This window comes from Cervus canadensis, chromosome 6 (assembly GCF_019320065.1).
Source record: "Cervus canadensis isolate Bull #8, Minnesota chromosome 6, ASM1932006v1, whole genome shotgun sequence".
Classification (NCBI taxonomy): domain Eukaryota; kingdom Metazoa; phylum Chordata; class Mammalia; order Artiodactyla; family Cervidae; genus Cervus; species Cervus canadensis.
The window spans coordinates 64,257,614-64,401,792 of NC_057391.1; the positions used below are offsets into that span (position 1 = coordinate 64,257,614).

General features: G+C 40.1%; 1 protein-coding gene and 1 long non-coding RNA gene across 2 annotated transcripts; one reads left to right on the plus strand and one right to left on the minus strand.

Moving 5' to 3' along the window:
• Positions 1-21,529: 21,529 nt before the first annotated feature.
• On the minus strand, positions 21,530-28,270 carry LOC122443686. The gene is made up of 3 exons (XR_006270086.1): positions 27,905-28,270; positions 27,581-27,774; positions 21,530-21,638 (listed from the first exon to the last, which is right to left on the minus strand). It is a non-coding gene; the product is annotated as an uncharacterized LOC122443686 (long non-coding RNA).
• TMEM260 (transmembrane protein 260) lies at positions 28,267-99,362 on the plus strand. Its single transcript, XM_043472174.1, is given in 17 exon segments — positions 28,267-28,390; positions 28,392-28,518; positions 38,410-38,441; positions 39,173-39,324; positions 61,790-61,967; positions 63,130-63,243; positions 66,399-66,578; positions 68,107-68,147; positions 73,742-73,825; positions 75,771-75,885; positions 78,238-78,407; positions 80,733-80,904; positions 84,836-84,984; positions 89,625-89,801; positions 91,539-91,592; positions 93,077-93,167; positions 97,020-99,362. Coding segments are annotated over 17 exon segments (2,124 nt in total). The 5' UTR covers positions 28,267-28,357; the 3' UTR covers positions 97,275-99,362.
• Positions 99,363-144,179: the final 44,817 nt, after the last annotated feature.

The window sequence follows — 144,179 nt, forward strand, 5'->3', positions numbered from 1 at the left end:
GGCATCACCGACTCGATGGACATGAGTTTGAGCAAACTCCAGGAGTTGGTGATGGACAGGGAAGCTGCAATCCACGGGGTCGCAAAGAGTTGGACACGACTGAGTGATTGAACTGAACTGAGGCATTTTACTAATTGTCTTACATCTATTTGTTTCAGTTCATCCTCAAGACAATGTTATGAAGCATTATAGGAAACAGAAACAGGAGACAGAGGAGGAAGTAGAAGCTCAGAAAGGCTAAGTCATTTACCCTTGGTCGAACAGCTAGTTATCCTATCTCCAGCATGTGGAACATAGAAGCTGGAGCCGTCTGACTTCAGTACCTGTGCTCCTTTCCAGGTACCACAGTACTTCTCAAAAGGCAAAGATCTCCGTGGGAAGGATGGCCCTTTCTTATTAATTTTCATATACCCAGTCCTAGTTGGAGTCCCTCACTCATAGTGGGTGCTCAGTAAATGTGTATAGAATGAAAAATAGCACAGAAAAGACTGGAGAATAGTACACGGTGTTGCAAAGAAGCAATCGAGGGATTGAGAGAAGGGACAAGTGGGTGTCCTTCATAATTCAGAGTGACACCACAGAACACACCACACCATCCTTGGATGACTATGTCCACACCTGATTTACACGGTCAGAAATAAAGTCAATGGCAGCGACTATCATTTTGTGAGCCTGGTCGGGCTCTTCATACCTGCTGATTTTCATTAAATGCTGTTTAGAAAAATAATTGCGTGACTCTGCCCTGTTGGCATTAAATATAAATCGTTGGTTTGGCTGCTAAAATACAACATTCAAGGAGTGCAGAGAGAGAGGCAATTAAAAAAAAAATGCTTTAGCTGAAGACAGGAGCTACTAGATGGCTTCCCATCGCAATCGGCCACGCGAGTGTGGCTCGCTTTGCTGGAGGCGCTGTGCTGTCCGTGTCACAGAGCCATCAGTCACGGATTATGGGCTGCAAGGGGTGCCTGGGTTTAATCTCATTTTTGAATGAATTAATATTATTAGTTTTGACAAATTAATGGTATTAAATGTGCAAGGTTAGTGTGAACTATGTCCACATCCACCTATTACAGAGGTGCCTTATTCTTGTGTGTGAAAGCTTATTGAATCAATTCAGTGGAATCCTCTTTTCTATTTTCTAAACTACTTCCTTTGAAGCCTTCAAAATATGGACTAGTATACCTACGGACAAGAGTTTCCTGATACAAATCAGTACTTAAGTCCATGCTATAAGGGGCTATACAACTGAGTCAACTGGATGAAGATATAAGTTTCTGGTAGTTTATCATTTATTACAGATAATAAACTGTAATCACTGGGGAAACGCTATCTTCTAGAAGTTTCAAGTCTCCCCTCCTGCTCTTTTCCCTTCCAATTAAAAAAAAAAAATCAGTGCTAAGATATACCCATTTCCTTTGCAGAGAAGGAAGGAAAGTAGGAAGGTAGGAAGAGAGGGAAGAAGCAAGAAAAACAGGTCCATATGCTTCTATGTATCTTTTTCAATTTGAAATCTAAATGAAACACATATGTTAGAGTATTACATCAGCAAAACTAAATTTCATGCCCATGGTTGAAGCTGATCACATATGAATGAGCCCAAATGATTTTTTAATAATATTTTTGGACTTTCCCAGTGGTCCAATAGTTAAGCATCCACCTGTCAATGCAGAGGACATGGGTTTGATCCCTGGTCTGGGAAGATTCCACATGCTGAGAGGCTACTAAGCCCTCGAGCCACCACTACTGAACCTGCGCTCTACAACTCATGCTCCACAAGAGAAGCCACCACAATGAGAAGCTCGCATACCACAACTAGAGAGTAGCCCCCTTCACTGCACTTAGCAATGAAGACCCAGAACAACCAAAAATAAAATAAATTAAAAAAATTTTTTAAGAGAAACAGTTAATTTTAGTATTATGTTTAACTCAATATTTTATTTCAACACATAATCAATATGAAAAATTTAGGTATTTTACTTTCTCTTTTTCAGATTAAGTCTTTGTTCCAGTATGTCTTGTATATAACAGTACATCTCAATACGCAATAGCCATTAGTGGCCAGACTTTCTTTCTCCCAGTCCAACTTATTCTATTGACCAGATAATTTCATACCATGTTCAATGTTTCAAAGTGTTTCCTTCCCCAAGTTATCTAATTTCTACTCATTTTATATCTTTCAATTTACTAAATATGTATTATTTAATACCAACTATAAAAAATGAAGGAAATATTTTCTACTTTTGAGCCCTTTACCTGTTTGATGAAGCGTGCCCTACTTAGAACTAAGGGCTTCTTCTCCCTGCCCATCATGTTTTATATGCATCTGCCTTACTGTAATTGTTGGCCCTTCTGCATGCAGGGAATGGCTAGAGAGACAGAGCACCGATTCTGCTTATAAGAGAGATTTTTTCTTATTTACTAGTGATAAATATAATTTTGTATCACTGAGGCTTAAATTGGAAGAGACTTCAGAAGGTGGGATGGTTAATTTTATGTGTCAACTTGATTGGGCCATGGGGTATCCAGATATTTGGTAAAACATGATGATGTTTCTGTGAGGGAAATTTCAGATACAATTAACATTTAAATCAGTTGACTGAGTAAATTGAATTGCCCTCCAAAATATGGGTGGGCCTCATCCAATCAGTTCAAGGTCTAAACAGAACTAAAGACTGACCTTCCTCAAGTAACAGAATTCTTTTTGTCTGAAGGCTTTAGAACTGAGCAGCTTTCTTTCTTTCTTTCTTTCTTTTTTTTTTTTCTTGCCTTCAAACTCAAACTGAAGCATTAGCTCTTCCCAGGTTTCAGGTCTACTTGCCTCCAGATGGGAACTATGCCACCAACTTTCCTGCTGACTCACCGGCCTCCATAATTACATGAACCAATTCCTTATAATAAATAAATCAATATCCTATTGGCTCTATTTCTCTGGAGAACCCTGACTAATACAGAAGGCTTTTCATCTCCTCATTCTAGAGTTGAATCAAATAAGGCAAAGAGAGATTAGTGACTTGCTTAAGGTCACACAGCCAGTCAAGGATGGATCAGTACCAGGAACCAAGTCCTTAAACTCCTACTTTCAGTGCTCTTGCACACGGTACACACGTGTACAGTTCCACACTGGCACACTCACACACACATTTTAAAAACGGAAGCAACATACTTCAGTGAGAATTTTGCTTTTGTACATAGCAGGAAGTATTTTTGGAACTCAAGTCATGATTAGATAGTCCATCTGGAGGAGGGCATGGCAACCCACTTCAGTATTCTTGCCTGGAGAATCCCATGGACTGAGGAGCCTGGCAAGCTACAGGGTCACAAAGGGTCAGACATGACCTAAGCAACCGATCACGCATGCAGTTACATGAAGAGAATTCATTCGCGAGGAGGCCCATTAAGGTTGGTGGTAAAACAGCTGTGGTTTTTCACTCAGTGGATAAACCTGGCTGGAAGTGTGGCGGTATCAGTGGATCTGGGTTAATGATTTCAGGAGTAAGCTGACCTGACATCTGAGGTTTCTGTTTGGCACATTCTCCTAGGACACTGTGTTCCAACCCAGAAGTGTCAGAACATTGAGAAGCTCAGGGGTCTATGTTAGAAAATAGCAAAGTTGGAGTGAGCCAGAGACACCAGCACAGAGGCAGCACATGGCTGCTGAGACAGCCTCTCTTCACCAAGGTGGAGTGAGAAGAATAGCCACTGTCTACTGGGTGCCATGAGCCAGACAGCCTGCTAAGCCTTCCGCTGGAATTAAATCATTTAATACAATAGTAATTCTGTGAGGAGGTGCTGTCTTTACCCCTTTTTAACCTGTGGTGAAACTGAGGTACACAAAGGTCAGGAAATGGTGGGTCTGGGGTCCAGCTCCAGTGGTCTGACTGAAGAAGCTGTGCTTTTAACACATGGAAGCCTGGGCATATTTCCTCAGAAAACTTGGAAGTCTTACATTTAATTCAAATATCTGACTTTCACCACTGTATCCTGAGTTAGAGTGAGGAGACCTGAGTTAGTCCTAACTCTGCCACTAGTTAGCCACTTGCCCTTTGAAAAGCCACACCATCACTCTAGGCAACCATTTCCTCATAAACAAATTATGTTGTCAGTTTAATTCCCACAATCACATCTAGCTATGAAGTCCTATGATCCTAATCCCTCACTTGGAGGTTATTCTATTTAAACCTTAGTTTTATCATTGTTGTTGTTGTTGTTTAGTCCCTAAATTGTGTCTGACTCTTTGCGACCCTACGGACTACAGCATGCCAGGCTCCTCTGTCCTTCACTATCTCCCGGACGTTTGCTCAGATTTATGTCTACTGAGTCAGTGATGCTATCTAACCACCTCATCCTCTGCCGCCCCCTTCTCCTTTTGCCTTCAATCTTTTCCAGCAACAGGGTCTTTTTCAACAAGTCAGCTCTTCGCATCAGGTGGCCAAAATATCGGAGCTTCAGCTTCAGCATCAGTCCTTCCAATGAATATTCAGGACTGATTTCCTTTAGGATTGACTGGTTTGATCTCCTTGCTGTCCAAGGGACTCAAGAGTTTTCTTCAGCACTACAATTTGAAAGTATCAGTTCTTCAGTGCTCAGCCTTCTTTATGGTCCAACTCTCACATCCATACATGACTGCTGGAAAAACCATAGCTTTGACTATATGGACCTTTGTTGGCAAAGTGATGTCTCTGCTTTTTAATATGCTATCTAGGTTTGTCATAGCTTTTCTCCCAAGAAGCAAGCATCTTTTAATTTCACAGCTGCAGTCACCATCTGCAATGATTTTGGAGCCCGAGAAAATAAAATGTCACTGCTTCCACTTTTCCCCCTTCTATTTGGCATGAAAGTGATGAGACTGGATGCCATGATCTTAGTTTTTTGAATGTTAAGTTTTAAGTCAACTTTTTCACTCTCCTCTCCTATCATTACATAAGATTCCTAAAATCTTTTTCCTTATATTCAGGAAAAAAATTTAATAATAAATAGATGATTTAACTAATTTGTGAGTAAAATTCCGAGGGTATGTATTTTATCTTCTGAATGATATTTTAACATCATGCCCTTCTAATATTTTCAAATAGGACCAGAAAAGATAAAAGATTGCAGGAGGAATTTTTCTAAGAGAAGGCTGAGACCTGTGTTAAGGGAACATTCCCCATAAAACAATGATTCTTTTGGTTGAGTAGAGACAATTATTCATCTTCATGATCTTCTTGTGTGTGTGTGTGCCAAAGCTGCTGCTTTCAAACTTGAGTCTTGCCAGTCTCAAACTTCTTTTCAGTGCTTCTGTAAAGATACTGGGTGTTCTTTTTGTACCACACCTACCAACCCCCAAGTGGGTACTAATCCCCCACAGTGACTAGACCTAACCAATATTTAAGTGCTTAATTTTTTTCAAGCTCTGTTTGTTTTGCCCATGACACTAATTTATGGTTAGGTTATAACAATGGCTATTTAAATTGCTGGGGACTACATTTGTGAGAGAGAAAAATTCCTCAAGTATTGTTTATCATTATTTTTGTTTTAAAATTCTTGCAGGATTTTCTCTCCACACTTTACCTCATTCTAGGTATTTTAGGAAAAACTAACAGTGAACTTGTCTGAGTAAAACTGCCCTGAGCTATTCTTTAAGTTAATTATCACTTCTTTTGGTTCTGTGAATGGCTGTTCAATGACACTGTCAGCAAGTGGAATGAACCAAATTACTTTAATTATGGAGTAATTGCACAGAGTGATGGTAATTAAATCTTGATCAGTTTAAGTGAGTGAATTAATTGCTCTAACTTGGAATGCACACCACAGCAAGAGGAGTTGTTTTGTAGTTTAATTAACACCATCCACTAAAGTCTTATCGTATCTAAAATGTAGACAATTAATGAGTTTGATATTATTCTCACCTTCACAAGAACTAGGACAGAATACATGCTGAGAAAGGTAGTGTACTAAGGGAATGACAGAAAACTTAATATTCTTGTCACTTGTATAGATATACTGGTTGCAATCTCTACTTTGCCTTCTGGAGAAATGTGCAAATAGGAATATTTCCATGTAATTAGCTTCTGGCCCCATTTCATTTCAACATTCCCTGATCTATGCAACAGTACACATTTCCAAATCCGTTAAATTGCTACCACCTGGATTTCACTGTGACTGTATACATCATTTACTTCCTTTTAGTTTGAAGGAGCACTGCCCTTATGAAGGTGTGCCTGGGGTCGTCATAAAATTTGATCATTTATCAATCACTTATTGGATATAGATTTCCATGCCTGTTTTATTATCCATTCTCCAGTCCTAGTGAATGCTTTATGTTTTTAGAGGAACTTTCCTGCCAAGATCTAGATAAGGGATGTTCAGCCTTGACCATAAATTAAACCTACAAAGATTTAAAATATTACTCATGCCCAGGTAGCCCTCCAGAATTCAGAGGGTAGACCCACGCATGTTTCAAAAGCTCCCTAGGTGATCCTAATGTGCACCACAGGTCAAGAACCATTGATTTAGCAAGTTCATACAGCTCATCGATTAACTCTCAGAGGAAGATGGTATTATCACAAATTTTCAGGCGGAGACCCTCTGGCTTGGTCATGCGGTCAGGACAGAATTTGAGGATTAAGACCTGGGTGTAATCCTTGGACCCTCTACTGATGCCTCTTAAGAGCCAATTCTTCATAGTTGTTTTACACCTATGTGCTAGAATATATCAAATTGATAATTACCAGTTTACAAACCAGAGAAGCAAAGGAATATGATTTATTTAGCCATCTTGGGCATTGTCTTATTAAGCTCCAAATAAGAAAAAGATGTAGTGTTCTCAGCCCCAAGACTGTTAATATGTGTGCATTTGGTTCAGGGTCATTTCTTAAGTGTCAATCATGGTGGTAATAATCAAATAGAATTTGTTGGGGGAATAGCATTTGCTAGTTCAGCCCTAATTTGAGTAATAAGTAAACTTCTCAATGTCAGGCATTGCCAAAGCCAGAACCTGAATCTGGCCTTCCCTGATTTCAAGATCCACAGACTTTGAGCCTCTCCATCATAGGCTCTGGCTGAGACTCAACACTGAACAACGGGAACTTGACCCAAGGAAGAATGTTGGTTCTTGGCAATGTTCACACATGAGTTGACATGGGAGCTGGATTTTGAAAAGATGGAGTTTTCTATGTGGAGACAGGGAGAAAAAAGTTCCTAGAAGCCAAGGGAGCTGCCTGCGCTAAAGGACACAAGTTTGGGAAACCATGTGGGCTTGCTGCGATGAGAGCATCTGCTGTAGCAGGGAGAGATGTGTTAAAGCCCATGGACCAAAATTATTGAGAACCTACACCTGGGCAAAAAGGACAAATTTATCAGGCTCGTTGCAGCAAGAGAGAAAGATCTGCGAAGGTAAAAGGAAGTTGTGAGGGATTCACTCTGGCTTCTGCTGAGCAGGTCTAAGAAGGGAGTAAGAAAGTGCAGACTTGTTCTGGATTGAGTGCCATCTAGAACAGAGGCTATTCAGTAGTTGGGTATTTGATAATGTGATCAAGGAGCTAAATGGACTAAATCAGAGTTAACACTGTTGTAAAGTTTTCCATGTTAGTTGGGAAAAGGGGATATTTAGTTGTCTCTGTGGTTGCAAAGTATCCTTGCCTGTTTTAGACAAGGTCATAGAGGGAAGCTGATTACTGTTCTGTGAGCAGTTTATGTACAGTTGAGAACATCACAGGCGAGCTGCTTCACATGTTTTTACTTTCTCAAGCAACCATGCCACTGATTGCCATTTTTAAGGAGCTAGAACTCCTTTTTAAGGAGTTTTTAAAAGTGAAATAACATATAAAGTTTCTGTTTGGGGAAGATCCCTCAGGTGGCTATGCAGAGGAAGGTTTTGAATGTGGCAAGACCAGATATAGGTGGTCCATCAGGAGTAGAGGAAAGAAAATGCCCCGGGAGTGAGGATAGAAAGAAAAGCACTGCTAACAGATGCTTTAAGAGAAAAGAGAAAATGTGCTACATAACAGTTCAGAGAAAAATGGCAACACAAAGCTACTGGGACAAATCACAGGATGTCTCTCTATCTCCATTGCTTCATTGGGAAAACTACTTCTGGGGGAAAACTGTAAAGGGTTTTCCTTGAAAACTAAAACCCGGTGTTCACTAAATTCTTACAGGGCAAATAAAATTTCTTAGGCACCTGAAACTTGTTTCAGCTCTGGTAATAGCCCTACAGTAGCCTGTTCTTACCTCAAATGCAAAAAGTTTGCAATTTAGTCTTCCTGGTACAATTCAGAGCAAATTGATAAAGCACAGACATACCTGGCCCCAGGTTTTCTTGGGAGGTGGACTCAGGTGGTCTAAGAATGTGAGTCCTGAACCAGCTGTAGAAGCCTGAGCAGCTGATGGGAAGGACCAGTGGTAAAACAGAGTCAGGTCATCCACTTCCTAGTCCCCAAGATAAAGAGCAAATGGGCCATTCTGGAGAGATAAGAAACTAGTAGAATATAGTAGAACCCTGGAAATTGGGAAGGAAAAAAACAGAGAAAAGAAAGAAAATTTTCTGTAATGTCAGGTGGGAGATTGGGAGTAACTGTGCATAAAGGAGAGGAGACCGTCTTCTTTTTGGAAACAGTGCTAATAACACTGTTGTCGTGCTTTTCTTTTAATCCATGAAATTGTCATTTACTGATGTAAAAATGGACACAGAAAAGACTCATGTAATAGAGGGGGAAATGAAAAATGAAATCAGTAAAATAAATCATATAGTATTATAACTATTGATGACCATAAGATAGACATTTTAGCCATTTAGAAGGAAAAAGGATATGGAAAAATCCAGTCTTCCCTTTTGGTCTTGTTTTGTTTTGGGGAGACTGCCTCAAGTCATAATTCTAATCTGTGACAGCACAGTTACATAAATAGCTTTGAGCAGAGTGCTTCTTAACACATATTCCATTTAACACTACTCCATTTAACGTAAATATTTTGAAGAGCAGACATTACTTTGAGAGCAACATTTCCTAAAACTCAGATGTCTTATTTATCCAGTTCTTCTACAAGCCTATTCTGCAGATTAATCTTTTCTAAAAATGATTTTTAAAGCCAAATGAAACCCTCAGAAAGTGAGGATACTATTAGTTCATGACCTTATGTTTTAGTGGAGAAAAAGTGGCTTTGCAACCCATAAAATGTATTAATGTAGGGATAGAAATCTTTATCCTTCCACTGATACTAGGTCCAATCAATAGGACAGATTAGACCTAAATAATCTGACATTAGTATTAAAATATATTTTAAAACATGTGTATCCATTACTGGTACATTATGTATGGAGCTTTATTTCTTGGTATTAAGACATATCCTGACCCCAAAAACACTGAGTAGAAATCAGGACTATATGTGAAGTTGGGTAGGGGATACAGATTATGATTTACAGCACTTTTTCAATTAGTAGCAAAGATTTGATGGCCATTTAAGAACTGATCAGCGAGTCAACGGATTAAAAAGAGGGTACCTTGTGACATATTTTGCTTCCCTGCCTTGGAATGTGTTCAACAGCAGTGAAGGACATCTGCCATGATCAAACAACATACCAGTGTTCAGATTTCACGACCAAACAATGTGGCAATGAGCACAAAAGGTATGTCAAAGTCTCCAAAAAGCATAAACCAATTTTTACTGTAATGACAGAAATAGTTAAAAAGAAATACTGAATTTAAAAAAATCATAAATCAGTCTATTAACAAATTGGAAGTAGCATTACAACAGTTATTTACATGGTTAAATTATCATCTGAAAATATGATTTTATGTGTTTAAAATGTATTCACTTTCCATTCAACTGCCTAGGTTTTTCTAGCACGTAATTATCAGTAAGTAACTCATTTTTCTAACATATTTTGTTTTGAGCTGAAAACACTAAGATCATGGCATCTGATCTCATCACTTCATGGCAAGTAGATGGGGAAAAAATGGAAATGGTGACAGAGTTTATTTTCCTGGACTCCAAAATCACTGTGGACAGTGACTGCAGCCATGATATTAAAAGATGCTTTCTCCTTGGAAGAAAAGCTGTGAGCAACCTAGACAGCATATTAAAAAGCAAAGACATCACTTTGCCAACAAAGTTCCATATAGTCAAAGATACATGTATTTCCAATAGTCATGAATGGATGTGAGAGTTGGATCATAAAGAAGGCTGACTTCTGAAGAATTGATGCTTTCTAACTGTGGTGCTGGAGAAGACTCTTGGGAGTCCCTTGGACAGCAAGGAGATCAAACCAGTCAATCCTAAAGGAAATCTACCCTGAATATTCATTGGAAGGACTGATGCTGAAGGTCCAACACTTTGGCCACCTGGTTCAAAGAGCCAACTCACTGGAAAAGACCCTGATGCTGGGAAAGATTGAGGACAGGATGAGAAAGGGGTGACAAAGAATGAGATGGTTGGATGACATCATCGACTCAATAGACATGAGTTGGAGCAAGCTCCAGGAGACAATGAAGGACAGGGAAGGAAGCCTGGCATTCCGCAGTCCATGGGGTCACAAAGAGTCAGACTCAACTTAGTGACTGAACAACAATTTTGAGCACCAGCCGTTCACTTTCACGCTGACAAACCCCATGTGGTAAATAAATAGCACACTCTTCCTGCTCTCATGGAGCTTACAATCCACAAGAAGAATCATTTAAGGTTAAATGGAAAAATGTTAAGATAATTCTGAAATATCCTAAGCCACAATATATTGCTTAAGTGTCAAATAAATGGAATAGATTGTACACATGCTCTCAAGCCATGGCAGGCAGGGAGTCCTTGTTGAGTTGGAGTTCAAGCTTTATGAGGAAATGAGTATGAAGCTGGTTCATGGAAGATGTACGGCTAGGAGCAGGGGTGTGCTGGTGGGCTGGGGTAGCCTGATTCGCAGCATCTGCGATTTCCGTAAGCACGCCCACCATGGTTGACTGGAAGCTACCAACGTGATTCTCTTGAACGTGAAGTGGGAGAGTGCTCTGTTGTGCTTAGTTTCTCAGTCGTATCCGACTCTTCGCGACCCCATGGACTACAGCCCACCAGGCTCCTCTGTCCACGGGGATTCTCCAGGCAAGAACACTGGAGTGGGTTGCCATGCCCTCCTCCAGGGGATCTTCTCAACCCAGGGATCAAACCCAGGTCTCCCACATTGAAGGCGGATTCTTTACCATCTGAGCCACCAGGGAAGCCCAAGAATACTGGAGTGGGGCGGGAGAGAAATGTTCACAACTGGCTCTTGTGAGCCCGTGCAAGCTGATATTGATACCACTGAATACATCTACAAGTGATGAAGATTCATTCAACAAGTATCTGAAAAGAAGAAAAGGTTGGTGTGGTTTTTGAGGTCTTCCTAAAAAGTAAAATAGCATTTTTGCCTATCTCTTTTCCCTTATTAATCCCCAATTAAAGCACAGTCCTAATTATAAATTGAATACTTCTGAAAGCTACAGAAGGCTCTTTCCTATTAAAGGTGCAATGCTGACCTATTACCAGCAATGCCTTTGAGGTGCTTTTCCCAAGGGTGATGGTGGTAGTCTTGCCCTGATCGGTTTACCCCTTCTTTCTCAGTATCTCTTATGAACAGGACACACATTTTGCATCTCTTATTAGCAGGACCATGGGGCCCAGATTAGAAGTGCAGGCTGTGTTCCTAAAACAAATCAAAGTTACACACAACCACAAAATTAGACTGGATTTAAAACTTGGTAGAACTTGGCTAATTTGCTCTCTCTCTCAGCCGTACGTTTGAAGTGTTCAGTGGGGACCCCAAATACTGATCTCATCGCTCAGGAAATGTTAAAATGCCTCTAGTGAATCTGACTTTAATTCACCATGACTGATAAAACAGACGCTTTGAAAACTAAAGGAGTAGCAATTTCCTATGTGAAATCAGGGCTCATAGGAGGATATTCTGCAGCAGCTGCTTTGGATATATATGTGAACCCAAAAAATAACCTAACAGATACTTCTAGCAACTTTCCAAGTGCAAATGCATGGCTGAGGGGTTAAAGAGGCAAGTCATTCATTTGGTTCTAAAAGGATTAGAACAGACTTCATTTTCCTTGCCTCAAACTTTGCCTCCTTTCTTTCCCTTTTATCCCTTTTATTTTCTCCAGCCCATCCCATTGTGGCTACCTCCCCCATTCATGACTCTGATTAACAGACAACCTCTAAGCTTACAAAAACAGCTCTTGAAAGAACTATTCTGTTAGTTGCTGGGATGAGACTGCTCAATGATCTTCAGCAAGAATCAGGAACACCCAAAGCAATCTCTGACCATTTGCTACAAGGAAAAGTTTGCAACAGTTAGAGATTAAGAATTGCAACCTGGGCAAGACCACAAGGTCATGTACTCCTTGCTTCTCAATTTATAAGATGCCAATACTGCTTCATTTTCAAGAGTTTCTGGGTCTTCAGGGCCAGATTTACATCAGCTGAATAAAGCCTTTAACCTCTATTTGGATCACTTGAACGATTTATTTTTCCCTCCAACACAACAAATATTTATTGAGCATCTCCTCTGGCCAAGTACTAACCTTGATGATTTGGGCACACAAGTGAACAGTAAAAAGGACACCTACCCACGTGGGCTCACTGATTTGGATTTGGATAGGACAGCAGGTTTATATAGGGGAGCCGAAAGTAAAACAGAAAGAAAAATTCTCGGATCCTAGACCCATTGCTGATTCCCTGAATAGTTTACATACACAGTCCTCTTTCTGATGTCCCATTTTCCTTCTAACTTTGAATGATGATCTGACTTTTTACACTAGACTTTCCAAGAAAAGGTGAGGTGAGAGACTGAAAATAAAACGCTTAACTTATTGGACAGAAGGAATTGGGAAGTCAAATACTTCAGAAAGACTACCGATTTCTCTGAGAATAATATAAAGCACACAGCTCATACTGTTTCATAAGAATTACTAGGGCAATAAAGGCCTACTACCAGATAGTCTTCTACTGTCTAGAATTGCTGAGACACCATGATAATAAAGAGTGGACTTTTAGTTGGTTTTATTGTTTTTAGATTTTCTCCAGAGAACACACCTTCCTTTTACCTGCACCCCGCGCCACTCTCCCCGCCCCTTGATACAACATGGCTCTTCCTTCAACTATTTTCTCATCTCATCTGTCACATCTTTTTGACCAGCCCCTGTCAAGCCAACTCCCAGTCTGTGAAGATCTTCTGTAGCCATCATACTCTTGTCCATCTTCACTAGCCCTTATCTAAACACAAACTTAAATGCTAATTACTCCTTTCTGTACATCTTGTTCCTCCTCAAAGAGAACATAACAAGGACAGGTCTGGGTCCAGCATCCATCACTTGCTGAATGACCTAACCAGTGCACAGTTACTGTTTAGCTGCTGGTGGAAGAGAGTGGGGATGGCAATGTGCAGACCAATGCCCTCAAAGGCCCTACCCCTCTGGAAAGCGCATCAGCGCCCAGCCTGACCCAAGCCGTGCTCCCTGCAGATTCAGCTCTGTGTGTCCAGCAATGTCTAATGAGTGCAGGTGGGGCAAAGAGGAAGTTGGGCCGCCAAGTATGATCTGGTAAAAACATTTAAGGAATAAAGGGCAGAATATACTTCTGAGTACAAGGTAAGGACTTGCGCCTGGGTCAGAGAGAGAAAAGGAAGAAAGTAAAAGCTTAGTGAGACTTTGGAGCCCAAGTAGTACTGCCGTAAGAACAGTGTAACAAAATTCATCTCCCAAAAGGCTGGGACTCTGCCCATCTTTGCCATGAGCCCCTGTGGGTCTCCAGACCATGGTAGGAGCATCGTGAGGAAGTAATCTGATGGGGGGAAAACAGCAGTGTTAGGGGCCTGCCAACCAAGTGGGGCCTTGTTGGGTGGCTGAGCCCAGCATGTGTCACCTATTAATGGTAAAGAAAAACCCTAACGTTTACTGAAAACATACCTTATCCCAAACACTAGGCTAATGTAATTTAGGTATGTTATTTATTTACTATTCACAATCCTTTGAGGTAGCTTGAGGTCTCAGATACAATGCAACAAAACAAAGAAGGTAACAGACTGGATTTGTTTAAGAACACACATGAGCACCCCATCCCCACCCTATCCCCAGGAAACATGTTTGTGGGGTGATCACTCAGGTGCTAACTATTGGGGCGAGATTTTCTGCTATTTTAATCAAAGCCCATTTGATTTCATTGGCTGGAGAAACTGCAGAAAACATGCGTGACAATAAAATAACCATACTGGGTTAAGGAGAAGGTAGATAATCACAAATCACAAATTAACAGTGTAGTCCTAGCTCAAATAGCCACAGAGATGGTGCTGTGCAGTGCTGATGCCCCCAGAGCAGAGATATAACTAGGGAGATACTGATTAGCACTGATGGCTGGCAGATTACTGTTCTGGTAAGATCAAAAAGAAGAAAGAGAAGCCTTAGGGGTGTGTATGGGAGGAGAGGGGCAGCCTCTCTCCCTCCTCCTCTCTCTACACCACCCCTGGGGAGGGCTAATTAGCCAGTGCCTATTACTAGGCTCCTTAGCTTACAGGTAGATGAGTGATTCCCAATCTAAGCTGAACATCTGAATCACCTGAGGCTTTAAAATACCCTGCCTCATTGACCCCCTCAGGGAGTATCTTTAATTGGGCTGCAGTATGGTGGAAGCGGGGAGGCAGAATTGGGATTTTTCTAAACTCCTTCAGGTGATTCTTACGTGCAGCTTCCAAGGTGCCAAGTTTGAAAACTGTGGATTAGAGCAGGCCCTGATGGGAGTTAATTGTACCTGATATTTATTGAGCAACTACTATCCCCAGGCACTGCACTGGGCACTTTACACGGATTCTTTCCAGGCCTTAACATCTGACTTGCAGATAGGTATGCTCATCCCCCTTTGAGAAGTGAGTACACTCAAATCAGTCATAGACAGTCTATCCCATCTGCCTGCCCCCAAACCTCATCCTTTCCTGGTCTAACTGCTGCTCTCCTGGAAGGACAGTACCATATTTAAAACACTGAAAAGAGAAGTAGGGAGAGACCAGAGATGCTCTTATCAAACATTCTTCATGAGAGACTGTAAAGACAAGAAGAGGGCTCTCTGATACCTTTTCTGCCAATATCACAAACTGTCCTTGAACCCAGGTCTCCTTCCTTGCATCTGTGCTGCATCACCTCTGGAAAGGTTTGCTTCTGAAACTGTTAGTTACTTCATCTTTTTTGTTCTGGTGATGGCACTATGCTAGGTGCTAAGAGATCTACCAGGGAGCTCGAATATGCAGTGCTTGTCTTCAGGAGAGCTCTTGTTGAGTTGAGTAGCAATTCTTAAATGAAACTTCTTTGAAATAGTATTGAGGGGCAAGTATTTGAAAGGCCAGTAAATTGCTCTAGCCCCTAATTATTTAAAATGAGGTCCTCGGGGACTTCCCTCATGGTCCAGTGGTTAAGATGTTGCCTTCCAGTGCAATGGGTATGCACTCAACCCCTGGTCTCGGAGCTAAGATCTCACATATCTCACAGCCAGAAAACCAAAACATAAAACAAAAGCAATATTGTAACAAGTTCAATAAAGACTTTATAAATGGTCCACATCAAAAAAAAAAAAAAAAACTTAAAAAATAAAATATGGTCCTCAGACTAGCTGCACCAATATCTTGTGTGAGCTTGTCAGAAATACAGAGTCTGAGGCCCTACCCCAGACCTACTAGTTCACAATCTGTATCTTACACAATCCCCAGGTGATAGAATATTTACACAGTAAAGTTGGAAGCAGTAGTCAGGAGCAATACTGACATTACGTCTATCCCACTTTGTTGTTTTAGGAACATCTGTTTTATCCTTTTTCCTAAGAATGTCTCTCATACACATTTTTTAAAAAGAGCATAGCTGCAAATCTCCAATTCTTCCTGCCCTTCTTAAAGCACATGAAGCCATGATGAGCAGAGAACTGGGATCTTGTTCATAACTAAGTCTTTTGTCAGGTCTCCTTATATGGCCCCAGGTGCCCTGGCACAGCTGCTGATATTTAGTTACGTTCTGCACCAGCAATTCTAGCATTTGGGAAGTGAAATTCCTTTTTCTCTCTCTGGCTTATGAAAGCCTAGGGCAAAGGAGGTGAAGAAAGGGGAGCTTGGAGGAAATCAGCCTTGGAAGTATCAAGTGTAGCAAAGAGGTCAAACCATTTTCATTTTAGGTCCTGGTGTTTCATTTAGGCCTTGGCAAGCTATCTCTCTAAATGGAGATGTGAGAATTTCTTTACCAAGGCCACAGACAAAGGTTTGTAGATCTAAAGGGTTCAACATTTGACTCAAGAAGTCCTTATACTGAGTTACACCCTAAACAGGGCTTGTGCTCTGCTCTGTGTTTGGAATGATAACTCTCGAAATGTCAAGAGAAGTCCTCTCAAGCAGGATCTTCAGACACTGGTAATATTAATTGTTCCATTTAATAAGGGAACTGCAGCCCCACCGATCCTGACATGGATACGATTTTCATTTAGTCAAGTAATAATGTGAATCATGTTCTCAGATCCCAGATGTCTTCTTTCATAAACCCATTCTGTTCCTTGTTTTAGCATTGAGAATAAAAGACCTACTTTTGCTATTGAACAGATTCACAAGCAAAACCTACTCAAAGCAGGGAATGAATTTGCACATATTGGGAAACTCTTTGGAGTTTAAGGATGTGGATGACTTTGAAACTGTATTATTCTTGCAAAGTTGCAGAATTATGCTATATAATGTTTGCATTTGGAAAAATTAATTATGATCCTAAAGTCATGGGTTAGAAATATAATTAAACTGATTAGTGTCATAGGATAAAAATAAAAAGCAAGGCCTGTGACAGCTTCCCACTTTCCCTCCACTCCCCAGAAAGGCTCTTAAAGGAACATTTAAAACACGAGCCTTTGTTCCCTCAATCTATGGTGCTCAGGTCAGGTGGACCCTGCAGCGTGGCTGCAATATTTCAAGCAGGCACTCACAAATGTGTCATTTGACCTGCTGTTCTTCCAAAGAGGTAGGAAAAATGTGTTTCTTGCTGAGATAACTTGAAATCAAATAAACATAATCTCTTTAATTCTTTCTAAATAGTTCCATATTTTAAGTCTAAACACAATAGAACACAAAGCTTCTGGCTTTTAAAAAAAAGTTTTTCTTTTTTTATATGTGTTGTTGTATTTTTTTCCTCCAGTTTGTGTTTGTTTGATTTTAAGTGTATAATTTACCTTTCAAACTAGTGAATCTATTTCTTTTGGTTGAGAGACACACATAAAAGATGGTAACATTGTTACTTGGCTAAATGAATTTGAGCTCTTTTCTAAGAATGCTATCTATAAGCAAAGACAGACATTCTTATTTATATTAACCATCACTTGACAGATCAGAGAAAAATCTAAACCAAGGCTTGCAACAAATTGAATATTTCCTTATGTAAAATTGGTTCTGGTCCATTGTTTTTATTTATCTGCAATAATGGTACTCACTCGAGTTTGTAATAACACTGTCATGGCTGAAGGGAGTTTGTTTTAGGTATTATATCTATTATCTGCTTCCTCTCCTTTCTTTAAACAGAATCTCCAAGGAGAAAGTCTGCATGTGGCTTGGATTTAAGAAGAAAAAACAAAAGCTTTCCTAAAACCTCACTGGGTAAGGTGTTATTTCAGATTGTTTTACGATTTTGAATAATTCTTATTTGTTTGCCTTTGGCATTGAACATTGGATAAAACAGAACTTGCCCTATTCTCAGAGAATTAGAAGGCTTGGAGTCATTGTAAATGTTCTATTAATTCCCTTAGCTGTTTTGAGGCAAGCCTACATAACCTTTTGCCCAAACAAGGAATGTTTATCTAGTGTGCCCTCGCAGTGGATAAATTCAACAGTGTGGAGGAGTTTGCTGCGCTTTGCCACCACTAGAGTGTGCTCCAGTGCTGTAAGATCCATAACTTTTTCTTTAGGAAGTGGGAAAGGTAGATGGATGAACCACCTAGGAAAAAAAAACCTTTGGCATCTAATTTCACAAGTGTCCTTTTAAGTGTCTTGGTAAGGCTGGATTATGTTCGTGGAGTTAATTAAAGTGGATCTGGAGACTTTACCTTCAATATTAATGCATACTGTTTTGGGTGAGTTCATTTTTTGTATCTGAGTTAGCCTTGTTTAGTTCCAATGGCAAAATTTTTTCCCTGTTCGTCTACAAGCTATATTTTCAGGCAATAACTCTTTTGATTTATAAAATAACCATCACTACGACCCCAGGGCATGGATGCATAGTGGCAGGGATTTAGGAAGAATTCACACTCTGAGTCTCTGACAGAAGACCCCTCCCCCAGTCCTGGATGCTCTGTTGGTGATGGGAGCACAGTCTCAGTCTCCACTGGGGGCCGGTCATGCTGGAGGGTGATTCTAGCATGTTTTAGCAGCACCTCCTTCCCCTTCAGCTCCCCCATTGGAACAGGGTGCTTTCATCTTTACTTCTCCCCCAGAGGAAGTGGCCCCTCAGTCCCCCTTATATCACCATTGATCCCTCTTGCTTTAGGGTCTTTGAACCACCTGAGACCCAACACAACTTCCTTTTTTGGGCATCAGTATAGTTGCTTCTGCAAAGTCTGCAACAAGGTCCTTGTAGCCCAGAGTTCTGTGACCACAACCTCTGGGGCTCACATTCTCCTTCTGACCAGAGGACAGCTCAGGACCACTTTCACAGCAGTATGTGGCTGGGTGGGCCTGGACAGATGGAGACCCAGTTCAGGTCCTGCTTGGGAGGCCACCCTAAAGCAGACCAGCTCTAAAGAGATCACAGCCCAGAGAACTGTCTGAGATCTCCCAGTGCACCAGGCTTCCTTTGCCCCTGGAGAGATCCACGTAGGTGTTTAACCACCCCTGTTTCCTCCTATGAACTTCAGATTTGGAACAGACAGTATTCCAAGCCCCTTTTCAGCTGGGAGGTGGTAGTGAATGCTCCTCAGTTCTCTAGCACAACGGAGTAATAGAGAAGTAGCTTGGAAGGTTTCAGGCCCCCTTTCCCCTGCAATAAATGTTACCAAGCAAGGGCTCACTACAAGAACCTCACAGAAGCCAGTAATATGGCACTTCTTTGAGAAGGCCCTTTCAGAGCCACCCCAAATAGAGACTTCTAGGGTGATCCAGTGGCTAAGACTCTGTGCTCTCAATGCAGGGGCCCCGTGTTGGATCTCTGGTCAGGGAACCAGATCCCACATGCCACAACGAAAATTGAAGATCCCGCACGCACAGCTAAGATCCAGCACAGCCAAATTAAAAAAAAAAAAAAAAAAAATTTTTTTAAAAAGAGCCACCTTAAATAAAAGTAGAATCTAAATAAAGGTGGTGCACTTGCTATATCAATAGAGTTTTAAGCCAAGTTATATGAAGAGCAGTCTTTCCAGCTTCTAAGCAAAGTCCCTTCAACATAGACACCAATGAGCCATCTTTCTTCCAATGCAACTCTGAATGGTTGGTCCTTCAGATTCCTCTTCCAGAAACCCGGGGCATCCAGCCTTTGTGGTCTCTAAACCTCAAGGGGCACCACCTGTCCTACTCCTGACCCCGAGATTCTATTGGGGCCAGGAGCCCCTCAAATACCTCCCTGGCTTCTGAGAACACACATAAGAATGGTCTGTGTGACAGCAAAGGCCCCCGGCAGGCCCTGCTTTTTCTCTTGCTCTCAGAGTTCCTCAGCCTTGTGTTCCTATGACTTGCACTCCTTGGGCTGGAAAAATGAACACAAACTTCGCCGTGTGATGCTGTGTAGGGAGAGAGCACCGGCTTCAAATTCCTTAGTTCATCGGTTGTGTGATCAAGGTTTACTCAAACTTTCTGGGCCTCAATTTCCTTTTCTGTAAAAGAGAGGTGCTATGAAAACCAGGCTGAGAGTAGCATAATGCTACCAAAAGTGAAAAATCGGCGCTGTTAACTCAGAGAATTCTTCAGTCTACAGAATGGTTTACTCAATCCCATTTGTCAAAACTGCCTTTAAAAAGGAAGAAGACTATTACTCCTTCTTGAGTTTATATTATTTACCAAACAAGCTATAATTTCAAAAGCAACAAAGTTTTGACAGACTTGGAAAAAAAAAAATAACTCTGAGATTTTCAGAAAAATAAATGTTTTCCTACCACAATAGAGCTTTCACCACTGAACATATGTTAGTTTTTTAAAACTCATTGTAATTATTTAACATGGGAGACACTGATGAAATAAAAATTTAAAAATATATGGTTCCAACTTCTGAGCTGCTCACATTCCGCTTGGAGTTAGAACACTATGAAGTTGTGAAGAGAGATTGTTCATTGACTTTATTGTGCATAACTATGGTTATTTGCAGTTTAAAACGATGAACACTATTTTATAACTGCATACCAAAACAGCTTATATTTCTGAGTTTTTCCCCCAGAAGCATTTTACCCATTCAATATAGTGACAGGAAGGTAGAGTATTGTGGAAAGAACATTGAATTAAAGCTCAGTTCCACTTCTACCATCAACCAGCTGTTTGGCTCAGGTGAGACGCTTAACCTCCCTAGAGTCTGCTTCCTTATCTATAAACTGAGGGGTTGTAACTTTAGATCTGTGGGCCCCAGACCAAGCTAATCAACAGGTTCACCTGGGAAGGTTTGAAAATGTACAGATACCCAAGACCTACCTGGAATCACTAATTAAAACCTCCAGGAGTTGGCCCAGAAATTTACATCTTTTTTAAAGCACTGCCAAATGTTTCTGATGATCAGCCAGGTTTAAGAAAGACTACCTTAGAAAACTGGCCACTGTTGGTCTTTCTTTAATGAGCCTGTTTTCTCACCCTGATTAAAGGAATCTCCTTCAAATTCACCCTGGACTCTTCCATCACTTTCACACTCCTTGCCGAGGGGTTTCACGATGTGCTCCTATGAATCTGTGGCCACAGATATACGTCTCTGCTCCTCCTCTGTCCGCAGGTCCCTCCTCCACTGGAAGCCCATCATTCTTCCCACTGCTTGGATTCCTACCACCACCACCACACCCCGCTCCCCGGCAACAGCTGAAGTCACTGATAGGATAAATCCAGTCCTTCCAACATAACCCCACCACCCACACAACCACATATTCAAGCTCTGGGACCATGATTTGCCCAAGACATCAGTTCAGTTCAGTCACTCAGTCATGTCTGACTCTTTGCGACACCATGAACTGTAGCACACCAGGCTTCCCTGTCCTTCACCAACTCCCGGAGTTTGCTCAAACGCATGTCCGTTGAGTCGGTGATGCCACTGAACCATCTCATCCTCTGTTGTCCCCTTCTCCTCTTGCCTTCAATCTTTCCCGGCATCAAGGGTCTTTTCCAATGAGTCAGTTCTTCACCGCAGGTGGCCAAAGTATTGGAGCTTCAGCTTCAGCATCAGTCCTTCCAATGAATATTCACGACTGATTTCCTTTAGGATTGACTGGCTGGATCTCCTTGCAGTCCAGGGGACTCTCAAGAGTCTTTTCCAACACCACAGTTCAAAAGCATCAATTCTTCAGTGCTCAGCTTTCTTTATAGCATTTTACCCATTCAATACAGTGACAGGAAGGAAGGGTAATGTGGAAAGAACATTGGATTAAAGCCCAGTTCCACTTCTACCATCAACCAGCTGTGTGGCTCAAGGTGAGATGCTTAACCTCTCTGGCATCTGCTTATCTGTAAACTGAGGGGTTTTAACGTTAGATCAGTGGGCCACATGAAGCCCCCATGTACCCTTTCCCATCAAAGCCCCCACTCACCTCTAGAGGTAACTACCCAACATCTGAGATGATGACTTTTATTTTCTTTATAGTTTAAAATTCTATGGATATATCTCTAAACGATTTATCTTTCAACTTTAAATAGATAGAGTCATTCTGTGTGTATTGTTTTATCGCCTGCTCCTTTTGCTCAATTTTTTTGGGGGTAGTCATCGATATTTTTAAAAATATTTCATTATTTGGCTGTGCCAGGTCTTAGTTGTGGGATGTAGGATCTTTATTTGTGGCATGTGGGATCTAGTTCCCTGACTGGGGATTGAACCCAGGCCCCTGCATTGGGAGCTCAGACCACTGGACCACCAGGGAAGCTCCAGGAGTCATCCATATTATTCCATGGTAGCTAGCTATAGTTTGTTCATTCTTTGTTATACAGTATTTCTTTGTATAAATATACCAGGATCTATTTCTCTATTCCAGTGTTAATGAGTGTCTGAGGTTGTTCCTATTTGGGAGCTCTCATGAACAATATTGGGGCTTCCTTGGTGACTCAGATGGTAAAGAATCCTCCTGCAATGTAGGAGACACAGGTTCAATCCCTGGATTGGGAAGATCCCCTGGAGAAGGAAATGGCTACCCACTCCAGTATTCTTGCCTGGAGAATCCCGTGGACAGTGGAGCCTGGCAGGCTACAGTCTGTAGGGTCGCAAGAGTTAAGACATGACTGAAGCAATTTAGCACACACGCATGCACACATGAACAATATTACCACAAACAGGTACAAACCTAGAGTAGAACTGCTTGGCTGTATGATCTGTATATCTTTGACTTCACTAGAAATGCTTGCTTTCCAAAGTGGTTGCACCATTTTGCATTCCTGCTAACATTTCCATTGTTCTACACACGTGCCAATATCATATACAGTTAGACTTTTGTTTTTCCTAACCTAGTAAGTGTATAGTATTCCACTGTGGCTTTAATTTACATTTCTCTGGTTACTAATAAAGTTGGACACATTTTCATATATTTACTCACAATTCTAGGTCTAATTATATGAGTATCTCACAGATTGTTGATTTATGTACCTATACTGACCTCTAAAATGTTATACCAAATTTCTTCATCACTAGTACTCTGCTGCTAAGTTGCTTCAGTTGTGACTAGTACTCTAGAGATACTAAATACCTTTGGAATGCCTGCCTCCATGCTTAGTTGTATCCAACTTTTTGGACTGTAGCCCATCAGGGTCCTCTGTCTATGGGGTTTTCTAGGAAAGAATACTGGAGTGGGATCTTTGGAATGACCATCATCAAAATGTCTACAAATAATAAATACTGGAGAGGGGGCTTCCCTAGTGGCTCAATGGTAAAAAGAAAAAAAAAAAAATCTACCTGCCAATGCAGGAGACACGGGTTCAATTCCTGATACAAGCAGATCCCACATGCTGCAGAGCACCTAAGCCTAAGTCTCAACTATTGAGCCTGTGCTCTAGAGCCAGGAGCCCCAACTACTGAGCCCAAGTGCCACAACTACTGAAGCCCGTGCACCCTAGAGCGTGTGCTCTGCAGCAAAAGAGACCACAGAAATGAGAAGCCCGCCCACCACAACTACAGAGTAGACCCTGCTCGCTGCAACTGGAGAAAAGCCTGTGCAGCCATACAGACTCAGCAAAGCCTGAATAAATCAATACTGTAAAATTGTTGGTGAGGGTGGGAAGAAGAGGGAACCCTCCTGCACTGTTGGTGGGACTGTAAGTTGGTATAGCCACTATGGAGACCAGTATAGAAGTTCTTTAAAAAACTAAAAATGGAGCTACCAGATGATCCAGCAGTCCCACTCCTGGGCATATATCTGGAAAAGTTGAAAACTCTAATTCGAAAAGATATATGCACCTCAACGTTCATAGCAGCATTATTTACAACAGCCAAGACATGGAAGCAACCTAAGTGACCACTGACAGATAAATGAATAAAAAATCTGTGGTGTATATGAATACAATGGAATATTACTCAGCCATTAAAAAGGATGAAATAGTGCCCAAAAGGTGGAGAGAATAAGGTAGACCAGACAGGAATCTCGAAACCTAAAGAACATGTTGGTAAGATCCTTGGGTTTCTTTTTGCTTCACGTAGCTCAGACTGGGTGCTAGAAAAGTGAGAGACTCCAATAGCAAAGACAAAAAAAGCCCCCACCCCACAAAAACCTTCTCTCTCTCTCTGGTCAAAGGACAAGGAAAAGGTAATACAGATACATTTAGAAAGTAACTCTCTATGTAACTAGAAACCAAAGAAAAAACTGTGGCCTCCCCACCTCCACTTGCTCCAGCAAAGGCTGAGTGGGGAACTGAGATTTCTACCGTCTCCAGATGCCCCAACACACCCACCAGGGTGATGTCAAAAAAGGCCGAGAAGAGAGCCAGAACTTCCATCCATGGCACCAGTGATGTTACCATGGGGAGCCCAGCCTTCTAGCCCATCCAGCTCCAGAAGAGCTGCCCCTCTTCTCCCTGCTGTGGTGGTGTCAGACAGGACCTAAAGGAGATCCCTGGCCTGCCTCCTCCTCACTGTAGTGTCAGAGAAGCTGCAGGGGACCAGTCATGAGGCACTCCTACCCCTTCTCCTATCGAGGGAGGTATCAATGGAACCCAGGGGAAGAGCTGGAGCATCCTCTCTGCCCAGATAGAATGTGGAGCCCTTGAATGTCCACAGATGTGGATGCAGACCACAATGCCAGGAAGGCCTGGCTTTCCCCATGGATTTCAGACTTGCCTAGCCAGCCCCCACAATCACGTGAGACAATTCCCTGCAATAAATTCCATAATATGTATCTGCCTCTAGTTCTGCTTCTCTGGTTGGATCCTGATACACATATTTTTCTGTTTTACAGTAGTAGCTGTCTCTAATGCAGTGTGGAATGGAGCAGAACATACATATCAGGTAAAAATACTCCTTCTGTATTTTATTAAGCCTGCTCCAGGATAAGGTCCACCTCACTATCTCTCTTTCGTTAACAATTCTTAACATTTCCTGTTTTCATCCCTTCTCTTCTTCCCTCCTTGGTTCCATCCCCTCCAGCCTCCTGTACATCTTTTGTTCCTCACTATTTCTCTCCAAATACTCCCCTGGATTACCAAAAACTCATGTGACACTTCAATCCCTGTGTCTTCCTGCACTACTTCTCTCTTTCCCTTCACTGCCAAATTTCTTGCAAATATATTCTATTTTCCCTTTTCCATTTTCTCACTTCTTATTCTTTGTTTCCATATCTATTAACCTCCTGACACTGACCTATGAAACTTTCAAGGTTCAAGTACCTCCAGGTCATCAAATCTAACTATAGTAGGACCTGATTATTGATATTCAATCGCTAAATCATGTCTGACTCTTTTGTGACTCCATGGACTGGAGCCTGCCAGGATCCTCTGTCCATGGGATTTCCCAGGCAAGAATACTGGAGTGAGTTGCCATTTCTTTCTCCAGGGGATCTTCCCCACCCAGGGATCAACTCACGTCTCCTGCGTTGCAGGTGGATTCTTTAACTGCTGAGCCATTGGGGAAGCCCTTTATCAGCCTAGAGTTACTATTTAAAGTCTCAATAAGATTATCTTGGGAAAGAAGGCAGAAAGAGAAAGAAAAGTCTATAACCAAGGTCTGGTGCACTCTCATTATGTGGAGGCTTGATAGAAGCAATCCAGGGCAGAGAGGCCAGGGGTAAAAGGAAAGTCAAAGAAGTGTGCTATCGCTGATACCTGAAGGAGAAACAGTTTCAGGGTGGAGAGGAGTCAGCTTGCTTACTGAGAGGTAGTCAGACACAGATACACAGAGAACTGGTTGTTCTCCATCCTCATAGGAGATTAGCCATGAAGCTAACAAAGTTTATATTTCACAGCCTGAATCTTATGGTTACCAAAAGGGAAGGGGAAGGGAGGAATAAATTAGGAGTTTGAGATTAACACATACACACTACTATATATAAAATAGATAAACAACAAGGATCTACTGTATAGCACAGGGAACTCTACTCAATATCTTGTAACAATGTATAACAGAAAAGAATCTGAAAAAGAATACATATATATATATATAGCTCTGAAAAACTTTGCTGTATGCCTAAAACTAACACAACATTGTAAACAAACCATACTTTAATTAAAAAAAACTTCACAGTCTGTCACTAACACAACCTCCTTCCAATGCCCATCATTAATTTTCTATCTGCAGTTTTGTATCTTTTTGCTTACAAGATTCTCCAACTTGATAAACTTAAGCCCCATAAACCTAGATGTGGCCCTCCTCACCATCCTTCTCCTCTCTGTAACAACTTGCCCAGGTAAACATCACTGATGTCATTTCTTCCTTAGTTCCCTGTGGTGCATTCCTCTCTTCCACTGTTCTCTTTTCTTCTCCTGCCACTCCCTAAATGAAGATGTGGACTAATATTTGACCTCAACCTTGTTGTCCCTACATTATTCCTCTGTGAACTTATTCATTCATCTCATTCTTATGTAACAATTCCCAAATTCAAACTCCAACACTAAGCTCTACCTCTCAAACGTGGGCAAATAATTATGTTCCTGTGAAGTTTGCTGTGATAAAAAGTTATCTTTTCATAAAGCTCATGAACAAAAGATGAAATGGATAAAAAGGGAAAGAAACATATGCTTGGCTCAGTCAGTATTACTCACTAGCATGTTCTTTCAGAAAAGAAATGAAACGGTACTTCCCTGGTAGAAAGAATCTGCCTTGCAATGCAGGGGACATACCTGGTCTGTGAAGATTCCACATGCCTTGGAGCAACTAAACCCCACGCACCACAACTTGTGACCCCGGGTTCTAGGGCCCGTGAACTGCAACTACTGAGCACTCGAACCACAACTACAGAAGCCAGGGAGCCCCAGAGCTTGTGCTCCACAAAAGAAGCCACTGCAAGGAGAAGGCCGAGCCCCAAAACAAAACAGTAGCCCCCACTCCTGGCCACTAAAAAAAGTCTGGGCAGCAACAAAGAAGCGGTGCAGAAAAATAAAGAAAGGGGGGTAAAAAGAAATGGAAGGCAGGCTGTCTTAGTAACCTATTGCTGAGCAACAAAGTACCCCCAAATTTAGTGGACAACAGCATTTATTATCTCACAGTTTTTGCAGGACAGCAATCTGTGTGAGACTTAGCTGGGTCTCTCACAGGCTGCAATCAAGGTCTTGGCGGAGGCAAGTCATTACTTCAAGGCTCCCATGGGGCAGGATGGGCTTCCTAGCTCCCTCAGGAGGGATTAGCAGGATTTAACTCCTCCCAGGTTGTTGGACTGAGGGGCTCAGCTCTGCGTGGGCTGTCTGGCTGGGGGTGACGCTCAGTTCCCTGCCATGTGGATGGCTCCATAAGACAGCTCACAACCTGGTGAAGAGGCTCCATCAGAGTGAATAAGTGGGAGGGCAGCAAGGTGGTGCCCATGGTGGGGAGTGCAAGAAAGATGAAAAGTCAGTCTTTTATAACCTCATCTCCAAAGTGACCTCCATCACTTTTGTCTTAGTCTATTGCTAGAAGTGAGTCACTAGGTTCTGCCCACACTCAAGGGCAGAGGATTTACATAAGGGAGTGAATACAGGGAGTCAGATTATGGGGAGCATTTTAGAAGCTGCCTACCGGTTCTCCAGGAACTCGCAATCCTGCAGAGAAAGCCTTATGGAGTACCTGAGAAAGACCAAGGTAATGCTTGGCGCCATGGCTGCCAGTCTACACAGGTGTGTTAAGTCACTACGTTTGAGACGCTGTGTTCCTGTCAGCTTGCTTATAACATGTTTTAGACCATCACTGATCTTCAGTGTCTTTTGAGATGCATTCCAGGGAGGTATCCCACCTCCCCTCCCACTCCAGAATAGTTGCTACAATACTGTATAAAGTAAGCTTAAAGACCTTACCAAGAGCGCCCATTCTTTTTGGTATTGCAGCCAACTGGAAAATGCAGTGACTTCATCTCATTTTCCACTGCGTAGTCAAAGCTTCACAGAAACACTCCTCCTCATCAATGCTGGAGACAATTTTATCATGATATAAATTATTTGTACTACCTCAGAAACAAGTTTTTCAACTCATCTCCGAAGTTTTCCTCATGCTATAAGAGGGGGAAAAAAAGACCAATTAGCTTTCTTTAATCTCTCTGAAAATAACGGCGATTTAACAGTTAGCAGACGGGCATATAATTACTCGCTGTAAACACGTGATTTAGGTGTTTGTTGACTTACTAAGGCGCACACTGCGGCTGGCGGGCTGGGGCCCCTCTGCAGTTCCACCCCACACCTCAGGGGGAAGTCGCTACCCTTCCTCCCGTCCGCTTGGCGACCCGGCTCCCGTCTCTGTCAGACCCGACCAAGTGGCCAGGAAGTGGGGGAGGCCATAGAGACGGCGGCCCGGAGTTCCTCTGTTAAAAGAAGGCTGTCCCTTGTGATGCGCTAGTGGAAAGCACACTATAATTCTGTAAACCCCGAGCAGTCTGACGGCTGCCCGGGCCTGGTTCCCGCGAGACCCCGCGTTTTCTACCCCCGCGCCGGCGCAGAAAGGTGCGGTCCGGTCCCACCCGGCCCGACCCGGAAGCTGCCGCGGCCGCCTAGTGCCGAGCTCGCCTCTCGCCCTGTGGGCTCCGGGCGCCCAGACTTTTGGGGCCCGCCGCGTCCTCCTTCCTTGGTCCCCTCTGGCCCATGGGTCTCCATGGCGACGGCGGGGGCCCGGCTGGGGGGGCGGGCAGCCCGAGCGGGGGCGCGGCGCGCTGGGGGCCTCCGCGGCGGCGTCGCCGTGTTCGCCGCTGTGGCCGCCGTGTTCACCCTCACGCTGCCCCCCTCGGTGCCCGGGGGCGACTCGGGTAATGTACTCTCAAGGTCGTCCCTGCTGTCCCCTCCCTGATCCTCACCGTTCCCACGAGGTCTGGTCAGTTCGCTCACTCCATTCTCCCCGCCGGGGCCCCCCGTAGTGTTTTGCGTGTCAAAACCAATCTCTGTGTTTTCATTTCTGTAATTTTCCTGTAGTTCTGGTCTCTTGTAGTTTTCAGGCTTTCGAGGCAGGGCTGGTTGGTTTCGCCTGATGGGACTTAACTGACCGCTCCACTTCTCCAGATCATCTTCCTTGCCTTGAGTTTTTGCTTTCCATTCCTTTTTCGTCCACAGATACCAGTGTTACTTACAGAGTCTTTGTCGTGTACCAGACAAAGGGCTGACAGGAGCCGCGAACAAGTTTCATGGAGAGGGTTGTAGTGCGGGCAGAGGCAATACACAAACTACTGAATAAACACAACGTATTGGGAGGAGAAGTTATTGGAGACAGTAAGAGGAAAATGTGATTGATAGTGAGGTAGGCAGTGGCTCTATCCGGATGGCTAGTCCGGAAAGGCCTTTAATAAGGTGATATTTTAGCTGAAATCTGAACATTGAAAAGCAACCAGCCTTGCAGACTATTTGCGGGAGAATATTTAAAATAGTGGAAACCAGTTGTGGCTTAAAGCTGCTTCTATTGAAAAGCGTGAGTCGGGGGCTATTTAAATCACATGAATAATCGTTGCCTATTTGGGATGAGAGGCAGATGCAGGTTTTGGTTTGTTGTCAAACTGATCCTCTAATACTGCCTAATAATGATCAGTAATTTTGTCAGAATGGTGCTGAAACTTTGAGTAGTCAATCTATAGACTGAAAAAAACTGAGCACCTTAGTTTGTGCATAGAATACCCCCAAATTAAGTGGCTTAAAACAACAAACGGTTATTCTCTCACATGTTCTGTTGATCAGGAATCTGGGTACAGTTTAAGTGGGTGCTCTTATCCAGTACAAGTCTGTTGTCCTGGTTTGGGCTGGGGTGCAGTCAACTCAAAGGTTCAACCTAACAAGGATTAAATTCTAAACTTCATCCAGCTCTTTGATGTGGGGGTTTCACAGAGAGAGAGAGATGGCACCTCTGCCTACAGCTCTGTCATTTTGTAACCCAATCTTGGCAGTAGCAGACCACTGCCCTGTTTTATTCTTGGAAATGAGTCAGTATGTCCAGCCCACACTCAACGGCAGAAGGTTATCCAGTGAGAATACTGGAATTTTGGAGTTTTAGAGGCCGTCCTCAAGGCTGCCTACCACATTGAAGATCCCTGATAATCCTTTTACACATTACCTTTATTTTTTCTTTCAGATCCTATTGAATAGGAGCAGTGTTTCATTAGTATAGTGGGGAATGGAGTTACCATATTTCCAAGTTTTATACTAAATAATAGAACTAACTTTATAGTTGTGAGAGCTTTGATTTTGGAGAGTATTACTTACAGGTTGAATAGTTCTGTGCCTTTGGAAAAAAGCATTGGTAATTCTTGACTATGGTTGTTTGAGCCTGAAGGATGAGATTAGAATGAATAATAATAACACTTGTTGAGCACCTACTATGTGCCAGGCACTGTTCAAAGTGCTTTACATAGATTGCCATTTTAATTCTCCCAGCTGCTACCCTGTGAGGTAGGTACTCATTTATTTTATAGATGACAAAACTAAGGTTAAGCTGTGTCCAGAATCACACAAGTAGAAGATAGAGGCAGCGAAGAGAAAAAATAGCCAAGTAGGTTGAATTTAGAGCATGCTGTCTTAATTAGCCTATGCTCTAAATTCTTTTAAATCTATTATCATGTATTTAGTAATGAAGTCTATTTAAAATTTAGGAAAATTTATTTAAATTCAAATAAATACTTAAATAAATTTAAATAATTATTTATTTAAATAATTTATTTTAAATTTATGTGTTACCAAGCTCAATTTCATTTTGCTGTCTGCACAGCAGGCCAGTAAATCGGGAAAACAGTTGTTGGAACAAGGACCACTTTAATTGTAAAGCTAGTAGACTGAAAAGATGGCAGACTAGCATTTCAAAAAAAAAAAAAACAACCTTGGTACATATACAATGGAATATCACTCAGTCATTAAAAAGTGAAGTAATGCCATTTGCAACAACATGGGTGTGCCTAGAGATTATCATACTGAGTGAAGTAAGTCAGACAGAAGGAGAAATATTGCATGACACCCCTTATATGTGGACTCTAAAAAGAAATGATACAAATGAACTTACTTAGAAAACAAACAAACTCACAAGCTTAGAGAAGGAACTTACCGGTTTACCAGGGGGAATGGATAGATAAGGAGTCTGGGATGGACAAGTACACACTGCTGTGTTTAAAATGGATAACCAACAAAAACCTACTGTATAGCACGTGGAACTCTGCTCAGCGTTCTGTGGCAGCCTGAATGGGAGGGGAGTTTGGGGGAGAATGAATCCATGTATACATACGGCTGAGTCCCTTTGCTGTCTACCTGAAGCTATCACAACATTGTTAATCCGCTATGCCCACTATACCAGGTTTCCCTGGCAGCTCAGCTGTAAAGAATCCACCTGCAAATGCAGGAGATAAGGGTTTGACCCCTGAATTGGGAAGATCCCCTGGAGAAGCAAATGGCAACCCACTTCAGTACTGCCTGGGAAATCCTATGGACAGGGGAGCCTGGCAGGCTACAGCCCATGGCGTCACAAAAGAGTAGGACACATCTTACCAACTAAACCACCACCACCCCAATACAAAATAAAAAGGTTGTTGTTCAGTCACCTAGTCGTGTCTGACTTTATGCCTATGGACTGCAGCATGCCAGACCTCCCTTTCCCTCACCATCTCCCTGAGTGTGCCCAAGTTCATGTTCATTGCATTAGTGATGCTGTCCAGCCATCTCATCCTGACTCCCTCTTCTGCCCTCAATCTTTCCCAGCATCAGGGACTTTTCCAGTGAGTCATCTGTTCACATCAGATGACCAAAATACTGGAGCTCCAGCATCAGTCCTTCCAGTGAATATTCAGAGTTAATCTTAAGATTGGTTTGATCTCCTTGCATCCAAGGGACTTTCAGGAGTCCTCTCCAGCACCACAGTTTGAGGGCATCAATTCTTTGGCGTTCTGCCCTCTTTACATTCCAGCTCTCAACAACTGTACATGACCACTGGAAAGACCATAGCCTTGACTATACGGACCTTTGTCAGCAGAGTAATGTCTCTGCTTTTCAACACACCATCTAGGTTTGTCATCGTTTAACTGTCCAGAAGCAATTGTCTTCTGATTTCATGGCTGCAGTCTCCATCTGCAGTGATTTTGGAACCCAAGAAGAGAAAATCTGTCTCTATTTCCACCATTTCCCCTTCTATTTGCCATGTAGTAATGGGGCCAGGTGCCATGATCTTAGGTTTTTTTAGTTCCTCTAAACTTTCTGCCATTAGAGTGGTATCGTCTGCATATCTGAGGTTGTTGATGTTTCTCCCACCTATCTTGATTGCCCCTTATAACTCATCCAGCCTGGCATTTCTCATGATGTGCTCAGCGTGTAGGTTAAACAAACAGGGTGACAGCAGACAGCCCTGTCATACTCCTTTCATGATCTTGAACCAATCAGTTGTTCCATACAGGATTCTAACTGTTGCTTTTTGACCCGCATTCAGGTTTCTCAGGAGACAGGTGAGATGGTCTGGTATTCCCATCTAAGAGTTTTCCACAGTTTGTCATGATCCATACAGTCAAAGACTTTGGTGTAGTTGATGAAACAGAAAGATGTTTTTCTGAAATTCCCTTACTTTCTCTATAATCCAATTAAGGTTAACAATTTGATCTTCAGTTCTTCTTCCTTTTCTAAACCCAGTTTGGACATCTGGAAGTTCTTGGTTCACATAATGCTGAAGCCTAGCATGCAGGATTTTAAGCATGGCCTTATTAGTATGGGAGATCTGCACAATTGTCCGATGGTTAGCACATTTTTTGTACTACCCTTCTTGGGAATTGGGATGAGAATTGACCTTTTCTAGTCCTATGGCTACTGCTGGGTCTTCCAGATTTGCTGACATTGTTTAGTTGCTCAGTCATGTCCGACTCTTTGGGACCCCATGGACTGCTACACGCCAGGTTTTCCTTTCCTTCCCCATCTTCTGGGACTTGCTCAAACTATGTCCATTAAGTCGGTGATGCCATCCAACCATCTCAACCTCTGTCATCCCCTTCTCTTCCTGCTTTCATTCTTTCCCAGCATCAGGGTCTTTTCTAATGAGTCAGCTCTTCGCATCAGGTGGCCAAAGTATTAGAGTTTCAGCTTCAGCATCAGTCCTTCCAATGAATATTCAGAACTGATTTCCTTTAGGATTGACTGGTTTGATCTTCCAGTCTAAGGGACTGTCAAGAGTCTTCTCCAACACCACAGTTCAAAAGCATCAATTCTTCGGTGCTCAGCCTTCTTTATGGTCCAACTCTCACATCCATATGTGAGTACTGGAAAAACCATAGCTTTGACTAGATGAACCTTTGTCAGCAAAGTAATGTCTCTGCTTTTTAATATGCTATCTAGGTTTGTCATAGCTTTTCTTCCAAGGAGAAGTGTCCTTTAATTTCATGGCTGCAGTCAACATCTGCAGTGATTTTGGAGCCCGAGAAAATAAAGCCTCACTGTTTCCATTGTTTCCCCATCTATTTGCCATGAAATGATGGGACCGGATGCCATGATCTTCATTTATTTGAATGTTGAGTTTTAAGCCAGCTTTTTCACTATCCTCTTTCACTTTCATCAAGAGGCTCTTAAGTTCTTCTTCACTTTCTGCCATAAGGGTGGTGTCATCTGCATATCTGAGGTTATTGATATTTCTCCCAACAACTTTCATTCCAGCTTGTGCTTCATCTAGCCCAGCATTTTGCATGATGTACTCTGCATATAAGTTAAATAAACAGGGTGACAAATTGCTGACATAATGAATGCAAAACCTGATGTCATCATCCTTTAAGGATTTGAATAGTTCTGCTGGAATTTCATCACATCCACTAGCTTTATTAGCAGCAGTGCTTCTTAAGGCCCTCTTGACTTTGCGCTCCAGGATGTCTGGCTCTGGGTCACTAACCACACCATTGTAATAATCCGGTTCATTAAGATCTTTTTTATACAGTTCTTCCATGTATTCTTTCCATCTCTTCTTGGTCTCTTCAGGGTCTATTAGGTCTCTACCATTTTTATCCTTTATTGTGCCCGGCTTTGGGTGGAATGTTCCCTAGATGTTTCCAGTTTTCCTAAAGAGATCTCTAGTCTTTCCCCTTTAGTTGTTTTCTATTATTAAGCACTGTTCATTGAAGAAGGTCTTCTTGTCTCTCCTAGCTATTCTTTGGAACTCTGCATTTAATTGGATGTACTTTTCCCTCTCTCCTTTGCTTTCCACTTTTCTTCATTCTTCTACTATTTGTAAAGTCTCCTCAGATACCACTTTGCCTTCTTGCTTTTCTTTTTCTTTGGAATGGTTTTGTTCGTCACCTCCTATACAATATGTGGACTTCTGTCCTTAGTTCTTCAGGCACTCTTTTAACTAGATCTAATCCCTTGAATCTATTCATTACCTTTACTGTGAATTCATGCGGGATTTGATTTAAGTCATACCTGACTGGCCGAGTGTTTTTCCCGGTTTTCTTTGTGCTGTGCTTTGTCGCTCAGTCGTGTACAACTCTTGGCGACCCTGTGGACTCTGTCCACGGGGATTCTCCAGGCAAGAATCTAGAGTGGGTTGCCATGCCCTCCTCCAGGGGATCTTCCCAATCCTGGGATGGAATCCAGGTCTCCCACATTGCAGACAGATTCTTTACCATCTGAGCCACCAGAGAATCTTCTACGAGAAGCTGATGATCTGAGCCACAGTCAGCTCCAGGTCTTATTTTTGCTAACTGTATACAGCTTCTCCATCTTTGACTACAAAGAATGTAATCAATTTGATTTCAGTATTGACCATTTGGTGATGTCCATGTGTAAAGTAATCTCTTGATTTGTTGAAAAAGGGTATATGCTATGACTAGTACATTCTCTTGGCAGAATTCAGTTAGCCTTTGCCCTGCTTCATTTTGTTTTCCAAGGCCAAACTTGACTGTTACTCCAGGTATATCTTGACTTTTCTACTTTTGCATTCCAATCTCCAGTGATGAATAGAACATCTTTTTTCAGTGTTAGTTTTAGGAGATCTTCTAGGTCTTCATAGAACTGATAAGCTTCTTTGGCATCGGTGGTAGAGGCATAGACTTGGATTACTGTGATGTTGAATGGCTTGCCTTGGAAATGAACTGAAATCATTCTGTCATTTTTGAGGTTACACCCAAGTACTATACAAGTACAGTTTCGGACTCTTCTGTTGATTATGAGGGCTACACCACCACCACCCCAATACAAAATAAAAAGTTTATATACACATACACAAAAAAACTTAACCTAAATTTGGGTTCCTTTTATACAGAAGAGGGGGAGAGTCCACTGTGGTGCTGACCAGTAGCTGAGCAGGGCTACTATATCTGGCGCCTGCTCCACACCATTACAATTGTTGCTTTGTTTTCATTAATAATGTCTTTTATTTTTTTCCCAAAAGAATAAAGTTATCTATTCACTTAGAGTTATCAGACTTTTTAGGTATTCTGATTTGTTTAATTTGACGCTAGATAGTAGTTGCTTCTAATATTTTTGTTCATTTTTTTTGAGAATGCTAAATAAACTTTTCCAGTGTTGCCAGTAGAATTTGTATAATCACATCTTTGTGATTCTGTAATTCTGCTTATATGTTTAATGTACTGTTCTCTTTGAATTTCATGTTTATGAATTTTTTTTAACCAATAAACAGAATGCATCTCAAGACCAACATAAAGCATATACTCTTCTTCCTGATAAGTCTTAAATTATACTTCATGAATCCATCACATTGTGTGACCTAGCCAAAACTATTTTTTGTACCACTTGATACTAATTGTTGATTTATGGGCAAAAGCATTCCTGGTCATTTAGAGGAAAGGTTGGGAATCTAGCCTTCACTTGTGTTTGTTATTCTTGGGAAAAATAAATTAGCTTATATGTGTATTTATATGTTTTTAACATATAGAGGGATCTGGGTTATGGAAAGGTGAAGCATCTACTAACTACTCTGAGTTTGCCACCCATTTGTGTCCCAGAGAAAGCTGTGGTTCTCAAGCTTGAATATATTGATACTTGAGAATTGCCTGGAAAACATGGGCCCTGATTCCAGAGGGTGTCATGTGAGTAGATTTGGATTATGGTCAAGGAATCTTCATTTCTAAAAGGCATCCAGGTAATTCTGATGCAGGTTATATATGATGTAGGACTTATATTTGACAAATTGTTTGTTGCTAAGTACTGTCCAACTCTTTTGGACCCCATGGACTATAGCCTGCCAGGCTCCTCTGTCCATGGGATTTCCCCGGCAAGAAAACTGGAGTGGGTTGCCATTTTCTTCTCCAGGGATCTTCTTGGTCCAGGGATCAAACCCACGTCTCCTGCATTGCAGGTGGATGCTTTACCACTGAGCCACCAAACCCTAGTGTAAAGGGTTGATTGAGGGAAAGCAAGGTGCCAGAAGACTTTTTTTTTTTAACGATTTTTCTTTTTATCATATTCAATTTTAAGAGTAGTGCTTCTCTTCAGCTTTTTATCAAGGGTACATAATAGACTTTGAATACTAGCATCTTTTCTACTTAGATTTTAATTCACATACAAAGAGTTGGTGATGGAGGTTTGTAACATTCAAGATTCATCTTTCTACCAACAACTCCCACAAAGAATAACAATATATTGACTTTTCAATTGGTAAAAAGAAGTTAGAGAAAATAGGGCATTTTTCTTAATGTTAAATGTAATTCTAAATACATTTTTATATGAGGAGAATGAATAGCAACCTTGAAAATCTGAACTGAACTGTGCTTCATTGCACGGGAATGTAAGAATCAGAAATTAATTAAAACCTTTTGGGACTGAAGACATAAGAGCAAAACCCATTCTAGAGTAGAAAATGATAAATACAGTTTTGGTAACAATATCTACAAAGGGAAAGTTATTTTAAGCATTTTAAAACCATGAATGATTTGTGTAAGATACAAAAAGGGCTTTTGTCTTCTAAGACGTTCTTGAATTTCTCTGGAAGACTTCAACAATGTCCTTAAGTAAGTGACTTAAGTGAGCAGTATCTGTCTTTCATGCCCTTGTGGGGCTTCTCTGAAGTGAGCAATTATCCCACCTGATGGGGATGTCTGAGTAACAAGGATGACAACATGATAGGTCTTTTTGTCATCTTCTGTGTGCGGGACTCTTCTGGGTGGCACAAGGAGGGAGAGGTGCCGATGTCTTCTTGACAGAACCCTGAAATGGATAACTTAGTGGAAAAGACAAAACAACTCACCGGAATAGAAAGCAATCTAAAGAAGTGCTAAATAGGTTCAAGCAGGTTCTATGAAGGAGGCAGAAGTGATGAATTCTGATGGGTGAAGCTGGGGAGGGGTATGTGTAGAAAGGTGTCACTGAGAAGGTAACAATTGAACCAGGCCTGGAAAGATTTAGCAGAGAATGCTGGGTGAGAAAGTGAGTGATAAAAGGTGCAAAAGAGGACCATTTCAGAGTAACAGTGGGGAGTCTGATCTGACAGAGGTGAGCCTAAGTTTCATGGACTTAAGCCTTGGAAAAGGAACCAGAAGCTGTAGAGGGCTTAGGTGTCACGATGAGGAATCAACCTCATTCAGTGGGCAGAGAGCAGCCATTGAGAAATTTTAGACTAAGAAAACAATCTGACCTTTTGTGGGTGGGGGTGGCAGTAATTAGTGATTTCAGTGGGAAGATGAATTGAAATAGAACATTGGTCAAAAGCTATTGCCATAGCCCAGGACGAGAGAAAAGTTTAAAATATGATCTGGGCTCTAGAAATGAAGGACATTGATAGCCACTGAAGGATAGAAAATAGACATTAATACATTTTCTGATAGATAATTTTTAACTTTCATAAATCAGTTAATATTGATTGATTTCTTAAACTGTACAGTATTATGTGTATAGGAATGAATCAGAAATAGTCCCTAGATACTAAAAGTACTATCAAATAGACACTGAATTACTACATCATAATTTTAGAAGTAATTGCTAATGGTGAGGAATTACAAAGAACTATGTAAATGACATGGTGATTCAATGGTTTGAAAAAAAAATGTGCTGTGGTAATCAAACCTTGCCAAAATAACCTGCAGTTAATAAGCATTTGGCAATTGTTTAAAAATATCCAATGTAATTAATGTAGAGAAGGTATCTAAATGCCAGCTTAGGGCGGAAAGGCACATTTTATAGACTGTTCAAATCCAGCTTCTGCACATTTTTACATATAAGGTTACATTTTTACAGGCAGTTTTGCACTAAATTCTTGAGGGATAACATAGCGTTCTACACTAATGCTCTGTAAGAATTTTTATATATTTGCAAGTGTAAACAACCTTCAGAACAGAAAGTAAGCTTTTTTGAAAAACTGAAGTATACTTGATTTACAATGTGTGTTTCTGGTGTACAGAAAAGTAATTCAGTTATACATATTACATATTCTTCATTATAGGTTATTGCAAGATACTGAATATTATTCCCTGTGCTATATAGTAGGAGTTTGTTTAAAATAAGCATTTTTAGAAACTAGAATTCACCTATATTTCCACTGACCAGTTATTAAAAACTGTCAAAGATAGTTTGTTCAATGAGACCTAAGGGAGAAAATACTCTGAGACTATTTCATGCTGTTAAATCTCTACAGATTTACAGTTTTATCCAGTCAAATTAATGCAAAACCCCAATGCAAGCATTTGGATTTTGAAAACTTTGGAGGAGTGTCATTTTCTAATAGTAATTATTGGTTTTACATTATTTTTTCACAGGGGAACTGATCACAGCCGCACATGAGCTTGGAGTAAGTATTAGTTTTATTGTTTAATCAATGCTCTCATTAACAGTTTTAGGAATTAAGAAAGTTTAATTAAGCATGGAGTAAAGTAGATTAATTTATTTTCAAACCCCAGTTTTTAGTAACTTATAAGTACAGTACGTGACAATTTACTTTAAGTTTTAAATCCAATTAAACTAAATTATAAAGCAAAGCCTTTACTATATATACAGTAGCTGGCTTATTATCACCCCAAATTTTGTATAAGCTATGGAGAATAAAATAAATCGGGTTAACACTTTTAATAAGTTTATTATTTAATAAACTTTATTATGGTGTATGATCCCTTTAGGCAAGACCTTAGGACTGTCAGCATGGTGGTAATCCGATAGCAGTGTGGTCTTTCAACTTTCTAACCAATACGATATTTCAGAACCCGCTTTTTTTCAGTAGCCTTTTAAATGACCCTAATGTACTGTGAACCCAGAGAGCAAACTGCTTAAGGACTGACAATGAAATATGTCACCCTTTCTCTAGGTGACACACCATGTGATAGACACTGCCAAATCCACTAAAGAAAATATTTATTTGTATTGGCACAGGAGGATTACAATAGAAAACCACTATTCAAACATTTAGTCATTGTCTCTTAATCTTTACACTTGCCTGGGAAAAGGGCTACTTTTCGATTAAAGCCAGTGTGACTCTTCCTTTAAAACTAGATGAAAACCTTCTGACTGTTGCTAATTTTCCCTTAGGTTGCCCATCCTCCTGGCTATCCTTTGTTTACTCTGGTGGCTAAACTGGCAATTCTACTATTTCCTTTTGGTTCAGTTGCCTACCGAGTCAATCTGCTGTGTGGCTTATTTGGAGCAGTAGCTGCAGCTTTACTTTTTATCACCGTTTTCAGGTAAAGTAGTTGATTAGTTAAAATTAATTTTGACTAATTGGAGAAGGAGCTTTCTTATGGCCCATGTATATACATGACCAAAAAAAAAAACCTTTTGTTGCTTGAATGGTTTTCCTAATCACTCATGTGATTTCACTTTCTCAATTTACAGTAATTTCATTTGCGTTTGACCCTCAAATGATTACACAGTTGGTTCTGCTTCATACAGTGGAGAGAAGGTGTCACTAGTTCATTATCACAATTCTCTGTTTAGGCAGAACTAATAAGGTTTGTCATTTTAGGAAGATGCAGATGGGCCAGTTTAATTTAACAGTATGAAGTTCTTCTTTTGGTAAATGGTAAATATTATTTAATTACTCACAGTATTGCTGATAGGCAGCTGCCTATCAGGTCCAGAGTTAATACCTAATGATATTGTATTTTAAATATGCACATGCATACATTTTGAAATGAGGCTGTTAACTAAGGGAATCATTTTGGGAATGTGGTTTTAGTAAGGTTTCACTTTGTTGCAGGATAGCTGTAGGGAAGACAGGCAAATGAGACGCCACTTACTTCATAATGAAAGGCTTTCCTAGTTTGGAAGGCTACCCTGCTTTTAAAAAAACAGGTCATTAGTTTAGGATATTGGTAATCTCCATTTGTCTTTGCTGTTTCTCTCGCTTTCAGTACTCAGTCTAACCTATGCCTGAAAGGATTATAGTAAAAACTACAAATTAGGGAAAACCAAGTTAAAACATTTCTTTCAAAAAGTATTGCAGATTTTATTATAAAAACAAATAATTTTGTATGTAAATATAGTATAATTTGAATAGAACATTTCAAATGTCATTTTTGGAGACTGTTTTATATACATTTGTCTTATTACTACCCTTTGACTAAATTCTTTCTAAATTCCCCTTTGCTTGTTTGTAAGAAGGTAAAAGTTACTAACTATGGCTAAAACTTACTATTAAATCTGTTTGTGGAAAGTTTCAGATTCAAAATTGTAATTGTTGATCATCGACTAAACGTTTATCTGTATTATTTAATTTGTTTTTAGTTCAGTCTTACAGGTTTTCAGTGATAGCCATATCTTTAAGTATGAAATGTTTAAAATAACATTTTTGCTTAGATTAATTAGTATTATGAATACTTTCTTTTTCTAAATGACTAGAGTAATTATTAGAATTTTCCTTCTGGTCTTTTATAATTAAGGCTGTGTCATTATTTTCATTGAGAGAAAAACTATTTTAAATATCTAGGATGAAATTTAGAACATACCAGTTCTGTATTAAATGTATGAGTTACTAATTTTCATAAGATGTTTAAGACAAAGCCATTTTTTTAAAAAAAACTAATATTTGTTTTGCTAGTTCATTTGTATTTTAGATTATTTCTACAACATATACACACATTTAACTGCTATAGCTATCTCTTAAAGCAAGTAAAGCTATTTGTTTTCTAAAACTTTTCCATGGTTTTTTGTTATGTTAATTGTTGATGCCCTTCCCCATAAAAACCACTGCAAAAATCATATATAAATTCTTTGTATTTCCAGAATCTGAATAGTTTGAGACAGTAATTTTCCTTTGAGTTGTCTGCATTTTAAAATAGCTTTAATTATTATGCTTGATTATAATGGGTTTTAGATCAGCACACAGACCTGTGACCATTTTATTTTAGTATACAGTCTTAATGATAAATTCATATACTTACTGACATGTTTTAAAACAAAAACTCTTTATAGACTGGATATTTGCTTAGTTTTAGTAATCTCGTACTTTGGAAAAGTTATTTTCTTCTGAAATGTGTCCTAACAATATTATCTCTCATGTAATTTTAATATGAAAATACTTCATTATTTTGAATACAAATAATTGACAAGGTACACGTCCTTTGGGAACAACCTAGTTCAAGTGGCAAATCTGTTTTGTCAAACAATGGCCACCCTTCGGGAAAGAGCAAGCCATCTCTATGGTAATAGGACTAACAGTAGCCTATTGATCGAGTGGAAGAAGACATTATACAATGTCAGCTGGCTTGTTACAATTTCATTTGTCAAATGACCTGAACTTAACCTTTAAAACCTTCCTTCTGTGAATATAAACCCAACAGCAGGACGCGGTTTTTGTGCAGCCATTACAGTGACGGCTTTTTTCCAGTCCTAGCGTACCTTAAATGTATTCCTTCACAGGTTGACTCCTTCATCAGAACTCATTCAGAAGACATTTCACTACTTTATTTATCTACCGACCAAGTCATCATTCCATTTTCTTGTTGAATATTGAGGGGTTTTGATCCCGGAGACAGTTGTATTCTTTCTTTCCCCCATCACTTAAGAGAACATTACTGTACATGTAGGATTAGTGCTGACTGGTGTGCAGGAAATTAATTCTTTTAACAGGTTTAGGTTTTTTTCAGGTAATTGTTCACAGAGCATTCACTATATTTAGCTCTTGGGGTGGACATAAAGACCTTCTGTACCTTTTAAACGAAGATTGTATTTCAAAAGCAAATTTCTGTTTAAATATGTTGATGTAAAAAGCTCCATTTTTTTTCAGTAAACATGACTTGGATTAAAAGACCAGTTACTTCGTTGTTTCCAATTACTATGTAATTTTTGCTTTTCTTTCATCTTTCTTTTGCTTTTAAAAGCCTATAAGATGTCATTAACACTGCATTTTTTGTCAATCTTTCTTAATGGTTGGCAAAAATTCTTTTATATTTGCTGAGGTAGAAAGGATATGAGTAAAACAGTACATTGAAAGCTGTATGTGTCACTGTACTTTATTGAATTAAAAATAGTAAGATTGGGGCAGTTATTTCTGCATGTATTTATTTACATAGTGTCCCCTTTGGGGGTATTTTAAAGCATGATTATGTTAAAGGAGTTTAATCTAATACATTTCATTTATAGGAAATAATATTCATTTTATTAATGTGTACATCTGTGCACTTAAAACTCTGTACTACAGTTAAGTGATTTAGAGGAACTGGAATTTTTTTTTTCCCTGAAGGCCAATGAAGTAAATGATTTTTTAGTTTGACAGAAGGGTATTTAAAAGTGTCATATTTGAAATTTGCAAATCCTATTAATACAAAAAAGTAAAAGTTATAGGTCCTATAAATTACTAATAAGAACATTGTTTAGCTTTGCTTAGTACATGAATTGCAAACTTATTTTCTAAAAACCTCAGACTAAATCCTGTCAACATGCACTTAGTAAGGAAGGAATACTGAACTCACTGTCATTAATATCAACATGCTTCCGTTGTCTGTGTTCTGGTATCACTAGCAGAGAATGGACCCTGTTGACAGTATCATATAACAATCCTTTACTGGAGGGAAGATTTAAATTGCTTATGATCTCAGATGAAAGCATCTCTAGTATCCTATTTTTTTGATAAGTTCCAGGGCAGGGAATATGTTCTCAACAGGCTTGAGAGTCAGCATATCCTTTTCAAGCTAGTATGGGCCAAATGGAACTCATGAGCAGAACTCATTCAGCAACATTTGTTGTGCACTCATATGAATTGAAAGTAAATTTTTTTTTAGTTTTTATAATCAAAATTCAGTGCTTATTTTAGAGAAAAGTAAAGTTACTCTTAAATAAAAATTTTTTTAAATCTTTTTTTCTAAAAGGATTGTTTCAGGAAGCTTGCATTAAAAAACTTTATAACTCCATTAAGGTTGTACAGTAAGAAATCAGATCTCTTTAATATCAAGCAGGTTCCCTAGAATATGTAAATATTAATTATAATTAAAGGTATCTTGAAACTCTGCCTGCTTACTACAAAGAACTTACAGCCAATTTCAGTGATATCTAAATACCTCCTGGTAGATTGTTTTGTGCCAGTATTTTGTTTATGCAGTATTTTATTTTTTATACATTATGTATTTCTAAACATTCTGCCACTACTAAAAATTAATTTGATTAAACTTTTGGAATAGGAACACTTGATCCTGAGCGCTGTGTCTGCTATTCTTAGGGTTTCAGCTAAGATTCCATTCAATAAAGAATTGAAAATTAAAATGCCATACCTTAGAGGATGTAGAATCTCCTGCTTAAGAGACATTTGGATTTTCCAGCTCAAAGAGTATTTTAGATTATTGCCATAGAGAATAATGTGAAGCTCTTCCTAATTTCAGAGGTAACTATGCATAAGTAACAAATATTCACCAAGTTTTTGTAGTTGAAGAAGAATGGAAAGTACTGGAGCATTAATTTCCATTCAGGAGAATATCTCTCTTGATCCCTGGTTAATTGATCATATATTTCTCTCATACTTGTATGAAAATTGCATTGACTCAGACTGGCTAAGCATATTAAGAGCTTGGTTCATTTGCATTTTCTTATAAGTAGAGGGCCATATTAGGCTCAAATAGCAGCACTTCATTTTGAAGGGAAAAAAGCAGGGCAAAAACTCTTTTTTAAGACTGTAGAGTCTTTTCTGACAGCTAGTCAGAGTTAGAATTAGTTCAAGGAAATGTTAATAATGCACTGCCTGGCCTAATCCCTTTGATATCACCAGGTATCCTCCTGTTCATGGGTTAATTGCTTTAAAAGCAAAGGCAATATTCTGAGCGGTGGGCCGCTTCACCTTTTCACAGCTGTTACCATTGAGTGACAACTAAATCCCATGTGTAAGATGAGGAAGAGCTCAATCTCCAATTGGGAGAAAATTTATGTAAACCACAATCCCTTCAGAATGTGCGGAAGTCATAGACTTTCTTGATTTACTCTGCTTTTCCCAGAAAGCTCTATTGTTCACTTTCCTAAGTCCCATCAACCCTTTGTAGCAGAATATCACAGCGGCAGCAGATAGCTTGAAATATATAAATGCTATCATAGCTCTGATTAATAGCAGTGCTTATGAGTCAAGTCTGATAACAGTGCAGCTCTCCACTCAATTTCAGATACTGCTAATGGAATCTGTCTTCTCCAATTGTAATATGAGAAGGCCTAATTTGCCATGGAGCTTGGAGCTGTCACCAGTAGGGGATTGTGGGGTCAGATGGGAGCTGCCAGGTTTTTGCCCTGCAGCTTGTATCTCTCACTTTGAATAGAGCAGCCCCCTGCCTGCCAGTTAGCTGATAGGCCGCCGTGGGGTTTATGCCACTATATACAATAGGAAAGGGCTACATAGGCTGACTTTATAATTGTGAAGCTAGCTCATATTTCCACAGCTACTGTGCTGCATAATTTCTAATAAGTGGTTTTAACAAATGTCAGATTATGAAAAGTTTCCCCAATTACAAAAACTTATAAAACATTTAAATTGCTAAATCTGTTTCCTGCCGAGATTTTTGCCACTGGAACTAGTCATCTGTCATTATGGCTATAATAATAAATGTATACATTTCTTAAAGTTGCAAATAAAATGATAAATCGTAACTCATAGATTTCCTGCTTTTCAAAGCCATAAAAAGTAGAAAACACTCAAGGAATTGAAATATTACTATATACTTTATAACTTTGCATAATAAGACAACTTTGTATTAAATCTCTATTGTTTAGTAAGTTGGTTAGTGTTGCTAGTGAAAATAGTTGAATATCCCCATTCTGTTGATCTTAGTTATTTGGCTCTTTTAAGTTTACTTCATTTACCTTTAGGATCTTAACATTTTAAAAATTATGTAGCATTTTCTAAGTTTTCAGTTAAAAAGGAATTTGAGAATAATAATTCTGAACTATACCCTTAACCTATTTCAGTTTTGCTACCAAATACAAAATATGCTATCAAGATTGAGTAATAAGCTCATCTTGAGGCCTTGCATGTTTTTAAACATTTCAAGCAAAATTGACAAAAATCTGCTAGATTGTACCTTAAGAGGATATTGCCTTGCATAGTGCAAGTTATTTGGCATACTATGGACATTTGGTCAAATGTAAAGTAAATGATGGTGATTCCTATAAGGCTCAGTTCAGTGTTTTTCTTTTAGGTATTTGGGTATAAGTTGATGAGTAAGTTGTTCTAAGCCTTGAATAGCTCCATCATTTATTAGTTAGTTTACAAATTTTAATTCTAATGGAAATTACATGATTATATTTTATTTATGAGAACTTTTCATAATCTCGTTCCCTCTGTTTCACTTGTGCCCTTTCCCTATATGAAAGCTTTCCCATTTTTTTCCCAATTTTATTTAGTGGTTTTAAAATCAAGACTAATACTTTGTACTTTTCCTTTCAGTGCACTGGTAGTTGATATTTATGTAGCTGAAAATTCGGGGTAGAACAATCTTTTTCCTATTGATAGAGTCTCATGGAATAGAATAAACCTTGGTAGGATTTCACCTGGAGTAAAAGTAAATTTTTATAAAATATGGGAAAATGGGCTTATTTGCAAATTTATTAAAGATGCAAATGTTTTACATTTTTTTAGTTATGGTGGTGATGGCTTTAGATATATAACTTTAATATACCAGGCCCTAAATTATTGATTGATGTTCATTATGTCTAAACTTGAAAATGACAAGAAAAACATGTAGATTCTACTGCTCTCCAAATACCCACTGACTATAATTTGCCCCGGCTTCCCAGATGGCGCTAATGGTAAAGAACCTGCCTGCCAGGAGATATAAGAGATGTGGGTTCTATTCTGGTTTGGGAAGATCCCCTGGAGGAGGGCATGGCAACCCCTTCCAGTATTCTTGCCTGGAGAATCCCAAAGCCAGGGGAACCTGGCAGGCTACAGTCCATAGGGTGGCAAAGAGTCAGACATGACTGAAGCGACTCAGCACACATATGCATAATTTGCCCATAGAGCACTTGGCACATGTTAGATACTCAATACATATTTGTTGAAAGAGTGTTGGTGAACTGCTGCTGAATGAGAGAAGTTCAGCTGAAACTGAAGATCTTTCCCGTCAATGGCTTAGTTTCCCAGTTTGACGTCTCCAGGTGCATTAAGAGAAATCTATGGGTGAGATGATTTTGCGAATGAGAGCCAGAGGTAATATGTAAATAATCTTCATGAACAAGACTCAGAAGGATAAGAACTTGGGAGGATGGGAGCCATAGATTTGCCACTAATTGTATCCTGCTTTACTGTATCTCTTCCCTGTAATCTGCTGCATTTTAAGTCATCAATATGAGTTGACACTAAAAATAATTTTTTTAACAAGAATGCTCAGATGCATTGTGGCCTTCCTACTTGTACTTACTTCAAGTAGGAGTTTTCAGCATTCAAGGAGCATAGTGTACCCTCCATGTTGGGTTCTTTGCACACTGAAGACAAATACATTCATGAATTTTATGAAGCACGTCAAATGTGTGTTCTGAAAGAATTTCAGTTTTCTGTTATTTGTCTTTTGATTGAGGGTTAGACAAACATGTGACTACACATGAAAATCAAATACTGTGTAGCAGAAAGAAAAATACACCTTATCATCAATAGCAAACCTGTGTCAATGGTGTAAATCTTAACCCACCCACCCCCCAATTTATCCATTGTGTCAACAGATGAATAGCATTCCACCAGTGAGAAAACTACTGCACAATCAGTACCTTTCTTAGGAATCTCGTCTGGGTCTCGTAGAATTCTGAGCCTCACATTTGTTAGGATTCTCTGAGAAGCATCACATATTCCTCACCCGAGAAGAGAATTTTTCCATTCTCTGGGTGAAATTTTAAATATTTGGCAACCCTTCTTATCCTGTCTGTCATACTCCTGGTATATCTTTCCTCAGTGACTGACCACTGTGATCCCCTGGAATGTGAACTCCATGGTTTTAGCCTTAGCCCAAGTAAAAAGCAATGAGGAAAATTTGTTTATTGCAAATATACTGCAAAATACATTTTTTGTGTCACATGTATGTAATATGTATTTATTAATACAAAACAAACTTCAGTAGCTTTTAGATTATTTGTTATTTTGAATCATCTGTATTATTACCTTATTCTGTTAGTCTGAGACCTTGAAAATTAATAGTATAAAAACTTGATTTTGATTGTTGACATGTGACTATTTTTTAAAATACAATGGTTGTCTTACTGAAATTTCATAGTAATGTTTGAAGTGTGTGTTCTTTATATGGCCTCATAAGATGTTATCTTTCTGTAAGTCATGTTAGATTGTAAAATATGTATTTTACTTGAAGAAATAGCTCCCTTGATATCCTTCTGTGAGGTTCTATGAGCCTCTCGATTGAGAATAGAAAACATTTTTCTCATATTATATATATATATATAATTTATCATAAGTTACTCTTTAATTAAAGTGGAAAATATTTTAGATTATTTTGCAATTTATTAGTGAGTTGTGCCAAAAACAGTTCTCATTTTATTCACAACTTCATTTGAATTTCTTTTTTCCCTCCAGTTTCCTATTAGTAGCAGGTTCATCATTTCAGTAGAAAACTGTTTGTCTTTTAAATTTAAATGAGCTAATTTTAAGATATCACTTTTAGCACATTAAATGTAAATAAATATATCAGTTCTTCAGTTGCTTTATAAAAAATAGCAACTACTTAAGTGTATTTATTTAAAAGAATGAAATGAAAATTAAAAGTAGACCTCCTTGATTGCCAAGTGAAAACACTTTGGTGTTTTTTTATTATGTCATTTTTCTTTGAAAAAAAAAACCAGGCTTAATCTATAGGTAGAAGACAGTTGTTTTGTCTTATTTGGGAGTTATTTATATTTACTCTCCATCTATTCATTTGACTTTATGAATGATACCAAACAGCTTATTTTGTGGGTTCAGGACAGCATTTTCACTTAAAACTCATGTTTAAATAACAAGGTCAGATTAAATATTACTTCCCTATATTTTTAAAAGAAATATTGCTTAGCCAGAAATTTGGACTACAGTTCATTTACCAGCATTCATGCATAGTGTTTCACTATGCTTATATAATCTAAGTCTGCCAAAAAATTACAAAGGTATGTTGTAGACTTTTCAGGGGAAAAAATTGTAGAGTGTGTGTTCTGGTTAGAATTATTGCCCAAAAGAGCAAGTTACAACTAACTTGTTCAGTCACCTGCATTGGGAATATTATTGGTCAAACTCATAAGATAACAAAGACCCTAGCAATCAAAACAGATAATGGATTAATTGGAGGTTTTCAAAAGTCAGCAGATTCATAGAATTCATGCCTTAAAACAAACAAAAAAAAAACCTGATAAACAGACAATAAAAATGCTTGCTAAGTCATCTTATTTAACAAGTCTAAGACCAGATTCACCTTCAGACATATTTGTCAGTGTGATTTTTGCAGCTTCACTTAGATAAGTCTTTTGCACATTTAATGTCTTTATCCAGAATTCACAGTGGCTTATTGATATGAAAGATTCATTGATATTTGGCTCAAAAAGACATAAAGTGGAAACTGAGGTATTTTGTTTGAGATTTACAAAAGCTTGAGAAAACATAAGTGTGAAAGGCAACGTGAGTAAAGAACAACAGTAAAAAGTGAAGGTAAAGTATGTCTGAAATTATCTATATATATGTTATATAAACATTTAGTTTCCAAAATATTGAACAGCTTTGTTCTGTGTGTGTGTGTGCGGTCACTCAGTCATGTCTGACTCTTTGCAATCCCATGGACTGTAGCCCTCCAGACTCCTCTGTCCATGGCATTCTCCAGGCAAGAATACTAGAGTGGGTTGCCATTTCCTCCTCCAGGAGATCATCCAGATGTTTGTAAAATGAGATATTCTTTTAACTTTTAAATGTGCTAATATACTGACACAGCTATCTAGTGGTATGAGTAGTCCAAAAAATTCTATTGGCTCTGTTAATACTTTATTTAGAGAGTTTTAAGTTCCTCACATCTGGTTTCTTAAGTATGTTTTGATTAAGTTACAGTTAAAATATTTTACTTCTCGAGATTGTTTTTACTAAGAAATACAGAAAAATCTCCCTATTCAGATTTATTAATACATTTAATTAATCATTAATAATAATAATAAAATATTATTAATACATTTAATTTAATGAGAGTCTGGAGAAGGGGCAGTTACCCTAGTCTCTGCAAAAGTACTTCTGGGAAAACTTCTTGAAAAGGTGAAGCCTGTGCTGAGTTGTAAACAATCAATCAGTGGGAGTGGCCAAGTGAAGGCAAAGCCGTGTTCCAGATACAGAGAATCTCCTGTGCTAGGAAACTCTGAGGTGGAAGAGAAACAGCCTGTAAGCACAGGGACAAGTCATTCAGTGTTGCTGGAACACAGTTCAAAATAGGTTGTGTCGAAAATGAAGCTACAGGTGGGCTGAGACCAGATCATGAAAATTCGTGTCTGTTGTCATGGGAAGCTTATAATATGTTTTATAATCAAAGAGGAACCCTTGAAGGGTTGGAAACAGAAAAGCACAACATCAGGTGTGCCTTAGATCCCTCACTCTGGTGGCAGTGGTGGGCCCAGGGCTGGAAGCAGGCAGCACATAAACCTACAACATTGTGTGAGCCTGAGGTGATGAGTCAGATGAGCTGACTCATCTGACTAGGGAAGTGAGTGTGGGTAGAGAGAAGAGTATGATTTTATAAAATGTTGATGAAGTTCAGTTGGCAGGATGTTGGAAAGGGAGAAGAGCTCTGATGATGACTCCTAGGGCTCTTAATTGAGATAACTAAACAAGGAAGATAATAAAATTCACTAAGATAGGGAACACAAGAAATTATTTCAGGGAAGAGGATGAGAAATTAATTTTGCACGTACTGACCCTGAGGTTCTGTGGGACATCCAGAGTCGGGGTGGCTTTGTGGTGAGGGTACAACAGTAAGTTGGGCATAAGATTAAGTTCAAAACTAAGGGAGAGGCAGTGCTGGAGACAGATTTGGTTTCTTTAGTTTGTTGCTGGCAGGTGAAGTCCAGATAGTGAATAAAGTCACCCAGGCAAAGTAGCGTGAGAACAATTTCCTGAGAATGACATCTTTGGGAAAAACTGGCTTGAAAGGTGTTAAATGCAAGAAGAGGAGCCATTTGGAGAAAACACAGAAGGAAGACACAGAGCCATAAAAGGAAAACCAGAGGATGTGAAGTCCAGAGGGTCAACTTGGTAGAGCGTGGCTGGGGCAGTGGTCAGCACAGCAGAGAGGTTCCTCGAGCCTGCCCTGTTTGCTGGTCAGTCACTGGAGACCCCAGTGAGAACAATTCCAATAGAGGACTAGGGTGAGAACAGGATGGAGGCTGCAGATGTGGACAACGTGAGGCCAATCCTGAGCCTCACTGTGACCCTGAAAATTGCCTTCAGGAAAGTGTTCTCAACATCAGCTTGCCCACTAGTCATTTTATTTCCATCTCAATAAGGGGAAACAAAGCATGCACAGATCTTGTCATATACTGTGAACAGTGTAACAAGACTGCCTACCTGCAGAGTCAGTGAATGAACTGGAGACCGTCTCTGAAGTCTTCAGAAGCTCTTCATCCTCACCATTGCTGACATTATCCTTTGACCTGTCAGCCAGTCACAGACTCAGCTTGCTGTAGGTTGATGTGGGACATCACATCTGCTTGTTTGCCTGCTTGTGACGTTGTGGCACTAGACCACACACCTCTCTTCCTACATTGCTCTCACCCTGCAGACTTACTAATATACCATGTACTGCTTGTCTTTTGAGACAAATGCTTAATTTAAATGGGTATCTTATGATTTTGAGAACAGCTCTATTAAACTCCTCCATCTCTCTTCCCACTCCCTGCCCAATTTGAGCTTCCAGTTTGCTCATTTTCTTGGTGCCCCTACACTTGTCTTCCATTGAATTGAGACCTAGATCCCTTTGCTCATCCTTTTGATCTCCTCCATCAGCCCCCTGCTGGCTCTGCTTCCTTCCCCATTCAGTGTAGACCCTGTAGTTCATTGCTTTAACACCTTGTCCTCTTGTCCTTCTGCCCTACCTACCTAGTAAAACTCACCCTGGCTCCTTACAGCCTTCCCAAGCCCAGGTCAGGCTGCTGCAGACCTTGCCACAGCCATGTGGACCGAGGCTGCCACCCCACATCCACAGCTTCTACAGTCTCCAGCCTCAGCTGACTGCTTATTATTACACATTATTTGCTACCTGCAAGTCCTTGTTCTGTAGCCCTCCTTAGCTTGCAGAGTTTTCTCAGAGCAGACGTTTCAAATTATCTCTACTTTTCTTAATCCACTAGACTGTCCATGTTACATGGTCAGTAAATGTTGATTGATTCTGAGTCTTAGCACGAAACAAACTTTTAAAGGCAGTGTGTTCAAACCTGTGCATTTGAAGGAACATGCACAGTTTGATATATAAAAGGCTGTTGGAAGCAAAGAGACTCTCAAAGGTATAGCCTATATACAGTATTTTATGGAAATCAGAGATAGTATTAATAAAATGAGGCCTCCAAAATGTTTTATATTCTCTGTATGGATGCATGCATAACATTTTGCCCTTAGGCATACTGCCTTCTTTTCTATGTTCCACAAAACTCTGACAACTGCAGCATTTATTTTCAGAATTTCCTCACACAGTTTTTCTTGAAGACAATAGAAATAATAAAAAAGGAAGGCAGATGGTTTTAGTCAGGATTCTCAGTGGCAAGTGACTGGCTGTGTTTAGCAGAAAAGAAGCATTTTGAAAGGAAGTTGGGAAGAATGCTACAACTCAGTAATAAAAATGATACAGCAATTTTTTAAATGGGCAAAATATTTGGAAAGACACTTATCTAAGGAAGATGTAAAAATGACCGATGATCAATTGAAAAGGTGCTCAGCATTGTTAGCCATTAAGGAAATGCAAATCAAAATCTCAGTGAGATACCCTTTCACACCCAAAGTGATGACTAGAATCAAAGAGTCAGATAACAAGTGTTCACTGGGTTGTGGAAAAATCAGAACCCTCATCTATTGCTGGTGGGCACGTAAAATTGTATAGCCACTTTGGAAAACAGTCTAGCAGTTTCAAGTGATTAAATGGGTTGTTATAGGATCCAGCAATACCACTGCTAGGTATATACCCTAGAGAAATGAAAATATGTCCACAAGTATTTACAGAAGCACAATTCATAGTAGGCAAAAGATGGAAACAGTCTAGATGTCCTTCAGTGGAAGAATGAACAAGCAAAATGTGGAATAGCTATATAGTGGAATACTAATTCAGCTGTATAAAGAAGTAAAATACTGATACATACTACAAGTTGGATGAACCTTGAACACATCATGTTAAGTGAAAGAAGTCAGTCACAAAAGTCCATGTATTACATGATTCCACTTATATGAAAACCCAGAAGAGGGAAATTCACAGACAGAAGTTAGATTAGTGGTTACTTAAGCCTGGCAGTGAGGTTGGGAGAGATAGTAAAAGGAGATAGAGTTTCTTTTTGAGGTGATAAAAAAGTTATAAAGTTGACTGTAATGATAGGTGCCTATATCTGTAAATATACTGAAAATCTTTAATTGTACATTTTAAGTGAATGAATTATACAGTATATGAATTATATCTCAATAAAGCTTTTTACTTTTAAATTCAAGAAAGTAGGGAAAACCACTAGACCATTCAGGTATGACCTATAATCAAATCCCTTATGATTATACAGTGGAAGTTAGAAATAGATTCAAGGAATTAGATCTGATAGAGTGCCTGAAGAACTATGGATAGAGGTTCATGACATTGTACAGGAGGCAGGAATCAAGACCATCCCTCAAGAAAAAGATATGCAAAAAGACAAAATGGTTGTCTGAGGAGGCCTTACAAATAACTTAGAAAAGAAGAGAAGCAGAAGGCAAAGGAGAAAAGGAGAGATATACCTATTTGAATGCAGAGTTCCAAGGAATAGCAAGGAGAGATAAGAAAGCCTTCCTCAGTAATCAGTGCAAAGAAACCAAGGAAAACAATAGAATGGGAAAGACGAGATCTCTTCAGGAAAATTAGAGATACCAAGGGAACATTTCATGCAAAGATGGGCTCAATAAAGGACAGAAATGGTAGGGACCTGACAGAAGCAGAAGATATTAAGAAGAGGTGGCAAGAATACACAGAAACTATTCAAAAAGATCTTCACAACTCAGATAATCACGATGGTGTGATCACCCACCTAGAGCCAGACATCTGGAATGTGAAGTCAAGTGGGTCTTAGGAAGCATCACTACGGACAAAGCTCGTGGAGGTGATGGAATTCCAGTTGAGCTATTTCAAATCCTAAAAGATGATGCTGTAAAAGTGCTACACTCAACATGCCAACAAATTTAGAAAACTCAGCAGTGGCCATAGGACTGGAAAAGGTCAGTTTTCATTCCAGTCCCAAAGAAAGACAACCCCAAAGAATGCTCAAACTGCTGCACAATTGCACTCATCTCACACACTAGTAAAGTGATGCTCAAAATTCTCCAAGCCAGGCTTCAACGGTACATGAATTGTGAACTTCCAGATGTTCAAGCTGGATTAGGAAAGGCAGATGAACCAGAGATCAAATTGCTAACATCCATTGGATCATAAAAAAAGCAAGAGAGTTCCAGAAAAACATCTGCTTTATTGACTATGCCAAAGCCTTTGACTGTGTGGATCACAACAAACTGTGGAAAATTCTTAAAGAGATAGGAATACTAGACTACCTGACCTGCCTTTTGAGAAATCTGTGTGCAGGTCAGGAAGCAACAGAACTGGACATGGGACAACAGGCTGGTTCCAAATAGGAAAAGGAGTATGTCAAGGCTGTATATTGTCACCCTGCTTATTTAACTTATATTGCAGAGTATATCATGAGAAACGCTGGGCTGGATGAAGCATAAGCTGGAATCAAGACTGCCAGGAGAAATATCAATAACCTCAGACATGCAGATGACACCACCCTTATGACAGAAAGTGAAGAAGAACTAAAGAGCCTCTTGATGAAAGTGAAAGAGGAGAGTGAAAAAAATTGGCTTAAAACTCAACATTCAGAAAACTAAAATCATGGTCCCTTCACTTCAAGGCAAATAGATGGGGAAGCAGTGGAAACAGTGACAGACTTTATTTTGGGGGGCTCCAAAATCATGCAGATGGTGACTGCAGCCATGAAATTAAAGACACTTGCTCCTTGAAAGAAAAGTTATGACCAATCTAGACAGCATATTAAAAAGCAGAGACATTACTTTGCCAACAAAGGTCCGTCTAGTCAAAGCTATGGTTTTTCCTGTTGTCATATATGGATGTGAGAGTTGGAGTATAAAGAAAGCTGAGCCTGAAGAATTGATGCTTTTGAACTGGGGTATTGGAGAAGACTCTTGAGAGTCCCTTGGACTGCAAGAAGATCCAAGCAGTCCATCCTAAAGGAAATCAGTCCTGAATATTCATTGGAAGGACTGATGTTGAAGCTGAATCTCCAATACTTTGGCCACCTGATGTGAAGAAATGATTCATTTGAAAAGACCCTGATGCTGGGAAAGATTGAAGGCAGGAGGAGAAGGGGACGACAGGATGAGATGGTTGGATGGATTCACCAACTCAATGGACATGAGTTTGAGTAATCTCCGGGAATTGGTGATGGACAGGAGGGATGCCTGTCCATGGGGTCACAAGGAGTCGGACACGACTGAGTGACTGAACTGAACTGAAAGTTTTGTAAAAGAGGAAACATTCAAATCTAGAATTTAAAAACGAGAGAAGAAAGCTGGAAAGCTTGCAGAATTTCTGGGAAGGCTGGATTAGCAGGCTCTGATCCCAAAGTATTCATAGTCCCAGGCAAGTATGTGCTGGTGAAATCACCACAGCTGCCATCCCTGGGCCCCAGGCACCCCAGCTCACATCACCGACACTGATCTGGATTCTGAGCACTAGCCCTGAAAGTGTTGCCATTATTGTCTGCTAAAATGATGCACAAATCCCACCCACCATGTCTGATTCTGTCTCCATACCTGCTTTTTGGCCTCATGAATTTCCAGTTCAAAGAATGGAGCAGGTGATTCTGACAGGCAGAGCCCAGGTCATATACCCATGCTGTAGCTGCAATGGAGACCAGAAAAATATCCTATATTTCAGTGTGTGTAATAAGAAGGGCTGTGCCTCATAAGCTTGTATCCCTCTAGCATACGAAAGGATTTTAGATGTTGAGTAGCAAAAGAAAAAAGAAGGTCCACTGCTCTTGTCTTCAGTCTATAGACTGAGTTGATTTCTAAGCAAACTCTTTTGAGATGCTAAAAAAATCAAGATTATAGGTTTGATTTTCATTACTGGCTTTATAATAAGTTACCTTCTCTTCTATAACCTTACTCAGCAGTCTCACAAATTATTTCTATGATATCCAGAAAAATCAGGTGAAAGAGTATATGGATTATTCATTGTAAAACAATCTTGACCTTGGCAGGAGGGGTGATATGGGACAGAAGTGAGGTGGGAAAAATTCAGATTTTAGACCTTGCTGATGTAGGATTAGTCTTCACTAAAATGCTAATGTACATAAGTATCTGTAATAGTCTAAGGTGGCTGGATAAATTTTACCACTGATAATTTTACTTATATTATCTTCAATTTCTGAAACCTTATGAAATATTTGAAAAGGCACTTAACATAGTTCATAATTCCAATAATTAATGTCAACAATTCAAACACTTTAGGATGTCTTCCTGAGCATAATAATGTGCTAAAAATCATTGTAGATTAATGAGTCTTGAGTTTTCTTCCTGAGGATTTGTACATATCAGTTCTCTTTAATTAACTATTTGCTGGTTTTAAACTTTAACTGCCCTTTCAAAAAAAGAAAAGATTAATATAAGTCTTGAGAGGTGTGTACAATTCAGGTTGGTAGTGTGTTGTTTAGATAACACATAAACATAAATACAATTCTAATAATTGACAAAGCTTCTGTTCTATTCTTCACTCAAAGAGGTGCATATCTAACTAAATAAATGTACAATATATCATTGAAAATGAAAGTGAAATCGCTCAGTTGTTTCTGACTCTTTGCAACCCCATGGACTGTAGCCTACCACGCTCCTCTGTCGATGGGATTTTCCAGGCAAGAGTACTAGAGTGGGTTGCCATTTCCTTCTCCAGAGGATCTTCTCGACCCAGGGATTGTACCCGGGTCTCCCGCATTGTAGGCAGACGCTTTACCATCTGAGCCACCAGGGAAGTATATCATTAGTCTGAGATAAATGATTTGACATTAAAACTAAAATAGCCATCTCTCACCCATAATATAATTATTTTAAATAGCTAGACTAACAATTTTAATCCTGGTTCTGCCACTTAATTACCTACTATAGGACCCTGGAAAATTTATTTGGCCTCCCTGAGCCTCAATTTCTTCATTTGAGAAAAGGAGACAAACCACCATTTATTCCCAGGGTTATTGTGAAAATTAAATGAATATAAAGAAGGCAGTAGAACAATACCTGAAACATGGCTAACAAGAAACTCAACAAATGTTAGCAAATTATCTTGGAAATTTGCTGATTTCTTTAGACATTTTATATTGATGCAATTTCAGATTTATAAAATAAGTGGCACGAATGGCTCACTGTTTGTCTGCCCTTTACTCAGGCTCCCAAATATTAATATATTACCACATTTGCTTTATCCTTGACTCAGTGGATATGTATGTATTATTTTGCTTTTTAACCATTTAAGAATAAGCTGCAGTCATGATGTCCTCTTACCCTTAAATGCTTCAAGATATGTTTCTTTAAACCACCATTGTCTTACGTATACACAGTGTAGGTCTCAAAACAAATTATCAGTGATACAACACTGTTTGCCCTCTGGCGTGGGGTAGATCCTCAGAGTTCATCAGAGTGTCTGATGAACTATGGATGGAGGTTGGTGACATTGTACAGGAGACAGGGATCAAGACCATCCCCAAGAAAAAGAAATGCAAAAAAGCAAAATGGCTGCCTGAGGAGGCCTTACAAATAGCTGTGAAAAGAAGAGAAGCAAAAAGCAAAGGAGAAAAGGAAAGATATACCCATTTGAATGCAGAGTTCCAAGGAATAGCAAGGAGAGATAAGAAAGCCTTCCTCAGTGATCAGTGCAAAGAAACCAAGGAAAACAATAGAATGGGAAAGACTAGAGATCTCTTCAGGAAAATTAGAGATACCAAGGGAACATTTCATGCAAAGATGGGCTCAATAAAGGACAGAAATGGTAAGGACCTAACAGAAGCAGCAGATATTAAGAAGAGGTGGCAAGAATACACAGAAGAACTATACAAAAAAGATCTTCATGACCGAGATAATCATGATGGTGTGATCACCCACCTAGAGCCAGACATCCTGGAATGTGAAGTCAAGTGGGCGTTAGAAAGCATCACTACGAACAAAGTTAGTGGAGGTGATGGAATTCCAGTTGAGCTATTTCAAATCCTGGAAGATGACTCTGTGAAGGTCCTACACTCAATATGCCAACAAATTTAGAAAACTCAGCAGTGGCCATGGGACTGAAAAAGATCAGTTTTCATTCCAATCCCAAAGAAAGATAATCCCAAAGAATGCTCAAACTACTGCACAATTGCACTCATCTCACATGCTAGTAAAGTAATGCTCAAAATTCTCCAAGCTAGGTTTCAGCAATATGTGAACCATGAACTTCCAGATGTTCAAGCTGGTTTTAGAAAAGGCAGAGGAACCACAGATCAAATTGCCAACATCTGCTGGATCATCGAAAAAGCAAGAGAGTTCCAGAAAAACATCTATTTCTGCTTTATTGACGATGCCAAAACCTTTGTGAGGATCACAATAAACTGTGGAAAATTCTGAAAGAGATGGAAATACCAGACCACCTGACCTGCCTCTTGAGAAACCTGTATGCAGCTCAGGAAACAACAGTTAGAACTGGACATGGAACAACAGACTGGTTCCAAATAGGAAAAGGAGTACATCAAGGCTGTATATTGTCATCCTGCCTATTTAACTTACATGCAGAGTACATCATGAGAAACGCTGGGCTGGAGGAAGCACAAGCTGGAATCAAGATTGCCGGGAGAAATATCAATAACCTCAGATATGCAGATGACATCACCCTTATGGCAGAAAGTGAAGAACTAAAGAACCTCTTGATGAAAGTGAAAGAGGAGAGTGAAAAAGTTGGCTTAAAGCTCAACATTCAAAAAACTAAGATCATGGCATCTGGTCCCATCACTTCATGGGAAATAGATAGGGAAGCAGTGGAAACAGTGACAGACTTTATTTTTGGCAGTTCCAAAATCATGCAGATGGTGATTGCAGCCATGAAATTAAAAGATGCTTACTCCTTGGAAGGAAAATTATGACGAACCTAGACAGCATATTAAAAAGCAGAGACATTGTTTTGCCAACAAAGGTCCGTCTAGTCAAGGGTATGGTTTTTCCATTGGTCACGTATGGATGTGAGAGTTGGACTATAAAGAAAGCTGAGCGCCAAAGAATTGATCCTTTTGAACTGTGGTGTTGGAGAAGACTCTTGAGAGTCACTTGGACTGCGAGGAGATCCATCCAGTCCATCCTAAAGGAGATCAGTCCTGGGTGTTCATTGGAAGGACTGATGTTGAAGCTGAAACTCCAGTACTTTGGCTACCTGATGCGAAGAGCTGACTCATTGGAAAAGACCCTGATGCTGGGAAATATTGAGGGCAGGAGGAGAAGGGGATGACAGAGGATGAGATCGTTGGATGGCATCACTGACTCGATGGACATGGGTTTGGGTGAACTCCAGGAGTTGGTGATGGACAGGGAGGCCTGGCATGGGTTACTGAACAACACTGTTACCTAATCTTCAGACTTGAACAACACTGTTACCTAATCTTCAGACTTGACTCAATTTTTTCCACGTGCTTATAGTAGAAGAAAGTCCTAGATCATGCCTTTTATTCTATTGTCATCCTTTTGGTCTCTAATCTGGGGCAGTTCCTCATGATGATTTTGGTTCTTCTCAAGACTGACATTTCTCGATATATACAGGTCAGTTATTCTTCAGTCTGAGTTTGTCTGTCCTCTTGCTTAAATTCAGGTAATGCATTTTTGGCGGGAATGCCGTAGAAATGATGCTGTATTCTTTTTTATTACAATAGAAAAAAAGGCATATGATGATTTTTTGTCCCATTAATGGACAAAGTTAATGTCCCATTAACTTTGATGATGTAATTAAGACTGTGTCGGTCCAGTCTGCCACTGTAATTACTGTTTCTTCTTTTGTAATTATTTACAGGTAAATACCTTTAGACAGTGTACATAGTTCTGTTACTCCAAACTTTACCCTCTACTTTGGTATCCACTGATGATTATTATGATGCTTGTGAAGTGGGGATTTCTAATTCTTCTAATTTCTTCTATAGTTATTAGTTGACTTTCCATGGACTTTCCCTTGTCACCCAATTTTTTAAATCACTACAGATCCATAGCCTTTTTTTTTTTTTTTTTTTAGATTCATAGATTCTTATTTATTCATTGGGTTACAATCTATTACTCTAATTATTTTTATACTCAAGTTATCCCCAGTTTGGCCAATGAGAGTCCTGTAAGCTGGCTAATATGCTCTTTGGTCATGTCTCCATTTGAGCATTTCCTTACTTTGTGTCCCAAAATGTTTCTAATTCGTTTGGTACTTGAGCTTTTCCAACCCTGGAATCAGCCATTTCTCCAAGGATGCTAATTTATGTTTTAAGTAGAAGAAAGAATCTTGTATCTTTTGCTGGCTTTCCAAAGTCATATTGACAGCTGAAACTTAGAAGTTTCTTTAAACTGTTACTAATACTTTAAGATTAATTCATTCTTTTATTTGCTAAGTTTTCTTTCTGTGCTTGGGACCAGATGCTTCCAATTAAGTGAAGTTTAGCTCCAGTTCACATTTCAAAAAACATATGCAGAAATGGGTTAGAAACCTGGGAACTGAAGAGAAAATTGAAAGAAGAATAGAGTTTTAATAAAGGAGCAGGGAGGACATTCAATTCAGGGCTACAGCATGGGCAAAGGTATGGAGCTAGGAATAGGCAAGTCTTACTAGGGAATTTTAAGGAGCTTGACTGCTTGGTGTGAGTTCATGTTGGTAATTAGTGTCTAGGGGGCCCACTTTATTGGGAGCCTGGATTCCAGGTTGATTCTAATTCATCCTGTAGGAATAAATAGTATTCACAAAGAGTATGCTTTAGAAAGTTTAGTCTGATGTTATATTGCAGAAGGATTAGAAAAATGTAAGGCAAGTTAGGAAACTATTACTTTGAATCTAAGGCAATAGGAATACAAATGGAAAGGAATCTGGAAATGAATTTGGAAGGAAGAAATAACTTTGGGTTGTTGAATCAGGAAAACTGGGAGAATGGAGTATTCTGCAAGAAACAGGAAACTGATGATTTTTATAAGGGAAGGAGAACAGGAAAATTGTGAAGAGAAATTCAAAGAAAACCAGGTTTGGTGATATTGAAAATTGTTAGCTTTTTTTCCTACTAAGTTTGATTAAAAGCTATACAATTACTCCATAATTTTCATACAAAACAATATAGCTAAAAAAGTAATGACCTATGATTTGACCTCTCAAATCATATCTCTAAATTGAGATCCAGATTCCTCAATTAATTTGAAATGTGGGCTTTTGTTGGCATTGGGAATGTGGAATTTGTTTCCAAGTGTAGCATTTGATTCTTCTGTGTTACTGAAATTCACACTCCCACCCTTCTCTTTAAAAAAAAAAAATATCATTTTTAACTTTGACTTTGTGTAAAGAAGAAATCATTAGAAGCTAAGAATTTAGCTTACAAGGTCTTAAAATCACCAAATATTATGACCAAGACATACTTTGCCATATGTTGGGAGATAGATGTAGAAAGTACCTAAATCCAAATATTCCACAAGGAGTGAGAGTGAGTGTTCCCGAACAGATATTCCTTTTTTTCCCTTTTATTTATTTATTTTTAAAAGCTTTTTATTTTGTATTAAGATATAGCTGATTAACAATGCTGTGATATTTTGATAGTTTCAGGTGAGCAGCGAAGGGACTCAGCCATACACATACGTGTATCCATTCTCCCCCCGGCTCCCCTCCCATCCAGGCTGACACATAACATTGAGCAGAGTTCCCTGTGCCATACAGTAGGTCCTTGTTGGTTATCCATTTTTAATTTAGCAGTGTGTACCTGTCCATCCAAAACTCCATAACTGTCCCTCTACTCCGTCCCTTCCTCACTGGTAACCATAAGTTCATTTTCTAAGTCTGTAAGTCTGTTTCTACCAAACAGATACTCTGCCATTTCATTAATTTTTCAGTCTTAATCAGTCATGATCATTTTTCTTCTTAGATATAGCAAGAAAAATGGCACAGGTTTGTTATCGTTGTAGTTTCTGTCTCTTCCGGCTTTCTGAAATGGCTTGAATCCTAAAGAGTACATCAGAGAACTAAACCTCATTCAGTTCATAAGATACCAAGCAGGTTTGTTCGTTTGTTTCTTAATAGGTTAATATATGGACTTTGTAATTAAAATCTGTTGAAAGGAATTATTACACGAAGTAATGTACTAACCATCTAATGTGTTGGGATAGTGCTGGGCGGCTCTCATAATTTCTGCTGCTACAGTTTGTAAAAAGGAAAATAAAGTCAGTTCTTTTTGTTGGGAAAGAAGATTTCATGTTATCTGTATTTGCAGGCTTTCTGGCTCATATGCTGGAGGAATCCTTGCTGCGGGGGTGTTTTCATTTTCTCGTCTAACATGGCAGTGGTCCATTGCAGCAGAGGTTTTTAGCTTAAACAATCTGTTTGTGGGCCTGCTTATGGCTCTTACTGTACATTTTGAGGAGGCAGCAACTGCACAAGAAAGATCAAAGGTAACCTATTTTGATCAAAGTGAAATCACTTTTTGTTTTAATTTTAGACAGATGCTCTATTTCTTTTTAACTTTGGTATAGATACTGTTTATCTATTCTGATTACTGTCAAGGTAATCTAGGCTTGTTGAGAGAAAAAACTCTCAAAACACTCTCAGTTTTTTTACTGTGAACTATGAGAGCCTTTATAAAACATGAGAATTTTTTTTCCATCTCAGAGTTCAAAAGTTTTTTGGAGAATGAGGGTATTATGAAATCCCCTTTGAGTCTTATTGGAAAGAAAGGCTTGTTAGCTAATCCACTGGTGTGTGTGTGTGTGTGTGTGTGTGATCTTAAGATGCCAAGCTCTAGGTTGACCACCTTAAATTATTTACCATTATGGTGCATTGGCTTATTCTCTAATTTCACAAAAGATCAAATAATTTGTACTTTTTTTTAACTAAAAGGAAAGTAATCAGATGTAAAATGAAGTAGTTCTGAAGAGATTGCAATGACTTCTAAAGCCACCTCTATCATCAAAATAATTTGCAATGTGGAGGAACCCTGTCTTCTAAGGGCTTACCATCTACACATTGAAGAGTGCCAGATTATCCTAATATATGGGCAGCCTGTGTCATTAAAGAATTTAGAAACAAAAGAACATCAAGGTTTATATGTGGTTTCCATAAACAAACCTGTGATGATATTAGAGTTTATTTTTTGTTTAAAATAAACCTTTTTATGATTATGAAAATAACACATGTTCAGAAGTAGCAAAAAGACCACCCATAGGGAACCAGGTTTCTAAATAAAAATGTTATATTTAATTAATTTAATAGAAGAAAATGTAAAACAAAGAATTGCTGAACTTTAGTTCTAGATTTCTCTTGAACTATACTATGTCTTATTACTGTTAGAACTTATCATCATATAGGACTTCCTAAAACCTAGTTTGAAGACAGTAATTTAAGATCAGCCTGCAGTAATTTGATAAGAATGAAAAATATTAATAAAATAATGGTGATAAATATTAGTATTAAAGCATGATTGTTTACATTAAAAGGTTGATGTTAACCTGGTTTACTGTATAGATGCCTAGTTTTAATAGAAAGAATAGCTTTTTACTATTGTGCTTTCTTAGTTTTTGGTGAATTTTTAATTTGGATTTTTTTATTATTTTTCAGATAGCTAAAATTGGTGCTTTCTGCTGTGGCCTTAGCTTATGTAATCAGCACACCATAGTACTCTATGTTTTGTGCATAATACCATGGATTCTCTTTCGACTTTTAAAAGAGAAGGTAGGTTTTTCAGTAAAAATGCCCAATATGACATTTATGGCATCAGAAAACATGGGATTTATTTATTTATTAGTTTTATACAAGGCTTGATAGGGATGTTATTAAATCGATAAACGGCTTTGGGTAGTATGAACATTTTAACAATATTAATTATTTTAATCCATGAACGTGAGATATCTTTTCATATGTGTCTTCTTAACTTTCTTTCACCAATGTCTTATATAGTTTTCAGTATACAGATATTTCAATAATACCTCCTCAGTTAAATTTATTCCTAAACTATTTATTATATTTGATGCTATGCTATTGTAAATGAAATAGTTTTTTTTTTCAGATAGTTCATTGTTAGTATGTAGAAATACAACTAATTTTGTATCCTGTAACTTTCCTAAATTTATTAGGTTTTACAGCTTTTTGATAGAATCTTTAGGATTTCCTATTTAAGATCATGTCATTTGCAGAGACGATTTCACTTCCTTTCTAGTTTGGATTCCTTTTCTTTTTTTTGGCCTAATTACCCTGAATAAGACTTCCAGTACTATGTTGAACGTGAGAGGTGAGAGTGGGCACCCTTGTCTTATTCCTGATCTTAGAGGAGAAGCGTTCAGTCTGTCACCATTGAGTATTATGTTAGCTGTGGCCTTGTCATATGTGACTTTCATCATGTTAATATATGCCTCACATCAATTAAATCACAATTATTTTAGAGTAGGATCAGCCACTGGCTCGGCTCTGTAGGTGCACAGAGCTGCTGGCTGAAACCTCTGCCCTGGCACCGCTGCAAGCAGGAATGTGTTCTCCCAAGACTGGAGACCGGTCACTGTAAGCCCTGCTTCCCTTCTCCATGTCTGTCTGATCCCCAGTGGTTGAGCCCCAAAGATCCACTCCCCCCACCCCGCCACAGTGGCCCCTGTGAGTGAGAACTGAGTGAGTCTCCTGGGGAGCATCCTGCAATGCCTGGGGATCTGGATTTCCACCCTGGGATCTCTTTTCCCACTGGAAAAAGTGTACCCCAAGGGGAGTCCTCTGATGCAGCGCTGTGCTGGCCTAGGGGAGGAGTGATATGGCCAGAGTGCCCCTCAAAACCTCGAGTGCAGTCCTTCTCAGTCTGTGTGGTCCAGGACTTCAGCCTCAACCACAGTGTCTAGGATTTTCACAACAGTATCTTGTCTACAGGTAGTTGTTGATGGTGTTTTGTGGGAAGGACTTAAGTTGGGATTACTTATGTTGCCATCTTGATGGCGTCACTCTTAGCCAGGCTTCTGATATCAAAGAAGGTGTGGCTAGATATCAGAGAGATACATTCTCTGGCATGAACTTAAAAAGCAGATCTTTTGTTTTAAGTCTTTGAAGGGAGAGCCATATTCTCATGTAAAACATACAAGACCCAGAGCTGGCAAGTTAGGAACCTGGTCTGAGAGCCTGTTTACCCTGTACTTAGATCAACTTCTGATGAACGATGAAACTTGGGAAAGTGTGACTCTTCAAAGCACCTTTTATTTTTATTTTTTAAAGAGCAGAGTCTAAAAAATAAGATCTACCAGTGAAGTGATAGGGAATTGGATCTGACTGCTCAGGTGATCTAAGGCAGAGAAGGAAATTAGTTGGTTGCAACCCCAACTGCTCACTTAAATTATCTGGAAAGATTTAAGAAAGTAAATAGGTGTTTGTGTGTGTGTGTGCCTTTGTGTGCTCTCACTACCCTAACATAATTCTGATTTATTTGTTTGGGTGTGAGGCCCTGGGAATGATAGTTTTAAAAGTTCCCTAGTTGACTCCAGTGTGCATGCAGCTAGGACTCAGAGCCACTCTCCTGCACTCTCTGAAATAGTTCTCCTGTGTTTGTTTCTCTATGTCCCACACAGAAGGAAAATTCTGCAGCAACTATGTCTTGCCATTCTAAACTGAACTTTATAGTGTGCAGAAACTGCTAAAATCTAAACAGTTACTTTCTTTAAAGCTACTTTTAAGAATAGCAAAGGCATATTCTTCAATTAGTTATTTCTTCCATTTTTTTCATCCCATCATTTTATATGAATCTCATTACCACTTTAGAAATGTCAAACAAAATCGGTACTGTAATAAAAACATTCCATTTTAAACTAAGAATGTTTATTTGAAAATGCCAGTGTAAGTCAACTACTTTCCTACTTCTGGTGAATGCAAATCTTGGTTCTCATATTCATTGTCACCTATGAATTTCCCTTTTTCGTAAAGAAAAAATTGGCAATTTCCAGTCACGATATTTGTAAGAGATGACATTTCCAATTACTAAAGCAACCATAGAATTCTTTTGGACTCAATCTTTGTAAAAATTTGGCAGAGTTTCCCTTGGCTTTAGAAATGTGCAGAAGCAGGACTTCCCTGGTAGTACAGTGGTTAAAACTCCATGCTTCAATTACTTCAAGGCTCGATCCTTGGTGGGGGAACTAAAATCACATGCCACATGACACGGCCAAAAAAGAAAAAAGCAAAGAAGAAACTTGCAGATGAGAAATATATTCTGTTTGAGGCAAGATTGTTGCATACAACAACACATTTCCTTCTTTCCTATGTAACTTGAGAAAAAAAAAACCAGCATTTGGATGAACTTGAGTGTTACTTAAAAACTACCTTCATTTGTGCTAAGGATTTCCATGAAGTGTTCAAAACCCTACAAGGGGTTTCTACAAGAAAGAATATATTATTAATGTGCAGTCATAATATAGTATATAGTTAAAGCCTACTCCTGATGATGATAATTAAGTGAATCAGTGTTAGAACAATATCTTGGGCAGTTTTGAAAACGGTCAAACACCATAATCAACACTGTAATCACTTCCAAGTGGGTAGTCTCAGCTGTGCGATGCTGCATGTCATGACATGGTTTTAAATGTAGAGGATGCAATAAACATGAAAATCATGTCTTTGCTAATATTATTTGCTTCACTCAGATTTCACTTGCCATGCAAAGGAGTTCAGGCTGATGCAATTTCCTAGTAATCCACAGTAATCAGAAGGTTTAACATCGTCTTCCATGGTGACTTGATATAAATTGAGAGATCAGCTCTGAGTAAACATATTTGATGTTTTCCTCGATATGTTCTTGAAGTTCCGGGACGAATCTGACTCAAATAGACATTGTGATACATGTGACTCCGTCTGCTCTAATGCAGGAGCTCTCCCCAGGCTCCCTGTTGAAGTTGAGTCTGTGCTTCTCTGCTGGCCTGCTGCCCTACATCTACCTGCCTGTCTCATCCTACCTCAATCAAGCTCGTTGGACCTGGGGAGACCAGACCACATTGCTAGGATTTTTGACACATTTTCTCAGGGAAGAATATGGAACATTCAGTCTGGTAAATTTATATTTCAAACACTTTTAAGGAAATAAGTGGCAAAACTTCAGTGTTCTGCCTGGACCATGAGTGGGGAAAAAAAAAACAGTGTTTATCAATGACAGCATGTGGAATTTTCTTTCGTTATTTATCTAGCAGACTTGCCCCTTGGAATGTAGCCTTTCACACGAGTTCGAGAAAACTGAATCACTTAATCTGACATCATCCTTTTGTGTATCCTGAATATATTTTTCAAGATAACAAGCAGTCAAAAGACTCTGCTCCCAGGAGCTGAAGCTTTTCAGTCTTTTTATCATCGGGTATCATTTTGGGCCCTTGGTCTATGATTAAAAATATTTGGAAACAATTAGAGGTAAAACACTTCAGAAATTTTAATATACCTTGACCAAAATATTTCTTTTTTTTTCAAATATTTGATGAACAGTGTTCATGTTAGTATTTAGTGGGAGACCTAAATATGTTAATGCTTCATAAAATATGATCTCACTCAATGGAAACAGTATGTTCCAGAGAATTTCAAAAGACTTTGCTTTCCCTAAGACATAGTTTAGGGTAAAACACTAAATGTGCTTGTGAGTAATGGTTATTGAAAAGTGAAAGGATATACAGATGGGTTTTTATTTTTAAATAGGCAGTTATATCTGATTTTTCTTTCATGATTTGTGCTTTTTGTGTCTTACTTGAATTAGGCAAATCTCAGATGACTACAATATTAAAGAATACCATTTATACAAAATTTTAAATCATGCAAAAACTAACCTGTTACTCAATAATACATAAAAGGTAATAAAACTATATAGTTTTAGAACATAGGGTAATAACTAACACAGAGTTCAAGGTAATAGTTACCACTAGGGGATAAGAAAGCCCCTTTCAAGGGCTCTGTGAAATATAGTAGTTGTGCAGTTCTATTTCTTCAATAAATGGTGAGTCTATAGATTTTTTTAAAACTCTTTATTGCCTAAATATAGATTATATATGTTTTTATATATAAGAGATATTTCCTAATAAAATCATTTAATAAAAAGATAGTTATTATTCTTTGACTGAGAAGGTTTGGTGCTTTAAATTTATACTCTGGTTTACTTACATTGGTTATTCCATTGAAATATCGCTTGAGGGCCATTGCAGATTTGAAAATGTGTATAATTCACACATAATTGTGAAATTATAGGCAGGTGATAATGAGCTCTAATCAAAGTGCCCAAAAAAGAGCTTAAAGAGACTTTGTAATGAAAGTGTAAAGTCTGTTAATTCATTAATGTGTTAATCATTCCTGCTGGAAGAGTTTAACTGATTTTTAGCCAATTATTATTTCTGAAATGATTCCTAAGGGATGTCTGTGTTTAGTTTTCACTGACTTCTCTTAAAAAATCCAATAAGACTCTGAAATAAACACTTTGAATGAAGAGGAGTTGAATCATATATTTAAAACATGTATCTTTTAAATCAGGATAGTTAAAATACAATAGCCTTCCAAGTTTCAGTTTAACACTTGTGCAAATAAACTTTTCTCTTTTATGTTCAGGCCAAATCTGAAATAGGATCCAGTATGTCTGAAATATTGCTGTGAGTATGAAATATTTTAAACTATTTTTAAATGAACTCTATATTAGTTCCTTTAAATGATCTTAGGGATTTCTGAGTTTATCTCTTTGTGAAGGAGTACATCTGAGAAGTAGTTCTCACCTCTGTGGTTAACAGTTTTTGTGTATAATGTCAAATATTCTAGCATCCCATCAATAACATAAAGCTTGAAATGAGCATTAAATACAGCAGTGAACAAGACTATTAGGAGACTAAATAGAATCTATAAAATGAAAATGTTTCAACTTTCAGTTGGATACAAAATTACCCAATATATTGTGGCTTTATAAATAACTTTTTCTTTGTTTATATCTTCTTGCTTTTGGAGACATTTTAGAACATTGCATTTAGCACAATTTAAACAATCATTTTCTTGTTATTTTGGTTTGAACTATATTGAGGGGAGAAATAGCAATAACATCAGATATGCAGATGATACCACCCTTATGACAGAAAGCAAAGAGGAATTAAAGAGCCTCTTGATGAAGGTGAAAAAACTGGCTTAAAACTCAACATTCAGAAAACAAAGATCATGGCATCCAGTCTCATCACTTCATGGCAAATAGATGGGGAAACAATGGGAGCAGTGAGAGACTATTTTCTTGGGCTCCAAAATCACTGTAGACAGTGACTGCAGCCATGAAATTAAAAGACACTTGCTCCTTGGAAGAAAAGAAATAACAAACCTAGACAGCATATTAAAAAGCACAGACACTACTTTGCTTTTGCCTAGAAAAGTCCATCTAGCCAAAGCTATGGTTTTTATTTCATGCAATAATAGGCACAATAAAGGACAGAAATGGTAGGGGCCTAACAGAAACAGAAGATATTAAGAAGAGGTGGCAAGAATACACAGAAGAACTATACAAAAAAGTTCTTCATGACCCAGATAACCACGATGGTGTGATCACTCACCTAGAGCCAGACATTCTTGAATGCGAAGTCAACTGGGCCTTAAGAAGCATCACTATAAACAAAATTAGTGGAGGTGATGGAATTAGAGTGGAGCTGTTTCAAATCCTAAAAGATGATGCTGTTAAAATGCTGCACTCATGTTGCCAGCAAATTTGGAAAACTCAGCAGTGGCCACAGGACTGGAAAAGGTCAGTTTTCATTCCACTCCCAAAGAAAAGCAATGCCCACGAATGTTCAAACCACCACACAATTGCACTCATCTCACACGCTAGCAAAGTAATGCTCAAAATTCTTCAAGCCAGGCTTCAACAGTATATAAACCGTGAATTTCCAGATGTTCAAGCTGGATTTAGAAAAGACAGAGGAACCAGAGATCAAATTGCCAACATCCCCTGGATCATAGAAAAAGCAAGAGAGTTCCAGAAAAACATCTATTTCTGCTTTATTGACTATGCCAGAGCCTTTGACTGTGTGGATCACAGTAAACTCTGGAAAATTCTGAAAGAGATGGAATTACCAGACACCTGACCTGCCTCCTGAGAAATCTGTGTGCAGGTCAAGGAGCAACAGTTAGAACTGGACATTGAAAAAAAGACTGGTTCCAGACTGGGAAAGGAGTACATCAAGGCTGTATATTGTCACCCTGCTTATTTAATTTATATGCAAACTACATCATGTGAAATGCTGGGCTGGACAAAGCACAAGCTGGAATCAAGATTGCTGGGAGAAATATCAATAACCTCAGATACGCAGATGACATCACCCTTATGGCAGAAAGCAAAGAACTAAAGAGCCTCTTGGTGAAAGTGAAAAAACTGACTTAAAACTCAACATTAAAAAAGCTAACTAAAAAAACTGAGATCATGGCATCTAGTCCCATCACTTCATGGCAAATAGATGGGGAAACAATGGAAACAGTGAGAGACTTTATTTTGGGGGGCTCCAAAATCACTGCATTTGGTGACTGCAGCCATGAAATTAGAAGACGCTTACTCCTTCGAAGAAAAGCTATAACCAACCTAGACAGAATACTAAAAAGCAGAGACATTACTTTGCTGACAAAGGTCTGTCTAGTCAAAATTGTGGTTTTTCTAGTAGTCATGTATGGATGTGAGAGTTGGATCATAAAGAAAGCTGAGCGCCAAAGAATTGATGCTTTTGAACTGTGGTGTTGGAGAAGACTCTTGAGAGTCCCTTGGACTGCAAGGAGATCCAACCAGCCCATCCTACAGGAGATCAGTTCTTGGTGTTCATTGGAAGGACTGATGTTGAAGCTGAAGCTCCAATACTTTGGTCACCCGATGCAAAGAACTGACTCATTGGAAAAGACTCTGATGCTGGGAAAGATTGAAGGCAGGAGGAGAAGGGGATGACAGAGGCTGAGATGGTTGGATGGCATCACCGACTCGATGGACATGAGTTTGAGCAAGCTCCAGGAGTTGGTGATGGACAGGGAAGCCTGGCATGCTGCAATACATGGGATCACAGAGTCGGATATGAATGAGCGACTGAACTGAACTGATGGTTTTCCAATAGTCGTGTATGGATGTGAGAGTTGGACCATAAAAGGCTGAGCACTGAAGAATTGATGCTTTTAAATTGTGGTGCTGGAAAAGACTCGACAGTCCCTTAGACTGCAAACAGACAAACCAGTCAATCCTAAAGGAAATCAGTCGTGAATATTCATTGGAAGGATTGATGCTGAAGCTGAAACTCGAATACTTTGGCCACCTGATGCAAAGAGCCGACTCATTGGAAAAGACCCTATTTGGAAAAGACCCTGATGCTGGGAAAGATTGAAGGCAGAAGGAGAAGGGGATGAAAGAGGATAAGATGGTTGGATGGCATCACCAACTCAGTAAACATGAGTTTGAGCAAACTCCAGGAGTTGGTGAAGGACAGGGAACCCTGGTGTGCTACAGTCTGTGGGGTCACAAACAGTCAGACATAACTGAATAACTGAACAACAATATTCATTTAATTCTTCAAATATTAATTGATTTAATGTTTTAATACTTCCTTTAAGCTGTCCTTAAGCTCTGTTTTTGACTTACACATTTTTAAACATCCAGCCTTACTAGAACCAGCTTAATATATTTTCATCTATATTATCTCTCAATTTTCTTTGAAAAATGGGTTAATATTTGCTTTAAAACCTGTGCAGATTAAGATAACTGAAAATTATCTATAACAATTTTGTAATATTCTTACAGTATTTCAATATAAAATTAAGTATGAATAGGTTTACCTAACACTAAAGTGATCTCCTCAGTATTAATATGGAATTCACAGGACAACTTGAAAACTTTTAAAAATATGGGGAAAATATTTTAAATCTATATGTGAGGTAGCTCACATATTCTCACAGTTTCTATCTTGTTCATTTGCTAATTTTCTTGCTTCCTTCCATACTTTTTTCTTTTCTTTTTAAATTACTTTCATTAAATTTTTTGACTGCGCTAAGTGTTCATTGCTTTGTGTGAGCTTTCTCTAGTTTTAGTGAGTGAAGGCTACTCTTCATTGTGGTGCACGGGCTTTTCATTGCATTGGCTTCTCTTGTTGCAGAAAACAGGCTCTAGGTGCACAGGCTTCAGTAGTTGCAACTCATGGGCTCAGTAGTTGTGGCTTGTGGGCTCTAGAGCTTGGGCTCAGTAGTGTGGTGCTTGGGCTTAGTTGCTCCAGGATGTGGGAAATCTTCCCAGACCAGGGATCAAACCTGTGTCCCCTGCACTGGCAAGCAGATTCTTATCCTCTGTGCCTCCAGGGAAGTTCTAAATTACTTTCTTTCTACTCTAAATAAATGATACATAATTGTTATAGAAAATTTAGAAAATACAGGTAAGAAAACCAAGAAAATTAAAATTACCTATAATTCCAGCATGCAGAGATAACTACTGTTCTTAATCCATTAACATTCTTGTCTACATCCTTCCAATATTATTAATATTTTTGCTTGTTTTTAAAAATGGAATCATAATATACACTCTGTTTTGTTAGCCTGCTGTTTTTCATTTCATACTATATCTTGAAAATACCTCCCTGCCACCATTTATTCTTGTACAACCTTTTAAGATTCTTACAATTGACTTTAAATATTTCTGTTTATGTCTGATAAAGACTTGTGGCTCCTTTTTCTTTTCTGTTGGGGAGAAGGTAGCAAGAAGCTCAGTTCCCCTTTTAAAGATAAAGACAACTTTATCAGTGTCTGTAGGCTTCTCCTTTGGGGCTTTTCTCCATGCCAAGACTCCTGGCCTACTGTTTTCTACCTACTTTCCAAAACTGTCATCACGTTCAGGATCATTGATATATTTTGTCTTAACAAACCCCACATGAACTCCAGAGACGCCTCAAGAGTAATCCTAGACCATACATCTCTAATTTTCCTTAGCTGCATGTAAAAATCATCTATGGGGGAACTCAAAGGTCTCCTTTTCATTGAATTAATAGCAGTTAGGTCACATACTCAGAAAAAAAGACTTGATAAAAGTGATGCCCACGCACACCCACACTGTTTGTTCCAATGAAATCATATGTGGAATGGGGAAATAATCCTAGCACTCTCTGAGGGAGAGAATTTCTAGTCTTTAATTGTTTCAGGTAGACAGGAGTGTTAAGAAAGGCAGCTCATAATTAACCTACTAGAAAATTCTTGAATATGATAGAATCTAATCATCTACCCTTTTCCAGTCAAGCAAATTGCATTCTTTCTCCATGCATATCTTTAAATTGCAATCCTGTTGGATTACATACTGGAAATTATTTAATCTAACCCTAGGCAGTGACCATGTTTTAAAGCTTACATTTAAGCAACAGATCTCTACAAATTGATTTTGAGACTGACTTCATTCCTTTTGAAGAATGGTTTGAAATGGGCCTCATGCTGGAACCAATTTTTCAAGTGTATTTGAAAATGAGTAAAGCTATCTTCTCATAGTAGATGAGTCTACATTAGTAAAATACACATTGTGTGGTTTCCATAATTATGGCATTACATTTTTTCCAATAAAATTGCCAGTATGGAGAAGAAAGTTCTTTGAGATAGTGTTTAGAGTCATTTTTTTATTAAAAATTGGAGATTGCTAGAGCTATTTGAAAACTCAGATAATACTTGGAAAATGTTTATTAGTTAATGAAACAATTTAATTATAGGGGGAAAATACATTTCTTGGAGATTGCTTAAACATTTTTTGTACCAAATAATACAGAAAAAAAGGAAGACTTTTAAGAAGGAGATAACCTAGAAAAGGATGGTTGGAGATCAGTTCTCTTTCCTTTTTTCTCCATGATTGGATCTCCAGAAAATTATTTGAATTATTTTGTTTTCAGTTTCACATGACTTCTTATCAAACTAATCTGGGATACAAATTGGTGTATAATATCAGTATAGTATACCAATATCAAAAATACCAAATAATTATCTGTTCTTAGCTCAAATAGTATAAGTTGGTAATTCAGTGTTACAACTGAAAAACATCTTAGAAATGTTTAGCTCTTTCTTGTGCTTTTTCTCCCAAATTTAAAAGAACACAAAATAATTTTAAAATCTGACTCCCAGGCTTAAAATTATTTACTGCATAATCAGGTATAGTCTGTAAAGAATGCTTTATTTAGAACTAGCAAATTTGTTTTCTGCCAATAATAAATTAAATTGTCTTTTACAGTTCTCAAGTGACAAATATGAGGACCCAACTCTCATTCAACATTCAAGCCCTTGCAGTTTGGGCAAATATATGTTTAACAAGAAAGTGAGTAAAGTAATTCCTTTTTCTGTTATTTTTTCCATGTTCATTAATTGAATTAATATAGTCACTATATCATTATGGCAAATAGATGGGGAAACAGTGGCTGACTTTATTTTGGGGGGCTCCAAAATCACTGCAGATGGTGACTGCAGCCATGAAATTAAAAGACACTCCTTGGAAGGAAAGTTATGACCAACATAGAGAGCATATTAAAAAGCAGAGACATTACTTTGTCATCAAAGGCCCATCTAGTCAAGGCTATGGTTTTTCCAGTAGTCATGTGTGGATGTGAGTGTTGGACTATAAAGAAAGCTGAGCGCCGAAGAATTGATGCTTTTGAACTGTGGTGCTGGAGAAGACTATTGAGAGTCCCTTGGACTGCAAGGAGATCCAACCAGTCCATCCTAAAGGAGATCAGATCTGGGTGTTCATTGGAAGGACTGATGTTGAAGCTGAAACTCCAGTACTTTGGCCACCTGATGCGAAGAGCTGACTCATTTGAAAAGACCCTGATGCTGGGAAAGATTGAGGGCAGGAGGAGAATGGGACGACAGAGGATGAGATGGTTGGATGGCATTACCAACTCAATGGACATGGGTTTGGGTAGACTCTGGGAGTTGAGGATGGACAGGGAGGCCTGGCGTGCTGCGGTTCATGGGGTCACAAAGAGTCAGACATGACTCAGCAACTGAACTGAACTGATGCCATTATATAGAACACTGCCAGTAGTATTTTATATTCCAAATAAATGACTGTGACCAGTTCTATAAAGGCAAATATATATTGCTTTTTTGCTAGGTTTTTGTCTGATTATAAATTAATGACTTTGAGAGATTGATTAATAATCTAACTAGGTGAGCCATCTGATGTCTTAAACTTCTGGCTGGATCTCTTACTCTCGCCACAGTCAATCATTATTGTTGCTTTGCAAAAGAACCAAGCAATTATTTGAACTCCACTGAAGATAAAAGTAACCTCTGATGATAAAAGGAAACCTAAAAAATATCACACTATTAACCTCTGTTAATTTCTTGTTCACTGACTTTCTAGTCTATTGAGTATATTCTTATATAAATGTATATTTGCGTATATACTTATTGTTTTATTTCCTTTACCCTTAACATTATAGTGAGCATTTTTCCATACCATAAGAAATACTTAGAATCATTTAAATTTCTGTATAATAGTCGATTCTAAAACCTGGGACAATTAATTTAAATGTTTTCCTATTTAAGAGTCTTAGATTGCTTCCACTTTTTCCACTACTGTAAATAAATACCAAGGCATTATTATGGATTAATTCTTATCCAGTATTTCTGATTCTTACTTAAAGATTTATGCCCACATATCAACTTACTGGGTCAATGAATGTGAATATTTTTTAAGGCTCTTGATATATTGATATATTATCAAATTAATTTTTCTTGAACATTGTACTAACATACATGCTCATAAAACTTCATTCTCACCAGCATTGAGATTTGTCATTTTTAAATTTTTATTATTTTGATGCATGAAATTATTCTTTTGTTTTGCATACGTGTGAAAGTGAAGTCGCTCAGTCGTGTACGACTCTTTGTGACCCCATGGACTGGAGTCTACCAGGCTCTTCCGTCCATGGGATTCTCCAGGCAAGAACACTGGAGTGGGTTGCCATAAGCTTAAATTTAATAGGATTAGTAATTTATATTTCTTCTGCAGATTTTAATTTCATATTTTTTGCTGCATAGTTCCAAGTTATGCTTATAATAGGTAATGCAATGTGGCTTGTTACTATGTTTTGGTTATCTATTCTAACTCACGTTTTTAAGCCTAAGGTCATTCTTTGTTCCTATTTAAAAATGGAAAGGTTTTTAGTTCCAAATATTTTTCCTATAGCTTATAACTGTAATATTATTAATATTCATGTCACATAAGTAATTTTGGACATATTTTAATTTTTTTATAGGGACAGACAGAGCCCATCATTAGTATGGCTTTTTACTGGAATGTTTTGCGTTTATTCATTGTTCTTTGCCTGGAGGGCAAATTTAGATATTTCAAAACCGCTTTTCATGGGTGTGGTAAGTTTTGCCTAGATATTTCCTTTGACCAGAAAGTTCGTGAAGAATGTACAAATCTGTCTTTCATGAATATTGTAGAAGGGCAAGCTGTCTCAGAAATAATTAAAATTGTACATGAAGGGAAGTGAAGTGAAAGTCACTCAGTCATGACCAACTCTTTGGAATGTTGGAGTGGGTAGCCTTTCTCTCTTCTCCAGGGAATCCTCCCAACCCAGGGATCGAACCCAGATCTCCAGCGTTATAGGTGGATTCTTTACCAGGTGAGCCACAAGGAAAGCCCAAGAATACTGGAGTGGGTAGCCTGTCACTTTTCCAGGGCATATTCGTGACCCAGGAATTGAATCAGGGTCTCCTGCATTGCAGGCGGATTCTTTACCAACTGAGCTATCAGTGAAGCCCTGATATTGTGTATACATGGTCACAAATCAAAATTAAATTATTGAATAAGTAAGGCTAAGGCCTCTTTTGGGGGGTGGGGAAGCATAGTTTCATTAACACAATAGTTAAATAGAAAAATAAATGTAAGGTAGATTTAAGTTAGTCATTTTATGTGTGTGCTTGCAGATATGTTAATAGGAACCACTACATTTCTTCTGGAATTTTTTAAAATAGCTTGATGAAAATGTTTGATGGTATGGGGAGATCAATGAATGCATTGTTGATGATTTTTATTAGTGGGTATGATTTCTGAATGTTGGTCATTAGTATTCTTATAGTTGAATAACAATGATGATTTTTCATATCGTTACTTGTGGTAAATTCCATGTAAGAATAATGATAACATCCATCATATTTAAGTACTATTTTTGTGATTGGTTTTGTGGGATTTTCTTCAAAACCTTCACCTATTTATCGGAGGCTCATGTTGATTGCAAGAGGTGGTGTTGGTTGTGGTATTGTATTGAATTTTGGTGGTTCTTTTTTAGGATTAATGGTGTGTTTAATTTTTTTAGAGGGGGATGTTGGTAGTATTTGGTTATACAATGGCTATGGCTACTGAGCAGTATCCTGAAGTTTAGGTTTCTAATAAGACTGTCTTACGAATATCCCTTTCTGGTTTAATTATGGTGTTTTCAATGATTTTTTACACGCTGAAGGATGAGGAGTTGGAAATTGTATTTAAATGTAATGTTTTAGGGGGTTGAGCCTCCCCGGTGGCTCAGCTGGTAAAGAATCTGCCTGCAGTGCAGGAGACACGGGCTCAGTCCCCGGGTCAGGAGGATCCCCCGGGGAGGGCATGGCAACCCACTCCAGAATTCTTGCTTGGAGAATCCCATGGACAGAGGAGTCTGGTGGGCTACAGTCCATGGGATCGCAAAGAGTCAGACACCACTGAGTAACTGACACTTTCACTTTCTTTTTCACATTTCTTCTGGAATTTTTTTAAATAGCAAAGAAATATGGGTTGTACTTACGGTCTCTACCAACATATTCCCTTATTTTCTTACCGCACCAGTCCACACCTGTACAAAACAGGAAGTATATTTCAATTTTCCCTGACTATGATATCTGAGATTAGAGTATTTCTTTTCCTTATAACACAAACTATGTAAATGTAGATAGTAGCCGAAACCAACTCTGTGTGTGTGTATGTGTGTGTGTGTGTATTTCCAAGAGACCTGATGAATAATACCTTATTTGGGAACCTGAGTTCTGAATCAGTTGAGAACAAGATAAACCAGTACATTGGGTGGGAGAATCACCTTTGTTACCAGTAACGATGGGGTTGGAGAATGTGGTTAATATCTGTGGGCAAGGGAGCCTCCTCATCCTGTATCCCTGAACAGTCCAGTCATTAGCAGTGCTGCTCTGGACGGGCCTCTTCCCTCCCCAGTTCACCTCACCCCAGAGTCTGCCCCTGGACAAGTACTTCCTGTGGGCGACTCACTTCCAAGAGAAAGAAGAAGAAAGAGGAGAGGCCTGGGGGCCCAACCCCCAGACTCTCCAGTCAGCTCAGTCCCTACAGTCCTTCCAGAAGAAACAAGTGAGGGGAAAGAGTGTTATACTGGTGGGGCTTCTCACAGAAGGAAACATCAGGAGTTAAGCAAAAGCATCTCTCCACCTCTTCAACTTTGCACATTAGGATAAAGAATTCAAGATTAAGTGTGCAGTATAGAAAAGACTGTGTGGATTCAAAAAGGGAGATCCACATGTCAAACAGGGAAGGAAGAATGCTTGAAAATGGAAAAATCAAGTGACATGGAGTTGAGTTGGGGAAGTCAGTTCAGAAGACATAAATGACACAGGCATAAGCAACTATATGCATGCAATATATATTTTAAAATATATAAATACCTGATCGATTACATAAAACAGTCAGTTGGATGCACTGTTCCCATGCCTCGTTCACAGGTGGAACGATTCTGGATGCAGAGCAATGCGGTGGTGGCTGTCCTTGCTGGCATCGGTTTGGCTGCCCTTGTATCTGAGAGTAACCGAATGCTCAACACCAACGGGCTTCAGTATCTGGAATGGCTTTCAGCAATTCTTCTTGTAACTTGCCAAATATATTCTAACTATAGGTAATACTTGGTTATTTTTATGAAAAGTAGCTTTCCAGCCAGAGACATTTGGGATATTTAGATACTAGGGCTTTGTTTTATCTTTACCTTCCACTAATTTTCAAAGTGAAATAGCTTGATCTGAATGCAGTGGTTGTTAAACCTTTGAACAAGAATCTCAGCATGAGTAATGTATAGTTTCAGGGCATTACAAACAAGGGTTCAAGTGGTGCTTGTAAACTATCTGTGTATTTTCCACTAAAAGAGATCCTAGAGCTACTTTGTACAATCTTGGATGGCATCAATGACTCCATGGACAAGAGTTTGAGCAAGCTCTATGGAGTATATGTAAAATTCCATGATCTAAAATACCACTTAGATGGAGAGTAAAGACATTTGAAGTTTTGCTTTTGTTTGTTTTTGCCATACCACTAGGCTTGTGAGATCTTAGCTCCCCAACCAGGGATCGAACCTGCACTCCCTGTGTAGAAGCACAGAGTCTTAACCAATGGACTGGCAATTCAGTTCAGTCAGTTAGTCATGTCTGACTCTTTGTGACCCCATGGACTGCAGCAGGCCAGGCTTCCCTACCCATCATCAACTCCCGGAGCTTGCTTAAGCTCATGTCCATGGAGTCATTGATGCCATCCAACCATCTCATGGACTGGCAGGGAAGTCCCAATTCGGGCGTTTTTTGTATGCCTTAAAATAATTCACTTTGTGCTTCAAAGAATTTATCTTTTGAGTAATCCTTGGCCCTTATCTAGTATACTCTGTAGTAGTATATATCAAATATTTTGAATAATCAAAGTTCTGAAAGTTTCTTAACCCTTATGCATTATTAATGTTGTTTGTATTTTTCAAAATCTGCTTAATGACCCTTATAATGTAAATGTCGGTCAAACATAAAAGGTGTAAAGGCTTAGGTGATAGTTCATTTATTTGCAGGAATATTGAGTAAACTTTATAGAAGTGGAAGAGTCCACCGGAGTTTTGTTATAGTGAGATTTGATTGGTACTTTAAAAGATGGCAGTTCCCCTTTCAACTTAACTTGAAAAGCCAATGTACTTTATAATGCTGAGGAACAGCCATGTCAGGGACACTGTGTCACCAGGAGGCCTTGTGGGAAGGGGAGGCAGATTCCTGATACAACTCCATAGCTGGCTCAAGAAGGGTTTGCCAGGCCCATAGTGTGTTTCCCACCCCTCTTTTATCCCATTCTTCTCCTGGCTCAGGTCTTGAGGGCAGCTCAGTTTCCACACCAGGGATGCCTGCACAGACTGGGTGGCTTGGTTCCATTTGGATTCTTTTTTGCCCCCAGGTGAATGGAACTTTGCTGGGTGGCAAAAGGTGAGGCATCACCCTGCAAAGTAGGGAATCACAGTAGGAAACATTTGTGTCATCAGTTACAAAGGCAGGGATAGTATTTTGTTCCTGGAAATATTAATTTGCTTTGTGATGCTAACTCAGTGATTCAACTTTAGACTGTGTTTCTTAACACCATTACATGTAATGGAGCTGATAATAAGAGGAAGGACAAAAAAAAAAATAAGAGGAAGGACATTGCTTGTTCAGTTTTTTGATGCTTTTTCTTTCTTGTATTCATTTTCTTTTTGTGTGGAAAGCTCTGAGAATTCATGCCAGTTTTTCCTTTGAAGTTAAAAAGTCCACTTCATCATCGAAAAGAGCTATCCTGCTATTGTTGGCAACAGTAAATAATGCCTGGAGAGAAGTAAATATCTCAACAAATTATTCCTTCCCTCCTTTCTCATTGGGTTCATCCCCTAGTGATAAGCAGCTTCAGTCTAGAAGGGAGAGAGGAACACAGAGAGCCAGTGGTCCAGGGAAGTGGTGGAAAGGATCAACCTCTACATGCTCTCTTGCATGTCAGACAAATGTGCAAATTTATGCCAGAAACTGGCAAATTTCCTTTTGCATTTCTGAAAATCCCTATGAACTAAATGGAATTAACATGAAATTACCTTATACTCCAAATGGAATCAAAAACCTTACTTCTTTTTAGTGAAATTGGATATGTTTTTAGGGGTAAAAAGTACTCATTATTGAGTACTAACTGGTTCCCTTTTTATGGAAATGATTATAAATTCCAGAAGTAAAGCAGTACGCTGATTTTTTTCACTAGCACAATTAGTTCTACCTTTTTTTCCCCAGTTAGTAGTGTTCCCTTTCAAATATATGCATCCTCTTAGAAGATATGTTAGAATATTTAAAACACTAAGTGTAGATTGTATGATGGGAAAGGAATGGAGTGGGGAATAAGCCTAGTCTTATTAAAACCAAAATAATGTGTTGCTATTTTAATATTTTGTAATCCTTTTATTTAGCATTTGTGACCAAAGGACCAACTATGTGATTGACAAATTTGCAAAGAACCTTCTATCCTCTATGCCTCGTGATGCAATTATCTTACTCAGAGGAGATCTGCCAGGGAATTCTCTCCGTTACATGCATTATTGTGAGGGACTGAGGCCAGATATTTCATTAGTGGATCAGGAAGTAAGTATGTGAGAAATATACTTAAAATATAGTAGTAGCAATTGTTTTAAAACATGTGTATTTTAAAGAACTATTTCTTTTTTTTAATAGTGCATGGGTACAGTTTTCATGATCACTCTGAGGTAAAATGTATATCACATTCTTTCTTTTATTGTAACTAATAGGATAAGTCATGTGTTTCTTCTTTCTTTTTTAAACTGAGTGTTTTAAGAATTTATATGTCTCAGATTCAAACAACATCCTAGGTCTCTAGTTCATATGACAGACCATGACAATACTGTGTTGTAAATTTATTTTTAAATTGTTCTTTTACATCCAGTCAGCTCAGCCATTCAAATTAACACTGCCCACTGGTCCAGGGATTAAAATAAATTAGGCTGACTATAAAATAAGTCATATTGCAAGTAAGTAAACATTTCACTCAAAATAGAAATTATTAACCACAATTCTGTTATAGAATTTATAAATTTTATAGATCTTATGACAAAAGTATGTTGGGAAAGGACTTGTGAAAATTTCAAGGTCTCTTAAAACAATCTTCTGGAACTAAAAAAAAATGTATTTAAACTATAGGATTTATTGTTTAAGCCATAAATAGTTAAAGGGAACAAATCTATCTCTGGTCTTTTTAGAACAGTCATCAGGAAAAGAGAAATTCTTAACCTTGAAAAAGTATTATTAGTTTTATTGAGCAAACTATAGGCACAATACTGATTTTAAAAATTTTTTGAAAAAACAATACTTATTTAATAATTTCATTCAATTAATAAATAATTTAAAATTTTTGGAACACTTTAAACAGATTTGCAAACATAGGGAAATTTGAAAATCACACATATTTTTATAAGCAGTTTGCATTTATGTCATGTACACTGATGATTAATTTGGCCTTGATTAAAATGATCTAGAATCTGACAAAAGCTAGATCATTTGTTAATAATATGGTATACCATGATTTTAAATACAGGTACTATGGTTGAGAAGCTTGGATTTCAAAGTTAATTCAACCTGAATTCACATCCTTATCCTCTCACTTCCTAAATGTGTGACTTAAGGCTAAAGAGTTTTCCTTTCAGAACTTCTGTTTCCCTGTCTATTAAATGGAAATAATCATTAGATAAGTAAGTTAGGATGCTTTTGAATGTAAGAAACAAAATCTCTGACTAAGAGTAGCTTAAACTATGGAATTTTTAATCTCACAAAACAAGTAGTCTGGAGAAAGGAGCTTTTAGGATTGATAATACAAGCAGTTCCATGATGGCCATGTTCTAGGGCAGCTTTTCTACAGGTCTCTTGAACTGAAGGATGCCTGGTTCCAAACATTGCATGCAAAGTGCTTCTTCTGAGTTCTTTCTCTCTCTCTCTCTCTCTCTCTCTCTCTGTATTGGGAATAACATGTGCCCCAGATGCCCCCACCAGACCTCTATTCAGGCCCCACTAACCAGTATTGGGTCACATGACTACTCCAAAAACTACTCACTAGCAAAGAAGAATGACTGTAACTCCCTGATTAAAACCAGGATTGTGTTAGTTGAAAAGAAGGATTGGCTGTTGAGTGGGCAATCAACAGTATCAGAAATAATTATTCTCACATAATAAGGTTATTATGAGAATTGAATGAGAAACAGTAAGGTCCTAGTACAAAGTGGGTATTTAATGAATGTTCAGTTCAGTTCAGTCGCTCAGTCGTGTCCGACTCTTTGCGACCCCATGAATCGCAGCACTCCAGGCCTCCCTGTCCATCACCAACTCCCAGAGCTTACTCAAACTCATGCCCATCGAGTCGGTGATGCCACCCAGCCATCTCATTCTCTGTCGTCCCCTTCTCCTCCTGCCCTCAAGCTTTGCCAGCATCAGGGTCTTTTCCAATGAGTCAACTCTTTGCATGAGGTGGCCAAAGTACTGGAGTTTCAGCTTCAGCATCAGTCCTTCCAATGAACACCCAGGACATATCTCCTTTAGGATGGACTGGTTGGATCTCCTTGCAGTCCAAGGGACTCTCAAGAGCCTTCTCCAACACCACAGTTCAAAAGCATCAATTTTTTGGCACTCAGCTTTCTTCATAGTCCAACTCTCACATCCATGCTTGACCACTGGAAAAACCATAGCCTTGACCAGACGGACCTTTGTTGGCAAAGTAATGTCTCTGCTTTTTAATATGCTCTCTAGGTTGGTCATAACTTTCCTTCCAAGGAGTAAGCATCTTTTAATTTTATGGCTGCAGTCACATCTACAGTGATTTTGGAGCCCAAAAAAATAAAGTCTGACACTGTTTCCACTGTCTCCCCGTCTATTTCTCATGAGGTGATGGGACCAGATGCCATGATCTTAGTTTTCTGAATGTTAAGCTTTAAACCAACTTTTTCACTCTCCTCTTTCACTTTCATCAAGAGGCTTTTTAGTTCCTCTTCACTTTCTGCCATAAGGGTGGTGTCATCTGCATATCTGAGGTTATTGAATGTTACTATTCCCAAATAGGGGCTTCCCTCATAGCTTAGTTGGTAAAGAATCCACCTGCAATGCAGGAGACTCTGGTTCGATTCCTGGGTTGGGAAGATCTCCTGGAGAAGGGAATCTTCTCCAGTATTCTGGCCTGGAGAATTCCGTGGACTGTATAGCCCATGGGGTCACAAAGGGTCAGACATGACTGAGCGACTTTGACTTTGACTTTTGATTCTCAAATACTGAAACTATTGGGAAATAAACTCTAATTCAATAAGTATTTTTTGAGTATTTCCAATATGTTGTTCAGTAGCTAAGTTGTGTCCAATTCTTTTCAGCACTGTGAATTGCATCCTGCCAGGCTCCTCGGTCCATAGAATTCTCCAGGCAAGAATACTAAAGTGGGTTGCCATGCCCTCCTCCCGGGGATCTTCCCCATGCAGGGATCAAACCCACATCTCCTGCATTTTAAGTGGATTTTTTACCGCTGAGCCACCAGGGAAGCACCCTCTACATACTTAGATTAAAATTAATTTGTCACTTTTAGTTAAATGATTTGTAGAGACAAGTAAAACATAAACATAATTGCTCAAGTGATAATATCCAAACTTGAATGAAGTCTTCTTTAAAAAATTAAATCTGTACATATAAAATTGTAGAATGAAGTATATATTAAGTATAGGATTAAGAAAAAAATTGTAATACTAATGATTTATTTTAACCAAAAGAATATGTAAGGACATGTAATTAATTTGGAGTTATTAATAAATTCAGATTATTTAGCCAAGGGGTTTTTAACTTTGAGGCCTAGGTTATATGATTGAACTTCTCAAGGGCAGGGATTATATCTTCTTCACTATAGGTCAAGCACTACTTGTTTTTGTTTTCTGAATAAATGAATGAAAGAACAGAGTTATGACACACCTCTTTATTTTGCCTAGGTTGTCTAGTCTGGCCATCAAAAAGACCTTTCAGCTTCAGCAAACATAGTTGGGGAACTATTCTGTGCCAGGCATTGTGCTAGGTGCAGAGGCAATGAGGTGATAAGATACAGTCTCTTTCCTGTAAGAGCTCTCAGTCTAGTGAGGAATAGGCTAGAAGCTATAATCAAGGTAGGTACATAGTGCTACAGGAGCATCTTGTTCTGCTGTGAAAACGGGGGAGGGCATCCTAGAGGAAGTGATGCTTAAGCTGGTTCTGAAAGTTCAGTACACTCCCGAGGTATAAGAACAGTAGGTCCTTCTGGTCATAAACTCGGTGCTGATTTTATTGATAGCTGATAATTATAACTTAAGACATAAAATCTAAGGGCCGAGTCATTAGAAGAATAGTGGCACATACCTTGGTTGCATTTGTGTGTGTTTTTCAATTATGTTTATATTTAATGAGTAACTCCACATTTGGTAACTTCTTCATCGTCCTTGATAAACTTGGTTCTTTTTTAAAAAACATATTAAAAACATGATATCACATGTTATCTTTCTGGCAGATGATGACTTACGAGTGGTATTTACCCAAGATGGCAAAGCATTTACCAGGCGTCAAGTTTCCTGGGAACCGTTGGAATCCTGTGGAAGGAATATTACCTAGTGGAATGGTCACATTTAATCTTTATCATTTTCTTGAAGTAAATAAACAGTAAGCATTCTTTTCATATAATAGCTTTTCTAAAATCTTAAGCTTTTCTAAAATTGTTTATGTAGCAGCTGTGCTTCATCCAAAAGACCAATTTTCTACACCTATTTCCCTGTCACCGGTGAGATTATCTTTGTAATTAAATTGAATATCTGTGCATAAATGAGGCCAGGCAGAAATAAATGTTATTGTTCTGGGTAAAGGAAAAATAAAGACAGATTAGCAAGAATAGCAAATAAGATCTTAGTACAATTCAGAGAAATTGGAGATGTGCCTGCCTACTTGAAATCATTGCAGGTAGATCGCAAGCAATTATAGTTTCCCCCTGATCAACACCATGGCCCCCTTTTAAGTTTAATGCAAATGTTTTCCAGGAATAATCACTATATAAAAATAGCTTAAGGATTTTTTTCTAAAGGATAAGGCATTTTTATAAATAAGAAAAACACCTACAGTTATGCTGACTGAGATAACATATGAGAATTGTGAATTCTATACTTCAGAACATAAAATTATTCATAGTTAAGGTCAAGAATAAATAACTCCTTCAGTGGTATACTGTTGAATATTTTTCCTGTCCGTGAAATGCTGGGGATTGTCCAGAGCCTGAAGAAGAAAACTTATTTCATAATTTCTATTCTCTTATAAAGGGGATTTCAGAAATTTTTGTAAATTCCAAAGTTAAACTGTCCCTTACTAAGAACAAAATGAAGTGGTACTTTGGTGTTCAGAGCCTGAAGTTTACTGTGGCTCATGAAGTAATATGAAGGTAATAGGTACAAATGTGCTGTGAGAGTAATAATTAATTGCTCTATTTTGGAATAAAATATTAACAACATCTCCTAATAAGCATTTTTGGTGCAGTTTATTTAATTTAACCTCGTAAACATTAATTGAACCTACTATGTACCAGTTTGTATTAGGCAATAAAGTGAGACTCAGTTCCAGATTTAAGTAGACTACAGTCTAGTATATATACATAGATATGAATACAGTTGACCATAGTGGTGTAAGCTCTGTACTAACAAAGCCTTGTAAAGTGTGAGACACAGTAAATGTTCAATGTGTGCTTACTAAATCGATGACTTAATTGACAGTATAAGCCAAATGTTCTGGGACCATGGATGAGGAAGCAATTAATTCTGCCGAGGGGCATTCATTAAATGTTTATTTAATAAATATTGGGTATTCAAAATGTCCCAACAGCTGTACTAGCTGTAGATGGATGGGTGTGATCCCTGCTGTTACCATCTTTGAGACAGATGTCAAGTGATGCCTTAAATGTGAAACAGATAAGTTATAGTATTAACTGGTAAGCATGATAATACTGGTTTGGATGAAATTTGGAGACTCAAAGACTAAGAAAGAATTTGCCAAGTGGGTAGGAACAGTTAGGATACAGAACAAATCCATGACCCCAGAAGCTCCCTTTTGCTGCTCCTTTGTTGTTGTACTGTCCCCAGACCCCTAACCCTCACCACCTCTGTTACTATAGTTTTACCTTTTCCAGAATGTCAAATAAATGGACTCATAAAGTATGTGACTTTTTGATACTAGCATACCTTACTTAGCAAGATGCCTCTGAGATCCTTCCAAGTTATTGTTGTGTATCAATAGTTTATTCCTTTTTGTTACTGATTAGTATTCCTTTGTATGGATGTACTGCAGTTTATCCATTCATCTATTCAAGGACATTTGGGTTGTTTCCAGTTATTTGTGAATAGAGCTGCTATAAACATTCATGTACAGGTTTGTGTATGAATATGTTTTCATACCTAGGAGTGGGATTATTGGATTTATTGGATTGTTTTCTTACTATTGAGTTTTAAGAGTTCTGTGTATATTCTAGATTCAAATCTTTTATTAAATATGTGATATTTTCTCACAGTCTTTTTGTTCTCTTCAAAGTGTCTTTTGCAGGTAATTTTCTTTTATTTTGATGAAATCCAATTATCATATTTCTCTTTTATGGATCATACTTTTTGATCTCCTGTCAAACAACTCTTGCCTAATGCCAGGTCACAAAGATTATCTCATGTTTTCTTCTAAGCGTTTTACAGTTTTATGTTTTATATTTCAGATCAAAAATCACTTTTGAGTTAATTTTTGCAAGGGGGTTGCTTAGAACAAAGATATTTTTGCCTGTGAATGTTATTTTGTCCTAATATCATTTGTTCGAAACATTTATTCTTTCTTCATTTAATTGCATTTACACCTTTTTCTGTATTTACAAAAAAAAAATACTTCTGGGGTTTTTGACTGGTTTTAATTTGATTAGTTTTTTCATGGCATATCTTTTTTTTCTTCCTTTTGCTTTTAGCCACCTATGTCATGTTTAAAGTGGGTTTCTTGTAGACAGCACATATTTGACTCTTGTTTTATTATCCATTCTGACAATTTGTCTATAATTTCATTTATATCCAGGCCATTTGCATTGAATGTAAATATTGACATGTTTTAGATATACATCTATCATTTTATTACTGTTTTCTGTTTTTCATTCCACTGTTTCCCTTCCTGCTTTCTTTTGGATAACTTGATTTTTTTTAGCATTCTATGTTACTGTGTCTCTTGGTAAATTTTTTCAGTGGTTGATCTTAGAATTACAGTATATAGACATATTTAACTTTCACAATCTGTTTACTACTTTTGGAGAAGGAAATGACAAACCACTCCAGTACTCTTGCCTGGAAAACCCCACGGACAGAGAAGCCTGGCGGGCAATAGTCCATGGGTCACAAGAGTCGGACATCACTTAGTGACTAAACCAATTTACTACTTCAAGTGAACTGTAGAAATCTTAGTGGCATGTAAGTTCCTTTACTCCACTTTTGATTGTGTTGTCAAACATGTTATATTAGACATGTGATAATTTTTGTTTTCAACATATGTTTTTTAATTTAAGAGAAAATTAAGAGAAAAAGTAGTCTTAGATATTTGTTCAGATATTTACCAAATCTGTTGCTCTTCCTTCAATCCTGGTATTCCAGCTTTCCATCTTGTATCATTTTTCTCCCTTCTGAAGTTAGTCCTTTAGTATTTATTTCAGAGCAAGACTGTTAGCAGTGAATTCTCTTAGTCTTTCTTTACCCAAAAATGTCTTTATTTCATCTTCATTTTTGAAGGATATTTCTGGATATGGAATTCTGGGTTGGATAGTTCTTTTTTCTCTCACCACTTTAACAGTGTTATTTTATATCCTTTTGCCATTCATGGCTTCTGTTGAGAAATCTTGCATTTATTCAAATCATTGTTTCCCTTGTGTGAAATGTGTTGTTTTTCTTTGACTGCTTTCAAGATCTTTTGTCTTTAGTTTTAAGCAATTTGATTATGATGTATCTGGGCATGAATTTCTTTGAGTTCAACCTGCTTGGGATTTACTAAGTTTCGTGAATCTGAAAGATTATGTCTTTCACAAAAGTTGGATGTTTTCTGATGTTATTTCTTTAAGTACTTTTCCTGCTCCACCTTTTTTCTCTTCTTCTGGGATTCTGATGATTCCCGTGTTAGACCTTTTGATATTGTTCCACAGGTACCTAAGACTCTATACTTTCAATATTTTTTCCTCTTTGTTTAAATTATACAATTTCTCTTGATCTAGCTTCAAGTTCATTGACACACGTTCTGTCTTTCTAAAATTATATGAAGCCCATCCAGAGGGGGAGTAATGGGGATTTGCTCCCAATTCTTGGAAGCCCAGCTCCTCTGGTTAGCGAGAAGCGTCCACTTGCGCAGCGTTTCGGGAACCCGCCCAGCTGCCCCATGCTGCTGCTTCTGCTGATGGCACGGTGTTGTCTGGTGCCCGGGGAAGCAGAGAAGGGGAAAAGTTCTGGGGATTTCCTCTGCTCTTCCAACCCTTACAAGTTCCTTTTCCTGCTCCTTGGACTCGGGAAAAAGCAAGGGGAAGGCTTCTCTTGAGATCTCTTTGTTCTCACTTGGTATGTGTTTTGGGTTTCAGGCTTCCTTTGAGTTCAGGCCAGGTAATCCTGGAAGACGAAAAGGAGTAAACTCACCACGGATTTGGTGGAACTCAGAATTCTGCTTTCTTCCCTCAATCTTCTTTCTACCATTTACTGTTCAGAGTCTTCAGATAGTTGTTCCATGTTTAAATTTCAGAATTAATTTAGAGATAAAGAGCCTATCCTCAGGATGCTTCTGGGCTACTCAAGAAGGATTTGTAAATGAAAATAGTAGGTTCAATAAAATGATGCTAAAAGAAATTAAAAGTAAAATGCAATGGAAATTGGAGGACAGAAAGACTACTAGTATTAGTAGTATTACTAATATAAAGACATGTTTCCACCTATAAAATTTAGAAGGTATCAAATAATATGTATATTTACACATGAGACAGAACCACAGACTCTTTCCTTGTGTTTGTCCCCGCCTGATTTCTTACCATGTCACAAACAGGTAGGTTTTATCATTTATGTCTGTGTGCTTCCCTTCAATCCCCAGACAGCTTTTTTCCCCACTAATATAAATTTAAAGCAATCTATTGGCAGAGGTTTAAAGAAACCAAAGTGTTCACAAATGGTTTATTGGTAACTGAGGTTTAGAGTCAAAAATGACCCTTCCTGAATTATATGTATTTGGCATTTAGAACTTTAAGCTGATAGTACATATTTTTCTTTCTTCAATAGAAAAGAAACATTTGTTTGCATAGGAATTCACGAAGGCGACCCAACCTGGAAAACAAACTATTCACTTTGGCCATGGGGTTCTTGTGACAAATTAGTTTCTTCAGAGATTGTATTCAACCCTGAGGAGTGGATTAAACTTACGAGAAATATCTATAACTGGACTGAAGACTATGGAAGGTATGGAGAGCAGTTGTTTCCCGTCAGTGTATAGCTGTTTTGTTGCCTAAAAAACTTACTAAATTTTGAAATGACTTTCATTTTTTTTGTTTTGTTTTTTTATTAGTAGCTAATATTGCTATTTGCTGCCCACAGAGTATCGTGATAGAGAAGGAGAACATATATTTCTTGTCCTCAGGCTTGAAGGACAATGGAGAGGTGGAGGAAAGGCAGTGATGGTTAAGCGGGTACCACATAGCTAGATATGTGCCACCATCCACGTCCACTCTTATAATGCTACATGGTCCATCATCCTGTGTCTCAGACCCTAAAAGTGGAGGAGATTCATTAACTGAAGCAGAGCTTTAAAACTCACTCTGTTGTCCCTAATAGTTTCCACCCACATAAACTTGTCACTTTTGTTTTCTTCAAGAATGGCAGATCAGGGACTTCCCTGATGGTCCAGTGATTAAGACTCCCCACTTCCACAGCAAAGGGCTCAGGTTCCATTCCTGGTCAGAGAACTAAGATCCCACCTGCCACATGGTGTGGTCAAAATAAGAAAGAAAAAAAAAGAACGGCAGATCGCTTCTCTGTAGGAAGACTGGGGTTTAAGTAACTTTTTCTTCATAGTTGTTTGTTGTTAGCCTTGTTCTGTTGTTTTGATTAGTCTTCCTGGAAGCATCTCTACCTATAGTTGACTCTCTCCCATGTGGAAAATGAGTCACCATCTGAAGATAGGGCTCTCTATTGCCTAATTTTTGAACTAAATTATGAATTATGCAAATATTAGATAATTACTGCTTATAATTCAAGTGGGTAGCCGTTCCCTTCTCCAGAGAATCTTCCCAACCCAGGGATCAAACCCAGGTCTCCCACATTGCAGGCAGATTCTTTACCAGCTGAGCCACAAAGGAAGCCCAAGACTACTGGAGTGGGTAGCCTATCCCTTCTTCAGAGGATCTTCCTGACTCAGGAATCAAACCGGGGTCTCCTGCATTGCAGGCAGATTCTTTACCAACTGAGATATCAGGGAAGCCTATAATTCAAGAGCAACACTCAAAATCATAGAAACAAATGCTACTGAAGTTTTCTGAGTCAATATGAGCAAACAGACCCCACTGCTATGCTCCAGCCAGAGCTGGATAAGTAGCTGTATATCAAAGTACTCTGTGACCATTGTGAGGAAAAGCTGGGAAATCCCCTGTTCTCCAGACAGCTGATGACAGTGCAGATACACAGCGTCACTCACTGCCTCCATTCTGTCAAAGTAGATACTTGCTAAGAAAAATTTTAATTAAGTGGGAAAAATCGGCAAATGGTTTAGCTAGGGCTCTTTGAGCAGCATCCTAGCTCCAACAGTGATTTATCAAAGCCAGGAGTCCCCTCTCCTCACAGCTCTATGGCTTTCAGCTGTGCCCACAGAGGGGGCCCAGGCCTCACCCTCACCCCATTGCCCCCCTGACAGCTCTCGGGAACAGCTGACTCCCCAGAAGCCTCCAGCCTCTTCCCACTGAGCTTTAGTGTGCTCCTGTGATGCAGTGGGGCTAATTATGCAGATTAAGAATACATTTACCAAAACCTCAAATTCCTAACCATCAAATATTTCAGGAGAATAAGTTTGTTATTTTGGTCTCTATCCGTACTTCAAGATGCAACCTATTTTATTTGCCTTGTAGGATTATAAAACAAAAATGACATGTCCATAACAATGAAGGTAGCTGGCAGGAAAATGTTACGATTTTCTTCTAACTACAGGTTTGATCCTTCTTCCTGGGAATCTGTGGCCAATGAGGAGATGTGGCAAGCAAGGTGACTAACGTATACTTTTGGTTTGCAGTCTATTTTTAATGTAGTAGAAGTAGCTTGTGGCACTTTTCATTTGGGGAGCAGGGGGGCATGGTGATAATAAAAATAGTATTTATGAGCAATCATTTTGTTTGGGGCCTTGTACTAATTGTTACTAAGGCATAATCTCATTTCATCCATACAACAACCTGTGGAGAAGTCATTATTACTCCATTTTACAAAAAGAACAAACTGAAGGCAGAGAGGTTACTTGTCCAAGGCCACATAGCTCTACCAGTAGAGTCCAAAATTCACATCTCTCTGACTGGAACATTCATCACTCCTGTGCTCTCCCACCTCCACTAAACCAAAGTCAGCGTAATTGTTGAGGAGAAATTGATAATTACCACCCTGTCCCATGTGTGATGTGCTAGTTAGTTATTTAAGCACTTATTGAAAACTTCCTAGAGACCAGACACCGTGCTAGGCTTGGAGGCTACACATAGGAATAGGACACAGTTCCTATTGTCAGTGGAGCAGACAGACATAGTCCAAGAGTTTTGAGTATTCATGTGCTAGATGCTGGACTTTCCTGTTCCTATGTGAAATGAACACTTCACGGTGATGCTCTTGTCTCTCTGTGTTCCTGCCATTATTTTAAAATATTCAAAATATCTAACACTAACAGACTTTGGCCTAAAATGTAAAAGGCCTAAGTGATGCAGACAGGGGTACCAAGTATGAAGTACTTCCTCCAGGAAAAATAGGCTGATGCCCACTCTGGGCCAGGGGCTGAGTGCACCAGGAATTGAGTTAGGGTGTAATATGTTTGGTTTTTTTTGTAATATGTTTAAAGAGGGTTTTTTTTTAATTGTTGAGAAATATGGTTCTTGACAAAATAACAATTACAAAAAAGATAGTCTTTGTAGTAGTGTTTTGGAAATGTCAGAAAATTGCATATTTCAAGTTATCAACCCAGTTATAAGAACAAATACTTGCTTTGAGGGACTAATCAAAGATATACCAAATATTCGCATGATTCTTCAGTGTGACAGTGTGGGAAAGCTGGGGGAGAAATCACATAAAAGAAGAAAGCAGGTCATTATTCGGGCAGGTATTGATTTAATTGGTGTGCTGAATACAATTTAGATGAGTTCATGTGGTCAAAGAGTCCAGGCACCTTTGAAGAACTGGTCACACAGGCATGAGCTGTCGTGATGGGTACCTTCAGGGATGTGCTGACAGACTCAGCAAGTCTCCCCCTCCCAGCTGCTCTTGCACAGTGAATATGTACATCTGGAGGGAAGGTGATGCACAATAGTGATGATGAACAGAATGCAGTGTCTTGGTATGGGGGGAGGGTTACTGTTGGTTCAGAGTAAACTTCCATGAATATGAAAGAAGTGAAAAGAATACAATAAAGGGTTCTGTATGATCCTTATCAATGGAAAAGTTTGGCGGATTTAGCTTTGAATGTGAAATTGACGCGAACACCCTCCCACTCCCAGGATGAAAACACCGTTCTTCATCTTTAACCTGGCAGAAAGTGCAAGTTTGCCTTCAAACGTGAAAGCTCAACTCTACACTCACGCCTATAACGTATGTTGCACTTTTACATATATAAATACATTTGGTGGGAGGGTAGTGGTGACTTTGTGATGTTAAGAGTGTATCACAGTAGAGTTTTTACTTTTTTGTTTCCAGCTTTATTTGGCATTATAAATCAATACAAATGGAAAAATAGTCATGTGTCTCTCAAATAACATTTAAAGTAAATGACCGTGGTTGACAAAATAATGTAAGAAGTCCATGTCCTCATCTCCAGAACTTGTGAATATGTGGTCTTACATGGCAAAGGGCACATTGCAGATGTGATTAAGGATCCTGAGGGGGGGAGATTATCCTAGATTATCCAGGTGGGGCTAATATAATCACAAGGGTCCCTAGAAGAAGGAGGCAGGAAGGTCAGAGTCAGAGAAGGAGATGTGGCATTGCAAGCAGAGGTCAGAAAGAGATTTGAAGATTGCCAGGTAGCTGGCCTGAAAGATGGAGGAAGGGGCCACAGGTTAGGAAGTGCAGGCAGCCTCTGAAAGCTAGAAAAGGCAAAAAAAAAAAAACACCAGATTCTAGAGCCTCTAGAAATATATGATAATACATTTATATTATTTTAACAGCTGTTTTAACCACTACATTTGTGGTGATTTGTTACAACAGTAATAGGAAACTAATATGATGGCTTTATTTTTTAAAAAAGCAGTTCTGATGGGTCGCCCTCTATACAAAAGTCTTGACCCTGGCAACACTTGAAACGATTGGACCGTGGCTGGTTGAGATTTCATGAGAGAGATAAAGGGTCATGGAGAATAACCCCAGGAAGCCAGACAGCCTTCACATCCAGCCACGCCAGGGCTCTTGCTTAGCTGGTCCTCTGTGATGGGAACGAGAATACAGACCAGAGGCTTGCTTTGCTGTAGCACTGTGTTAACAAGGCCCTGCTTTTCTGTGATTTATAGCACTGGACTCTTCCACACCTTCTGAGCTAGTCTTGGAGCCTACAGTATAGGAAACAGACATCCTGGCAAAAACCAGTGAGACCAGAGCCCAGGAGCTGTATGTTTAAGCAAGTAGTTATTTATGCTGTCTCTGGGCTGCTGTGGATCTACTCAGCCAGGGCATTTGTTTGGGACTGAGTCAAAATAGCATGGTGTCCAATTAGTGTGATAGCCTTTACCCTTCAGTTGTGTATTTATTGGTCCATGGTTTACTCATGTATTCATTTACTCACAGAGCATTTATGGAGCACCCAGTCTCTACCAAATACTGTGATGGAGATGATCAGGCATTGACCCTACTGTCAAATGGGCACACACCAGAGAGGGAGATGGAAGATAAAGTCCTCAGTTAGTAGTGAGAGATACAAGAGATGTGCAGAGGTGCCATGGGACAGAGAGAGGCATATGAGCCAGCCTCCTGGAAGGGAGGGAAAGCTGCCAGAGGAGATGTCCCTGCAGTGTCATCTTGAAAGATCGGAAGAAGCCAGCCAGACACATGTGGTGCAGGAAACCACAGGGGTGAAGGTGGACACCTCCGAGGTGCCCATCAAGGACAGCCAGGGACTAGATACAGGAAGCAGTGTTCTGGAGTTTTCTGACTGGCAGTCAGGGAGTCCCGGTTCAAGGCCTGCTCCACCATTCATTGTTAACTGTGGGCCAATTAACCTTTCTATTTTTTCTTTCACACAAAAAAGGTGGGTTGTAAACTTTATAGATTATCTCTCACATCCTGGCCATGTCAGATCCATTTCATCTCTAATACCCTGTGATTCTGTGAAAAACAAGTCGTATTTAGTTGGGAGGAATCTGAGACTTAGTAATATTTTATGTTCTCATCAGTGATCTGTTCCATGGTCAGTCGTTAGGCCACCACTAAAGCCAATTCATGGATTTATTGTCCCTTTGGGTCTGCAGGCATTACTCTGTTCAGTGAACACAAGTCTATAACATAGTCTATAGGTATCTCCTTCACGTATGTCTCCAGGTGTGTGACATTGTTTGCAAGACAGAGGAGCTCAAATACTTGATGGGTCAACACAAATCACCTCCTCGTACAGGTTTTTCGAGAACATTCTTGTTAGGTGTAGAAGATATTTTTGTTATTATTTACATTGTCCTGTTCAGTAGTTACCCAGAACATTAAGTTCAGCTGTACTGGAGAGCAAGAATGATCTGTAATCTTTAGAAATACAGTTGATACACTGAAGATGTCCCCCCAAACTAAACTATGTTCCCCTAAACTTAATGTCACAAAGATTCACGCTTAGAGGAGGAAATACTGTCCCCACATGATGAAAAATGACTGTTAGCTTCTTAAGATACAGCACCTGTGGCTAATGGGCCATCCAGAATGAGCTGATGAGACATCAGGATCAGAGTGTTTTAGAAAAGGGTAGTATGGCTGTTCTGATGTCCGAAGACGTAGCAGGGAGGTCATGAGTGAGCCTCTTATTCTCTTGAGCCATTGGAAAGTGCTTATTGAGTTGCTGGCATCCATCTTGCACTCCAAAATCTAATCAGGATTTTGAAAACAGCTAAGAAAAGAACCTGAGCAGTTCTTGAGCACCGACTTTGTGCAGGGCAGCCTGCCATGCATTTTACACATGTCCCTCATCAGAGGGAGGCTCAGGAAGAGCAGCAGCAGATAAGAAAATAAAAAAGACCTATGAGAAAAAGTTTACCAAGATGATAAAATGCTGACTTAAGAGCTTTGAAGTCTATGAAAAGTACGAGGTGACTCTTTTCTATTTTATGGAGCGAAGGCAAGGGGGATAATAGCTTTAAAAGGCAGCTTCAGGACTAAGGGTTATTAAATATCAAAATGACATGAAAAATACAGATTGGGCAATTTTTCATGGGGATGTTATTTTGAAAAAGATTGGGTATGCATTTGTCTACTCTAGAGCAGGAGTTGGGGAAATAGATAATATAATTGGGTCTCTTTCAGCTGAATGATGTAATGAGTATAGTTCTAATTCAAAAAGCCCTTGTCCCTGGAGAAAGCATCATTACTTGTCCTGTGCTCTCGTGGCGGCTACTGGTTAACTCAAGTGCCTGTGGATTTGACTTCAATTTGATAATCCCTAAGAAGGTTGTGAAATTCCCCAGTAAGCAAGCATAATATTGTTTTGTAGATTTGCATCTACTTATTTTGGTTTATTTGTTAAATTTTGATCTTTTTCCTCTAGAAAACTCAGTATTAAAGATTCTAATTCTATCCAATCAATACTATCTCTGATATTGAAAAACAAAATTCTGGGGGCAAAGTTTTAACTATGAAAATTGTTATTTTTAGGACACTGGAGATTTTCAACATCTCACTTTAAGGATGTCTCTTAAATTATATTGTGCCCACCCTGTTGGATGCTGGATTTGTTAGAGGTTTTCTATTGCTGCTGTTGTTAATACTGTTGCTTCTAATGTAGAGATAATTTTATGTAAAAATGAGGGACAAAATTGAAATTTCTTCAAGTTCTTTTTCCATGCAGTTTTCTAAAGAAAGCTACTTTTTTTTTTTTCTTTAGTAGCTAAATTTAGAGTTTCAACCTTTCTGCCTGTTGAGTAAATAGCTTTCCATGAATTAGAACCAAATCCCTTTCCCAGAACATCTTTCTGGAGGAAGAGCATTTTGTCCTGACACGGTGTGTCTAAAGTTCCCTCCGCAACATCCAAAAAACCCCAGAAACAGTTTTATATGAAGCGCATTTGCCTCCTGCTACTGTAGCAATTACAGTACCCTCCTTGCATTTTCTGCATGGCCTAGCAACGATTAGATTTTTACTGTAGGCTGCTTGCATTTTTTTTTCCTTGTGTTATTAATTCCCCTGTGTTTCTAGTCTTTTTTTTAAAAAAAGTCACGGGATAATAATGGAATGCCAATGTTTTTGCTGTCTTCCAGCTTTATAAGGAGATTGTCTATTTACAAAAGGAACACCCAGTGAATTGGCACAAGAACTACGCCATCTCCTGTGAACGGATGCTGCGCCTTCAGGAAAGAAGTGCAGACCCTGAAGTCTTGTTGTCTGAAACCATCAGACACTTCCGTCTCTACACTCAAAAGGCCCAGAATGATCCCCAGCTGGCCGATATTTCAGTTGCTCTAAAGCACCTAAGAAAGGAACTACGAAGTCTGAGAAATATGAAAAATGGCTGAGACAGCAAAAAGCCAGCTCGGCTTTCAGCTTCCAAAATTCCCAAGTCCAAAAGTTTTTCCTCCAAGAAAAGAAATGGCATTAAAAAATGAAGACTAAGTCATCTCCCAGATATAAGTAACATGGTGTCACAGAACTGTTTTACGGCGGAGTTAGAAACTGAGATGTGCTATTTCCACAAATTCTATTTAGCCTGTGTTACTGAATTAGCATTTCAGTGAGAATATTTTGAAAAATCTTCCTACTTCCACAGCCTTTCATCAGATGACTTGCTTGATTAAATTCTAGAAGAGAATGAACTATCTTCATATACTTAAAATATCAACCATGAATCTTAAGGGCCCTGCTTATTGGGATTGGTATTAAAATTAAATTCTTAAAATATTAATACCAGACCAAAGATGTTCTCTGGCTCCCAGAAATGAAATTTTTATTATTTTTTTTAATTTTGTTACACTTCAAGCTAGAGTACTGTTTGGGGTGCAGGGGATGGGGGGCGGGGGACGTTGGTTTTCTTTCTTTTATTTTTTTTTTTTGAGTAGCTGTAGTTGTTACATAATCTCACACTTCAAACTAAATACCAACCAGATGATATTTTGAAAAAAGTTAAGGTTTTATTGTGTTCAGTCATTCTCTGAAATCACTAAAAATGTAAGCTAATTGTTGTTTGCTTTTTTTTTTCCAGTTGCTTAAACTGGCAAGTAAAAAGGATTTTGTCTTTCCTTAATTAATTTTATATTCATGTTTTACTTCTATTTGGGCTCATAAATCTGGACCCAATAATTAGGAGGCTTCCTGCTGCCAAAAAGGGGGGCATTGGAGGTTCAGGGGTGTGGGGAAGTGGTTCAATAAATTCATTTCTGTTACAAGCATCTTTTATACATATTACTAAAGAGAACATAGTAAGAAATGCAAATAATAGTTCTTTATTTTATTATGACAGTTAATTAATAGCAACCTGTTTTAATGAATAAAGTCACTCAGAGTCCTTCAGCACTTCCTAAGTAGAGGCCTGAATCTGTAGGGATTCTTTTCCCCCCAATTGTATAGCTCCTAAACTCCAAGCACTATATAGGCCCCTGTATAGAAATGCTCACTAATGAAGAGGGAGGGCTAGAAGCTTGTCTGCATTCAAAGATCACTGGTGAGTCATTCAGCAAGAAAAGGCCCCTTACCAGGAATAGTCACAGTTCCGTGGCATTGTACTAGCGAAAGGGTCTGATCAAAGGTCTCCTGTGGAGCTTGCATGGTTCCCTTTCATACTACGACCATAATTAAAACCACTAATTCTCTTTTAAAATGCTGCAGGATGCCATGTAGGCATCTGTCTGGAGTGTCCTTTGTGATGTCATAAGCTGTTAAGGACCAGTGCCGAGGGCTTTTGAGTGAAATGCCAGTCATGAAGGTGCTTCAAGACAAGGGTGCCTCTAAAAGCTTGACAGGGCCTTGACTGCACAATTCGAGCTGAATTTGCCCCTTGTCAGCTGCCAGTAAATAAATCTCAAAGGGGGAAAAGCTGAAGTTTCATTACCTGATCCATGGGGCTTTGTTGGTTTTGGCACCACACAGGGGAAGCCCTTGCCCCTCCATTCTCTGGATTTGAAGATGTCCATCGGAGCCTGCAGCGCCTGGACAGGGTTCAGAGCGGAACCTTTTGAAGAGTGTCAATAGTTGTAACAGTTCGGCTGTTAGGAAGACAAATAAATGGAGGAGCTCATTAATCCGCTTTTGGCTCCCGGTGCCTTTTGCCCTTTTATCACAGCCTTATTAGGCTCCTACTCATCTTGAACCAGAAAAAAATGAATTGAAGTTGTTGAGTACTAATTGGCAAAGACTTTTAATCATGGGCCAAGAACTTTCACTGACTTGAAAGTAACTTCTCCACAGGGAAGAACCAAAAACCTGGTTTACCTTAAAACAAAAAACCTGTTGGAGTTCAGTGTGGTGTAAAAATTTAAGGAAGCATTGAGAAGTTGTCTCAGTGGATCCATTTGAAAGAATTATGTAAGATTATGATTTCTACTTTTCTTTTTTTTTCTACTTTTCTTTTTAAGCAGTGCAATAAAATTCATATACTCATTCCCTGGAAATGCACTGTCTTTATTTTTTCAGAAAAGACACTATGTGTGTGTGAGATGATCATGTTGGTTTTTGAAATCTATATTCTGTATAGGGAATCATATGTAAATATTCATTTCATCATTTACCTACACATCTTATTTTGGAGTAATATTTCCTACTTATGGCCATAAGTATGGCAAATGAGGGCCTCTTTTTGAAAAATATCTGCATTTTAAATGTCTGTCTATACTATGATTCCTCATATACATCTGAATATGCTTTGCATATTGACTGTTGTCAGATGGTGCATAGATTATTCTGTATTTGTGCAACAGTGACTTTGGACCACTCTCTTTGAGAAAGCAGTGATACGATGGCCCACTGTAGATGGGGTCATAATTATTTAAATTTCTAAAAACCAGCAGTGAATGGAAAAAGAGCAAACTGAGCTGAGATTTGGGGATGTTGGGCTTCATTCCCAGATCAACTACTTTGAATAATTCTTTCCTTTCTATTTTGTGAGGTTAAACCATTTGCTTTCTTTTCTTTCTCTTCCTTCTCCTGGGCTAGTGCACAAACACCATAAAATCTGACAGAAGGGGTTTCCTTCAGTCTAACCCCTGACATGGAAGAGAATGTGAAGGAGGTGACTTCTCATGGAGGATTTGGCCAGCATTCCCCTAGCAGTGTCCCTGGAGTGCCATGTGTTGGCAGGATGACAGGAACCCCACAAGGCCAACTTCTGCCTGGACTTTGGCCTAAGGAGCAAGTTGGAGCCAGAAGCACTGTCTGCCTCTCCACAGGCTGCAGAGCCCTCCCGCGCAGCACTGAGGCTGGCACACACCAGAGGCCAGTGGAGACGGGGCTAGTGGCTTCCATGTTCCCTGACAAACCTCCCCAGCCCTGTTCCCGCTGATGGGAGGTACACTTGCTTCTTGCTGTTGACTTTCCTCTTTGTTTTTCCAAAGAATCCTTTTTTTTTTTTTTAATGCTTTTGTTCTATTATTCAAAATGTAGCCAAAATAGAAGGGAATCAATGACTTGTGTCCTATTTTGAAGTCTTCTAATAGAAGCGAAATGTTATTTCTGCCTGCATTCTTAGTACTTTCTAATGATAGAACCAGGATGTTTATAGCCTTTATGATACTTAAATAAAGCTCTTTTCGAGTGTTAGGATTATTGTATGATACCCTGCTGATTTCTTTAAGACATCGGACTAGGATATGAAGAGTAGTTTTTTAAATTCATATTTTGAAAGTTAAACAACGTGAGTCATTTTTCAGAGTTCCCATCAATATCTCTCAGAATTTAGAAATATTAATACTTTTAATATTTAAGAAAAAAGGTAATACCAAAGATTGAAAAAAATGGATCCTATTAAAGCAAATCCTTTTATTCTAATTCTGGTATATTTTGTAAAAGCACCAGTGTAGAGTAATACTTAAAATTCTGTTCTTCTAACTGGCTCTGAGCCCTATGGTAAAACGGTAAAGAAATTCTAACCCAGTAGGAGATTGACACTGCTTTGTTCATCCTCATATCTTGTTGTGGATGCAAGCCCATCCTAAGACTTACACTTAGAAACAAATAACTAATGTTTCCAGGGATTCTGGGAACATCTAAAGGCCAAGATCTTGGCACAGCCTTACAGAGCAAACAGGGAGCTGAAGCTTAGCAGCGATCATATTCAATGAAGACGTCATTGTCAGTACCCTCTAAAGGTCTGTTTGATTTGGATCAGCATGGGAGATATAAAAAAAGCCTCAGGAATAGCACGATGTACTTACCTGGATATTGGAAAGTAAACTAATAGGAATATATCTTGAGAAATGGATTTTTCTGAAGAAAAACTTCTGATTGCTCTTCAACAATGTAATATATATTTGCATGTACTGGAAAGATTAGCTTATATCATATTGCAAAAAAAAAAGATGGGGGGGAGAGACAGGTAGAGGTTCCAAAAACTGTAAACATAGAGCCTGAAATTCTTGCCCTGTAAATGGAATTACCTGGATCTTTTCCACTGATCCCAAGTGTTACTGGTGAAGGTTAATTTTCAATAGCATAGATAATGTGATGATTTTTAAAAAGTTGATAAGGTTAAGAAAGTTTCAAGATATAGATCGAACGCAAAGGCAAATAAATGGACCACACTGCCGTCCACGTGCTCCAACTTCACAGAGCACCCAAGTAGTCACAAGTCTTTTGGGGGCCACTAGATGAAGTTTATGTTAAACAAAGGTCTAATAAAAGGTAAATAGAAATAAGCCATATCTAAGTTTTAACCCACTCAGAATGTTGTTTAGAATTTGTTATAAATTTGTATAAGTAGTATGAAAGGGTAAGAATAGATGAAGTATAATTTTTATATTGGCAAGTTCTTTATATATTATATATGATAAACTAATAAATGGAGATTGTCCTTTGTTAAAATATGCAAACCATAACCACATCCTATTTTAGAAATGTTATCTGAAGTGGAGTTATTTGGGGACTTCCCTGGTAGTCTAGTGGTTAAGAATCCACTTTCCAGTGCAGGGGACGCAAGTTCAATCCCTGGTAGTCTAGTGGTTAAGAATCCACTTTCCAATGCAGGGGACGCAAGTTCAATCCCTGGTAGAGGAACTAAGATTCCCACATGCTGCAGGACAACTTAGCCCAGGTGCCACACCTAGAAAAGCTGACATGCCACAACGAAAGATCTTGAGTGTCGCAACTATGACCCAACACAGCCAAATAAATAAATGTTTAAGGAGTTTTTAAAAATAATGTAACCTTTTAAAGAAAATCTTTTGGGGACGTCTCTCATATAAATAAAATATTCCCTAATGGTTGAACCATTGGAAATACCCTTAATATCTGTGGTTGTCACTTATATGCATAAGTATGTGTGACTAAAGGGGCTTCCCTCGTGGTTCCATGGTAAGGAATCTGCCTGCCAATGCAGGAGACACAGTTTCAAACCGTGGGTCAGGAAGATCCCCTGGAGAAGGAAATGGCAAGCTACTCCAGTATTCTTGTCTGGGAAGTCCCATGGACAAAGGAGGCTGAGGAGCTACAGTCCATGGGGTTGTGAAGAGTCAGACACAACTTAGCAACTAAATAACCAATGTGTGACTAAAGCCACAAAGGGAACAATGCTTGGGAAGTTAGACTCAATTTTCTCTCCCTTAAACTGTAGTGTGAAGGAACCTAAATGAATCACTTATTACCACACGTCCTTGTGTACTGTCTGAGACCAAGAAATCCCTGGCATTCCAACACTTGAACTCAAAAACTGCAACAGAGGATTAGAGGATAGGGCAAAAGATGCAAGGACTAAAATCTTGTTATGGTATCTTCCCTCAAATGGGTTTTGAAAGTGGAAGGAAAGCATTGTATAATTTTTTTTGGCTGCACCACACAGCTTGCAGAATTTTAGCTCTCTGACTAGAAATCGAACTCAGGCCCCCTGCAGTAGAAGCACAGAGTCTTAACCACGGGACCACCAGGGAATTCCCTATAATTGTTTTATTATTAACAGTGCTTTTAAAAGTTAATATTAAAAAAAAATCAAAGGCTCTTTTAAAATACTCTGGCAAAAGCCACAGGAACTTTTAAAAGGGTTGTTTATAAACAGAAGATGATTAACACCATATTGTAAAGCAGCTATACTCCAATAAAAATTAACTTTTAAAAAAGGTGATTCATTTATCAAAACACTAGATTCCTTTGCTTGAAGAGTTAAAAACCAATCTAATAGGTGAGAAGAAGTTTCAAAAATAATTTCGCTTATGGAAAAATGAAAAACCACAGTTCAGTTATGCAGAGCTTAATAGAGAGTACTTGTGGTTAGGCATTGTTTTTGTTTAATGTGTCATAATTTTTCACTAAAATTAGAGCATATTCCTTCAGTATGTGGACTGGTATTTACACAATTTTTAAATTTCTCCTTTAGTAATCAGAGTTATGTCGTTACCCGCATTCAACTGGAGGCAGTTCTTCCGAGGGCAGGACTGCCTGGCTAAGGTGATTATGACTGCCTCCGATTGTGCGTGTTAAGGTGGCTGTCAAACTGGGTCATAAAGTCAGTTTAGTGGAAATTGACAAGCTTTTTCTTAATGAAATAGAATAAAAGATATGCACCAGAGGTAAGGAGGGTAACTATTGTGTTATAAAACTTTGTTTCATTTCACAGATCTGGATGTGTGGTTTTATGTCCAGCATATCTTACTCTGAGTGATATTAATATAGAGAGATGTAGATATAACATTTACATACAAATCTATAAAGGTAGGTGAACGAGGTCATAATATAAAATGTACTTCTTATTGTGGATCACAGTAAAGAATAACTCTGAAAGCCACTGGACTCAGAGAATTTATCCAAATTTATTGAATGTTAATGCCAAAAGGATGGTGAAGGGATCATCTAATATAACTAGTGTAACTAACCTAGATAGGAACTAGAGCATGAGCTTCTTGGCTCAATCTGGTATACTTTCCCTTCTTCCACCACAGTTAAATGAAACTAGTTACATTCCACTCTCAACTCTGTGTCACGCTGAAATCCCCAAATTATGCAGTCATATTAAAATTATGATAAACTTTTCCTGCAGTAAATGGTGTGTGAAATCAAGAACTATGTCATAAGAAATTGTTTAAAAGCCATACATCGAACTTCTTGCTTGCCCTCCTCCAAAATTCTGGAATATAATTTCATTTTTTTTTCCCTTCCTTTTCACACAGGGCCAGTTGTATCCCTGGCTTTTGATAGAGAATTTTTCTACCATTCTGGACTTAGGAATATATATCCAAATTAAAAGGTTTTAGTGTGATAAGAAAAAGTCACTTTGAAACCCAGGAGCTTATTAGCATAAATTACATTCCAGCTGAATCAGCTACTGAAAGTTCCATTTGAAAAATGTCCCAGTAGTTTATATATTCCTTCCTGCTCATATGCAGGGTTCAAAACATAATAGTATTTCTATGTTTTGCCGGAGGAACTATGTCCTAGCTCCACTGGAATGTTCATTGGGAATTAGACTTTTCCTCCCAGAAACTAAAACCAGCTACAGCCAGTGTTCATGATTGTTCTATTTGGTTCAGCCATGCTATTAAAAAACAGTGTCCATAAGGTCAGAGGCCTCTTTGAAGAACTAATTATCTGGTTTCCTAATTATGAGCCTTACCAATTCAGTGTCTAGATGACAATGATTTATTTCAAATTTGGCTCTGAAGTCATGTATGTGATTTGTAAAAATGATAACAATAATAATTATTGTCGTAACAAGTAATTCCATTTAATATCCATTGAATGGCTTCATTTCTGCATTTACTGTCAGTATTGGAAGTAGTCTGGCTTTTCATCTTTGGCAGGCAAATACATTTAGTGGTGCTCATAAGACGAAGATTCCTGATGTGACCACACAAGCCATGCTGCATGAATTTATATGACAATACTTTTCTCCTTTTACATATCCCCTTGTGAACAATTAAATAGTTGCTCTACAGAGCAACTAAACTTGTTGAAAACTATGAGCTAATTTGTACAAGATAAATCTGAAAGTGAAAGAAAGTGAAAGTTGCTCAGTTGTGTCTGACTCTTTGAGACCCCATGGACTATACAGTCCATGAAATTCTCCAGGCCAGAATACTGGAATGGGTAGCCTTTCCCTTCTCCAAGAGATCTTCTTAACCCAGAGATTGAACTTAGGTCTCCTACACTGCAGGCAGATTCTTTACCAGCTGAGCCACCAGGGAAGCCCAAGAATACTGGAGTGGGTAGCCTATCCCTTCTCCAGCAGATCTTCCTGACTCAGGGATCTAACAGGGGTCTCCTGCATTGCAAGCGGATTCTTTACCAGCTCTGCTACCAGAGAAGTCCAAAGGAAAATATGGGAGCCTATATAAGAATCAAAACTAGAACTTTATTTTAAAGCAATTTCATGAGATTTCATAGCAATTGTGCTTATTAATAATAACTATCTTGTGAAAAATGTGACCTGCTTGAAATTTGTGTTCCTTTTTATTAGAAGAAATTTATGTTCTTTTTTATTATAGTGCGCCTGGATTAAGGAAATACCTTAACAAACACCTTGCTCTCACAAACACTGCTCCCCCAGTGGTGTCCAATCTCTGCAGGAACTCACTAGGACCTCCCATAGAGGGAGGGACAACTCAAGATCTCCTTGCCTGCATAAAGCAGCGTGCACACACACACACACAGGCATACACACACACACACGGGCATACACACACATGGGCACACTTGTGCCTGAAAGAGCAGAAACCTAGTCTTTCCCAACTCTTCCATTCACATGTCCAGGAGACAGGCTGTTCCAGAAAGCACAGGCCTTTTTCAGACAGCACTAGAACACCCAGTGGATAGGGCTGGACTCCCAGCTCTACTCTCTGTAGCTGGGTGACTTAGTGCAAGTGTCTGCGTGCCTTAACGTCCTCATCTGTAGAAGGGGGTTATTGCACACTTACCGCATGGTGCGTCTGTGAGGACGAAATGGGCTGATGTAGGCAGCGTGCACTGAAGGGGACCCGGCGCAGAGTGACTGCTCACGGTGCTGCCTGTTCTCATGAACTCGCGGGAATACCGGAGCTCATCCACTCTACACACCCGAGGACAAGTCTGCAAAGCCCCCTGTTGCTTTGCTTCTCTCCTGAATAATTAAAAAGTTCTCACTAAACATGCATCTGAAAAGCAATTCCATTTAAATTACAATAATTAGACATAATGTGTCATTTAAATTATAAGGAAAACTGGCAGTTTTAAGAGTGTAACCAAGGAGCGCTGAACGGGTAAGAAATGAATCTTGGGGGCAGGGCCACAGACTTCCAATAAGGAAGGAGTGGAGTGCCCATCAGGGTGTTTCCTAAATGAGGACCTCATCCCCTCACTGCTTTACAACTCATTTTTTAAAATTCGTTTAATCAATAATCACTTTTTGAGTTCCTACAGTGTTCCAGGCCTGGGTAATAGGTTTTCAGAGGGGCCGGGGGTGGGGTGAGGGATGAGGGGTGGGGAGAGGTGGGAACCAGAGAGACAGGAGCCTGTCCCCTAGGGAGCTTCCAATCTAGAGAGGGAGAAAACCAAATGCAAGCGCTGAAAATCTACCGAGGATCCTTTTGCACCACCACTACATTTAACCCCACGGAGCAAATCTCTCATTGTTACAAATGCTGATTGAGAAATGTTTACCACCACTGCTTCAATAGTTTAACAAGCTTCCCACCCATTTAGATGTCCAAGTCTCATTCTTGGGACATAGAGAGCCCTGATGAACCCATACATGGCTTCACTGGACTGCAGAGCAGTCCCTATCCCCACACTTCCCCTTGGTCCTCCTCTCCCCACACCTCTTTTCCCCCTAGAATCCACAATACTCTGCCTTCGTTGGCCACACCTTGTTTTTTCTGCAGGTCTCAACAGTGCTGGATTAAAAAAAAAAAACAACTAGTGCTGTCTGCCTGCAAAGAAGAAACCTCACTTCTGCATTGCTAGCTTGGCAACCAAGAAGGGAGAAGTCAGGTAACAGAAGCAAGCTGAGTGTTTTTTGGCTCAATGCCTGACTCTCTGGGACCCACCACCCAGATTCTAAGAGGTGCAGTGGCTCCCTTAGGTGCCCAGCACATGCTATTGCTTCACTCCATTGCTGGAAGAGAACAGGCCCCTCATCCACAAAGCAATGGGAAGGAAGCAGCACTTCCATGGCATTCTTGCCAAAAATGTATAACCTCAGTGTAGTCACAAGAATACAGCACCCAAGCCCAATGGAAGGACACTCTGCAAAATATCTGACCAGGACACTTCAAAAGTGTCAACGTTGTGAATGACAAGGAGAGACCAAGAGCATGACACAGACTGAAGGGGACTAAGGAGTTGTGACAACTAAATGGAATATGGGATCCTGGGTTGGATTCTAGAACAGAAGTATTAGTGGAAACACTAGTGAATCTGAATCCAAGTCTGCTGTGTAGTTAATAATATTACACTAATGTCAGTTTTTTGGTTTTGTTGCACTGTGGTCATGTGTGCTAAGTCACTTCAGTTGTGTCTGACTCTTTGGGACCCTGTGGACTGTAGCCTACCAGGCTTCTTTGTCCATGGAATTCTCCAGGCAAGAATTCTGGAGTGGGTTGCCATACCCTCCTCCAGGGGATCTTCCTGATCCAGGGATCGAACCAGCATGTATTGTGGCTCCTGCATTGCAAGCAGATTCTTTACCACTGAGCCACCAGGGAAGCCCCTGAAGTCCTGTTAGATATTAAATTAGGTGAAATTGAGGGAAGGGTATACAGGAACTCTCTGAGCTATTTTTGCAACTTTTCTATAATTCTAAGATGATTTCACAATAAAACAGTTTACATTTTTAAGGCAACGTGCTCCTTTTTATTTTGGTCCTTGTCATTTTGTTCCTTATTGAAAGCTTTAAACCTCAAGACATGCCATAGCTAACACCACGGTCTTTGCTACTTGGGTGCTCTGATGATCAAAGGGACAAGATTTTTAAGGCCAAAGACCACAGACCTGCCATTCGGGTAGGTGGTCCTCACTGGCCCTGAGCCTGAGCCCCCCTCTAGGGGCCATCCACTGGGACCTGGGTGAGGACTGGGCATCAACAGGGAGCCTGCAGCTCTGGTTCAGCACCTTGGGGGAGCTCAGGAGAGGTCTGTGGGATTAATTTCCCAGAAAAGCCACTGGACTCAAACCCAGTTTGAAGACAGCAGGGTCTCGCCTCGGATTACTCCTGTGGTCCGGGTTTCTCTCTTTAGGCAGTCCTTCTCCGGGAGGAGAGGGACTGAAGGCGAAGCACCCTTAATTCCCTAATTCTTTCCAAAAGTGATTCAGGTTTTTATAGCTTCATTAGCATTTGCAGATAGAAATACATTTTAAGTGGCATTATGCTAAGTAATTATTCTTACAGGATGTGAAATTAAACACATTTTACTCAGCATGAAATTATTCCTGCCACGTACTGAGTTTGGTGACAGCTTGAGAGTTGGGACAGTGGGTCGCAAGAAGAGGAGAAGCAATCTATGCATTTTAAAAAAAAATGTGCCAACCCAAAATATTCTACCGAAGGTAAGTCCTTGTAGCAAAATAATTTTGGCTGGCTGGAATATTAAACCTGCTACTATAAATTTCACGCCTTGCATTCCTAAAGCAGACGCGAGAGAGGATGCCAAAAATTAATTGGAAATAATGTGACTTGCTTTGTGTACTCTATCCAGTAGAGGGCATAGCAGATAAGCGTTGTGTGCGTTGGTGACTTAGCGACTGATAAGGCTTGTTTGTAATTGCTTCTGTAAAGATATGTAGCAGCATGCTTGGATGCTTATTTACATTTAGGAATGTGGTTCGGAATAGGAGGTTTAGATTTATAACTTTGTTTTTGTCTGTCAATACATGGGAGACTTCGGGTCGTTGCGAGCATTATATTTACCAATGCATAATGTTAAATTGCTGGATTTAATTGTTACAGTACAGTGAATTATTCTATTATTTCTTACTTTTTTATCCTAAGGAAAATTCAAACTTTCCAGGCTTTAGGGCAGGATAAAATGGCTCTGAGCATGTCAATGTCTCAAGAGCACATTATTTTCTTATTGGATTGTATTAACTTTACAGATGGAAATTTGAAGGAGAATTAGAAGGCTTAGGGATGGGAAATTTGGAGAAGAAAAGAATAATGTCTTAAGATTTCTGGAGGGGTTAAGTGGTAAGTCATTTTGAAAGCTGCTGATGCTAATTCTCATAGCAAGAGACATAGCAGACCCTAAAATTATCAGGAACGAGGCACAGAATTGCTAAGAAAGAAGAGAATCCTGTGTCACACTCAGAATTGCCAAGGATTATTCAGGTTTTCTGTCTCTGTCTCTGTCTCATTCCCTCCCTCCTTCTTTCTCAATACCTGCTGTAACTGGCAGAGATTTTTCTTCTGTAAACTCCTAATAGGGTAACTTTCCATAATCTAGGAGAGGGTGCTTGGCAGTTCCACTTAGTTTAAAAAACAAACATGGTCTCCTGCCTCAGATGCACGTGTTTGGCCCTGAAAGGACAGCAACATGACATATATAAACAAACATTCGTCCAGAAGCACTCTAATTTGCAGCTGAAGGGAAAGCTGTGGGAATAACCCACAACATTAAAAAAAAAAAAAAGCCTAACAGACAATAACGCTAAAAAGAAAAAGTCACAGGCCAGCCTCCTGCCAGGGAATTGGCTATTTCCTGAGGATCAGGCGGCTGGGAGGGGGCAACCGCAGGTGTCCTGTCCACACTGTGGGATCGGATCTCAGCCAGGCACCAGTCAACTGGGTGTGGAATCCTGGTTGTCATCACCCCTCCTCACCTCCAACACAGAGCTTCCTCCTCACCTCCCCCACCCCAGAGCTTCCCCCCACCATTTTGGAGGTTTCCGTGCCATCCCCAGATCAGAGGTGCCCCGTTGAGAAGACACCACGGAGCTGGCCTCTGAGTAGGGAACCAGGAGTCTGGGCTCCAGGCTGGCAGGAGACTTACTATGTCCCCTTTTTTTTGGCTTTGAATTTTGTACCCTGAGCAGGTATTGCCTAATCTTAAAATTGCAGAGAAATGGAACTTGAACCTAAGATAAATGAAGAGTGACTTGCCCGCTCCTAGACCCTAACTCTCTCTTTGCCTCATCATTTACTTCCTCCCCTTCCTTGTGCTTTTCATGTAGGAATAACGATCCTTTCTCTCAGGAGCAAACTCTCCTGCAGATCTTGTATCACTTGTCCTTGGAAACTTTGTCATTTATATCATCTGTTTCTTTACAAGTGGACTCTTCCCTTGTGTGTGTGTGAGAGAGAGAGAGCTGGGTGACTAGGTGGAGGTGCTGAAGAACTCCTGCAGGAGAGGGAGAGGAGGAAAGAGAGAGATGACTGGGGGAGGATGGGGAGGGGCTGCTCATCATTAGAAAGGTTGTGGCAGGAGAATTCGACCTGAAAGCTTATAAATTTGGGGCTGAGTTTTAGGATAAATTCAACTTAATGTGAAAGTTAGGGTCTCCAGAGCTCTGCCCCCCACCCTTCCATCACTCAAAATCCTATTGGCACAGAGAGATATACAAACCCAAAACAGCAAGAGCCTCGATTTGGTTCCTACATAGCTGCAGCTGCCAACAAAAAGTCTGATTCTTACCTCTCTTCTTAGCTGCTTCTCTTGCCCTAAAATCTTGCTAAGCAGAAGCTATGTTTAATATTGCAAATAACTACTCCCATGGTATATCAATCAGAGTCCCCTTGCAAAATCCAGAATCCATTCCAACTAGCTTCAGCAGAAAGGGACTTAGTACATGACATTAAATGGCTCACAAATTAATAGAGACAGGCTCTAGGTTGATCCTTTCTAGGATGACTTCAACACTTCTCTGCAGAGCCCCGTCACCAACAGAACTGCGACCTCTACCACCAGCAAGCTCTCCGGCAAAGCAGCAAACTACGTTCTTGCCCCAACCCCAGAACCACGACACCGCTGCTGCCTTCGGGGAGCCACATGGTTAGGAAGCCCGGGCATCTGCTGCAACCAGAAGTACCCAAGTGTCCACTAGAATCCACACCAGAAACAGTTGACCCACCACAGCGTTCAAAACACAGAGCAGCATTTGGACACAGTGAAACGGAACATGAGTGACCACGCTTTCCAGGGAAAAGAGAAGTGAGGGCTGTGTCTCACTCCTGCCTTCCAAACCCCATACATCTGAATGGCTGGACAGAGCTCAGTCCCAGAACCCCAGCTGCAAGGCTGGTGTCTGGGAAACATAGTTCTCATTTCCCAGCCTCTGCTGTATGGAGGGCATTCCAGAAGGTGGTGGAGTAAATGTCAGACATCAATACACTATGTCTGCTACAATGTCAAACAGACTACAGTGCTGAAAACATGCTTTTTTGGGAAAGGCTCATTTACAAACTCTACACAAGAGAAAATGGTTTCTTCTGAGCCAAAATTAAATGTGCATTCTGAAATGGACAGATTCATGAAGCAGGATTGTCCCAACAAGAACGTATGGGTATTGAAGTCAACACACAAAGAAGGAGGGGGTGGGAATTCTTTTATTTCCTCTAGCCTGCCAATAGAGGAACCCACAAAGGTCAGTACACTGTGTCTGTTTATGTGATATCTGGAACATGGTAAGCAGTACATTATCAGAAGATGGGGCAGAAGGGCAAATAGTAGCCTATTTCACCTAGTAATGGCATAGGAACTGGTATGGACTCCCCTGTTGTGAAGGTTACAACTGAGAAAGGAAACTATTGCATCATCAGTGGAATGGGTTAAAGATGTAAATTGGTCATGGTCCATCTGCATGCAGGAGTAGTGGAATCAACATGCCTCCAACAAGACCAGAAAGCCTGCGATCACAGAGAAATACACGTTGTATTTCTTTTCCATTGTCACTTGAGAAGCCATCTGAGGACAACTTGGGCAAGAGTGGGAGGATATCCTTGGGCCACTGCTGGGAGGCAGAGCAGGAAGTACCACTCAAGAGTTAGAACGAGGACAAAGCTGTTTTTGCTACAGGAAAAAAGCAGCTTAAAAAAAGAATTTCTGAGAACTCAAAATCCAATGACCCAAGAGACTACAATACACACGCTGTCCCAAGACTTTAAGAAGCTGGAAGACCACTTATAAAGAAAAACATAACCTATAACCAAATAACGGAGACCACAGATTGCAGGAGGAGGTGGAAAGAGCAAAAAGACAGCAGAGATTATCCTGTGGGGAACCCTTACAAAGCCGCGTGCAATTTATGATGGAAAGTCAGGAGTCCAGCTGAGAACTAGAGCGTAAGACAGGAAGCTGAGCTGCAAGGGCCACGCAGAGTGCGGTTCCCTGATGTCACCAGCATATCCTTCAGTTGCATTGTCGTGCCTTGAGGGGAAGCAGTCATCTGCTCAAAAGCTTTGAGTTACTCACAACCTTCAGCACAAACAATAATTCATCTCAATCTTTTCATTTATTTACCTTTTTAATAGTTTAAAAAAAAATACTATGTAGAAGGCAACATGAAAAACATAGGCATGGTACTTTAGGGAGGTTGTTTTATGAGAGCCAAATAGAAATAAGGAAGCAATTACATTGTTATATGGTACCCGCTTTTGAAAAAATAAAAGAAAAGGGAAGTGTAGAGGGTTATGCAGGAAACCTTCCCAAACTCAAAGTGGGTGAATGACAGATGAAAGCTGCATGAGGAGGGGACCACTGAAAGGGGGGAAGAGTTAGCCAGGCAGACAGGAGAGGAGGGCGAGCAGAGGGGAAGGAGAAATTCAGAAAGAAGGAATGGTGAGTGCAAAGTCTCAGAGTGTGTAGCACATTCGAGGAATTTATAGTAATTCTGGATGTTTGAAATGCAGAATTTGAAATGAAAGTGGCAAGAAATGAGGTTGTGAAGCAAGAGTGGGCCGGCCCCTGAAGGAGCTGAAGACTCCGATGGAGGAGTTAAGGTTGTGTGTTAGGGCGATGGGAAACTATTGAGAGAGTTCCACACTGGGGCGTGATGCCATATAAGTGTAGGATGATCAGAGAGACAGCAATGTTGAGAACAGACTGGAGGAGCGGCAAGGTAGGAAAGAGAAACCCATCAGATGGATGTGGTCACAGTCACATAGTGGTGATAATGTGGCCTGAGCTGGGGAAGTGACTGTGGAAAGGCAGGGAAATGGGCATATACTAGAGAACCTTGAACCTGGAAAAGGCTCTTAACTCTGCCTACCCATCCTGGTAAGCCTGATCTCCCTCTCCCCAAGACAACCATCACAAGTTTCTTCTCTCCAAACTCCAGCTCCCTTTCCTCCACCTTCTAGCTATCTCCTGCTTAGTTGAGCAAAAAGGAGCCATTAGAAAGGATTTCTCTTTTTCTCACCATCACACTCACCTGCCTCTGCCCATCTTCCCCTTCTTCACTTTTGAAACTTCCTGCTATCACAAACCAACCCTGTCCCAACTGTGACATCCTGTGCTGGCCACCTTGTCCAGGATGCTGATCCTTTGGACTTCTCTTCCACATCATTGGTGCCTCAGGCTTTCCCTCTCTCTCTCTCCCTTACCCCGCCCCCCGTTCGTCTGTGATCTGGCTTTGCCTCTCTCTCCAAGCTTCTCTGGGTCTATTCTGCTCCTTATGCCTACTTCAGCCACACTGACCCCAAACACTCCAAGCATCTTTCTCCGTGGAGGGCCTGTGTGAAAGCTACTCCACCTGCCTGGAAAAGATCTCGCCATTTGTATTGGGTTGAATCATGTCCCCAAATTTTGGGCCCTAAAATTCTTGTCCACCCAGAATTTCAAGATGTGACGTTATTTGGAAATAGGGTCTTTGTAGATTTAATTAATTAAGATTAAGTCATACTGGGTAAAAGTGGGCCCTAAATCCAGTGACTGGTTTCTTATAAGAAGAGGCATATAAAGATGCAGATATGGAGGGAATGAGACCCTGTGAAGATGGAGGCAGAAGCTGGAGTGGTGTGTCTACAAGCCAAGGACTGTGGACAAAAGCAATAGGAAGAGGCAAGGAAAATTTCTTCCTTAGAGCCTTTGGAGGGAGCATGGCCCTGCTGATCCCTTGGTTTCTGACCTCTAGCCTCCAGAACTCAGAATAAAGTTCTGTTGTTTTCAGCCCCCTCAGTCTGTGGCCTTTTGCTACTTCACCATTCTCACATGACCCGTCCCTTCTTAGCCCAGAGCCTTCCCTGTGGGGCTCTTCACGGGCCACCTTATCTAAGTTTTTCTCTCATATTTTTCTTCTTTCTTGAAACAAGTTTATTTTCTTTATAGTCCTTATGAGAGGAAGTCATGTGAGTATTGGCTTACTTTTGTTTGTATTATTTATTTCCCACGGTAAACCCAAAGCTCCAAGAGGGCAGGGATCACATCTAATTGTTTACCTGCCCTTATTGGCCTGAAACGTAAGTTTCAGTAAATATCTGGTAACCGAGTGAAATAATGAACAAAGGAATGAATGAAGTACTCATAGGCTAGAAAACAGAGGGTTTGTAACCAGTTAGATATGAGGGGAAGGGGCTGGAGTGGTCAGGGGTTCCTGGTTCCCACCCCAGTCCTTGGTGGATTCAGTTGTCCTTCACTGAACTGCAGAGCGTGGGAGGAAGAGCAAGTCTGGGGAAAGTTCAGTTTTGGATTTCTGAGTCTGAGGTGCCTGTGCGTCATTCAAAAGCAGAGGTCGGCTAACTGGCACCCCAGTTTCTGCCTCCCCACCTCCCCAGACTTTGTAACACAGCATCCAGGTTGAGCCTTTAGATACTTGAGCAGCTGACATCCCTCCTCTGCTTACCACTTCCCGGTGGCTCTCAAATGTGTGTGTTAGTTGCTCAGTCATGTCCAACTCATTGCAACCCCATGGACTGTAACCCTCCAGGTTCCCAAGGCAAGAATGCTGGAATAGATTGCCACTCCCTTCTTCAGGGGATATTCCTGACTCAGGGATCAAAACCATATCACCTGCATTGGCAGGCAGATTCCTAACTACTGAGATACCAGGGAAGCCTGTGGTTTCCATATACTATTTACTTTCGTGGTTAATTTACTCTCTGTCTTCTCTAGTAAGATATTTGTTTCATGAGGGCAGGGCTTTCTGTCTGTTTTGTTCACTACCTATATCCAGCACCTGCAACAATGTCTAGCAGATAAGAGGTGCTCAGTAAAATGTTTGTTGGATAAAGGAATAAGATTCCATTAAGACTTCAGATTATGGATCTGGCACTAAGGAGTGAGTTCTGGGCTGATGAGGATTGGAAGCCACTGACAGATAGTTAGGTAGATAGATAGATAATAGATATATATAGCTCCTGGAATGAATGTGATCTCCCATGAGCAGGGCATAAAGTGAGAGAGAAAGGGAGTTAGGACCAAGTCCCATGAAACATGAACCTTCAAGAGAAGGACAAAGAAAGTGGTATCCTCAAAGGAGACTAGGAGGCAACAGCTGGTATGTTAGCAAACCTCCAAGGGTACAGAGCATTTCATAGAGGGAGTGATCCACAGTCAAACATGACTGAGAGGAAGCAGACAAATGGTAGCCTCGAGATGGTAGAGGCCACAGTCCAATTTCAGTGTGGAAGAATGAGTCAGAGGGAGGATATGCAGACAGGAGTTTAGCAGCTGGTGTGGACAAGTCTCCAAGAAATAGGACTGAGAAGACACAGGATGATTACTGGAGTCAACATGGTCAAATACGGCTGTAGCCCGTGTGCCCCAGAGCCCATGCTCTGCAACAAGAGAAGCCATCACAATAAGAAACCCATGAGCCACAACTAGAGAAAAGTCTACGCAGCAAAAAAGACACAGCAGAGCCAAAAATAAATTAATTAAATTTAAACATTTATTTTAAAAAAGATCCTACATGCAACTAAGACCCAGTGCAGCCCAATCAAACAACAACAACAACAACTTAATTACATAGGAACTTAAATATAGCGACTGAAATTATGAATACGTTTTGTTTACACATTTACTAAACAAATATTTGCTCTTCTCAGCCTCCATTTGTCAACCAACTAATATGTGATTGGCCTCCTACCAGGAGTTGCGTGCCTATTGGAAACCTGGGAGAGTGCTGCCCCTGCAGAGTCTCCAGGGGAGTACAAAAACAGATGGGGCAACGGGTGATCGCAATGAGATAAATGCTGCCCTGGGGGTGGGCGTGGAGAGTACATAGGAGAGCACCACCCCAGTTTAGAGGAAATGGAAGGCTTTCCAGAGACAGAGCTGGTTGATCTGGGGCTACCTAACCCTAAGAGAGGGTGACGTGGTCCAGGCTGAGAGGAGAGCATGGATAAAGGCACAAAGGCTTGAAGGCATGCTCTGTGTTTAGGGGGTAAGGTCTGTGCGATGCCCACGCAGGAGTGAGAACTGAAATAGCAGGGAGATGGCATGGAGTGGTTGGTTGCAGCCATTTCCTAAAGGATTTGGTATGCCAACCACAGGAATTTGAACTTTATCAGGGAATGAGGATGAGATGAGTTTAGAGACACATCTGGGATGGAAGGGCCTTTCCTTTATGTTTCTTCTCCCGGTCATGCATGGTGGTATTTGCCCTCCAAAGGGCAGTCAAGTATTGAACATACAACAAGAGCCCCAGGCCATCCTACAGCCTGCTTCTCCTGTTAGCATGTCTCAGCCCAGACCTGCAAGGGGATCTTTGAGACGACTTAGCAGTTTCCCAATGCCAGACAGTCCCCAGATCCTCTGTCCTCGGCACCTCCCAGGATGATAGGAGGGGATGCCCATGCTGGGTGGGGCTGCATCAAACCTTGCACTGCCCTCTTCACTGCTGCCTGTAGCAATCATGGACTATCCTTTTAGGACCTGTTAACATAGGCTTGATCTTCAACTTGACCTTCAATTTATCCCTACTTTAGAGAAAGGAAGAAGTATTTCATCTCCCTCCATCTTTCTTAAGTGTTTTCAGACAGCACACATTGGAGCTTCAGTGGCTTAGCATACGGATCCCTTTGGAAAGTTTGGAGCCCTCAGAGGCTGGTAGTAATTGAAAGCCCCCATCACAGGGTCACCTCTTAACACTGCTCTGCATGTTCTGGAATTTGGTAAATACCAGGAAAGATAAAAAGACCTCAGCAGCACAACACTGCTTCCTTTGTTAAATCATTCATATGCTGTTGCCCTTCCTCTCAGAGTTCCATGTAGAGGTGCACAGATCATTCAATGTTGTCCCATGGCCCCCAGGCCATTCAATGCTCAGGCCCTGTACTTACTTGATAAGGTAGACACTGCCTTCCTCCCTCTCACTGCTGGAGACAGAGGCAGGACACCCCCAACGTCCACATTCCAGGGTCTTCACATAGGAACACCCAACTCAGAACTGCTTTCTGGCTCCATCTGCTTTCTTTGCCTTCAGAGACTGGCAGAAAGCTTCCCACATAGCTCTCTACCTACACATTCAGAATGACAGGTGTAATTTTATTGTAACCTGAGGTATTTCCAGAGGTCAGTGAACCACGCTAAGCCTTTAAACATTCCTCAATAAGGCTGTTACCCAAAGCACCTTTACATCTTACCACCATAATCTGTTTGTTTTCTTGAGATGACCATGCATTTCCCCAGTTATGAGGATGGAGTCGTGACTGCCCACTCTAGCTTCTGATCTGCATCTCCAGGCACCTCTTCCAGGAGCACTAGCCCTGGGTGAGGAGCTGGCAAGTGGCATGTGATCAACAGCATGAGCTCTGAGCCCAGGTAACTCATGATGCTGTCCTCCCTTCTCACGTACCAGCTAAGGGGTCTCTGTGTGGGTTGAAGCCACCAGCAGGTGGTAGGAATTCTGTTCTTCCTTCTGAAGACCCGAGTTTGAATACCAGCATTGCTGTCTTCTTGTTGAACAACCTTACCCAAATTCCTGAACTTCTCTGAGCCTTTTTTGCTACCCTGTAGAATGGGCACACTACTTAACGTGGAAAAATACATTGGAAATACACATGGCAGTTAATATTGCAATAGCCATTTCGTCTCTCCACTATTAGGTAGTGGCAACGTTCCCATCTGAAAAAAATGGGGAAGCTTTCAGAAGCCATCCTATAACTCTAAGGAGAGTTCTGACCCTGTGGACTACAATCAGCAAAACAAAGAAGCTGAATTCTTTAGTGAAATATTTATAATGATGCTTGAATTGTTGTTTCTCTGATAGACCATGGGCTTCTCTAAAATAGGGACTTTGATGGGTCTGACACATAGGGAGTATCAGTCTTCAAACTTCGTTCTTGAATATTACATTGACTCTTCCAAGTCTTTTGCCTTTCTATACAACATTTCTAATCAGTTCGTTAATATTCACTTGTTGGGGTTTTGATAGGAATTGCATTAAATCTCTATAGATCAAGTTGGGAAGAATTGACATCTTGACAATATTGAGTCTGCCTAGCCATGAGCATTAAATATTTCTCAATTTACTGAGTTAGATCTTCTGTGATTTCTTTCATCAGAGTTTTTTGCTTTCCCCATACAGATCTTATACACATCTGTTCAATGTATACCTAAGTATTTCATTTTTATGTGCTAATGCAAAGATTGTTAATGTTGTGTGGTAGACAATAGGAAGTCAAAGAAGTTGCTGAACAGAGGAGTAATATAGTACGTCTATTTTATTTATTAATAATTTTATGTATGTATTTATTTTTGGCTGTGCCAGGTCTTTGTGGTTGCTCAGACTTTTCTTTAGCTGCAGCAAGTGGGACTGCGCTCCAGTTATGGTGCACAGGTTTCTGTTTTCAGTGATTCTCTTGTGGTGGAGCACGGGCTCCAGGGAACATGGGCTTTGTAGATCCATGGGCCCAGTGGTTGCAGCTCCCAGACTCTAGAGTACAGGCTCAATAGTTGTGACACATGGGCTTAGTTGCTCCACAGCATGTGGGGCCTTCCAGTACCAGGAATAGAACCCGTGTCTTCTGTATTGGCAGACAGATTCTTTATCACTGAGCCACCAGGAACCCCAAAGTATATTTATTTCTTAAGAAGATTGTTCTACCAGTATAGAAGATGGATTATTATCTGAGTAAAATTGGATGGAAAAAGACCAGTCAGGTTTTTTTTTTTTTTTTTAGTTTTTTTTTTTTAATGTATACAAGTGGGAGCAAAGACCTGAGAGAAGTAAGTAAAGGCAGAAGGTATGGGAAATGTTAAATGTGACTCAGAAATACGGAAAATAGTAAGGATGCTCTTTTTCTGAGAAAGCCAAGCAGACAGACCTTCCAACAACCTTGATAACTGTTCACCTACACCAATCTTGACATCCAGGGAGGGGCATTTAAAGACCAAAATGGCAGTGTTAGCTGTCTACTCCAGCATCCATTAATCCCCTGCCCTTTTTCTTCCCTAACACAACCCCAATTTTTATCAAGAATCCTCCTTCCCCACCTGGCCAAGAACTATAGGAGTGGCCTACTTGGTCTGTGGGTGGCCCTATCCCCCTTGCCAGGACTGAATCAAGAATGGGCATGTGGGCCAATTCTGGCCAGTAAGATGAAAAAGGAAGTCTGTTGAATGGGGTGGGGACAGCAGCAATAAAAAATTCCCTCTATCCTAAGTAAGTCACAGGAAGAAATGATCTCCTGCCTTGCTCTGAAGGTTGTCCTGAATGTGTGACTCCCAGAACTGCGGCATCCATATTGCTATCAGCCTGATGGAGCCAATAGTGATGGTAGTGTAGCACAGGGAAAGCATGACTGAGCAGCTGAACCAAAGAAATCATATTTCTTTATTATTTAGGCCAGTGTGAGGTGGGATTTCTGAGACTTACATCTGAAAACATCCTATCTGTTACATCTGACCTTATTCTGCAACTAAGCTAAAGAGAACTTGCCTGCTATCCCCCTGCCCCTCTGAAGATGCCAAGCTCTTTTCTAGCGTCCTGTAGATCTTACCACTGGAGTAGGACTTTGCCTGCTTGTTTATTGCTCTACCCCTCCACATCCAGACTGTCAAACATACTGTATGTTTTCACAGTTCTTTTACCAAGTCTTCTACAAGAAACTTAATGCCAAGAAAAAAGCATACCTCTCTTGGAGAATTGTTCTTCTGGTAGATTGTATGGACTAATTGAATGTCCCTTTTTGCCATGGCTGCCAGGAAGCTCAAAGCCTAATCTGATGCTAAATCTCAGTAACTCTATTACATTTCACAGTCAATGCTTGCTTCTTCTTTCTTTCCACCACTTTGCTTTTCTAATTTTAGTTGAATGACCTTATTGTGTTTGCCTTTATTATAAGTTGCTTCAAATCCTTTTTGAGAAAGAGGTGCATATTTTTTTAAAAAAATTAACAACTCAATTCTAAAAAGCCATGCAGAGGCCAAGTTGGCACCACTTGCTTTTTGTAATAGCCTGGGAGGGCCCCCAAAGTAGCCTGGTGTTTTATCTTTACAAACACATGTCAGCCAGAGCAGCGGTGCTCACGGGAGATCTCCCGAGACAAGGGCAAAAATCACCCGTCATTTTCTCCTGAATGGGTGTCTGGAGGACCATTCAGGCTCCTAGTGGCTGGATTTGGTGGGGCGGATTAATGTGGAGAGCCCTTGGAAAAATCAGCATCGCCCTTGCCTGCACCAGCTATTGTTCCAGAGGTGAGCGCTCTGTCTAGTTTCGAAGATAGAATCTCTTTCCTGCCTGGTCACCCAGCCTCATCAGCTTTGTAAGCAGAGTCCAGTGCCCTCCCCTAGCCCCACCCCCAACTCTGGACCACAGGTCTTTCCAGCCAGCCCTCTGTGCCAACTGGCAGAGGGTGCTCTTGTATAGCAGATCTGACTCCCTCCCCACCAATGAACTCTCTGCTCCAGCCAGGCTGCCTCCACCAGCTGGAGGCCCTGGAACCCTCACGTGGGGCAAATTGCTGTTTTTTCCCCAAAGACCGACCTGGGCCATGCCCCCAAACACTGCTGAACTGGCCACATTCCCCTTCAAGCTTGTGTGCCCCACTCTGCCCCCCAGTTTCCCCACAGGCGGGACAGAAAGGAGCTAAATATGGGGGACATTGTTTAATTTGTGATATCATATGTATCCTGGGGGAGGCAGAGCAGTCAGCTCTCACCAAGCTTTGCAATCATGGATTTCATGATTTAATTGGAAATTTAGTAAATCTGCTAAAACATTTAGTGGTTTAAGTTTTTCCTGTTCTGCAAAGAAACAAAGGCTTCTGGTTTACCCTGTGTCTTTCAACAACTTTAATTTCATTTGTAGATTACAGATGGAAGTAGCATTTCCACTCGATTGCATACTGGGCATTAAGAAGACAAAAACCTTCATTGTTTGCAGCCCTCAGAAATTTTTTTTCAGACATTAAGCTGTAGGTGGCATTCTTTATACCTGACATCAGAGCACTTTTGTCAGGCATTTAGTTGACAGGATTTACTGCAAGCCCATCCTAGGTGTGTGAAGCAGGGAAAACAAGAAAATATCTCATTTGGGTGGGCAGAGAGAGGAGTGCACAGGCTGATCAGTCCGATTGGGTAACCGCTGCTTTTCAAACTGTGTAATTAAAGATCTTTAGAGTTCTTTGAAGGGAATTAATTAGTAAAGAAAGGCTGTTTTGTTTACAGTCTTTATCATCAACATAATCAAAAGCCAGCCTTGCTATTGGTGGCAAATTGAACTGAATTCTCCCATAGCCAAGAATGCTTCCCGCAGAGCTGTTCTGTTTTTGGAAGTTTGTTCCATCTGTGTTAACTTGCCGTTGGGCGGAAGGGAGAGGCCCGAGGGGAGGTGTACACTGTGTCCAGGGCAGGGGAGAGGCATCCTCAGTATTGCCAAAACACCCATGACCCATATGGAGTTGCCATCACTAATACCCACCTGTGGATGGTGTGTTGGCAGGTTGAGATTATTGTTAGGGTCACCTGTCTGGATGGTTTGCCCATGCGTGACTGTGTTTTCAGGCCTGGATCACTGCACCTGGGAAACCCTAAAAAAATCATCTGGCAATGTGTTACAGTGGTTATCACTGTACTGGCCTGGTGGCATCCGAAATACCTGGAGTGCTTCATAATCGGTGCTGACATCTGGGTCCCTCTCAGATCTACTGAAGAACTGCCTGGGATAGGAGTCAGGAATCTGTGTTATTAACTCACTACCCAGGTGCTCCTGATATGCAGCCAGGTCTGAAATGCAGAACTACTGAGTGAAACCAGTTAGTGACCTTTTGGTGAAAGGGCATGGGCATGAGATGGGAAGAAAAGCAGAGGTACCAGGGAGATTACCTTGGACCAGCAGGGCACAGGGTATCATGACCATAGTCTCTGAGTATAGACTAAAGCTGGTGGGAAGCAGGTCCCCATTTTCAAAGTGCAAGCAAACCCAAAGTGCAAGAAAACCCAAAGTGCAAGACTCCTATTGTTCAATCTAGCCTGAACAATAGGAGTCATTCTCCAAACCAAGACAAAATGCTGGTTGCTTCCCTTCCCCCAAGAATCCCATTTCATGGTGCCAGGAAGTGTTCTAAAGGACCAGCAGCTTAGGGGAGGGAGCTGAGTTGCTCATATGGTTATCCAATGAGTGAGAATCAGGTCTTAATAGAATCTAGGTGTTTTGGGCCCCATTTCATCTGATTATCTTATGATCACATTTCAGATCCTATCCTGTCATGGTCATCACAAAACTTGCAGGCTTTCCCGGCTGCCCAAGCAGTCTTTACCTGGTCACGCCTATAATAATACACACCATCTCCTCTGGATCTTAGAGAGTATCTTGCCCTAGCCCTTTAGTTTCATGTTCAATGAAAGTTTATGTTATAGAACTAATACAAGTGTGTTGTTAAGGAGAATTTCCTTAAACAAGTAGCGGTGTTCACAGTGGGGAGGGAGAGTTCTCCCGGCAATCTCACACTTCAGAGAGAACCCCTGTTACAGGTGTCGACCACCTTGTTTTCCAGATGTGGGCGTGAGGGTTCAGAGAGGTGAAGTCAATGATAACATGGCAGAGCAAAGATGGGGGCCCCAACCTCTGCATCCAGTGCTCTTTCCACCCACTCCTTTTTTTTTTTTTGAACAGAAAAAAAAGGGCTCAGAGATAGACCCAAACATTTAATAGGCAATTAATTTCCAACAAAGACGCAAAGGCAGCTCAGTGAAGAAAGGGTAGTCTTTTTTTTTTTTTTTTAATTTACTTTTGGCTGCACTGGGTCATCAATGTGCACAGGCTCTCTCTGGTTATAGCAAGTGGGGACACTCCGGTTGTGGTGTGTGGACTTCTCATTGTGCTGGCTTCTCTGGTTGCAGAACACAGGCTCTAGGGTGCCTGGGCTTCAGTAGCTGTGGCTCACAGTCTTAGTTGCCTCACGACATGCACCCACTCCTCTTTGAAGGAGACTCTTCCAGCACCCCAAGCTGTCAGCAACTTTTCAGTCCTTTTAACAAGGAAATGACTTGTTTTTTCCTGAATCAGTAAAGGTTATCAACACACTTCTCTGGAAGCCCAAAACCACACCTTAAAACAGATTCTTTGGGGTTACAGGAAACACACCCTGTGGCTGATTTTATTTCTCCCTTCTGGCCTTTATATCCATCACTTTCTCATCACAGGGCTTCAGTTTTCTGAACCAGATTTCCAAGGTTATGGAGTCTCAGCTAGGAAAGCAGAACTGAGCTAGCTGGGGCCCATAAGCAGAGCACCTGCAGCCATGTTGAAAGATGCTAAGGGAAAAGATAAGAGAATAAGGCAGGTGGAGTTAAGGTCCCCAGCAAAACCCACTCTGCTTTTCCAAGAGTTCTCCTTAGGGGTTCTTCACCTTTCCCAACATTCCTGGGGACTCAAACCAGCCCAGGGTTGTCATATAGAATATACAATCTGGTGAAGGGGTGGTGAGTGAAGAATTAAATATTCTTAATTCCCAGGTCATGGGGGTATCCAGGCACAGTTTCTAATAGTGAGAGGTTTTCAACAACACTAGAAAAGTGGAGGTTTATGCTTCAGCATGTATTTGTTTTGTTTAACAGACCAAGTGAACAGTCACATTCAGTTCTCAATACTTGCGGAGTCATAATACAACAATAATAAGTTTCATTACATTAACTGCCCTGTATTAAGCATCAAGGGGCTTCCCTGGTAGCTCAGCTGGTAAAGAATCCACCTGCAATGTAGGAGACCCCTCTTTGATTCCTGGGTTGGGAAGATCCCCTGGAGAAGGGATAGGCTACACGTTCCAGTATTCATGGGATTCCCTGGTGGCTCAGACGGTAAAGAACCTGCCTGCAATGTGGGAGATTTGGGTTAGATTCCCCAAATTGGGAAGATACCCTGGAGGGGGGCAGGGCAACTCACTCCAATATTCTTGCCTGGAGAATCCCCATGGACGGAGAAGCCTGGCAGGCTACAGTCCATGGGTCACAAAGAGTCAGACACGACTCTGTCTCAGCACAGCACATTAAACATCAAGCATGTGCCAGGCACTAGGCTAGCTGCTTCACATAAATTATCTCATTTCATCAACTCAAGTAGAGGGAGTTATTTTCATCTTCATTTCTAGACGAAGAAATTGAGACTCAGAGAAGGTAGCCAAGGTCACACAGCTGGTTGACAAGAGAGTCAAGTTTCCAGTCCAGGTTGATTTGGTTGCAAAGCCGGGTAGTTTATGAGTATAAATGCAGGCCTGGTGTCAGATCGCAGGCTCTACCTCCCCCACCGTGAAACAAAGCTCACGAAGAAAGGCAAGGTCAGCTAAAGTGAGGGCTGGCTTCCCACTGTGCATCCCAAGTAGATGTGAGCCATGAACACCTGTCTTGTTGGAAGGACAACACATTTGGGGAACAAACTTGTTGCTTGAAAACATGACAACTGCCTCAGGTGAGGCTAGGATTGGTTATTCTGCCTTGTTGGTTTATTTTATGTTTAATCTCCTTTTCCCCTAGAAAAATGATCTCCACCTCTTTTGAAGTCCTTTGCCAATAGTTCTGTTGACTGCAGTAATGTATACTGACCACAGCAGTTGATAAAGAAATAAAGGCTTCTGTTAGATCTCAGGGTGGAGGGAAGCTGAGGGGTCACTGATTGTTAGGGAGACCTGGCCAGCTCAGAAGTAATTTTCAGGCGAGTCAAGAACCCAGAGCGGTGGGTTTTTATTTTTTATCTTTTTCCTTTTCTTTTACTATTTTAAAATCATATCAGCAGAACCAGGTTCTTGGTGCGCCCCTCTGAGAAACCTCTTGCTTTTCCAGCTTAGTCAGAATCTGCCCTGTATTGACCATGCCATTGTTAGAAGAGACCTTGATTTTAATTTTCTTTTCTTCTGTGGGCCCCTCTTCTCTCCCTCCTCTCCAAATGTTTTCGCATCTGTTAATCCCGGTTGGAAACCTCAGCAGATAAAAGTCATGTTCTGTGTAGATTGCTCCCAGAACAAATACAGGGTAGTAGATAATTCAGCATTCGGTTTCCGGAGGGCTTAGGGTGGGGGCTGCAGAGGACAGCACCTCTTCCTCATAAGGCATCCAGTAAAAGCAAAAGCAAAGTAATTCCCCAGCTCAGATGGAATGCATGTAGATCAGGTTCATTTCCAGGACAGCCACTGCCTGCGTTTTAGGTGGTATTAGAAGCCACCATGACAGCAAAGTAGTTTTATGCATAGCGGCTTAGGGAACACTCTGAGAACCAGTTCAGTGAAGCTATCAAGTTGAAAAATACCAAGTCACAAAGTTTTAATGAAACTAAATGTGGATCAACGTATCATAAAGAGCATCCAGGATGACTTAAAAGACCCACGGGTGGAAATTAGAATGGATCTCCAGGATTTATTTGGCAAAGCCCGTCTATTTTGACCTTTTTTTCCGTTTCATATTAAGGCTACTGAAAGTGCGTTTTGTTTGGCTAAGGCTGGAGGAGTTCAGCAGCTACTGGGGCTGTTACACCGATGCCGCCACTGAAGTTTAGCGGCATTAATTGACTGATAAGGGCCTGGGCATCAAATAGCAGAGAGAAAGGCCATCGGAGATTTTCTTGCTTTATTTCTCTCTGCACTTCATTTACATCTTAAGCCATATTGGTGATTCAGATTTGAATAAAGCCACAGCTTACGCAGTGATTAGATCTCAATAGCTTGGATTTTCTATGAAATTGCTGCATTTTTTACTAGATGTATTTAGAAATACTGGTGAAAACTGACACCTTGGGTAACTTTATCATTTAAAATGGAGCTTCGGGTGGATAAAAAAAAAACAAAACAACAGCTAAAATAGGGGTATTAGTCACCAGGCCTTTGACTCAAGCAGTGTCAGAGGTTAGAATTAGACAAAAGCCAAGCCCAGCACGACTTGGGCAGGAAAGAATGCAGATAAGTCAACCCACCACCTTCCCCTCAGCCTACTCTCCCCCAAAATGTTAATCGAAGCAGTGATCCCATAACCTGAAGAAAAATAAGGAAGCCAAAAGGAATATATAATGCAACAAGAAGCTTTTTTTATTCTGAGGTTTTTTTTTTTTAATCATGAAGCAATATTTTTAACTCTGAGGTTAACCTACTAATCCTTAAGCTGGTGATATGACAGTGTCAAATGTGATGGGATTTTGTGATTCTCATTATTGTTATGTATTGTTCTTTCCCTGGTATTCCATATTAATATTTATAAATGCCCTTTTTATAGAACCAAGAGGACCAAAACCCATTATTAAATTTTTAAAATGGACAAACCTCGCATCCAATATAGTTGATTACAATTTAGAACAAAAAGGATTTCGGTAGTAATCCACTTCTTGTTTCTCGTTGTTGTTGATTTGTGTAGACAGCAGAGCTCCTGATGTTATTTTTTTTAAAAACTACTGTTTGCACAAAGTAGCATCCAAATAACAGAGAATAACAGAATATTGATTGTGTTCCACAAGAAGATGGTGAAAGGTACCATAAGCAGGTAAGACGGCATAATGGAGAAAAGGTGTGCATTTAAAATGCTAAGTCACCCACCAAGAGCAAGGGCAAAATGAAAGAATCGATTAAAATTTTTAAAAGAGGGGTTGTTCATTCGGTTGTCTTCAAGTGCCTCATTTTGCTTGACAAGTGGTCTCTGAAGAGTTCAGTAGGCATCCATGTGTGTGAAAGAGGAACTCTCTGTAATAGAGGTAAATCAATCATGCCATGGCCTAACCACAGAAGACAGTCAAAATCGACAACTAATCTACCCAGTCCCTTCTCCTTTCAGCACCACAGGGTGCAATCAAATATCGTTTAGAGTGAGAAGGAAGAAAATGTCTACCCAGTTCAGGATGGACTATGTTCCCAGCCCTAGGCAGCCAAGAATATTCTTCAGCCCCCAGAGAGGAATATTCATAGAAGGAAGATATTTTATGGCCGACTGACCCCACCACTCCCTCTGCCTTTAAAAGGACCTAAATAATTCAGCATAATTAGCAGGAGTGTGTAGGACTAATTGGTTGTGGTTTGGGGGAGGGGTGGGGGATGGCTGGGTGACCTGGTTTTGTAGGAGAATAACCATGAATTTGAGCAAACTCTGGAAGATACTGCAGGACAGAGGAGCCTGAGTTGCTGCAGTCCATGAGGTCACGGAGTCAGACATGACTTAGCAACTGGAAAACAACAATAACAAAATCAGCTCTGCTCATGAAGCTGAGAATCCGAAGCAATTATGACAAATTATTAGAAACATCTCAACTCAGCCTGAGAGAAGGTTTTTTCATGGGGTATATTTTTATTCTTGTTTATTAACATCATTTTTTTCCCATTCAATGTCCAAAGCCTGGGCTTCAGAATCAGACCTAGTTGTGCGTCCTGGATCTTCCCCTTAAGGTTGTGTGATTTGGGGCAAGTTACTTTATCAAGTTTCTTGATTATAAAATGGGAGAAATGGGGAAGGATAAATTAGGAGTTTCATATTAGCAGATATAGACTACTATATATGTAAAACTATATATGTAAAACAGATAAACAAGGACCTACTGTATAGCACAGTAATAAACTATAATGAAAATAATATATATATATCTGAATCACTGTTGTACACCAGAAACTAACACAGCATTGTAAATTAACTACACTTCAATTTTTTAAAAATGGGGAAGTGGACACCTACTTCACGCTGTTGTTGTCCTAAGGATTAAATAAGAAGATACGTGCTGTACAAGGCCTGACACAGGGTAAGGATGCAAGAAATGGCAACTTTAGTTAATAAAGCTATGATTTTGAAGATTTGAAACTCTATTTCTTTTTTTTTTTTTTTTTGAAACTCTATTTCTTGTGGTTTTTTTCTTCTCTTTTATCCTCTCCTGGTTTAGGAGCTACAGTCCATGCATATGGATCTCTGCAGGTTTGCACATGTGAAAAATAAACTATGTGGGGTATTATGGGGGCCCAGGTTACTTGAAGAATTCCAGGCTATATTTGGTCTTCTGGGATAAAACACTTGGGCATTTATTTTTAAACACAACTGTGGTATTTTCCAACACCAATAAGGAAAGAAGTCATAACTGATGCCTAATGGTTCTGACAGTTATTCTATTAGAGCACAGAGCTCCAGCCACAGAGCTAGTGTGTTAGCTCCCCGCTGAAGCGTATTGTATGTTCAAAGCAGCAAGAGTGTAACTCAATTCCAATGAAACCCAAGTTTGGTGAAGCAATGAGAAGGCTATTCATTATGACCAATCTTTGTAGAAACTGGCCTCGCCTTCTCGTCTTATGTTTCAAGTATGTGCAATGGCCTGGGTTTGCAATGTGGTACCAGTTCAAAAAAATGTGGTAAGGATGCAAGTTTCTCAGACTCTTCAAAGATTTGTCAGCCTACCTCTTCTTGAAGTCCCTGGGGGAGATTTGCTTTGGGCACTTTTCTCTTCCTTTCCAGAGGAGACTCCAGGCTTAGGAGATCCCAGGGCCCTGCCTGCGTTCTTCTCCGGCAGTCAGTGATCTGAGTTGTACTGCTGGGTCTTCCCTCTCCACCATCAAACTGTTCTCCTCCTACTGACCTATCAGAGAGTACTGCTCTCTACACTGTTTCCTCAGGAGGACCCTGAATGAGCAAGCCAGGGTCATACGATAAATGCTTCATCAGAGCTGAATATATGTAATCAGTGACTGACACTAACCTAATGTAACAGGGACCTTCTTATATTAATATTTATTTACTTGGCTGTGTCGGGCCTTAGTTGCAGCACCAGGATCTTTGTCTTGTCATGAGGATCTTTCGTTGCGATACGCAGACTCTCTAGTTGTGTCGTGCAGGCTCCAGAGCGCGCAGGTTTAGTTGCTCCAAGGCACATGGAGTCCTAGTTCCCCAACCAGGGATGGATCCCATGTCTCCTCCATTGCAAGGTGGATGTTTAACCACTGGACCACCAGGGAAGTCCCAGTAGTGACTTATTTCCCCCCAGATAACATTCTTTTCACCAGATAGTTTCTGTGCCCTTTCTCATGTGGACTCAGGCCGCCTTTTAGCTCCAGCTGTTACTGGGGCACCCCTGCACCCGATGTAGCCTGACGGTCCCTTCCCTCAGCTGTGCTTCCTTACTCCTCCTTTCCGCCCAGGGCTCCCCTCCCTCCCTGCCTGTGGGAGCCAGCGTGGTCATGCTAGCATCTCCATGCACAGACCTGGAGGTGTGAGGGAGTCAGCACTCCTTGGAGCAAGCCTTGACCAAGGGAGATGAGAGCCAGTGGGTAAAACTCCCCACTAGGGTTAGGCAAGGAGTTCTTATACTTGACACCAAAACCATGGTCCACGAAAGGAAAAATTAATAAGTTTGTAACTTCATCAAAATATATTTGCTCTGCAAAAGACCCTCTTAAGATGAAAAAAAACAAGCTACAGAGTACAAGAAAACACTGCAGATCATATATCCAATAAAGGACTAGTATCTGGAATATACAAAATTCAAAAACTCAAACCTCAATAGGAAAAAAAATAGAACAGAAAATGAACAATTCAATAGAAAATTGGCAAAAGACATGAAAAGATACTTCAACATAGATGATATACAAATAATAAATGAGCACATGAAAAGCTGTTCCACATCATTGGGGAAATGCAAAATAAAACTACAATGAAATATTAGTACACACCTATCAGAAAGACTAAAATAGAAAATAGTGACAACACCAAATGCTGGTAAGGATGTGGAAAAACTGGATTGTTCATGCATTGCTGGTGGGAATATAAAACAACTGGGCAATGGCTTAAGAAACTTAGCATGTAACTATCATACAACTCAATAATTGCAATCCTGGGTATTTTTCCCAGAAAAATGAAGACACACAAACCTATACACAAATATTCATAAAAACTTTCTTCATATTAGCCCCAAGCTGGAAACAACCCAGATTGTCCTTCAAGAAGTGAATGGCTAAACAAACTTGGTGCATCATACCAAGGAATACAACTTAATAATAAAAAGGAATGAACTTCTGATGCATGAGACAACCTGGATGAATCTCTAGACAATTATACTGAGTGTGGGAGAAAAACACAAAAGATTACATGCTGCATAATTCCACTTATGTAATCATCTTGAAATAGCATATTTATAGAAATGGAGAACAGATTAGTGGTTGTCAAGGGTTAAGGAGGTATGGCGAAGAGAGTGAAGTGGGTATGAAGAAAAGGACAACCTGAGGGATCCTGGGGTGATGGAAATACTATGTATCTCAACTGTATCCATATCAATATCCTGGTTTTGACATTGTCTGTCTGACAATCTCTGTCATTGTTCCATTGGAAGAAACTGTCTTTTTATTTCCTACAGTTGCATGTGCATCTACAACTATCCCAAACTAAAAAGTTTAAAGTAATGAAATGAAGGACTTCCTTGGTGGCCCAGTGGCAAAGACTCTGTGCTCCCAATGCAGGGGGCCAGGGTTCACTCTCTGGTTGAGGAACTAGATCCCACATGCCACAACTAAGAGTTTGGAAGCTTTAACTAGATCCTGTGTGCTGCAACTAAGACCCAGCGCAACCAAATAAATAAATATTTAAAAATGAATAGTTAAACGAGTGAATATCCATGACAGACACCTGGGAAACCTAGGGATACATTTTAGCTATTATTGATAGCACTTTCCTGCTATTACTTAACACAGCTGCTGTCTGTACCCCTGTCCCTTCTGAAATACTATGAGGCAGTGTGGCACAGCAGTAAGGCAGGGAGTCAAACTCAAGTTCTAGTCAGAACTCTGACACTTATGACTCAGCTGTGTGACATTGTTCAGTCTCTGTCATGTCTGGTTCTTTGCAACTCCATGGACTGCAGCATGCCAGGCTTCCCTGTCCTTCACCATCTCCAGGAGTTTGTTCAAATTCACGTCCATTGAGTCGGTGATGCCATCCAACCATCTCATCCTCTGTCATCCCCTTCTCCTCATGCTTTCAATCTTTCTCAGCATCAAGGTCTTTTCCAATGAGTCAGCTATTTGCATCAGGTGGCCAAAGTATTGGAGTTTCAGCATCAGTCCTTCCAATGAATATTCAGGGTTCATTCCTTTAGGATTGACTGGTTTGATCTCCTTGCTGTCCAAGAGACTCTCAAGAGTCTTCTCAGAGACCACAGTTCAAAGGCATCAGTTCTTTAGCACTCAGCCTTTATTATGGTCCAGCTGTCACATCCATACATGACTACTGGAAAAACCATAGCTTTGACTAGATGGACCTTTGTTAGCAAGGGTGTGGCTCAGCTGGTAAAGAATCTGCCTGCAATGCAGGAGACCTGGGTTTGATCCCTGGGTCGGGAAGATACCCTGAAGAAGAGAAAGGCTACCCACTCCAGTATTCTGGTCTGGAGAATTCCATGGACTATACAGTCCATGGGGTCTCAAAGAGTTGGAAACAACTGAGTGACTTTCTCTTCACTTTACCTCTACTTCAGCAAAGTAATGTCTCTGCTTTTTAATATGCTGTCTAGGTTTGTCATTACTTTTCTTTCAGGGAGCAAGCATCTTTTAATTTCATGGCTGCAGTCACCATCTGCAGTGATTTGGAGCCCAAGAAAATGAAGTCTGTCACTGTTTCCATTGTTTCCCCATTTATTTGCCATGAAGTGATGGGACTGGATGTCACAATCTTCATTTTTTGAATGTTGAGTTTTAAGCCAGCTTTTTCACTGTCCTCTTTCACTTTCATCAAGAGGCTCTTTAGTTCCTCTTCACTTTCTACCATAAGGGTGGTGTCATCTGCATATCTGAGGTTATTGATATTTCTCCTTTCAATCTTGATTCCAACTTGTGCTTCATCCAGCCTGGCATTTTGCTTGATGTACTCTGCATGTAAGTTAAATGAGCAGGGTGACAATATACACCCTTGACATACTCCTTTCCCAATTTGGAACCAATCTGTTGTTCCATGTCTAGTTCTAAATGTCGTTTCTTGACCTGCATACAGGTTTCACAGGAAGCAGGTAAGATGGTCTGGTATTCCCATCTCTTGAAGCATTTTCCACAGTTTGTTGTGATCTACACAGTCAAAGGCTTTGGCATAGTCAACAAAGCAGAAATAGATGTTTTTCTGGGATTCCCTTGCTTTTTCTATGATCCAATGGATGTGACATTGTGCAAGATAAAATCTTTCTTGAGCCTTATTTTCACCAGTAAAATGAGGATAATAATTCCCCTCCATTCTCATCACGGGACTTTTGGATTTGTTTGCTTATTTAAGAATCAAATATATGAGGTACAGAGGAGTTTAAAAAAAGCTTTGAAAACAAGTAAGTGCTATAGAAATGCTACACATTCAGCATACATTTATTAAATACCTCTTACTCATCTACTACTGCTATTACTAATAAATATGATCATTTACTCGCTTGAAACCCTTGTTGGAATTTGGCATGCAAATTTCCGAACTGTTGCTCATTTGCATTGGGAAAAGGGAAGGAGGTGGGAGGCCTTTTGAAGCCTTTTGAAAACTACGCTCAGGGGGGATGAATTCTTATCACTGGGCCCAAGGTGTAATTGATTCTCTACACAATGGCTCACAGGTGCTACATTTACCACCCTGAGTAGTAGGAGGATGGAAATGCAACCCAAGGTGCAGCTTTTCCTTAGAATATCTCCACAGTCAGCCCCTTCACTCTGAGGCAGGTGGGACTGGGCTACCCCACCTTTCTATCCATTGTCTAAATGTGCTGACAGAGGCACCTGCCCCTGCCTTCTCATCCCACTCGAAGAACTGGGCTTTGGTTTTCTTGTTTTCAGTGGCCAGATGCCAAAAGCACCTCTTTTCAGACCTGGATCACAAGGTTAGGGAAGAACACAGGGCAAGCCCACCATGAAATACATATTAATATTATAACAGCCCTTTCAGAATTCACTGTTGCTATGTCAACAAAGCAGCTGGGGAAATTGGGTCTTTGGGAAAGCGGGAAGTGAGGCTGGCTTTGGCAACATGGCAAATGTTGCCTTCTCTCAGAACAATTGCTCTGTGACACCAGCCAGCCTTTTTCCACCTACTCTTTCTCCTTCTTATTTGTAGGAAAATTGAATAGTAAAACGATGGCCATTAAGGTTTGGGATTAGGGTCTGTCTGTGTCATGAAGGAAGCAATAGAAACAAACCCCTCCCTCCCTTTCCACCCATTTATATTGGTTTCTGGTCCCAATCTGAACTCCAAATGGACTGAAAATGGATTGTGTATCCAGCTCTGCAACTTTAAATGAGTTACTGACTTTATCTCAATATCATTTACTAATTCCTTAATTGTGAAATTAAGGTATACTCGCAGGATCAGCTACATAATTTGGGGGCCCAATATAAGGTGAAAATGCAGGGCCCCTCATTAAAAAATCAGGAATTTCAAGACGACAACAGCAGAGCATACAACCAAGATCAGTGCCTACTGAAGTCTGGGGACCTGTACAAATGCCCAGGTCTCACATTCATGAAACCAGCCCTGTATACTAGTTATGAGTCTAGACTTACAAATGAGAGAAACCAAGTCATCCTCATTCTGAAGATAAAGATAATTCAGTGGATGGTTACTGTGGTACTGTGGAATCAAGGGAGAGCTGAACCACAGAGGCCCAAGGAACACCTCTAGGGCTCTCTTCTCTTATCTTCTTTCTCTTCAGAGTAACAGTTCTGTCCTACCCTGATGATAAAGCAGAACCCAGACAGCTCTTGAATTTTCTTTCTCACAATTTCAGCCACCAGGATGTGCTCTTGGTCTAAATGTGGGATCTCAGGGCCACTCTGATTCACCTTAGATCAGATGCGTCCACCTTAGATCTATCAACCTTGGACGGAAGTCTGAGAAAAATTTCAGAATACTGATGGGGGCCCAATGGATAATCCCAGAGCTTCCCCACAAGTCATCAGAACAGAGATAACAGATTTTATTTCAACACTATTGGGGGTCTATTGGTAGCAACTGCCTAGGGAGAGGCATAGATTCCTGGGGCCATATTTGGATTGTCACAAGGGCAGGTCATCACACTTGTCTGCCAAGAAAAGTGATGACCCAGGTGCCTGCATTTGCCATCCTTGGACTAGATTCTGTGATTTCCAGGTTTTCTTACAGCCCTGATATCCTGTAAGTATTTCTTCTCTGTGCTCATACTCATCCCCCTATTCAACTTTTAGGAAGGCTTCACATGTAGGGATAATTTATTTCGTTCAATAGATGTTGGTGAAATGTGATTAAATCTTTTAAAAATAAGTGGATGTATTTGAAATACATGAGAGAAATGCTCAGGCTTAAGCAATTCTGAAGCAAATCCTTTGGTAAAGCAGACTCTTATTTAAATTGAATAGTCACTTAGCTCCTTAGCAAATCTGAATTTTTATATGGAGTGCTATGGTTAAGATAGAGAGACTGAGGGTCCAATTTGGAAAGACAACCACTGAGGAAGAGGCGATGGGTCTGCAGCTTGTAGAAAAATGTACCAACAGGCTTCAATCTATCCCACTCCCACCTAAGTAAGCAACAAGAGATTTTTCCTTCATCTGTACATTCTTGGGTAGTTTGCCTCTTTCAAAGATATCTGAGTTTTTTTTCTAGCATAAGTCCACTTGAAGAGCATTTTTTCTTTCGAGGGGTGGGGTGGGCCAAATACCAGTGACAGGACTTTAGATATGTGCTGTCCAATAAGGTAGCCACTAGCACTTGAGAGCTGAACTGGACTGAATGGGGTTGAACTGAAACTGGCTGTATGTGTAAAATACACACTAGGTTTTGAGGATTCCATATGAAAAAAGAAAGTAAATATCTCAATAATTTTATTGATTAATTATAGGCAAACCTTGGAAATATTGTGCATTTGGTTTCAGACCATGCAATAAAGCAAATATTGCTATAAAACAAGTCACACAAATTTTTTTGTTTCCCAGTGTACATAAAAATTATATTTACACTATAGTGTAACCTATAATGAAGTATAACTGCATTGTATCTTTAAAAACAATGTACATAACTTAATTAAAAATAGGTTACTGCTAAAAAATGCTAACCATCATCTGAGACTTCAGTGAGTCTTAGTAGTAACATCAGATATCACTGATCATAGATTACGATAACAAATATAATGAAAAAGTGTGAAATATTGTGAGAATTACCGAAATGTGATGCAGAAACACAAAGTGAGCCACTGGTGTTGGAAAAATAGCATCAACAATCTTTCTCAATGCCAAGTTACCACCGGCCGTCAATTTGTTTAAAAAAAAGAACACAATATCTGCAAAGCACAATAAAGTAAGTTGTGCCTGCATATGTTGAAATAATTTCTTCATATATTGGTTCAAGTAAAATATATTGCTGTTGTTGTTGTTCAGTCACCCAGTCGTGTCCGACTCCGCAACTCCATGTACAGTAGCACACAGGCCTCCCTGTCCCTCACCATCTCCTGTAGTTTGCCAAGTTCATGTTCATTGCATCAGTGATGCCATCCAGCCATCTCATCCTCTGAGGCCATCTTCTCCTTCTGCCCTCAATCTTTCCCAGCATCAGGGACTTTTCTAATTAGTCATCTGTTCACATCAGATGATCAAAATGCTAGAGCTTCAGTTGCAGCATCAGTCCTTGCAGTGACTATTCAGGGCTGATCTCCCTTAAGATTGACTGGTTGGATCTCCTTGCTGTCCAAGGGACTCTCAGGAGTCTTCTCAAGCACCACAGTTCAAAGGCATCACTGCCTTGTCATGGCGAAGGGGCTTGTGTTACTCAGTGAAGCTATGAGGCATGCCATGCAGGGCCACCCAAGATGGTCTGGTCACAGCAGAGAGTTCTGACAAAACGTGATCCACTGGAGGAGGGAATGGCAAACCACCCTGGTATACTTGTATAAAAGGCCAAAATTTATTAGCTTCACTTGTCTCTTTTTTACTTTTTAATGTAGCTATTAGAAAATTTAAAGTAATTCTTGTGTCTTGCATTCTATTTCTATTGGACAGAGCTGCCCTGGACTTCATTGTCCAGTGCTATCCTGGGTCTGACCGTGATGTCTCATTGATTAAAGCTTTTCCAAAGCAGAAGATGAGATGACGTCAAATTTGAGATGAGGTCAAATTAAGGGAGAGTAGATAAAGGACAAAGGTAAAATAAGGGCAGAAATGAAGTTTTTCCTCCACCCCCTCCCCCCACCCCTACTTCAGGGCTATGTTTACAACAGGGTCTGAAAGAAATTTGCAGCATTGTAAAGGTGAAAGCTGCAGATTGACATCTGTGTTATATCACTCATATCCTGTTAGGTATTAATCTACCCTGTTGTGGAGGATTAGAGTCTGCTGAAAATACTTAAGACTCTTCCCATGAGGATCTGGGTCTGTGTCTGTCACACACACACACACACACACACACACACACACCAGGCTCTGTGACTGCTCCACCAGCTCTGGGTCCAGCTTCTAGGAGGATTGGAAGTCTCTGCTGCCTTCCTCAAGAGCCTTAAACACTGTGGGAAAAGTTCTACACCCTCTCGGGGAAGTGATGACTACATGAAGGAGAGGAAACCAGTTGAACCTACCCTTCCTTCCCACTGAGTACACTGAGGTGCTAGGACATGCAAGGGAAATCATCTTGGACCCTCCTGACCAGACCAGCCACCGGCTGATACCACCAAGCACCTCCGCTGGTATCACATGGAACCAAAGACTCGCCCAGCAGAACCCTGCCTGAATTCCTGACCCGTGGATTTATAATAAAAATCAAATTGGTTGAAGCTACCAAGATTTGAGTAGTTTATGATGCGGCAGTAGTCAATTGAAAAACCTGTAAATCCACCCACTGTTGGCTTATGTGTTTGCAGGCAGGTACTACTACTCCAGTCAAATATTCATTTAATCACTCACCATTCCTTTGGGAACACATAGGTCTTAAAAGAAAGCAGTAGAGAGTCAGGAATATTAAGGCCAATTTACAGTCTTAAATTCAAGGCTAAGGAGTTAGATTTTATTACAGAGGCGGTAGAGAGCCACTAGATATTTTGAATGGGGAGTAATTTAATCATTGGTGTGCTTTATAAACATCACTTAACATCTTGTGAAAAATGGATTGGAGAAAGGAGAGATTAGAAGTGAGTAGGCCAATTAGATCATCCAAAACTCAACATCTCTGATGGAAGTAAATTGCCAGAATCCAGGGTAGTGACAGTGGAAAATTTCCTGTGTTTCTCAGCTGGGAAGACATTGAACCTGGGAGCTACATGAGAATGTCTAGAGATGTTTCTGATTAGCACAATGGCAGAAGGGCATTTAGTTGGCAGGGGTCAAGAATGTTAAATAATCTGCAATGCACAAGATAGTCCCACAAAATGAAGAGTTATTCTACCCACCATGCCCTGTTGAATCATACTAGTAGATAGAAAACTCTACACAAAGTCAATAAAACTCAGCAAGGGATTGAATGAGGATAGAGAAAAGGGGGAGACCGGAGTCAGGGACCATGCTGAGGTTTCTAGACAGGATTACAAGTATCATAAACAGGCATTTCCCTGGTGGCTCAGATGGTAAGGAGTCTGCCTGCAATACAGAGATCCAGGTTTGATCCCTGGGTTGGGAAGAGCCCCTGGACAAGGGAATGGCTACCTAACCCAATACTCTTGCCTGGAGAATTCCATGGACAGAGTAGCCTGGCAGGCTACAGAGATGGAAATTCAGGAAAAGGAACAGACTTGGGTGGAAGTTGTAAAGTTTGAGGTGCTCACGAAGCCTCCAGATGGTGGTATCTCACCTGTAGCAGGATAGAAGTCAGCAAACACTCAGACAAGAGGCCATGGGGTGGAGGTGTTGTAAAACCAGCCACCACTGTCCCATGTATGGTTTCACCACTCTTCAGGGGCTGCATATCCACTGCCTTAGGTCTTATACAAGGTGCATGGCTCCCTGTTTTATCATAACAGACTGCCCTTTGGCCTGGGGACAGCCATCAGCATTTAGAGATCATCTAAGCTGGAAAGCCAGGAAATCTGGAAAACTCGGCAGTGGCCACAGGACTGAAAAAGGTCAGTTTTCCTTCCAATACCAAAGAAAGGCAATGCCAAAGAATGTTCAGACTACTGCACAATTGCACTTATCTCACATGCTAGCAAGTGAAAAGTGAAAGTCACTTAGTTGTGTCAGAAGACCCCATGGACTATACAGTCCATGGAATTCTTCAGGCCAGAATGCTGGAGTGGGTAGCCTTTCTCTTCTCCAGGGGAATCTTCCCAACCCAGGGATTGAACCCAGCTCTCCTGCATCGCAGGCGGATTCTTTACCAGCTGAGCCACAAGGGAAACCAAAGTAATGCTAAAAATTCTCCAAGCAAGGCTTCAACAGTACATGAACCATAAACTTCCAGATGTTCAAGCTGGATTAAGAAAAGGAAGAGGAACCAGAGATCAAATTGCCAATATCCGTTGGATCATAGAAAAAGCAAGATAATTCCAGAAAAACACCTACTTCTCCTTCATTGACTATGCCAAAGCTTTTGACTATGTGGATCACAACAAACTGTGGAAAATTCTTCAGGAGATGGGAATACCAGACCACCTGACCTGCCTCCTGAGAAATCTGTATGCAGGTCAAGAAGCAACAGTTAGAACTGGACATGGAACAACAGACTGGTTCCAAATTAGGAAAGGAGAACATCGAGGCTGTATATTGTCACCCTGCTTATTTAAATTATATGCAGCATACATCATGCAAAATGCTGGGAAGATGAAGCACAAGCTGGAATCAAGATTGCCAAGAGAAATATCAATATGAAGATACTGATATGCAGATGACACCACTCTATGGCAGATAGCTAAGAGGAACTAAAAAACCTCTTGATGCAAGTGAAAGAGGAGAGTGAAAAAGCTGGCTTAAAACTCAACCTTCAAAAAACTAAGATAATGGCAACAGGTCCCATCACTTCATGGCAAACAGACGGGAAAACAATAGAAACAGTGAGAGACTTTATTTTCATGGACTCCAAAATCACTGCAGGTGGTGACTGCAGTCATGAAATTAAAAGACACTTGCTCCTTGGAAGAAAAGCTATGACCAACCTACACAGTATATTAAAAAGCAGAGATATTACTTTACCAACAAAGGTCCATCTAGTCAAAGCTATGGTTTTTCCAGTAGTCATGTATGGATGTGAGAGTTGGACCATAAAGGAAGCTGAGTGCAGAAGAATTGTTGCTTTTGAACTGTGGTCCTGGAGAAGACTCTTGAGAGTCCCTTGGACTGCAAGGAGATCAAACCAGTCAATCCTAAAGGAAATCAGTCCTGAATATTCATTAGAAGGACTGATGCTGAAGCTGAAACTCTAATACTTTGGCCACCTGATGTGAAGAGCTGATTCATTGGAAAAGATCCCGATGCTGGGAAAGACTGAAGGCAGGAGGAGAAGGGAACGACAGAGGATGAGATGGTTGGATGGCATCATGGACTCGATGGACCTGAGTTTGAGCAAACTCCTGGAGTTGGTGATGGACAGAGAAGCCTGGCATGCTACAGTCCATGGGTTCACAAAGAGTCAGACACAACTGAGTGACTGAACTGAACTGAAGCTGAGAAAAGTGATTGGAGGCAGGGAGGATGCTGGGCCAAGGAGTGGCAACCATGGTCTGCAACAGGCTCTGCTCCTTCCCCACCATGTAGACACAGCCAAGCAGTTGACCTTCTGTAAACAGCAGTGTTTGAACCACTGGATGTGCCATGAGGAAACTGTGCCAACTCTAAAGGACCACCACTCCAGGAAAGGACCTTCATCACGAGGGTCCTCCTGCAGGTGGGGAAAGGGTTCTCATAAAACCACAAGGGGCTCTCTAAAATGACAAGCCAGTACCCCACAACAGAAGAAAAGGGGTTTTTCATGGATATTCAGGTTCAGATGATGGACAGCATAAGCTTTGCTCTCTCTCTCCCTTGATTCTGTTCTAACCTAAGGCCTGTCTTCTGCTCATCTTGCGCCTGCTCTTTTCTCAAGGACTGGCAAGAAGCAGCTTCCCCTGTTCCACTAGGCGCCCACATCAGGCCTGAGCCTGCGCATTGTTTCAGTACTCTCCTTCCCGTCTTCCTGCAGGCAGGTGCAACAAGCCTTGTTTTCTGTGTGAGAAGTAAAGTGGAATATGGCAATGACCATCCACTGTCATTTCTGCAATGCATTACAGAGCAAGGGAGTTTGGGGAACCATAGCCGCTAAGTGACACCTTTGCTCCCCAGGGTGGTATTTGAAAGTGACGTCATCCCCCAACACCCAATTAAAATTCACACCCTTTAACCTCCACAGTCATCTGAGATCCCTATCATCAAGTCTGATTCCGGTAAGATGCCTTGATATTTTAAATTATTTGTCAGCCTGGCACAGCAAATAAACATTTGTGAAATTCATTTCAAAAGATGTTAACACTGGTGAAACCCACGTGCCCCCAGAGGGATTATACAAATTTCCATGTCAAATATTTGAGGCAAAGTACTTGTAGAGACACAGTGTTTTTTTGTGTTTTGATGCCTTTCATTTCCATAAACTAGATTACTTTCTGAAATTACTTTCACACAGAGAACTGTTTCTATTGAATTCCAGTCAGTGAACTCCTCTGAGTGTGAGGTGAATAAAATATCTCGGGGCTGCGAGGCCTGCTTGATGCATATGTACCTGTGTTGTGTAAGGAAGGCAAACTGAGTTGAGATGTTATCTTTAGAGAGCTCATGTACCCAGATCTGCTGTCTTACAGTAATTGCTAAACAACCAATTCATTTAGAGCCTAACAAGGAAGCTCTGGGGCTTTTTCTTCCCTCCCCATCTCTCCTACCTGGCTAACAATGACTCCAGCTCTGTTGTTAACTGGAGATTTTGCTGGCAGGCAGCTGCTTGCTACAGCGAGGTTCTCCCACAGTCAAGTTTTATCTGCTTCTTGCAAACACTGATTCTGCCAAAAAAATTCGCACAAAAAAAATTGATCCAAGCAAACATTGTCCTATTGTCCTAGTTCTGTCAAGCCCATAAAATTAAAACAGACTTAGTTTTCTTAAAGGGAAGAAAAAAGAGAAAAAGTGGTTGAAGGCCCAAATAGAAGAAAGCTGCTGGGTTCGAAGTTGCCTGAAACAAACAGGCGTTTCCTATAGGTGTGGGCTCCCATGTGGTGACTCCTATCTGGGTGGGGAGAAAGGGGACAATCTCTCCTTAGATAAAGCCACTAGAAGGTCTTATCTTCCAGGGCTAGGAGGGAAGAGTTCCCGGATCTGGGGTAGACACTTCCTAGCAAATCTAACCTTGACCAACTTGAAAATGACCAGCTGATTAGCATGTGAAGATAACTGGAACCCAGGTGTGGCCCTGAAAACATCAGCTGTCCTGGTGCTCTCACAGGGAGGGAGGGAGAACAAAAGGGCAGTTGCCTCGAGCAGGCAGGACTTGTTTCTGGTTTTGTTTTTTTCCAGAAAGCGGCAGTAAAGAGAGCAGTTTCCAGCTCGACTCCTCAGGGTGAGGTGAAAACCACTGGAGGGTGTAATCCAAGGAGCCAGCTGATCTGATTTGCTTTTTTAACAAGATCACTCAGGCTGCTGAGTTGAGCAGACCAACAGAAGGAAAGGTGGAAGGTTGTTGGAATGACCAAAGCAAGACATGATGTTGACTTAGACTAAAGTGGCAGTGGAGGAAATGATGAGAAAAGATTCTAGATTTATTTGAAGGTGAACCAACCCTTGCAGGGTGTTAGAATAAAGGAAGATGAAAGGATGACCCCAAATCTGTTGTCCTGAGCAGCTGGGAAAATGAAGTTGCCATTCATTAGTACTTAGTGCTCTGCTCAGTCGCTCAGTCATGTCTGATTCTTTGCGACCCCATGGACTGTAGCCTCCCAGGTCTCTCTGTCCATGGGATTCTCCAGGAAAGAATACTGGAATGGGTTGCCAAGCCCGTCTCCGGGGGATCTTCCCAACACAGGTATCAAACCCAGGTCTCTAACATTGCAGGTGGATTCTTTACATCTGATCTACCAGATAGAGAAAGCTGCAAATGGAAACTAGGATTTGGACATACAATCTTGATCTTGAGATGTTTATTAGACTTCCCAGTGGAAATGTCAGATAGAGAAGGTAGTCTACATGGAATATAAATTTGAGTCATCTATTTGTCTATTTATAGATGCATTTAAAACCCTTGAAGGTGGATGAGATCCCAAAGAGGTGCAAATAAAGATAAGAAAAAGTCCTGGGACACTTCAACCTTAGGCAAATTTGCAGCCTATCAAAATGTGATACAAATGCACAATCAGCTGACTTTGTACAAAAAAAAATTTGCTATCTGGTCACTCAATGGACCCTGGAGAACTGAACTGCAGGAGACATATTATAAAGAAGACAAGGCAAGGTCACAAGGAAATGGTGGCATCTAAGGGGCTGGGAGGGACAGTGGTGATACTTCCCATCTTTAGCGTAGAATCACCCAGGAAGTAGAGGATGTGGCAAAGGTCACAGTGCAGGTGTGGAAAACGGGGTGTGCTGGGAAGTCTTTAAAGAGTTGAAGGAGAACATAAAGAGACAAGTGAGCTGATGCCCAAGGGACAATCTCTCTTCGAAAGTTTTGCTTGGTTTCCTTGTTCCTCCTCCGTCCTCTATTTCACTGGCCTCGCTCTGAGCCCTCCACACAGGGCAGGTGCCCATTTGTGTGCCCACGGGCAGCCCCACACATTCTTCCCATCCAGGAAAGAGACAGGCAACACGGTGCTCTCTACTGGAGACAGGCCTGAGGCTAAGTGGGAAGACGCTCAAGAGCCGCCCTTGCCCTTCAGTTCTCTCTCCCCTTCCACTGCCTCATGGTTCTTCATCTCCTCTGCACTGCCCCTGCCTCTTCACATGTCTCCTTACTGTCTTCTCAACCACCAGGTTAGAGACTCCATGAGGAAGAGACTTGGTTTTTGTCCCACGGTATCCTTAGTGCCTGGAGCTGTGTCGAGCACATGGTGCTCGATAAAGTTCTGTATAATGGACTTCCCTAGGGGTCCATTGGTTAAGAATCCACCTTGAAATGCAGGGAACACCAGTTTGATCCCTAGTCCGGGGAGATTCCACATGCCTTGGGGCAACTAAGCTCCTGCACCACAACTGCTGAAGACCACACACCCTAGGGCCTGTGTTCCACAATAAGAGGGTGGCCTCTACTCACCACAACTAGAGAAAGTTCTCTCACAGCAGCAAAGACTCAGGGCAACCAAAAAGTAATTAATTAATTAATTTAAGACGATAAAGTTCTGCATTGATTAAATGGATGATATGCTGAAATGCAATGAGGGTTACCAATGCTAATACCTCCCAACTACTTGATTTCATACAAGTTTCATCATCCCTCCTAACCTCAGTGTTTTGGAACTATATAATGGAAATCTTACCTATCTTCAGGTTGTGAGAATTAAAATTAAATGGGATTATTTTTGTAAAGTACCTGGTCTATACTATGTATACGCAAAATGTATTCTCTGTACATGCCCTCACTTTGGATCTAAGAGAGTAAAGGCAGAGAATTCTAACTCTGAACCTAGTGATGAGAACCAGCTTCTGGCACGGGGGTTCTCTCTAGCATCACAGAGTCCTAGGAAGCAAGACATTTTAAGTGTCAGAGAATAAATTCTCACGGTAAGAATTGCAATATTCTAGAAAGGCTTTAATAATGTAAAACAACATGATTAACAAAGTTTCTCAGAAAGGAGCCATATGATATTTTCTAAATGAAAACTTGGCACAGATTAGACATTTGATAATATTTGATGAATGAATGAATGGAAAGTGAGATCAGTTAAAACTTCAGCTAAAAGTGAAGACTTTACTAAATCTCACCCTGGATTATAAACAGATTTAATTTTAATGAAAGTAACCTACACGACATCTTCAAGAGCTCTGGTTTTGTCAGTGGGCTTTCCTTTTAAATCAAACAGTAAAGTGCAAAATTTACATTTCTGCACTGAAAAAAATTATATTTGATTCTAAATTTCTTTAATTTTCCCAGAAA